This window comes from Hyla sarda, chromosome 3, assembly GCF_029499605.1.
Source record: "Hyla sarda isolate aHylSar1 chromosome 3, aHylSar1.hap1, whole genome shotgun sequence".
NCBI classification, from domain to species: Eukaryota; Metazoa; Chordata; class Amphibia; order Anura; family Hylidae; genus Hyla; species Hyla sarda.
The window spans coordinates 25517041-25661219 of NC_079191.1; the positions used below are offsets into that span (position 1 = coordinate 25517041).

At 41.4% G+C, this 144179-nt stretch overlaps 1 protein-coding gene across 2 annotated transcripts; it reads right to left on the reverse strand.

Annotated features, from left to right (window-relative positions):
* Window positions 1-13904: 13904 nt before the first annotated feature.
* On the reverse strand, window positions 13905-121331 carry RUNX2 (RUNX family transcription factor 2). Of its 2 annotated transcripts, XM_056563925.1 has the most exons (6): window positions 119973-121331; window positions 97739-97895; window positions 80471-80575; window positions 36412-36585; window positions 27139-27300; window positions 13905-15874 (listed from the first exon to the last, which is right to left on the reverse strand). In XM_056563925.1, the coding sequence occupies exons 1-6, from the start codon at window positions 120273-120275 to the stop codon at window positions 15399-15401; spliced, it is 1377 nt and encodes a 458-aa protein (XP_056419900.1). In that variant the 5' UTR covers window positions 120276-121331; the 3' UTR covers window positions 13905-15398. The 2 variants fall into 2 exon arrangements, with proteins under 2 accessions (XP_056419900.1, XP_056419901.1); XM_056563926.1 differs by lacking the exon at window positions 36412-36585.
* Between the last annotated feature and the right edge of the window lie 22848 nt (window positions 121332-144179).

The following is a 144179-nucleotide window of genomic DNA, read 5'->3' on the forward strand; positions in this document are numbered from 1 at the left end:
AGCGATGACGCGGGCCATGCCCACTCTGAGGGGGCATGATTACAGCGCAGGAGTGCCCAGGGGACTACTCATGGGGCCGATAAGGAACACTTTAAAACTATATATCCTCACCATCCGTGGGGTCTCCCAGGGATGGTGAGGAAAAAGATTTTACCATACATAAAGTGTTGTCATATATTATACAGTGGTCCCTCAACATATGATGGTAATCCGTTCCAAATGGACCATCGTTTGTTGAAACCATCGCATGTTGAGCAATGTAAAGTATAGGACAGTGGTCTACAACCTGCGGACCTCCAGATGTTGCAAAACTACAACACCTAGCATGCCTGGACAGCCGTTGGCAACATCTGGAGGTCCGCAGGTTGAAGACCACTGTTAGAGGAAGTTGTACTCACCTGTCCCCTGCTCCGTCGCCGCCATCATGTCGCTACGCACGCCTCTTGGATGACGGGACGGCGTGCGCAGTGATGTGATGACGTCGATGGAGAGCGCCGACGATGCAGGGGATCCCGAAGAGGACGCGCCGGAGCCCCCAGGACAGGTAAGAGACATCACCGGAGCTCACGGGGCACCATAAACGGCTATCCGGCGGCAGCGCTGCCGGATAGCCGTTTATGCGATGGCCCTGACATAAAAAAGCATCGTATGTTGATGCTGCCTTCCACATGCGATGGCCTCTGAGAGAACATCGTATGTTGAAATCATCGTATGTCGGGGCCATCGTAGGTCGGGGGGTCACTGTATATGGTAAAATCTGATGACAGTGTAATATCTGTATTCCACATTTTTCTCTTTTGGTGTGTATTCACACCTACTTTTCATGCCTGACCAGTTTTTGCATGTTGTGTGCTTTGGTCAGGATAGTGTTAGTGTTTCCAGCCTATAGGCTCCCGGATGGGGTTATTTACATAGTACCTTAGTCTGTCCACATGTTTCCTTAGTTCAGCCATGGCTTCTTATCTTGTATCCGTGTGTCTAGATTTTAGCCTTGTTATATTTGTCCTTTGCTCTGGGTTTTAGTGTTATGCTTTGTATTTATTTAGTGTACCTTGGTTAGACCAGTGTTCTGATTGTATTCTGTTATCAGTCCTGTATAGTTCTTGTTCTCAGTCCAGAGTTCAGTATTTAGTATTCCTGTTTAGTATCTTGACCCGTATTCCTCCTGTACACAGTATTCTATGTGTGGTCTGACTAGTGAATTGTACAGTGGTAGAATTATTTTCTTGTCGTGGGCATCTATGCCCCTATTGATGCCCCCCCATGATTTTATTTGCCTTGGCAGCAGCTGCCCGACACTGGTCACTACAGCTAAATTTACTATTAACTAAGTCCTTTTCCACGTCAGTTGTCCCAAGTGTTCTCCCATTTAATATATAATCCTAGCCCGGATTTTTCCTCACCATGTGCATTACCTTACATTTATCAGTGTTGAACCTCATCTGCCACTTCCCAGCCCAAACCTCCGAACCTATCCAGATCCATTTGTAACAGTGCACTGTCCTCTATAGTGTTTACCGCTTTACAGAGTTTAGTATCATCTGCAAAGATTGCTACTTTACTATTCAACCCCTCTACAAGGTCATTAATAAATATATTAAATAGGTCAGGACCCAAGACTGACCCCTGTGGTACCCCACTAGTAACAGTCACCCAATCAGAATAAGTACCATTAATAACCACCGTCTGTTTCCTATCACTGAGCCAGTTACTTACCCACTTACACACATTCTCCCCCAGCCCAATCCTTCTCATTTTATGCAAAAATCTTTTATGCGGCACCGTATCAAATGCTTTAGATAAATCCAGATATACGACATCCAGCGATTGCCCCATGTCCAGTCTGGAGCTCACCTCCTCATAAAAGCTGATCAGGTTAGTTTGACAGGACCGATCCCTCATAAAGCCATATTGATATGGGGGTCATACGTTTATTTGTATCAAGATATTCCAAAATAGCATCTCTTAGAAAACTATCAAACAATTTACATACAACAGAGGTTAAACTAACAGGCCTATAATTCACCTTTTGACCCCTGTTTAAATATTGGCACCACATTTGCCATGTGCCAGGCCTGGGGAACAGTCCCTGTTACTATAGAGTCCCTAAATATTAAAAATAGCTTTCTGTCTATTACATTACTTAATTCCTTTAGAACATTAATTCCTGGTGATTTGTCTATTTTGATTTTTTGTTTGCGGCACTGTACTTATTCCTGGGTTAGACAGGTGGCACTGTACTTCTTCCTGGGTTAGACAGTTGACCTGTACAGGGGAATTTACCTTATCTAGCTGTATTTCACCTGGCATTTCATTTTCCTCGGTGAATACAGTGGAGAACAATTTGTTTAATATATTAGATTTTTCCTGATCCCTATTTATAATTTCTTCTTTATCGTTTTTTAAAGGGCCCACATTCTCATTTTTAACCTTTTTGCTATTTATATAGTTAAAGAACATTTTGGTTCCTGAACTGATTGTCAGTATGCTATATCTTTTCTTGATATTTCTGTTTGTTGCTATTGAGCATTCCTGCTGTGCATTAGGTCCTTAGTCCTCATGTTCTTGACGTGTACCCCAACCTTGTACAGTTGCACATTATGGACCATGGTTGTAGATGCGTTACATAGGGCGGATATGCAATAGGAAGGGACAGCGGCTTTAGGGAAAGTTAGGACACACTTCTTCCCCGCCCTACATGACGTGATCATGACAGGTTCCATTTATGACTTTTTTAGGTTGTTTTAATGCTGAGTTTTAATGTTTCAATGTCTGTTTAACATAAGCACTGGGATAAATCTCAGTGCTTATGTAATTGGTTCACTAGACTCCCATTATCCATAGGGTTTGCGGGATGGAGTAGCACATGGTTCTGTGGTATTTTATTGATCTGAAAAAAAATCCCCAACCTATATATATTTTTTTAAATGTGACCCTAAGAATGATGTATGCCACTAAGTGCCAACTATGATAGGTATATCTCATACATATAAGTTGGGAAGTCCCGCAAGGAAGTCCCTCGACATATACATCCAATGGACATTCCTTAATCTTAGATGCCTCTTCCACTTATAGTGCCACTGCACTGAAAAGTGAAGACAACTATTTCTTGAAAAGCAATACTTCGACAGTCCGTATCAATTTCTTGAAAATGTTTCTCCAGTGCCAACTATGGGACTCTGTAAGTCAATGTCTGACTTATCAAAGGCCTTTGAAACATGACCAAGGACTATCAGCCAATACAGAATCTACTCCGAAAGAAAAAGTCACCGATATGTGGCTGTTTTAGGGGTCCAGTCTTCTTCTTATTTTAAGGGAGTCCCAAGTTAATTAGGTTTAGTGTCCTGGAGGGAATAAACCCACAAAAAGTTTTTGCTTCTTGGCCCTCGTCAGCACAGAGCAGAGAACTGTTTGACTGGATGAGAAGCCTTTGATGTAAGTCTTGGGGATAGTTTTTCTCCTTGTGGAGACCACAGCTGGTAGCTTTCTCCCGTTTATAGGTGAACAAATTTGCATACGTTTTTTTTTCCCCAGGGAGCATTGCCAGACCTACAAGACTATGGGGGGTATGTATCAATAATGGTGTTGCAATGTGTGATTTTATGCGTTTTTTTTTTGCGTCAAATGGAGCGTAGTTGCGCCAAAATGGTCAATTGTCGCTAGCAAGTTTGTCATTTTGGCACAAATGCAGCCCTACAAAAGGCGCAGACTCCTGCCCCAGAATTCCAGGCAGAACTTTCTGACTGTGAGGCAGTTGAATCTGACCGTGGCTGGTTTACAGAGGTAAAGCTCGCACAGCCAGAGCCTTTTTTAGCTGTTTTTAATTTGTGCATTGGGGGGGGGGGATATTTACTGTATTACCGTATATACTCGAGTATTAGCCGTTCCGAATATAAGCCGAGGCCCCTTATTTCACCCCAAAAACCTAGGAAAAGTTATTGACTCGACTATAAGCCTAGGGTGGTTAATACATCGTCCCCCCCATGTCATCATCCCCCCTGTCATCATCCAGACCCCCGTCATCATCACCCTCATCACCCTGTCATCATCACCCAGTCATTATCACCCTGTCATTATCACCCCCTTCATCATCACCCAGTCATTATCCCCCTGGTCATCATCCCCCCTTCATCATCACCGCCTGTCAATCCCTTAATAATCAGTGGTCTTCAACCTACGGACCTCCAGATGTTGCAAAACTACAACTCCCAGCATGCCCGGACAGCCATCGACTGTCCGGGCATGCTGGGAGTTGTAGCTTTGAAACATCTGGAGGTCCGCAGGTTGAAAACCACTGCGGCCTTCATCATCATCCAGACCCCCCTTTTGTTTTCTACTCACCTCCCCAGTTTCACGGTGGGAAGGAAGGGTGATCTGGTCCGGGCCATCCATCTTTGGCCACCTATGCTGCAGGGACCGTCCGGTAGGGAGGGTTAGTCGTTCCGGGCTGTCCACCTTTACCGGTAGGCCCTCTTCTCCGCTCCGGGCCTGGCCCCGGACTAGTGACGTTGCCTTAACGACGGTGCGCAGTGATGTCCCTGCGCATGGACGTCTCTGCACGGTGGCGTCAATGCAGCGTCACTAGTTCGGGGCCAGCGGAGAAGAGGGCCTCACAGTGAAGATGGACAGCCCGGAACGACTAACCCTCCCCACCGAACGGTCCCTGCAGCATAGATGGCCAAAGATGGACGGCCCGGACCATCCCCTCACAGCTAAGCCACCCCTCAAAGCTCACTCAAGTATAAGCTGAGGGGGCGTTTTCAACATGAAAAATCATGCTGAAAAACTCGGCTTATACTCGAGTATATACGATAGGTTGCTTCTTTTATTGTTCAGGGTCCTTTTTCCACTTTCTGGTTGGGCACTGTTTAAATGTTCTACATTCTATTGTTGTAGCTATTTTATTTTTGGTGTGGATTTGCACCTTAATGAAGGCATTTGCGACAAAATTTGCATCAAATCGAAAAGTGTCAATTTACTAATTCCAAACCAATGCATAATCGTAACTGAAATCACGACGTACACCGTCAAATCATTGATAATGTTCTAAACCATTTGGCGCAACAGATTTTCGCAAAAAAGTTACATATAAAGAAAATGGCGACAAATCACAGTCGAAAAAAACTGTGTAAAATCCTTCATAACCCCCTATGTCTTTTGGTGGCTCTTCAAGGATAGAAGTCAACACATCCCTAGTCTACACAAGACAATATTTTGGTGTAAATTAGGTAACTGGCTCCTTCAGAAGAATTTGTCACATGCATGAGAGCATTCCCAATGCATATGCTGAAGTGAGTAAAAACCCTATGTGAGGATAGCCTTACTGGGTAAAATGAAGAGAAACGTATGGCCAGAGAAGAGTCCCCCATCATATTATGTCACCCGCCACCTATGTCATAAATGATTCTACAGACAAGGTGGAAATTTACCATAGGAAAAGGGCTCAAATACTCGATGTAGCGAAGGGTGGAACTTCTCCTTTCTAATACTCTTTTTAGTAAATGCTCTTACATGGGGGAGCTGCTTCGGGGTAAGTATAATTATGGAAAAACATGAAATTAGGAAGGATAATCATAATAAATAGGAGAAGTCTATGGCCAGCTGTGTTATTCTACAAAGCCCATTCACTATTCATGGGTAAATGTGTTAAATCCCTCTGTAGCGGATAATATAGGAAATGGAGACGTGTTCTGTCTGGAAAGAAGTCTCCAATGGATCGATGTTTAGAAAATATTCAACCTAGAATACAATCCGCCTTCATTAAAGGGCAAATGTCATCCAGAGCACAGAGTGCATTATACTTTCTATGTAAGGAGTCAGCAACCCCTGCAGCTGCTGGTGGACTACAAGTGACAGCATGGCCACTGAACAGGCTTACTTTACTGCTTCTGATTTAGAATTTATCTTTGTTATTTTCTATTTTCCAATGGCATGTTCTTGGATAAAATTGGGATGCTGGATTAAGGAATATCTATCTATCTATCTATCAAGTCCAAAGGAAAGCAGCACTCCTATTATATGTGTCCGGGTGCAGGCTGCAGAGTCCTGGTCAGGGGTTCCTCAGTAGCAAGAAAACAAAGACAGCAGCACTCCATTTGAGATGAATTAGTGTGTGGCTTTATTTATCTGGATTAGCTAGGTTTCGACTTTCTCACACAGCCATTATCAAGCCCTTGATCTCTATCTCATATCTATCTATCTCATATCTATCTATCTATCTCTCTATCTATCTCATATCTATCTATCTATCTTAGATATGTCTATCTATATATTTATCTCATATCTATATATCTATCTATCTCATATCTATCTATTTATCTATCTGTCCGATATCTATCTATCTCATATCTATCTATTTATCTATCTATCTAATATCTTTCTATCTATCTCATATATATCTATATATTTTTCTCATATCTATATATCCATCTATTTATCTATCTCATATCTATCTATTTATCTATCTATCTATCCGATTATCTATCTATCTATCAAGTCCAAAGGAAAGCAGTACTTCTATTATATGTGTCCGGGTGCAGGCTGCAGAGTCCTGGCCAGGGGTTCCTCAGTAGCAAGAAAACAAAGACAGCAGCACTCCATTTCAGATGAATTAGTGTGTGGCTTTATTCATCTGGATTAGCTAGGTTTCGACTTTCTCACACAGCCATTATCAAGCCCTTGATCTCTATCTCGTTATCTATCTATCTCATATCTATCTATCACCTATCTATCAATCTATCTCATATCTATCTATCTCATATCTATCTATCTATCTATCTCTCTATCTCATATCTATCTATCTATCTATCTCTCTATCTCATATCTATCTATCTATCTCATATCTATCTATCTAAACAGAAGGAGAGCAGCATATCCCCAATGTAAAGTGCACGGGTGCCGTCAGCATAGAGCCCAGGTTCAGGGGTCCATAGAATAGCAGCAAATAGGCAGCAGCAACTCCATAAAGTGCAAAAAGTGGATTTTATTCACACAACGTGAACCTGCTGCTATCTATCTATCTATCTATATATCTCATATCTATCTCATATCTAACTATCTGTCTAAATTCTTGTAGGAGAACCGCACTACTTGTGCAGGCTGGTCTAACCCGGGCAGGGTCTCCAAAATACAAACAAAAAATGCAGCAGCACTCCGTAGTGGATGAAAAAAAGTGGAGTTAGGCTTTATTCATCAGGTGCAATACATGAAGTTTCGACCGTCTCACACGGTCGAAACGTCGTGTATTGCACATGATGAATAAAGCCTAACCCCACTTTTTTTCATCCACTACGGAGTGCTGCTGCATTTTTTGTTTAACTATCTATCTATCTCATATCTATCTCATATATATATATATATATTTATCTATCTCATATCTATCTATCTATCTTAGATATGTCTATCTATATATTTATCTCATATCTATATATCTATCTATCTCATATCTATCTATTTATCTATCTGTCCGATATCTATCTATCTCATATCTATCTATTTATCTATCTAATATATTTCTATCTATCTATCTCATATATATCTATATATTTATCTCACATCTATATATCCATCTATTTATCTATCTCATATCTATCTATTTATCTATCTATCTATCCGATTATCTATCTATCTATCAAGTCCAAAGGAAAGCAGCACTCCTATTATATGTGTCCGGGTGCAGGCTGCAGAGTCCTGGTCAGGGGTTCCTCAGTAGCAAGAAAACAAAGACAGCAGCACTCCATTTCAGATGAATTAGTGTGTGGCTTTATTCATCTGGATTAGCTAGGTTTCGACTTTCTCACACAGCCATTATCAAGCCCTTGATCTCTATCTCATTATCTATCTATCTAACTATCTTATATCTATCTATCTATCTATCTATCTATCTCTCTCATATCTATCTATCTATCTCATATCTATCTATCTATCTATCTCATATCTATCTGTCTGTCTGTCTGTCTATCTCATATCTATCTATCTATCTATCTATCTCATATCTATCTATCTCATATCTATCTCATATCTATCTATCTATCTATCTATCTCATATCTATCTATCTATCTCATATCTATCTATCTCATATCTATCTATCTATTTCCTATCTTTCTATCTATCTCATATCTATCTATCTCATATCTATCTGTCTGTCTGTCTGTCTATCTCATATCTATCTATCACTATTTATCACATATCTATCTATCTCTCTCTTAATATATCTGTCTATCTATTAAATAGATGCACAGAATCTACTATTACTATTTTCCTTTCTATTATCTATCTAGTATCTATCTCTTAATCAATTATTTTTTTTTTATTAAAAACTGTTTTTCAGACATGAGAGAATCCCCCTCCAGTCCCCTCTGTATTGAAAATCCACACAGCAAATTTTATCAAAAAGAAATTTATTGGAAATAAAATTCAAACATCCACTTATAATAATAACAATAATAATCAGGTGCGGAGCAAAAAAAAAAAAAAAATCATTTACAGACGCCAAAAAATAATAATATTAAAGAAAAAAAAAAGTCCCTTTTCATATGATAGTAAACGTTTCCACAGATGCAGAAGCAGAGACATTAAAAATACAACATAAAACATGTGCAGGTAAAGCAAATATAACTCGCCAAATTGAACAGAAGCTTCTATGTACAGGACAATGCAAGTATTCTGCTTTCAGGAGATATTGGGAAAATAACATTGAACGTCACCATAGTAATTGAATTTATTAATAAAACAAAAGTTTTTTTTTTTTAAATGCCGTCATCAACTTTTTTGGCTGATATGTGCTATCTTATCAAATAAGTACAAACAATAAAAAACAGACCTTTGTAAACATGAAATATCCATATATTTCAAACTTCAGCATAGAAAAATCTGTACCAATTGTACCGTGCACTAGATAAAACACAATATCACGTAAAGGCGTTGGTGACTACTCGGTGCAGGACTTTCCTGGGTTTTAAAGGGGTACTCTGCTGCTCAGCGTTTGGAACGAACTGTTACCAATGCTGGAGCCGGGAGCTTGTGACCTCCTAGCCCCGCCCCCTCTTGACATCACACCCCGCCTCCTCAATGCAAGTCTATGGGAGGGGGCGTGACGGCTGTCACGCCCCCTCCCATAGACTTGCATTGAGGGGGCGGGGTGTGACATCATGAGTGGCCGGGGCTATGACGTCACGAGCTCCCGGCGCCGACTCCAGAGTTCGGAACAGTTTGTTCCAAACGCTGAGCAGCGGAGTACCCCTTTAAGAACCTTTTTGGAATGTAAAGTTGACACTCTTAGAAGTATCTAAGTATTCTTGGCTTCCTGAGAACAGACACAGTAAAATTATCACTATTAACAGACATGACATTTCAGTATTCAAGACGATTTTGAGAAGAAGGAGTTGAGTTTAATATGTGGAAGAAAAAAAAACATAAATTATTAAAAAATTCTAAAAAGCGGAAACTGCATCATGCTCAGGGCAGGCTCTAAAGGGACAGGACATGGCCCATGGATTTCCTCTTTGGTGTTCTTTGATACTTGTCCCCTCAAGCCGTGCACTAGCCATGATTGGGTTATTGCCTTTAAAGTGGTTCTCTGCTTTGGAGTCCTTAGACAATAAACTGTTGGGACCCCCCTCAGCAATAACTAATATTTTGTCAAAACCTGGCAGTAAGTGTTTAATATCCCTGCAGCCACACCACAGGTGGAATGGAGCATTACGAGGTGCCCATTCGAATAAATGGGCCGTTTACGTAATGCATAACCACTCTTGCCCACAGACAGGATCCAGAACAGAGAAACCCCTCTATGACCTAATGGAGTACATGAAATGAGTGTTTGAATATCCCTTATGATGAAGGTATTATGACATCGGTTCATATAAATGAAGCAGAAATGTGTATGTGTTGTGTCCCCTTCCACGAAATGATGGGGAGATTCTCTCACAAGAATCATTTTGGTCCTCTGCTCTTAAATTAGTAATAAAAAATAGATAGGTCAGTGACAATGGTGGTTGTCCGACAACCATGAGTGCCCATTTCAAGAGGAGAGAGGAGTACTGGTTGACTAGATTGCATTTTCTTTAATTCAAGATGTGGCCACCAACAGGATTGGAGTAGAGTAGTTGTTATGGGTAAATAAAGGTGAAATAAATTCAGTCATAGATGAGGGTGCGGCTGAAAATGATAACTTAATAAGACTTTGTCGTTACTATTAATCTTGGGCAAATCAATAGAATTTGATAGTTTGACATCCATCCATTGTTTCTCCTGATCATAGTCATTGGGTACCAGTCAAAATGCTTCCTCAAGGTGTCTATACACAATGCAAAAAATGATGGCCAAGCCTATTAATTTTGGCAGGAACAGCCAGCCATCTAAAATTCACGAGGTCTCCCCTCCAACAGAAGAAGTTGTGAAAAAGAAGGATCGAGTAAAATTTCAGCATGCCTAATCCTGCCGAAAAAAAGCCATTGTGAAAAGGGTTGATCAGCAGCTTTTTCCCTTCTCCCCAATGGAAAACCATGCTTGGTAAGCCAAACGTGCAGGTTTATGGTGGAGTTGGGCCATGTTTTCTGGCCAACTTGACAATTATTCCAAGTAGAAGGCCACTGAAGAGCCCTTCTTCTAACCAAGGCGGTTATTATTACTCATAAGTCTAATAAGTCATTGAGGGCTCTATGGGCAACTTAAAATTGCCCTATAAATTTCAAGAACAGGGGCAGATAACCCCTGCTCACAATCCCATGTGCAATGTCGAGGAATATATCCCATATAAGTCCCTACGAAAAGTGTTTAAGGACAGAGACCTTATTGGGAATGTTTGAGAACTCTTGTCATAAAGCAATCTGGAAATCTTCTGTTAGGGTTTAGCAATTCTTCATGATGCATGTAGGAAACTAAAAATGAGTCCTGTCATTGGAAGCTCTGGAGAGTTAAAGTGTACCCGTCAGATCCAACAAATTTTTTTTAAATATATCACTCAGTACCTAATCCTGACCATATACATCTAATTTTTATGTGCCTAGCACCTTTATTAATTTTTTTATTACACTTTTAATTTAGCTCACTAGTCTGAATTCCTCTCAAAGGGAGGGGGCGTGGCCTCACTGTGCAGGTCTCCACCCCCTCCCTCAGTATGCTGTCTCCTCACATCTCCCCTAGCATTGGCAAAACTACAACTCCCAGCTTGTCCTCACTGACAGTAGCGGGACACAAGCTGACAGTGGGAGGATTTTTCCTCCAGCTAAGAGCCCTGCACTCACAGCTGTCAATCAAGGAAGTGTGTCCATGACATAGGTGATGACTCATGGACACAGCAGGACTAGTATGTGTCCCAGCAGGCAAGGGGGGCAGTTGTTTGACTGGCTTTTTCACTATGAAATAGTGAAAATTTTCTAATGAAAGCAATTGCAAAACCTATTGGTTATACATGCTTTACAACATATCAAAAGTTTTTGTATCTGACAGTGCCCATTTAAGGCTGTGATATTCATTGATTGTTCAACCTTCTGATAATTTTGGACAAAGTGCAAGAAATAATCAAAAACTCCTAAAACAAAAATGATGCAGAGCTGGCTCTCCCGTAGAATGGGCACCACTGAGGACACTGAGATACACATTGCCTGAGGAAGTGACTTGTACGGACAAGAAACGCGTTGCGATTGTGTTTTGATTAAACCATATGAAGTTAACCCCTGCATTACGGACTCTTCTTCTACTGCGTTGCGCCGGACTAAGGATCCGATTTTACATCTGCCATTTTTTCCACCACTGAGTACAAGGCATTGGTACCACTTAGACCCATGGACCATGGTATTTTACCACTTGTGTTAGATTGCTTAATATTGGCTGGGATTGGGGACCCCTGTAGAGGAGGTACCCAGTACCCCCCCCCCCCCTGAAGCTGCCTACTTATAGATAATATTATTTGCGTTATGGTACAAAAGGCACGATCTTCCAAGGATTCGCGGAGGAGAATATATAAAAATGAAGTGCTATTTGAATAAATGTTGGTTTGATATTAGGCAGCAGAGACTTGAACCCGGCCCTATCTTTCCTTACAAAATTCAGAGAACGGGGAACATTGTGAGATGTTGAAGCATCAGTGCTAATACATGAAATAACATTAAGTGCATGCACCTTTTACACAGACCTGCCCGATCCTCTTAAGGCGAAACAAACAAAATTTGGAACCGAGAAGTGCAAGATAGAAATCCTAGCAAAGACCGCAGTGCATTTTTTTTTTTTTTTTTACATGAACATGATATAATTTAGATATAATAAAATATAGTGCCCGTGGCTTTAAAGTTGCTTTAAAGCTCTTCAGCTAAATTATTTGCTTATCGCTACATCATCATTTCTGAACATACCTGTAGCTAAAAATAATTTTTAATGTACTTTGTCATTTTATGACCCATTCCAGCACATTGTAAGGATAACCTTGGAATAGAACAGGACAGAACTCCATAGGCTCTATAAAAAAAAAAAAAGGCAAAAAAAAAAAAAAGGCACAGATAAAACAAGGCACAAAATAAAACCAGATTCCTTGGAATATAAGTTTTATGGATAAACGCCTGATGGCTACATACAGTGGAAGCTGCCATTTTATGGGCAGAACAATTAGAGGGGTACGCTACTCTAATGTTCCAAATGCATAGAGCCGGTGGCGGGAGCTCGTGATGTCATAGGCCTGCCCCTCATGATGTCACGCCCCGCCCCCTCAATTCAAGTCTATGGGAGGGGGCGTGACGGATGTCACGCCCCCTCCCATAGACTTGCATTGAGGGGGCGGGGTGTGATGTCATGAGGGGCGGGGATATGGCGTCACGAGCTTTACCTCTTTAAGCTATAAGTAGCCACTAAGACATTGTCATTCTCTATAGATGTATTCGTTGAAATTAGGGATGTCCCTCTATCCCGATACTGGCATCACCGCCAATACCTGACAATTGCATGAGTACTAGTCCCCGACGCTCATCCCGATACCTGCACACCATAAAGTTTAATAGAAATCCTGCTCACCTTCCCTCTGCTCCCACACTAAGGCCACTTCATCTTTCGTTTTATCCAGAGTGGGGCAGGAGCATTGGGATGGTGAGAGGGATTTTAAGATTTTTTTTTAAATGTTCTGCAACTATTAGGATCAGTATTTGAGATACAAAGAAAGGAAATGTCCTCGTGAAGAATGAATGAATGGAGTCACACAAAACGCATGGGATACAAGGTGACGCGTTTTGGACGGTCAGACCAGCCAGTAAGAGTAAGGCCGGTCTGACCAGCCGAAAACGAGTCACCTTGTATCCCATGCGTTTTGTGTGACTCCATGTGATTTATTCACAAGAAAGAAATTAATCGTTCACGAGCAGCCTAGATGGACATTTCCTTTCTTTGTGTGCATTGCTTCCAGTGTGGTCCGTGCTGGTCTTTGCCTTGGTGCGGGGCATGTGAGGTGAGCTGAACATTGTTTCTATATACTGGTATCTAAGACACTATTGGGGCAAACTACTAAATGGGTGACTCTACCTAACAGGAGATGTCCTAACTACCTAACTACTGGTGGTTTCTACCTAAAAAAAAAGGAAGGTTCCCTACCTACTTACTGGGGCTTCTACCTAATAGAGAGGGGGATTCTCTATCGACCTACAGGGGGCTTCTACCTAATAGGGAGTGGGGATTCCCTACCTATCTACTTGGAGCATATCTTAAAGGGGTGTTCTAGTAAAAAAATAAAAATAAAAAATAAAAAACTTTTTTTTTATTCCAGTAAAAAAAAAATATTTTTTAAACAGATTTGTAAATTACTTCTATTAAAAAATCGTAATCCTTTCAGTAGTTATCAGCTGCTGAGGTTGAGCTGTTATTTTCTGTCTGACCACGGTGCTCTCTGCTGACACCTCTGTCAGTCTTAGGAATTGTCCAGAGTAGCAGCAAATCCCCCTAGCAAACCTCTAATGCTTCGGACAGTTCCTGAGGCAAGCAGAGGTGTCAGCAGAGAGCACTGTTGTCAGAAAGAAAAGAACAATTCAACTTCAGCAGCTGATAACTACTGGAAGGATTAAGGTTTTTTTTAATAGAAGTGATTTACAAATATGTTTAACTTTCTGGAGCCAGTTGATATAAAAAAATAAAAATAATGTTTTTTTCATGGAATACCCCTTTAACTATGAGTGTCAGTGAGGTCCTCACGGTCAAATTTCACCTAAGGCTTCACAAAGTCTCGAGCCAACTCTGCTGTCACATTACATTACATTTCACATTAAAAACTTATTGGTATTAGTATCGGTAGATACTTTAAAAAAAAGTATCAGTACTCTGTATTGAGAAAATGGTATCGGGACATCTCTAATTAAAATGTAAGCCAATGTGTTTTATTTTCCAATTTTGGAAATCAACTCAGCTTTGGGTTTCTATGATTTTTGCTAATTGTTTAATTCATCAAATGTCAACCAATAAAATGTCAGCTTCCACAGAGTATAGCAGGTATATTTAGCTTTTTAATTTTACACATAGATGTATAATTGATATTTTAGGAAAATGTTATATCTTTGTGAATTGCAAAAATTTTAAGAAAAAAAAAATATATATATAGGTTTAGGGACCTGTTTACACAATTTCATATAAAGAAACACTTGAGGGTCCAAATATTATTAAATAATTATAAATTAAAAAGAAAAAAAAAACATTACGATGAATCAAACTTAACAGAAAACGAAAAGAAAACAAAAAGTTTCCACATACCGATAAATTAAAAATAAAGAACAATAAAATTCATACCTTTCCAGCTAATATTGTTACATTTGCAATTGCATAGGAAAAATATTTTTGCTTGTACAATTATTATTATTATTTTTTTTTGGTTAAAATTGTAAAATGCAAAATTCAAATTTCGAGATAAGTGCATTTTGCATTGTTCCGAGTCTGTACCGTCACAAAAAATTAATTGCAGAATCATTTTGATCATCTTGTAGATACATTTTGTGCAGCTTTTTGATGCATATGAGGTTTTCCCTTTCTTCCTGTAAATAAGGCACAATTTTTATAGCATTTTTTTTTTTTTTTTGTATTTTTGGTATTAGAATGATTGTCTCCTTAGGTTCCTACATAATAATTTCCCCCCACCCCTTTGGATACAATAAGTGAGTTTCTTTTAACTTTTCACTTTGGAATGTTTTTTGTTCAATATAAATATTAGAAGAGAACAATAGTTTAAGGCAAAGTGTGCTTTTAGCCATCTTTTTTTTATAAAAATGATAGCGGCCATTATTGATCAGAAAGTTCTATTGCAACAAAGTCTTGGAGTCACAAACAGAATATGACACCATATAAAAAAAGGCATTTTCTTCAATGTTTAAGGCACTTCCATATGTTTTTGATTAGTCTTAAAAATTCCATGGTATCAAGGCTGGAGGTAAGATCAATATGGCCTCCATACAGATTCATCCATTCGACCACTAGAATTTAAAACAGTAGGGGAACTGCTATGACTGCCATCTGCATCCACGACATCATTCTGACTGCCCAAATTTGGGTTGAGCAACGTGTTACCATTGGCTGTAGTACAGGCAGGAAGCATTCTAGATGGAGAACGATCACCCCCTGGAACCATTGGGAACTGGTAAGATCCAGACGATGTACCATAGTAAAGATAGGGAGTGCTGCTGGTTTGGAAGGGTCCACTTTGGTTCTGGGAGGAGCCAGGATACGGAGGTGGTAGATACGTATGATAGTGAGTGGTTGCTGACATACCCAGTGACATCCCTGAGGTGACCGGAGGCGTGTATGTAAATGTGGCAGGATAGTGCATTCGCGGGTTTGAGAAGCGACTTTCCGTTAGTGAAGAAATACTTGTAAACTGCCTAGGATCAGAGAAAGGACCCAACTCTGAGGCACCTAAAAAGGAAAGAAAGCGGTGAGTTATTTGAATGTGGTCAACATTATTCAGGCACAAATGTCAATCCATGTAAAATAATACACATAAATATTAATTCCACCTGAAAAGGTGGTTACTAAGTTCTCAGTGTTTGACAACCAAAGGCAATCTGTATTCATAGCAATCAGTCAGGCTCATCACAAAGCTTATAGTAAAGGAGAGTACATTATTAATAAGATGGGGGGGGGGAGAAACAACAATAAAAAACAAAAAAAATAGTAATCTGTAAAACAGGTTTTAAAACCACAACCCAGTTAAATATTATACATTGTGTTATTTCTTATTCAGGGCATAAGGGGGTGGAGCATGGTACAAAGATTATAACTGGTGTTCTTTAAATTCTCTAGGCTCCACCACCTTAGTTGTAGTGTGGCAAAGACGGGTGACCCGGTAGCAGGGAGTTCAGAAGCGAGGCAACTGCCGTCGAAGTTTTTGCACTAGTTGCACTTCTTCCGGGTTCTGTGCTTCTTCCAGCTTCTGCCGGCGAAGTTTCACGTTAGTTGCACTTCTTCTGGCCTCGAGGCTGGAAGAAGCGCAACTAGCGCGAAACTTCGCCGGCAGTCGCCTCGCTTCTGAGCGCCCTGCTACATGTCTTATACCGGCGGACGACCTGGTATAAGACACATAGCAGGGCGCTCAGAAGCAGGGCGCTCAGAAGCGAGGCGACTGCCAGAGAAGTTTCGCGCTAGTTGCACTTCTTCCGGGCTTCTGCGCTTCTTCCGGCTTCGGCCGGAGAAGTTTCGCGCTACTTGCACTTCTTCCGGGACCTCAAGGCTGGAAGAAGCGCAACTAGCGCGAAACTTTGTCGGCAGTCGCCTCGATTCTGAGCGCCCTGCTACGTGTCTTATACCGGGTCGTCCGTCTTTGCCAGAAGAGTCTAGCTACAGCAGCCCTGCGGTGAGTGCGGGTACCCTGTTTTTTCTTTGCTAGTATTTGTTGTGTGACTTTGGGTTTCTTGATCCCCAGCACCTCCGGACTCACAGGCACGAGGACTCACAGGCGCGAGGCAGACTCACAGGCGCGAGGCGACTGCTGATGAAGTTTCGCGCTAGTTGCACTTCTTCCGGCCTCGAGGCTGGAAGAAGCGCAACTAGCGCGAAACTTCCCCCAGCAGTCCCCTCGCTTCAGAGCGCCCTGCTACGTGTCTCAGTTAAAGTGCCCGTGTTCAGTCATATTTTTCATAAAATTGTGTATAAAAATATTTTCATGGGTTGACAGGGCTGGTAATTGGTTTATAAGAGGTGACTGGATACAGGGTGGGTTTTACATACAGCTTCAGAACGGCTCAAGTGGGTCAGGTAGGATTGCCGACAAAGTTTCGCGCTAGTTGCGCTTCTTCCGGCCTCAAGGCCGAAACTTCGTTGGCAGTCACCTCGCTTCTGAGCGCTCTGCTACGTGTCATATACCGGGTCGTCCGTCTTTGCCAGAAGAGTCTAGCTACAGCAGCCCTGCGGTGAGTGCGGGTACCCTGTTTTTTCTTTGCTATTATTTGTTGTGTGACTTTGGGTTTCTTGATCCCAAGCACCTCCGGACTCACAAGCACGAGGACTCCGGTCTCCCCTAGTGACAGACCGCTACTGACAGCAGCTCATACTCAGTGACCGTGCTATTTTGCTTGCAAGTCTTTGACCACTACAGTCAGGGGTCAAGTCCTGGGGAAAGAAGTGTGGCAACCCATGATTTCCACTCAAGGGCTGGTCCTGCAGGACTCCTGAAAATGGGAACAGTGTTCCTGTGTTCCTGCAGGACTTGAGCCCTGACTACAGTGCCCTCATCTTTTGTTTAGTAATCATAGAAATAGTTTGCCTTATTTCTATACTGGGCCAGAGTTGTTTGTCTGCTTATGTATTTTGAAAAATCATTCTGAATTCGCACCCCCACCCGGTAATGCAACATTTCCTCACTACACCTCCACGTTCACCACAGCAGTGGCTGAGAAGCTGCGCTGTAAAAATATAATAAGTTAATAACGTGTCAGTTAAAGTGCCCGTGTTCAGTCATATTTTTCATAAAATTGTCTATAAAAATATTTTCAAGGGTTGACAGGGCCGGTAATTGGTTTATAAGAGGTGACTGGATACAGGCTGGGTTTTACATACAGCTTCAGAACGGCTCAGGTGGGTCAGGTAGGATTAATGTGTTAAATCCATGGAGACCGCAGCACCATATAATAAGGGAGTCGCGGAACAACTCTGCAGCCAGTAAATGTAAATGGCACATATTTGTGTTTTCCATGCTCACTTGTAACCCAAAAAGTCAATTGAAAGGGCAATAAATAAGTAAATTAAACGCTGAAGTATTCAAACTGCAGCTACAACACCTTCCCTTTACTACGAAATATATTGCGCTGGTCAGAAACGAGAAACAATTAAACGGCATGTGTTTCCAGTTAGTTTGTTGCAGGAGTCTCATTAAAGGCTCAGGTTTGGCGCGGCTCCAGCTCGATCTGTCTGCGTCTCAATGGCTAATTCTTCTCTGTTCCCGTTTTACCTTTTGTCGTCTGCAGAATTCGGAGGCCTAACAACCATGTCATGACCGTTCTCCGCACACACTCACTTATGCCAGGTAATGTCACTTGCCATTCATGTAACAATTACTAGCCAAATCATGCGGTTTACGGGAAGTGATGAAGAACAAATGTGTCCCCGGTCGCCGAGCTTTCTGCCTTTCATTCTCAATTACAATGGCAGACGAAAAAGCGAACGCTAGGTCAGCTTGTCAACATAATTATGTAATGATCCTTATATTAAGTCACCCACTTATTATGTGGCTGTTTTAGTGTACTCTTGCAATAGGTTACATTAACACATCCAGGGAAATAAGCAACAATATTGGTTTCTCCACCTAAATTCATTTTCTAAAAAATCTGATTAATAATGCCGTCTGTGATTCCAAAAGGCAGAGTGTTATTAATGCCAAGCTGACTGTTTAACATCAAACAGTTTTAAAGGGGTACTCCGGTGGAAAACTTTTTTTTTTTTTATCATTTTAAATCAACTGGGGCCAGAAAGTTAAACAGATTTGTAAATTACTTCTATTAAAAAATCTCAATCCTTCCAGTACTTATTAGATGCTGAATACTACAGAGGAAAATATTTTCTTTTTGGAACACAGTGCTCTCTGCTGACATCATGACCACAGTGCTCTCTGCTGACATCTCTGTCCATTTTAGGAACTGTCCAGAGCAGCATATGTTTGCTATGGGGATTTTCTCCTACTCTGAAGAGTTCCTAAAATGGACAGAGATGTCAGCAGAGAGCACTGTGCTCGTGATGTCAGCTGTGAGCTCTGTGTTCCAAAAAGAAAAGATTTTCCTCTGTAGTATTCAGCAGCTAATAAGTACTGGAAGGATTGAGATTTTTTTTTAATAGAAGTAATTTACAAATCTGTTTAACTTTCTGGCACCAGTTGATTTAAAAAAAAAAAAAAAAAAAAAGGCATTCGGCCTCAGCGGTCATTGTGAATAGTGTCATAGGTAAATGTGTGAATGGTATCAATACGTAAAGCAAAGAGAAAGTGTTTGTGCACTCACCGCTCGGCACTTGTCACTGTGTTTCGGAGTCCGGGTCACTAGGTCTTAGTGTGGACGCATGGTGGTAGCACTCAGAGGCAACGCGTTGCCTCTGAGCGCTACCACCATGCGTCCACACTAAGACCTAGCGACCCGTGACCCAGACTCCAAAACACAGTGACAAGTGCCGAGCGGTGAGTGCACATATAAAGCAAAGAGAAAGTGTTTGTGCACTCACCGCTCGGCACTTGTCACCACTCGGCAACCCGTGACCCAGACTCCGAAACACTAAGACCTAGTGACCCGGATGCCGAAACACAGTGACAAGTGCCGAGCGGTGAGTGCACAAACACTTTCTCTTTGCTTTACATGTTCACTCACCGCTCGGCACTTGTCATTGTGTTTCGGCATCCAGGTCACTAGGTCTTAGTGTGGACGCATGGTGGTAGCACTCAGAGGCAACGCGTTGCCTCTGAGCGCTACCACCATGTGTCCACACTAAGACCTAGTAACCCATGACCCGGACTCCGAAACACAGTGACAAGTGAGTGCACATACACTTTCTCTTTGCTTTATATGTGCACTCACCGCTAGGCACTTATTACTGTTTCGGAGTCCGGGTCACGGGTCGCTAGATCTAAGTGTGGATGCATGGTGGTAGCGCTCAGAGGCAACGCGTTGCCTCTGAGCGCTACCACCATGCGTCCACACTAAGACCTAGGGACCCGGATGTCGAAACACAGTGACAAGTGCCGAGCGGTGAGTGCACATACACTTTCTCTTTGCTTTATATAATAGAATAATGCAAAGAAAGATTTACAGAGATTTTCTAAACAGAGAACAATCGTGGCCCAATATGTCCAATCACCACGATGAGTGACTTGGAATGGGCAGGTGCCCATATCTACGCCAACTCTTGTAGGTGAGACAACTGGCCACCATATTTATTAAGGGTTCTGTGAGGACTTTTCAGACCTGCGAGCGGGCCTCCTGCTGCCATAGCAAGTCCCATAGGAACAGTTTACGGTCTTAGGACAGGAAATAGGAGATGATAGCTATTTACAACTCAGAGTAAACACCATAAACAAAACTCGTGTCTGAAGTAACAAGACCATTTCATGGAAGGCTCGATGACACGAACCAAAGTACAGACGATCGCCTTCTCTCTGTAATAAACATTGCATGGCTGTCGTAAAGGTCATACTGGTCGGTGCACAGGGAAACGAAAGCCTCTCAAGCTATTTGTTCTATCCAGCCACAGAATAATATTTACGGTTTTGCCCAGGGTTAATAAAGCGATATTTCGATATTTGCTTACACAGCGTTGATAAACGGAGCCCACGGTGACATTGGAGCCCCGTAATGTCGAGAGAAAAGAGCTGCAGACGTTCTCTAATTAAATATTTGTTTAATATAATGGCCTCAACTGCACACAGTCACAAGATGAGGATCCTACAATGGAGATGAGAAGAGCCCAACGTTCTACCGGTAGACTGAACATACATTCCAGTTCTTGGGCCTCCATGTACACCATGGGGGGAGATTTATCAAAACCTGTCCAGAGGAAAAGTTGCTGAGTTGCCCATAGCAACCAATCAGATCACTACTTTCATTTTCAACAAGGCCTCTGCAAAGTGAAAGAAGCGATCTGATTGGTTGCTATGGGCAACTCAGCAACTTTTCCTCTGGACAGGTTTTGATAAAATTTCCCCCCATATGTGGGAAACTCCCCTCCCCCAATAGTTATTGATAGTACTGCTGTGCCGTCATTCATGTTGGTACTGCATGAAGAATACCCCTTAAAGGGGTACTCCCGTGGAAAACTTTTGTTTTTAAATCAACTGGTGCCAGAAAGTTAAACAGATTTGTAAATTACTTTTAATAAAAAATCTTAATCCTTCCAGTACTTATTAGCTGCTGAATACTACAGAGGAAATTGTTTTCTTTTTGAAACACAGAGCTCTCTGCTGACATCACGAGCACAGTGCTCTCTGCTGACATCTCTGTCCATTGTAAGAACTGTCCAGAGTAGGAGAAAATCCCCTTAGAAAACATATGCTGCTCTGGACAGTTCCTGATACGGACAGAGGTGTCAGCAGAGAGCACTGTGCTCGTGATGTCAGCAGAGAGCATTGTGTTCCAAAAAGAAAAGAATTTCCCATGTAGTATTCAGCAGCTAATAAGTACTGGAAGGATAAAGATTTTTTTTATAGAAGTAATTTACAAATCTGTTTAACTTTCTGGCACCAGTTGATTTTAAAAATAAAATAATAATAAAAAGTTTTCCACCGGAGTACTCCTTTAAGGGCTTGGTTCCCAATTCCGTTTTGCCCTACTTACAGCTTATGTGCTGGAGAGCTTCCAGTAAATAAACCGTACATATCTATAGGCTCCCAATAAACCACACAGATGCCAGTTGAGGGTCCTTTTGGCTTTCATTGGGCCAGTATATATTGATATGTTTTTTTGTTTTTTTTCCCACTGTATAGAAACATTTAGTCAACTACGCTTTTCTATGCAAAGGCATTAAACAAAAAAGTCACAGTGGGACCTATACATTGAGTAAAACTCAGAAAATACAAAATGTGAGCTACCTAGAAAAACTGTGTATGTTCTTATGACTAGCTAACAGCACATGGGCCAGTAGGGAACAGCACCAATAAGACATCTAGTTGTCTATGGCATACCTTAGAACGATTTAAAGGGAATCAGTTAGCTCTAGATCATGCTCAGGGTTTAAAGGGGTACTCTGCTGCTCAGCGTTTGGAACAAACTGTTCCGAACGCTGGAGTTGGCACCGGGAGCTTGTGACGTCATAGCCCCGCCCCCTCATGATGGCACGCCCCGCCCCCTCAATGCAAGTCTATGGGAGGGGGCGTGACAGCCGTCACGCTCCCTCCCATAGACTTGCACTGAGGGGGCGGGGCTATGACGTCACAATTTCCCGGCCCCGACTCCAGCGTTCGGAACAGTTTGTTCCAAACGCTGAGCAGCGGAGTACCCCTTTAATGTTATTTAATCCACCTGTCAGTGGTTTTAATGTTATGGCCGATCCAGTTTTGCTTTGTCTCCATTTCTTTCTAGGAAGAACCATTTTTTTTCAAAAGGGCTTTGCAAGTGTTCTATATTAAAGGGGTTGTCTAGAATTACAAAAAAAAACCTGCAAAAACAGCACCACTCCTTTCCACTGGTTGTGTGGGGTATGGCAGCTCAGTCATTTTCACTTCAATGGAGCTGAGCTGCAATACCAGACACAACCTGTGAACAGGAGGATGGTTGTTTTTGCAAGAAAGAAGCAACGTGTTTTTTTTTATCCTGAACAACCCCTTAAAGGGGTACTCTGGTGGAAAACTTTTTTTTTTTAAATCAACTGGTGCCAGAAAGTTAAACAAATTAGTAAATTACTTCTATTAAAAAATCTTAATCCTTCCAGTACTTATTAGCTGCTGAATACTACAGTGGAAATTCTTTTCCGATTGAAACACAGAGCTGTCTGCTGACATCACGAGCAGAGGGCTCTCTGCTGACATCTCTGTCCATTTTAGGAACTGTCCAGAGTAAGAGAAAATCCCCATAGCAAACATATGCTGCTCTGGACAGTTCCTAAAATGGACAGAGATGTCAGCAGAGAGCACTGTGCTTGTGATGTCAGCAGAGAGCTCTGTGCTCCAAAAGAATTTCCTCTGTAGTATTCAGCAGTTAAAGGAGTACTCCGGTAAAAAACTTTTTTTTTTTTTTTATCAATTGGTGCCAGAAAGTTAAACAGATTTGTAAATTACTTTGATTAAAAAATCGTAATCCTTCCTGTACTTATTAGCTGCTGAATACTACAGTGGAAATTCTTTTCCGATTGAAAGACAGAGCTCTATGCTGACATCACGAGCACAGTGCTCTCTGCTGACATCTCTGTCCATTTTAGGAACTGTCCAGAGTAAAAGGAAATCCCCATAGCAAACATATGCTGTTCTGGACAGTTCCTAAAATGGACAGAGGTGTCAGCAGAGAGCACTGTGGTCATGATGTCAGCAGACAGCTCTGTGTTTCAAAAAGAAAATAATTTCCGCTGTAGTATTCAGTAATAAGTACAGGAAGGATTAAGATTTTTTTTATAGAAGTAATTTACAAATCTGTTTAACTTTCTGGCACCAGTTGATTTAAAAAAAAAAAAAAAAAAGTTTTCCACCAAAGTACCCCTTTAAATACCAGATACCACAACCTCTACTGAAAGTCAGTGACCACAATTGATTTCCGCACCGGCTTATTGATGTGGTGTTGCCACTAACACGCCATGCCTTCTGTTGCTAAGCAACAACCTCAACATTCTAGAGCTGTTGCTTAGCTATCAGTGATACAAAGAAACAATTTATAATGGCAGTTGACTAACTCTTTATTGAGTAATCGAATTGGAAAATCCCGCTTTTTGCTGGGGTTCCCCTTTAATTATTAACAATAGAGGGTGCAGTCGGGTCCCTTAGCTGGTTCTAAACTTAAGATTTCTTTTTGGGGGCATTCGAGGATGCAAAGGACGTTGTTCAAAATATATGGCACCAGGACCAGTGACTTTCGGCAAAGAATATCGATTTCAATGCTGCATAAATCCTGCTCATAAACCCAACGATTATTTTTTGTTTTTGTTAATTTTTGCCTCACAGGACAATGAGGCGGAAATCAGCGGGGGCTCCCTGACAGATTGATTACGAACTATGAAAACTTGGGCAAAACGAAAAAGTGAAGAAGTAGGTGGGGGGGGGGGGGGGGGGGAGGATTTCTGACTTTGAAACTAGATCTGCAATACTACAAAAGCGAGTCCTCGGGCAGCTGGCTGTTCGCAGGGCCCACACACAGTGCCAATGTAGCCATGTGACTGCTCTGTCACATCCTGCAGTCATTTCCAGCCAGCGTGCGTGCGTTCCTATTCCGCTCGGAGAAAGAATAAAAAAAAAAAAAAAAAAAAAATTACCCAAAAAAAAAAAAGGACGAGATATATTAGGAAGCAGCATATGGAAACACTTTCAGCAAATCCGCTGCCATGAAATTCATAATGAGCAAGAAGCTTCAGATGTGGTTAGGAGCCTGAGATAAGACCCCCTTAAAACATAGACAGACAACAAGGCTCGCCTTCGCTGTCTCTGCCTTTAAAAAGCAAAAAAAATTGGGTTACGAGGGAAGGTAGCAACGTAAAAAAATAAAAATTAAATAAAATAAAAAATGAGGCGAATGATGGTCAAGTGGGCGATCACCAAACACTTGTCACTTATGGTCCGATCAGATAACGTATCGGAATTCTGAGCCATTCGAAGACTACAAAGGCGGCTCTTGCCACATGTGCGCCGAATCAGCCTTCGCGGGCATCATTTATAATTCTGATCGAATACTGAAAAGTTAATCTCCAAGAAAATAAGCTGTGGGGGGGGGGGGGGGGGGGAGCCGCGTGTTTAATCTGCTTTTTGATAAGTCGAAGTTTAAAATGCTACAGTGTCAGTTCCATGTGATTTATGGTCAGCTGGGGGCGCTGGGACGCAGCATTTGTTACTGCGGATCAAGGGAGGGAATTAAGGCTGTCACGGTGCAGACTCCTCGAGCAGACAAGGCAAGTGTAGTTTAATCTGTATCATCGGCATGAAGCGACACGTGAAGCGGTTTAGCTCGTGAGAGAGCACGCGGCGATCTGACGTGCCGCCATGGAATTGATTGATCATTGGTCTTTATTGTAGTTTGGGGGGGGGGGGACTGGCAGCGTAAAAAAAAAAAAAACTCAGTTCACAACACGCCGCACTGATATGGAGGAGGCCCTGGCAGTCATAGGGTAGAAAGGGTTAAAGGGGTACTCCGCCCCTAGACTTCTTATCCCCTATCCCAGGTATAGGCAACCTTCAGCACTGCAGATGTTTTGGACTACGTCTCCTGCAAAAGCATCATGGGAAATGTAGTCCAAAACATCTGCACTGCCGAAGGTTGCCTATACCTGGGATAGGGGATAAGAAGTCTGATTGCGGGGGTCCCGCTGCTGGGGATCTTGGCTGCAGCACCCAAGACATGTGGTGCACAGAGCGAACTTTGCTCTGTGCCGGATGACAGGTGATGTGGAGCGGAGGCTCGTGACGTCACGGCCACGCCCCCTCAATGCAAGTCTATGGGAAGGGACGTGACGTCCGTAGACTTGCACTTCCCATAGACTTGCACTGAGGGGGCTGCGGCACCCCAGACATCTGGTACACGGAGTAAACTTTGCTCTGTGCCGGATGACTGCTGATGTGGAGCGGACGCTCGTGACGTCACGGCAACGACCCGCTTGTGATGTCACGGCCACGCCCCCTCAATGCAAGTCTATGGGAAGGGGCGTGGCGGACATCACGCCCCTTCCCATAGACTTGCATTGAGGGGGCTCCGGCCCCCCAGACATCTGGTACACGGAGCAAACTTTGCTCTGTGCCGGATGACTGCTGATGTGGAGCGGAGGCTCGTGACGTCACGGCAACGACCCGCTTGTGACGTCGTAACGCCAACGCCCCCTCAATGCAAGTCTAATTTTTCTAATAGCCGTTCTAACCCGTTATCGCCCGTTATTAATTATCATTATTATTTTGTGACGGGCAAATGAACGGGAGAAATAGTACATGGACTAATTCTCCCGTCACAAAATAACGGGCGTTATCAATAACGGGCGATAACGGGTTAAAACGGCGATTCGAAAAATCCCATAGACTATAATGGGATTTTCTAATGGCCGTTAGTGACTTTGTACCGGCCGTATAACTCCCGATTTCCTAACGGGCGTTCATAACGGAAGTGTTTTAATAGTGTGAAAGCCGCCTAAAAAACTGCAGACAGATGTGTGTACTGTGTATACATCCTTAGACACAGTATATCTCTACGATAGCCCCAGAATGTAATGCCATCAATCAAAAGCATAGCCCTAGGAGTGGATGTTTTACCTGTTGTCAAGGAACAAGTCAACGTGGGCAGATTTTGGGTGTGACAAACTCAATAGTATTTTTAAACACCCACGTAATAAAGTAATAATGTAATTATCGCTGTACAACAACAATGTGACTATATTATGTGCAACCTGCGCCTTTGTATTCCACATTGCTCTAATACAAGCAGTGTCACCTTCTATTTTCTTCCCAAAGATATTTCTTAAAGGGGTACTCAACTGGTGGCAGAAACTTATACAGATTTGTGAATTATTTCTATTTAAAATTTTTAATCCTTCCAGTACTTATCAGCTGCTGTATGCTCCAGAGGAAGTTGTGTAGTTTTTTTCCTGTCCGTCCACAGTGCTATCTGCTGACACCTCTGTCCGTGTCAGGAACTGTCCAGAGGAGGATCAAATCCCCATAGCAAACCTCTTCTGCTCTGGATCATTCCTGACGGACAGAGATAGCAGCAGAGAGCACAGTGTTCAGACAGAAAAGAACTACACAACTTCCTCTGGAGTATACAGCAGCTGATAAGTACTGGAAGGATTAAGATTTTTAAATAGAAATAATTTACAAATCTGTATAATTTTCTGGTACCATCTGGAGTACCAGTTAAAGCGATCTCTACTATCTCTACAATCTCTACTATATGCCCAGATAACCAAAGGCTGTCCGGGCATGCCGGGAGTTGTAGTTTTGCAACAGCTGGAGGAACCCAGGTAGGGAAACACTGCTGTAGATGAATGAACTGAATCAATAAAAAATACAATATATGCAAAGCGACTAATACCTGAGAGGCGTCTAGGCACATCGGTGATAGCTGGAAGCCCTGTACCTCGGCTGGAGGACAGGGGAGTTGTGGAATGAATGGATGGAGAGGTCATCTGGCTCAGATACGATGGATAGGACTGGTCATAGGACCATGGAGGTGATGACTGCGTTTGCCTGGGGTCTATAAAATGAAGAAAAAAAAAGAGCAAATTTATTATTCTTGACATCACCATAAAATACATAATAATAACATAGACACAACACATGCTGAAAATCTCTGCTATACTATCTATGCAAATGTTAGTTTATACAGTAGATATTATGTGTATAAATTCTGTACAGTACAAAAGATTTATAGAGAGAATACCAAGAATCTGGAGGTGTTTGATCTTCCTGCAGCGCCGTCACAGGGGAACTGACGTATTACACAAATCTTAAAGGGGTACTCCGGTGGAAAACTTTTTTTTTTTAATCAACTGGTGCCAGAAAGTTAAGCAGATTTGTAAATTACTTCTACTAAAAAATCTTAATCCTTCCAGTACTTATTAGTTGCTGAATACTACGGAGGAAATTCTTTTCTTTTTGGAACACAGAGCTCTCTGCTGACATCATGACCACATTGTTCTCTGCTGACACCTCTGTCCAACTGTAGGAGAAAATTCACATAGAAAACCTATGCTGCTCCGGACAGTTTCTAAAATGGACAGAGATGTCAGCAGAGAGCTCTGTGTTACAAAAAGAAAATTATTTCCTCTTCAGTATTCAGCAGCTAATAAGTACTGGAAGGATTAAGATATTTTTTTATAGAAGTAATCTACAAATCTGTTTAACTTTCTGGCACCAGTTGATTAAAAAAAAAAAAAAAAGTTTTCCACAGGAGTACCCCTTTAATTGGCTGTTCTCGGAAACAATGGACATATTTAGAGAAGTCTAAACGTTGCCATACAGGGTTGTTCATATGACAGTTATTGCTCCAAAATCCCACATACTCATCCATGCTTGGCTTGGACTGTATGTCATAGGCTTCTTTCAGGGACTTATAGCTTAGCTACAGGGAGAAAAAATAATATTGAGTGTTGACAACATGCATCATCTTTTGTTCGCCAACATCATCCATAAACCAAAAGCCAGCTGGTCCACATACAGATAGAACAGTCGTCTTATGATGGGTGTAGATGAATTAGGATTCATGCACACGCACAGCCATCTCTACTATATGTGGCTGCAACAGGGCATATACGTGGGGTCCACGTCCAAGACGTGGAACCCACCTTAGTCCATAATTTCTTGCATAGCAATTTAAATTCAAGTCAAGGTCATGCAAAATTGTGATTGGTTACAAGAATAAAAAGAATATAACGGAGCACTGACCCAGTGAACCGGCTTTCCGAACCCATACAAACGTCCACTTTGGACTGAAGCAGGGAGGCGGCAGGTGAAACCGGGGGAGTTCAGACGCTGGCCAAGGACCGTATCACGCTGCTTGGCGCATCATCAGGCCGCACTTAGTGCAGCCTGACGAAGTGCCAAGCGGCGTGATACTTCTTTTTCCTAGCGTAACGATGAGGTCAATCACAATTTTAACAATAATGAAAAATGAACGTCCACTTCGGATTGAAGCGGGGAGGCGGCAGGTGAAACCGGGGGACAAAGCGCCAAGCGGTGTGAAACTTCTTTTTTCTAGCGTAACAATTAGGTCAATCACAATTTTAACAATAATGAAAAACGAACGTCCACTTCGGATTGAAGCAGGTAGGCGGCAGGTGAAACCGGGGGACAAAGCGCCAAGCGGCGTGAAACTTCTTTTTCCTAGCGTAATGATGAGGTCAATCACAATTTTAACAATAATAAGAAATGAACGTCCACTTCGGATTGAAGCGGGGAGGCGGCAGGTGAAACCGGGGGGACAAAGCACCAAGCGGCGTGAAACGTCTTTTTCCTAGCGTAACGATGAGGTCAATAACAATTTTAACCATAATAAGAAACGAACATGCACTTCGGATTGAAGCGGGTAGGCGGCAGGTGAAACGGGGGGGTTCAAACACTGGCCACGGACCGTATCATGCCGCTTGGCGCTTCGTCAGGCTGCACTTATTGCGGCCTGACGAAGCGCCAAGCGGCGTGATACTTTTTTTTCCTAGTGTAACGATGAGGTCAATCACCATTTTAACAATAATAAAAAACGAACGTCCACTTCGGATTGAAGCGGGGAGGCGGCAGGTGAAACCGGGGGAGTTCAGACGCTAGCCATGGACCGTATCACGCCGCTTGGCGCTTCGTCAGACTACACTTAGAGCCAAGCGGCGTGATATGGTCCGTGGCCAGTGTCTGAACTCCCCCGGTTTCACCTGCCGCCTACCCGCTTCAGTCCAAAGTGCACATTAGTATGGGTTCGGAAATCCGGTTCTTTTTATTCGTGTAATCTTCATGGACTTGTTATTTTCACGTGAGCACCACCTGTCATATCCATACCCACACCGACACCTCTTCCACATCCCGATTGTGTCAGATCTACACTATATGAATGTCTACAGTGCCGGCGTTCTTTCCTTTCTTCTTCTTATTGTTAAAATTGTGATTGACCTCATCGTTACGCTAGGAAACAGAAGTTGTAAGAAACACTGAAGACAGGTGATGATCACCGTAACTTGGGATTTGAGCAGAACCACATCAAACGAGATACATCCCTTGCCGGGGACAAGAGGTGGAACCATCTCTGGAGTTATTTTGCTCTTCAATCACCAATCACTCCTTATGAATTAATCTCGGAGCAGTTGGCATCGTTCAATGTTTCACTTTTCATAGGGATTTGGCAATTGACACGACATGGTCTGGTTTTCAGATAAACCACATGAAAAAGCCGATAGAACTAGGAGCTAATATTGGTTGCTCCTGTCTCGTAGGGTCTGCCAGAAAGTATTATTATCCAATTTCAACATTAACCAGAAGCACTTGGAGCACGGGAGAAGTCATTCCAAGAAGAAGACTACTCTTAATCCTATTAATAAGTGTCCAAGAAGTAGGAAACAGGTTGGATGCGATCCTGCGCCATCCTCCGACCTCCCTGGATTTTTATGTGTCCAGTAGCCGATTTGGGGAAAGGCTATTCGATGAATTACTATAGCAGACCTCATTAGTCTGTCCTATAAAGAGCTGGACGGCTTTGCTGAGCTCTTACATAAATTGGCCGAGCAGTGGAGTGTGTCGCTTGGATTTCCTTTGGTTAAAAAAAAGTGGAAGAAATAAAAATAAAATAAAGCAAACAATATGACTTATGGAAACTACACAGACACCGTCGCAGCCAAGTGTACAACCGGGCCTCGCCCTGAAACAGCAGAACTGTCGGAAATTTGTGTTCAGCAATACCGGGATGGCCTGGCATAAACAATAATGTAAATTGCATAATAATAATCCTCAGCACGACACTGGCTTCAAGAATTGAATGGAAAAATCCTGGAAGACTGAGGCAGCACTTCAACGAGAAGACATAATGTTATTGGGTAAGGATAGACCCAGTATATTGGGTCCACTGCAAAATGGTCTGGAAAAACATACCACAACATGCCTTTACTACGGCATCAATGAGATTTGTGAAAACTGGACATTTTGTTAATCTTCTGGCCAATTTTCCACTTCTGATGTTGGCAAATTCCACAATTTATTGGAGACAAGTGCCAGATTATTGGAGTCTTGTGGATTATCCAATGGCCAATTAAAGGAACTTGAATTTGGAGCTTCTATTTCTTGACATAATGGTCCTCATTCAGAGTCTCTGCACACTACAGTATTTCTGGGTGGAGATTTTGCGAATAGGTAGACGTAGGCTGTGGACATTGCCCCCCCTAGCCCGCAATGCATTCTGCTCATTATTCTGCTGAAAGGGATGACGTGTTTCTGCCGCTGAAATTCTGTAGTGTGCACTGTGCAGCAGAATCTCATTCACAGCAATGGGACTGGAAATACCAAGCAAAATGTTTACAATCCAAGTCATTTAGCACATTGTTCACCCTGTTTTAGAGAATTTTAGGCTGTGAATTTTCACTTTCAATAGGGAGGTTAAAAACCTTGGCACAGTTTCACGCATTTTGACAGAACTGTAGAAGAGAGAGAGAGAGAGAGGGAGAGAGAGAGAGAGAGAGAGAGAGGGAGAGAGGGAGAGAGGGAGAGAGAGATGTGATAGATCTTTATATGAGATAGATAGATAGATATGAGATAGATAGATATGAGATAGATAGATAGATAGATATGAGATAGATAGATATGAGATAGATAGATATGAGAGGTAGATATGAGATAGATAGATATGAGATAGATAGATAGATAGATATGAGATTAAAGATACAAAAATAAATAGAAAGATATGAGATAGATAGGAGATAGATAGATAGATAGATAGATATGAGATAGACAGATAGATAGGAAATAGATAGATATGAGATAGATAGATATGAGATGATAGATAGATATGAGAGATAAATAGATAGATAGATAGAAGATAGATAGGAGATAGATAGATAAATATGAGATAGATAGATAAATAGATAGATAGATATATAGATAGATAGATAGATAGATAAATAGACAGACGTAGATAGGAGATAGATAGACAGACAGATAGATAGATAGATAGATATGAAATAGATAGATATGAGATAGATATGAGATAGATATGAGATAGATAGATAGATAGATATGAGATAGATAGATAGATATGAGATAGATAGATAGATAGATATGAGATGGATAGATATGAGATAGATAGATATGAGAGATAGATAGATATGAGATGGATAGATATGAGATAGATAGATATGAGAGATAGATAGATATGAGATGGATGGATGAGATAGATAGATATGAGATAGATATGAGATAGATAGATAGATATAAGATAGATAGGAGATAGATAGATATGAGATAGATATAGATAGATATAAGATAGATAGATAGATAGATAGATAGATATAGATAGATAGATATGAGATAGATATGATAGATGGATATGAGATAGATAGATATGAGATAGATAGATAGGAGATAGATAGATAGATAGATAGATAGATATAGATAGATAGAAAGATATAGATAGATAGATAGATAGATATAGATAGATAGAAAGATATAGATAGATAGATATGAGATAGATAGATAGATATGAGATAGATAGATATCTTTTTCTATACTTTCTCTGATATTCCAGGATTTCTTAATCAATTGGATCTATAATATAGGACTAGTACTGTGTAGCAATTCTATAGCTATTATTTAGGTAAAACAAAGTGTTAATCTGTCCTCCTGATTTCGATATAACAATGAGGCGCACCCCTCAGTGAATCGTCCGGTAGCACAGTTCTGCAGGTGCACGTTGTGCCCATATACAGCAGGGAGGCGACGCATGTACCCTGCTTCCTGTAGACGCCGTGCAGTGCACGCTTGCACAAGTGAGGTCTGAGCGAGCCTTCCTGTGTGAGCGCAGCTACAGCGCATTTCACGGATCTTCAAACACCGACTCTGCAAGTTATCTCGTTCCAAATAAGTTGACTTGTGACTTTGAAGCTCAGTCCCCTCCGTGCTTGTGCGCTGCATATGCGAACGATCTGAGGTTCTTTTTATCTTTGCTGCCGACAATTTGAGCAAGTAAAGAAGAAAATTAACTCATCAGCTGCCAGCGATGCCCATATGTTCTGGTGGTAAGGAGTTGAGTCCTAGGACGTGTCGCAAAAAAATGGGTCACACTAGGTAACAAACACAAAATGCGGCCTTATACCAAAATAGTAGTGCATTTAAGAAAGGCGCAAAAAGCCGGTGTATGTTGATAGTTCTAGAATATACCGAGAGAGAGAGACCACCAAACAACCCATGGCACACACAACAGTCCAGGACAGTGTTTCCCAACCAAGGTGCCTCCAGCTGTTGCAAAACTACAACTCCCAGCATGCCCGGACAGCCGTTGGCTGTCCGGGCATGCTGGGAGTTGTAGTTTTGCAACAGCTGGAGGCACCCTGGTTGGGAAACACGGGTCCAGGAAGTTGAGACATGGGGGGGGGGGGAGGCTGTTTGTTGGGGATCACCCAATTGTAAATCTGCTTTAGGTGCCTTTAACATAGAGCAGTGGTCTCCAAACTATGTACCCCCAGATATTGCCGTTGGCTGTCCGAGCATGCTGGGAGTTGTAGTTTTGCAACTTATGGAGTTTGGATGAAACTACTGACATAGAGGGACTCAAGAGTAGGCAACAACAGTATAAAGATGAGAGAGATGTAAACATCAAGAAGCACTTATAAACATAATATAATGATCATTTAGATATATAAAAAAAAAATTATAATAATAAAATATATATATATATATATTATTTTCTTAAATCATCAAGAAGCACTTATAAACATAAGTTAATGAGAATTTAGATATATAAAAAAATTATAATAATAATAATGAAAAAATAAATAAAAATAAAATATATATAAATATATATATATATATATATATATATATATATATATATATATATATATAGTAAATTTGAGAAGCCGTATTAGTCCAGTGATGCAGATGCAAATCATAAAACATTTTATGATTTGCTTGTATATATATATATATATATATATATATATATATATATATATTTCCAAATAAAAGCAGCACATCCAGAAAAAAAAGCAAAAGCATATCCGGAACCTTGGCCCTCCGGTTTCACAATCCAAACAGAAAAAATAGATGCAGAACACCACGGAGTAGAATAAAGTAGTAGATTTATATATATATATATATATATATATATATATATATATATTTTTTTTTTTTTTTTTAAATCATCAAGAAGCACTTATAAACATAAGTTAATGAGAATTTAGATATATAAAATGATAATAATAATAATAATAATAATAAAAAAAAAAAATATATATATATAGGTATATATATATATATATATATATATATATATAACCATTTAAACATTTTTTTCTAAATTGAAATGGAGCCAGAAAGTTAAACCGATTTGAAAATTACTTCTATTTAAAAATCTTAATCCTTCCAGCACTTATCAGCTGTTATAAGCTCCACAGGAATTTCGTTTCTTTTTGAATTTCCTTTCTGTCTGACCACAGTGCTCTCTGCTGACACCTCTGTCCATTTTAGGAACTGTGCAGAGCAGGAGCGAATCCCCATAGCAAACCTATCCTGCTCTGGACAGTTCCTGACATGGACAGAGATGTCAGCAGTGAGCACTGTGGTCAGACAGAAAGGAAACTCAAAAAGAAAAGAACTTCCTTTGGATCATACAGTAGCTGATAAGTACTGGAAGGATTAATATTTTTTTTAATAGAAGTAATTTACAAATCTGTTTAACTTTCTGTCACCAGTTAATTTGAAAAGATAAAATAAAATAAATAAATGTTTTCCAGTGGAGTACCCCTTTAATACACTGTCTTGCCTATCTATGTATCCTAAGTAGAAGAATCAAAAATAGGCAATAAAAGTCAAAATAAATAATAATAATAAATAAATAAATACATAAAATATAGTATAGTATGTAAATCATACATATGGCTAAAAAGTAAAAGAAAATGATAGACTTTGTGTGCTACACCATAAGTAGATAGCAAAAAAGGTAATGTATTGTAATGTGTCTATCTCTGTATTGGCCTTTACATAAATAATCACACGACGACTAACACACAACGGAAAAAAAATGACCTCAAACCACTTTCCCACCATACACCTCATAAACCACCACTAAAAATAGAAGAACCCCACCAGTCGCTCTAAGATGGCCTCCTACGCCGAGACACTTTTATGAGTAATAGCTCAAAAATGACCTTTATACCAATTTACAGTGTCAAAAAATATACTTAATAGTGAGAAGGTGAGGATAGTTAAGAAGGTGTACGTTTTGAGTAACTTTGTAGGCAAAGTTACCCTATGGAAGAGGAGTCGACAGCTTGGCAATGCCCATCGTTAGCTAAGTTGACCGATGCCCATATCTCTTGACAGTGAAGGACTAAAGTTGCCCATTATAAACAATAACATTTATTACAATGGACGGAAACTGCTCGAAGGTTTGTCCTGTGATGCAATCCTATCCTACTAAAATCCCTCATGGAGCAGGTAGTGACCTAATCTTAGGGACCCCTCCTCTGCCTCCATAGGATAGTTTTTAGAGGGAGATCCACAATATGACAATGGATCTTTCTTAACGTTCACTATAATAAGAATGTTAGCTATCTTTAAAGCAATTCTTATCTCAGAGACAAAAGGAAACACGTCGGGGACTCACCAAATCTTCTTTCTTGAGCTTCATTTTACATACTCACACATTACAAACATGTAACGGGATGGACGGGTCCAAGGGGGGTACAGTAGGGGACAGCGGCCGTTGTTTCGCACTGGTGTTGTGCTTCGTCGGGCCTCCAGGAGGCCCGACGAAGCACAACACCAGTGCGAAACAACGGCCGCTGTCGCCTACTGTACCCCCCTTGGACCCGTCCATCCCGTTACATGTATTTAATACGTGAGTATATAAAATAAAGCTCAAGAAATAAGATTTGATGAGTCGCCGACGTGTTTCCTTTTGACTGCTGTTCTCAGAGCACCACTGAACTACAATAGACAGTTATCCTTCTACACCTAGCTTAATACTCCTCAAGGTATGCAGAAGCAAGCAGTGCCGAACTATCTTATTTTTTCTATCTTTAAAGGAAAATGACTAAGCCTCACCGTGACCCCAAGGGGGTAGAGGTAACTCATGTTGCTGCAAACGAGTGAGCCTCCAACTTAGGTTGGCCTCATCCAAGTATGAGTAGCATGAACCCACATAGGACTCCAACTCTCCAGGAGAGGGGAACAAGCCTTCAGAGCCCACCCCTATTTATGATGGGTGACAATGACTATGTGCATGTGGTGCTATCGATAATACCTTTCAAACCAGAACTAGCCAACACGACCAACCAGCCATAATCCCTACCAATAAAATATGTAAATTCAACACCCCTTCTCATAAAGGCTCTCTGAGAACCCCGTAGACTGCCTACCATACCAACATAATAAAGGCAATAAAACCAACGACCTCCAAACCAGTGGACAGTAAGGTGCTGAGGGACCAGGCGATAGGTAGAGCAATCAGTTTATTCCCAACATCCAACGTGTTTCGCGCAGGTGCGCTTCATCAGGGAAACATAATAAAGGCACCTCTTATGTGACCATTAAACAGGATATGTACACATTGAGAAATCTCTCTATGTTCTCAATGATAACGTCTATAAAATGACCAAAAAGTAAGTCTGCCCCTTACCTGCAATCTGACTCTGTCCTTGTGGATTAAAAGGACTCGATGCAGAGGTCAGGGAGGGCCGTGGACTCTGAGTTGGGACACCCACTCTCATACTGGGATGAGGAATGCGCCCTAAATCACTGAGGCGCTCAGAGAACAAACTAGGCTTAGAGTCATCAAGCTTCTGTCTGTGCCCTAGAAACAGCAAATCATAAAATTAGAATTAATATGACTGATGCCAGCATCAAACCTTCCATACAAAATATCCTTCCATACCAAATCCAGGATACAATATGCCTGGGATATAAAAAAAAAATAATAAGTTACCCCCGATTTCAACTTTACCTAAAATGACTCAATAATAAAAAATAAAAAAAATTCGGCAAAAAGATAATAATTTCTAAAGGAAATAATACAACATGTACTGTACTAAAAAATAATGGGCTTATTGGGGAAAACCCTCGGCCGGCAGGTCTGCATTAATAAAGAGCCGGTTCTGCTTTCTTCAACAACAGGGCCGCCATGTTGTGTTCGAAGTTACATCTAAATGCCATAGTTATCAGCAAGCAAGTCACGTAAACACACAATAAAAGATAAAAAGGGCTGTAAAGCACATTAGCTCAAAGTATTAAAACATATTTCCACAGCATTCCATATGACTAAATAGAAACATAAATAAAATGTAAAAAAAAAAGATTAAATTAATAAAGAAGTAATAAACAAAATGAATAATAAAGGGTGCGTTCACACTACGGAATTCTCGCGGCTGAATTCCGCGAGCGGAGATTCCGCCTGGCGGCCGCCGACTAAAATCCTTCGGCGCTAGGGCCACGGGGCACTGAGCCGTCACCATTGACGGCTATGGTTCGCTCGCGGATTCCGCACAAAGAATGAACATGTTCTTTCTTTGCGCGGAACACTTTCCGCCGCTGAAATTCCGCAGTGTGAACGGGTCTCGCGGAAACCCGTTCACACTAATGTTAAAGTTCACACCGCGGAATTGCGCCCGCGGAATTCCGCGGCAATTCCGTAGTGTGAACGTACCCTTAGAGCGTTGTAGCTTAAAGACTAATATGTTTGGAATGGTTGCCAAACAGTGAAAAAGGAACTGTATGGGAGCCCAAGGCATTGAAAAACACATTCCACATTAAGTTTTAAAAAAAATTTAAATTACCGTAGTAAAAATAAAAATAAACATATATATGTATTGCTCTACAACTATTGGAATCAATAAAAAATAAAAAAATAAATCTAAAGGGGTTATCCAGGAAAAAAACTTTTTATATATATATCAACTGGCTCCAGAAAGTTAAACAGATTTGTAAATTACTTCTATTAAAAAATCGTAATCCTTTCAGTACTTATGAGCTTCTGAAGTTAAGGTTGTTCTTTTCTGTCTAAGTGCTCTCTGATGTCATGTGTCGCGGGAACCGCCCAGTTTAGAAGCAAATCTCCATAGCAAACCTCTTCTAAACTGGGTGGTTCCCGAGACACGTGTCATCGGAGATTACTTAGACAGAAAAGAACAACCTTAACTTCAGAAGCTCATAAGTACTGAAAGGATTAAGATTTTTTAATAGAAGTAATTTACAGCATCGGCTGTCCGGGCATGCTGGGAATTGTGGTTTTGCAACATCTGGAGGTCCGCAGGTTGAAGACCACTGATGAAGGGATTGACAGGCGGTGATGATAAAGGAGGGGGGGGGGGATGATGACGAAGGCCGCAGTGGTCTTCAACCTGCGGACATCCAGGGGTTTCAAAACTACAACTCCCAGCATGCCTGGACAGCCGATGGCTGTCCAGGCATGCTGGGAGTTGTAGTTTTGCTCCATCTGGAGGTCCGCAGGTTGAAGACCACTGATGAAGGGATTGACAGGCGGTGATGATGAAGGGGGGGGGGGGATGATGACGGGGGTCTGGATGATGACGGGGATCTGGATGATGACATGGGGGGTCTGGATGATTACATGGGGGGGATGATGTATTTCCCACCCTAGGCTTATAGTCGAGTCAATAACTTTTCCTGGGTTTTTGGGGTAAAATTAGGGGCCTTGGCTTATATTGGTCGGCTTAGGGGTCGGCTTATACTCGAGTATATACGGTACTGTGGCTACGTGCTAGATCTGCTTCTCCATGGTCCGATTAAAGCTGTAGCTACTTATTTCTATGATAACCAATAGCGTTGAAAAACAGAAGGGGCCCACATTTTCTGGCCCATCTTTAATCGCCCTACTGGAGTATCTGAGGATCTGGAAGATCTGAGTATAGAGTGACTATAAGTGAGTGTCTCTTCAGGACGTGTCCTGTCCTGTATTACGTACAAAGCCATTTGATTTGAATGAACATAATGTAATTCTTGATTTTCCCAGCGGTGGCGCTGTAAGAAAAATGAACACTTACAGTCAGGTTTCCCTACAGATTGTTGCTGATCACTGAGGGTTCCAGCAGCAACATAGGGGGGTATGTATGAAGCTTTTTACCCTGTTTTTTTGTCTGTGATTTGTCGCAATTTTTCCTTTATGTAATTTTTTGCGACAAACAATTGCGCCAAATGGTTTAGAACAAAATCACTGATTTCACTTTGTTGTCAGTTGTGATTTCAGTTACAATCATTCTTTGGTCTGGAATTCATTAATTGCAACTTTTTGATTTGGCGCAAGTTTAGGCGCAAATACCTTCATTTAGGCGCAAATCTACACGATGAATAAAGTGACAGAGAAAATAGCTACAAGAATAGAACGTCCCAAAGTCAGATTTACTGGCTGGAATTCTGGGGTCTGCGCCTTTTGTAGGGCTACATTTGTGCCAAAATTACAAACTTGGGTACGACAATTGATAATTTTGGCGCAAATATGCTCCATTTGACGCAAAAAAACATACATAAAATCACACATTGCTACACCATTATTGATACATGTCCCCCATAGTCTGTACTCAACTACTCATCAATGGACCCTTATAACAAAAAAGAGTCTAACAATTAGGCAAAACCCCTTTAAAGGGGTACTCCGGTGAAAACCTTTTTTCTCTTAAATCAACTGGTGGCAGAAAGTTAAACATATTTGTAAATTACTTCTATTAAAAAAGCTTAATCCTTCCTGTACTTATTAGCTGCTGAATACTACAGAGGAAATTCTTTTCGGAATGCTCTCTGATGACATCATGAGCACAGTTCTCTCTGCTGACATTATTATAATAATAATAACGCTTTATTTATTGTTGTCCTTAGTGGGATTTGAACCCAAGTCCCCAGCACTGCAAGGCAGCAGTGCTAACCACTGAGCCACCATGCTGCCCTTATATAGCATATATCTGCTATGCATCTGCTATGTATCTGCTCTGCATGGTTGCTAAAATGGACAGAGATGTCAGCAGAGAGCACTGTGCTCGTGATGTCATCAGTGTTCCAAAAAGAAAGGAATTTCCTCTGTAGCATTCAGCAGCTAATAAGTACTGGAAGGATTAAGATTTTTTAATAGAAGTAATTTACAAATATGTTTAACTTTCTGCCACCAGTTGATTTAAAAGAAAAAAGGTTTTCACCGGAGTACCCCTTTAAGTTTTTCAAGCTCAGTTCTATATACAGGAAATCGGTAAATCTTATAAATAATAGAAGGCTGGGGGTGGGAATGGGAGTAATAACTCCTGTGACTTGTAGTTTATCATAACACATTACATAAGAGGCTGATGGAAATTGGGGCCAAGAAGAACATAACATTTTCGCGCAATGCCCCCCGGGCTACGAGCACTTGCTAAACTCCTCTGCTCTTCTGTGAAACTAATAAAAGACAATATAAAAGTTGGAGTGTTTGTGTGCCAGGGGAAAGCCGAACATGCATGATGGTATTGTTGTTGTTGTTGTTGTTAAAAGATTTCAAAGAAGATTGGGCCAAGTAAAGAATGTCACGCCATGTTCCCAACCCACTCCACCACCTGACTCTTCGAGGAAGGAGACAGGACAATAGTATCTTCAAGTCTTCGATTTAGTGTTCCAAAATAAATAGTGAGGATACATGTTGTTCTGTTAGGCTGTTAATACATATTATCTGCTATTTTTAACTCTACAGTGCCCCATGGAACTGGATTTACTGGTGTGACTTGTTTAATCTAAGACTGTTCGCTTTTAACTGGAGGCCGGGGTCCAATGCATGATGCGGGATCATATTTTACCAGGTCAAAATTATTATCAAAAAGGTAAGTGTTTAGGTAATACGACAGAAGGCTACGGAGATTGTGGGCCCTTGGGAGATCACAGTGGACCCCTTGTTCGCCCCAACCATGGCCCGGCTCCAACAATCCCTGGAGACCCCAGCATGCTCCGAGATCTGCGCTGTGCCTATGTGAAGTCTGATCATAGATATGTAGATTCTCCATACTACTACTCTACCATTCTATGTGTGAATATATGGCTAGTGGCTGCCATCGTTGCCAAAGGTCTTCATTTTGGTGGGAGCATCTTGTGTATCGAGCTGGACAAAAAAAAATCAGGGTTATTCAAACCCATATTTCTGTAGACATTAATGTTGGTAAGTGTAGGCTATGGGTCCCAGAAATCTCCAGTCATGGTCTTGGTTCTCATTTTACAGGTTCCAGTTTTGGCAAAATAAAAGTATGACCAAGAGGTGTGAACAGGGTCTTAGTACTTCAAGGGTAAGGACTGAGTAAGGCTGGGTTCACACCACGTTTTTGCAATACAGTTTTTTTTTCAGTTTTTTGATTAAAAAAACGGATTCCTCAAAACCTGACTAAACTGTATCAAAACATAAGTTTTATCTGTATACGTTTGAAAAATGATGTCCGGTTGCATCCGTTTTTAAGAAAAAAAAACGCATACGTTTTGAACTTTTCACTCCATTATGAATAAAGTTTCACTTGTTTGTTTGAAATTCCAAGAAAAAAAACTGTGCAAAGTCAAAAACCGTATGGTAAAAACTGGATGGAACCGTACGCACATACAGTTCTGTACGGTTCCCATTGACTCCCATGTTAAAAAAAAACGTATACGGGTCAATACGGTTTTTCACCTGGACCAAAGGCCACGGCCACCTAGGCCACGGTTTTCTGTCCAGAAAAAAAAAGTAAAAAACCGTGTGGTGTGAAAAACGGAGACAACCGTATGCAATATGGTGCTTAAGGTTTTGAATGGAAAGTCTATGGGCACGGTTTTCTGTACAGTTGCATACGTTTTTTTTTTAAACCGTATCCAAAAACTGTATAAAAAACCGTGGTGTGAACCCACCCTAAGAGATATAGTAAGAACCTGTTTGACCTTAATGGTCATCAATGCATGATCGATTGGAGTGCTACAGTTCCTTGCTTCTGATGTGCATGAGGATCCTAGGGGGGCCATGAACATACATTCTTTGAAAAAACCCTTTTAGGCCTTAGAAAGACTTGTAAGTATAGATGTGTTTCCACTAAGGTTTAAAGGGGTATTCCAGGCCAAAACTTTTTTTTATATATCAACTGGCTCCGTAAAGTTAAACAGATTTGTAAATTACTTCTATTAAAAAATCTTAAACCTTCCAATAGTTATTAGCTTCTGAAGTTGAGTTGTCGTTTTCTGTCTAACTGCTCTCTGATGACTCATGTCCCGGGAGCTGTGCAGTTACTATGGGGATATTCCCCCATCATGCACAGCTCCCGGGACGTGACATCATCATTGAGCAGTTAGACAGTAAACTTCAGAAGCTAATAACTATTGAAAGGATTAAGATTTTTTAATAGAAGTAATTTACAAATCTGTTTAACTTCCCAGAGCCAGTTGATAGCGGCACTGCGCTATCATTATAGCACAGAGCGACGCGCAATGACGCGCAATACAGGGGCCGGAGCATCGTTACGTCACGGCTCCGCCCCTCATGACATCACGGCCTGCCCCTTTCAATACAAGTCTATGGGATATGGGAGGGGGCGTGGCGACCTGCCATAGACTTGCATTAAGGGGACGGGCTGTGATGTCACGAGGGGCGGAGCCATGACGTCACGTGGCTCCGTCCCCTGTATCGCCCGTCATTACGCACAGAGCGAACACGCTCTGTGCTGTAATGATAGCGGGGTTCCGCAGTGGGGATCCCGGGGCTCCCCAGCAGCGGGACCGCGGCGATCTGACATCTTATCCCCTATCCTTTGGATAGGGGATAAGATGTCTAGGGGCGGAGTACCCCTTTAATGATGATGTCACGTCCCGGGAGCTGTGCATGCTGGGAGAATATCCCCATAGGAGCTGCACAGCTCCTGGGACGTGAGTCATCAGAAAGCAGTTAGACAGAAAAAAAACAACTCAACTTCAGAAGCTAATAACTATTGCAAGGATTAAGATTTTTTAATCGAAGTCATTTACAAATCTGTTTTACTTTCCGGAGCCAGTTGATATATAAAAAAAAGTTTTGGCCTGGAATACCCCTTTAAGTTAAAAGTGATCTTCAGGAAACAAGGAAGAACATTTTATAGGGTGCCTCAAAAAAAAAGTCCTAAAATTGTTGCCAACCTCATTTGGATTGTAGGACACCTAGACTCATGCCGCCTAGCTCACATGAACTCCAAAGCCTATATTTTCTTTTCCTTTTATGCTTTTACCATCTGCATATCAGGCAACCGAAAAAAAAAATACAAAATTAAAAATAAAATAAAAATATAAAACTGAAGCTGTCACTCAGGCACCAGCCATGTTTATTGCCGATACTGTTTGCAATAACAGATAAGATGCTGCGGTCGCTCCTGGCGTTGCGAGCAGCATGGGACGGCTACATCTGTGTTTCTCACAATATTTGAGGTGGAAGTCAGATAAAGCTGTTCTGCAATAAACATCTGTGTGTGAGTGATAGGTCCCCGTCTCACACACTGGTGCGAGCAGAACAGCGAGGAGGGGGCCCGAAATGTCATAAAGAGACAGCAGGGCCTCCTGTGGTTTGGAAACAGGAAATGTGCAAAACAAAGATCAAGCAGGGTCCCGGCACAAGCAATAAAAACACGAAAGACTCACAGGCCAAACAAATATCACAGTCCCGGAGAGAGAGCGGCTCAGGCTGGGTTCACATCACGTTTTTGCCATACTGTTTTCAATCAGTTTTTCTAAAGAAATCCGTATGGCAAAAAAAACTGATGGAACAGTATGGGAAAAAGTAAACCGTATGCGTTTTTAAACAGTATACTGTTTTTAAAAGTGCATACAGTTCCGTCAGTTTTTATAGAAAAAAAAACCCATACGTTTTTGAAAATGTTGTCCATTTTTAATGGGAGGGGTCTTGGGTGGAGACTTTAGGATTCAAACGCGCATGTGCAAAGTAAAAACGTATACGTATACATATGGAACCGTATACATGTGCGTTTCCCATTGACGTCCATGTTAAAAAAACGTTTGCGGTTGCAGTACGGTTTTTAAACCGGAGACAAAATCATGGTCAACCACGGTTTTGACTCCGGTTTAAAAACTGTACTGCAACCGCATACGTTTTTTTTTTAACATGGACGTCAATGGGAAACGCACATGTATACAGTTCCATACGGAAAAAATGTATACGTTTTTACTTTGCACATGCGTATTTGAATCCTAAAGTCCCCACCCAAGACCCCTCCCATTAAAAATGGACAAAATTTTCAAAAACGTATGGTTTTTTTTCTATAAAAACTGACGGAACTGTATGCACTTTTAAAAACAGTATACTGTTTAAAAACGCATACGGTTTACTTTTTTCCATACTGTTCCATCCGTTTTTTGCCATACGGTTTTCTTTAGAAAAACGGATTGAAAACAGTATGGCAAAAACGTAGTGTGAACCCAGCCTTATTCTCCCAAAAAGTTTTATGCCACAGACAGATAGGAAGACACCGCTGTAGACAATGATGGATTCGCCCCGATGTTTTATCTTCCTTCGTTATGCGGCCCAAAGTGATCTACTGTTCCATAGAAATACTTATTCTACTTATTTATCAAAGGATTTATGTGGTTTTTTTTCACGTAACTTTGGCGCAATACTTTGGCACAGTGGGGGAAATTTATCAAAACCTGTGAAAAGGAAAAGTTGCCCAGTTGCCCATAGCAACCAATCAGATTGCTTCTTTCATTTTGTCAAAAATGAAAGGAGCCATCTGATTGGTTGCTATGGGCAACTTTTCCTCTGAACAGGTTTTGATAAATCTCCCCCAGTGTCTTTTTTTTTTTTTGCGCCAAAGTTTGGCGCATCTTCTCCACTGTCATTTTTACACGAGGGGAAATTTATCCAAACCTGTGAAAAGGAAAAGTTGCCCATAGCAACCAATCAGATCGCTTCTTTCATTTTGCAGAGGCCTTGTCAAAAATGAAAGGAGCGACCTGATTGGTTGCTATGGGCAACTGGGCAACTTATCCTCTGAACAGGTTTTGATAAATCTCCGCCAGTGTCTTTTTTTTTTTTTTTGCGCCAAAGTTTGGCGCATCTTCTCCACTGTCATTTTTTTACAACTTTCTCAAAATCACACGAGGGGAGATTTATCAAAACCTGTGCAGAGGCAAAGTTGCCCAGTTGCCCATAGCAACCAATCAGATCGCTTCTTACTTTCTTAACAAGGCTTATGCAAAATGAAAGAAGGGATCTGATTGGTTGCTATGGGCAACTGGGCAACTTTGCCTCTGCACAGGTTGTGATAAATCTCCCCCACGGTCCTGTGTGTGATTTTAACTTTAGTCAGTAATTCATCATTTGTGCCAATCGATCTTTGGCGCAAATCATTTTTTTTTTTTTTGGGGTGCAAATCCCCGCCAGGAAATTTTGCACATAGAAAACACACTTAGCAATGTCAGAAAATGTAAAGGCGTCAAAATACATTAAAACATTTTTTTTTTTTTTTGGGAAAGCAGCGACGCCTCCGGGGCTGCGCAATACTATCCTGCGACATAGTTGTCTCTGAGGAACCTTCACCCTCCGTTGAGCCAGCATTGGACATGGCCGCACAGGCTCAGGAAAGGTAAAGCACTAAAGCAGTGGTCTCCAACCTGCGGACCTCCAGATGTTGCAAAACTACAACTCCCAACATGCCCGGACAGCCAACGGCTGTCCGGGCATGCTGGGAATTGTAGTTTTGCAACATCTGGAGGTCCGCAGGTTGGAGACCACTGCACTAAAGTAACTAAAAAAATACCCAAGTTGAAAATAAAATCCATTTCGCATGGTGGCTATAAACCCCACAATAGAAAATAACTCATGTCGCTTGCTGATATACTGCAGGAGGGACTCCAAAATGGCTGCACAAGGGGTAAAATACGCGTCCTCTGTGGTGGTAAGTTCTGTGTAAAAGGCGCTGTGAACAGCTGATTTCAACATTTGAGCCAAAATTACTAACAACGTGCACCAAATGATAAATTTGGGGCATGTCCACGAAAACCAAAGTGGAAAAAAAAAAGGGTAAAAAGAAACTGTCAACAGGTAAAATTGATAAATAACCCCCGATGACTATAGACATGAAGAACATCAGTCAGAACCATCCATTTCACCTGCTTTTCCGGATTATCAGTCATTATTCTAGGTTTCCACACAGGCTTTTGTCTGGCGTTTTTTTTTTTTTTTTGGAGAACTGTTAGGGTGCAGGCAAAAACCGCGTTTTTGCCTACGGTCGTGAAACCGCATACGGCCGGAAGCGCAGCCGACAGGAGGCTGCGGTTCACTCCGACCGGCTCATAGATATGCATTAAATACGGTTCCCGAATATGGCTGAGTGCGGGCGCCGCGATTAAGCCCCGCTCCCCCTCCTCCCAGCCGTATTCGGGAACCGTAAGTACAAAACGTGGTGTGAAAGCACACTTACTGTCGTTTTTGAGCCAAAGCCATGAATTGATTCAAAAATGATAGGGAATATAAAGGAAGGACTTAGGCTAAGTTCAGACTACGGAATTTCCGCCTGCAATTCCTCTTTGAAATTGCAGGCGGAAATTCCGCTTGCTATAATTCATAGTGTAGTGAATGGGTTTCCGTTCACAAATTCACACTTCGGAATTTGTGAAGCGGAATTTGTGAACGGAAAATCCGCTTGGAAATTTCCGCGTTGCTCTTTCTTCAGGCGAAAATCCACGCGGAACACATTGCAGTCTATTGGAGACTGCGGTGTCCGCGCGGTCCTAGTGCCAACTGATTCAGTCAGCGCTGGCCACACTCGGAATCTCCGGGCGGAAATTTTCTGCCCCGAGATTCCGTAGTCTGAACCTAGCCTTATAGTTCTCCTTCCTACTGGATCCACTTCCGGCTTTGGCTCAAAAACGGCAGTAACAGTTCTCCAAAAAAGACACCAGACAAAAACATGTGTTTTCTGAGGTCAGGGTAGGGTTAAAAAAATTTGTTTCAATATACTTAGGGTACGTTCAGACGAGCGGATTTACAGCGTATTTTACGCTGTGGATCCGCCGCTGAAGGACCTCTGTATGGTGCATTTACATGTGCCTGCTCGGAGCGGCAATACGCCGCTACGAGCAGACACACTGCGATGTGTGAGTCGCGGCGCGCATGCGCAGTATACTCGCACATCACAGAAGCTCTCGGCCTAGCTCATAGAGCAGGGGGAGCGGCAACGATTTGTGCAAGTACACCGCGCATGCGCAGCAACTCGCACATCGCTTCAGTGTCTGCACGTAGCAGCGTATTGCCGCTCCGAGCAGGCACATGTATAGGCCGCATACAGAGGTCCTTCAGCGGCGGATCCGCAGTGTAATATACGCTGTAAATCCGCTCGTCTGAACGTACCGAGTCTTGAAAAATTCTTGTCATTTAGATATCTTCACTCAGAGGACACATGACTATGGCAGCGAATCATAGTATGACCCTCTAGATACAGGGTTTCCCAACCAGGGTGCCTCCAGATGTTTAATCAAAAATAACTTTTGGACTCATTTACTATAGTTAAAATAACAATTTTATTGTATCCATTAAAAACAAGGTAAGACATGTTCCAGTCTCCCCCCCCCCCCCCCCCCTTGTGGGGGTTTCTTCCCGTGTGTTTTCCATGTCTTACCTTGTTTTTAATGGATACAATAAAATTGTTATTTTAACTATTTAACTATAGTAAATGACTCCAAAAGTTATTTTTGATTATACATTTTGTGTAGGAGGTCATGTATGAAGCCCTAATCCTTATGCGTTATCCGTTTCCTTATGACATAACAATCTGCCAGGGACATATATACATATATATATATATAAATATATATATATATATATATATAATTGCAGTATATATATATATATATATATATATATATATATATATCCCGGTATTTATTTATGATTATTCATTGTAGGATATATTCAGTGTAGTTTGCTATTTTAACTAATTGCCTCCAGATGTTGCAAAACTACAACTCCCAGCATGCCCGGAGTTGCTGGGAGTTGTAGTTTTGCAACAGCTGGAGGCACCCTAGTTGGGAAACATTGCTCTAGTTGCACTTGTTATGTCCAGTTTGGAGACCACTGCTGGAGGTCCACAGTTTGGAGACCACTGCTGGAGGTCCACAGTTTGGAGACCACTGGAGGTCCACAGTTTGGAGACCACAGCTGGAGGTCCACAGTTTGGAGACCACTGCTGGAGGGCCACAGTTTGGAGACCATTGCTGTCCACAGTTTGGAGACCACTGCTCTACGTTAAAGGCACCTAAAGCAGATCTACAGTGGGATGACCCCCCCCCCCCCCCCCCAACAAACAGCCCCTATATCTCAACTTTCTGGGTTGTTGTGGGTGTTCCATGGGTTGCTTGGAGATAACTACAGTTATACTTGTATATTTATACATTACAGTTTATTCAGTGTCAGGCCAGGAATATTTTATATTGAGTATATTCTAGAACAGTGGTCTCCAACCTGCGGACCTCCAGATGTTGCAAAACTACAACTCCCAGCATGCCCGGACAGCCAACGGCTGTCCGGGCATGCTGGGAGTTGTAGTTTTGCAACATCTGGAGGTCCGCAGATTGAAGACCACTGTTCTAGAACTACATCAGGCACAAGCCTATGGCACACATCATACTGTGGCCCTCTAAATGTAATACCCAACGGGTTGCGCAACGACTGGATGTTATGTTTCGGTTACGCAATGTGTTACATGGCGTCCATCCACACCAATTGGACATACATGTAATGCACTAGCAAGCCAGGTCCTCTAAAAAGACATAGGGGGAGATTCATCGAAACCTGTCCAGAGGAAAAGTTGCCCAGTTGCCCATAGCAACCAATCAGATCGCTCCTTTCATTTTTAACAAGGCCTATGCAAAATGAAAGAAGCCATCTGATTGGTTGCTATGGGCAACTCAGCAACTTTCCTCTGGACAGGTTTTGATAAATCTCCTCCTATAGTATGGGACAAGGGTCCCAAAACTGTGGACCTCCAGATGTTACAAGGCTACAACTCGTTGGCCATCTTGGCATGTTGGGAGTCGTGATTTCGCAACATCTGGAGGTCCGTAGTTTGGAGACCACTGCTCTATGCTAAAGGCACCTTAAGCCGATCTACAGTGGGGTAACCCCCAACAAACAGCAGATTTAGAGGAAACGTTGCTGAGTTGCCCATAGCAACCAACCAGATCGCTTCTTTCATTGTTCAGAGACCTTGTTAAAAATGAAAGAATCTGATTGGTTGCTATGGGCAACTGGACAACTTTTCTACGGGACAGGTTTTGATAAATCTCCCCCACTTCCTGGACCAATGTTTCCCAACCAGGGTACCTCCAGCTGTTGCAAAACTACAACTACAACTTTTTTTGGAACACAGAGCTCTCTGCTGACATCACGAGCATAGTGCTCTCTGCTGACACCTCTGTTCATTTTAAGAACTGTCCAAAGTAGGAGAAAATCCCCATAGAAAACATATGCTGCTCTGGACAGTTCCAAAAATGGACAGAGATGTCAGCAGAGAGCACTGTGCTCATGATGTCAGCAGAGAGCACTGTGTTTTAAAAAGAAAATAATTTCCTCTGTAGTATTCCGCAGCTAATAAGTACTGGAAGGATTAAGATTTTTTAATAGAAGTAATTTACAAATCTGTTTAACTTTCTGGCACCAGTTGATTGAAAAAAAAATGTTTTCCACTGGAGTACCCCTTTAAAGGGGTACTCCGTTGGGAAACATTTTTCTTTTTTTAAATGAACTGGTGCCAGAAAGTGAAACAGATTTGTAAATTACTTCTATTAAAAAATATTTGTCCTTCCAGTACTTCTTAGCAGCTGTATGCTACAGAGGAAATTCTTTTCTTTTTGAATTTCTTTTTCGTCTTGTCCACAGTGCTCTCTGCTGACACCTCTTTCCGTGTCAGGAACCGTCCAGAGCAGCATAGGTTTGCTATGGGGATTTTCTCTTGCTCTGGGCATCAGGTGTCAGCAGAGAGCACTGTGGACAAGCCAAAAAAGAAATTCAAAAAGAAAAGAATTTCCCTCTGTAGCATACAGCTGCTAATAAGTACTGGAAGGGTAAAGATTTTTTAATAAAAGTAATTTACAAATCTGTTTAACTTTCTGGCACCAGTTGATTTAAAAAAAAATAATAATAATAAATAAAATGTTTTATTTTAAGTCTTTAACCCTTTAAGTCTTGCTGTGGCCCCAACAAACAACTTATTGTACAATATATAGATGTCTAACCAAAAATGTTTGTTTCTCATGCCCCCGACTGGTCCCATCACCATCACTAGAGTCCTATTGGACAAAGAAAGAAGAACTGTGCATAAAATTAGATCAAGAGCATATTAAAAAACATATAATTCTCCAGAACAAAAATGTCACATGGTTGGCCGTGTGCTTCCTCTACAGCAGATCCTTATCAGCAGGACTTCTGAAATACACTGTTCACAGGAAAACAGTCTTCTTCTGGTTATCTTACAGTCAATACAGCACTGAAAGGACCACTTTAGCTTAAAGGGGTACTCTACTGCCCGAGCGTCCGGAAAACAATTTGTTCCGAACGCTGGGTGCGGGTGTCGTCGTGACGTCATGGCCGTGTCCCTCGTGACAGCATGCCACGCCCCCTCAATGCAAGTCTATGGGAGGGGGCGTGACGCCCCCTCCCATAGACTTGCATTGAGGGGGCGTGGTGTAACACCGCGAGGGGCGTGGCCGTGACGTCATGACCCCCGCAGCCCGCACCCAGCGTTCTGAACAAAATGTTCTGAACACTGGGGCAATGGAGTACCCCCTTTAAAAGAGTCCTCCGCCCCACATGAGAGCAAGAAGAGTGGAAAGAACCAGTACCTTCTAACTATAGACATGTCAGATACCGTATTAAAAATCAGCAGACATCAAGGAGACCTAAGCTAGATAAAAATGAGCACTGTCTACACATCTTCCTTCAATAGCCGTCGGCTCTATGCTTATTCGGGCAGAGTATTTTTTTTCTCCTTTCTCCTCATACACATGCATGCTCAATTCAGCAGTATGACAGTAGAAAACACTTAAAGGGGTACTCCGGCGGAAACCATTTTTTTTTTTTTTTTTTTTAAATCAACTGGTGCCAGAAAGATAAACAGATTTGTAAATTATTTCTATTAAAAAAAAATCTTAATCCTTCCTGTACTTATTAGCTGCTGAATACTACAGCGGAAATTCTTTTCCATTTGAAACACAGAGCTCTCTGCTGACATCATGACCACAGTGCTCTCTGCTGACATCTCTGTCCATTTTTAGGAACTGTCCAAGGTAAAAGGAAATCCCCATAGCAAACATATGCTGTTCTGGACAGTTTATAAAATGGACAGAGATGTCAGCAGAGAGCACTGTGCTCGTGATGTCAGCAGAGAGCTCTGTATTCCAAAAAGAAAAGAATTTCCGCTGTAGTATTCAGCAGCTAATAAGTACTGGAAGGATTAAGATTTTTTAATAGAAGTAATTTACAAATCTGTTTCACTTTCTGGCACCAGTTGATTTAAAAAAAAAAAAAAAAAAAAAAGTTTTTCACCGGAGTTCCCCTTTAAGTGTTTAAGACTTGTAAATTAGTCCGGGTTCACACCACGTTTTTGCAATACAGTTCCCGTATACGTTTTTTCTTAAATAACGGATGCAACCGGACACCATTTTTAAATTCGTATATGGTTTTCAACCGAATACGGATTAAAATTTGTACACACGTTTTGATAAAGTTTAGTCAGGAATCCGTTTAAAAAAAAAAAAAAAAAAACTGATACGGGAACTGTTTTGCAAAAACGTGGTGTGAACCCAGCCTAAGCCAGACAGTAGAACAGCCAGTGGTAAATGATGAAAGCTTTATTCAGAACCAAGTAAAACGCAAAGCAAGCGGTGCAGCCAGCATAAAACCGCAACAGTAGAGACAGCGTGGACGCGTTTCGGGTAAAGACCCTTCGTCAATGCACTCTAGAACTCATACACAGTCAGGTATATATAGGGATCCAGAAGTGTGGAGGAGGAGCAGGGAGAGAAAACACCGCCCTTTAACCCCTACCTCCCCAAGAACGGATCATCCCGTACACAATACAATCGTGATAAAACACTGACGTAGATAAAAATGCCATCATAGACAGAGAAAAACGAATATTTACATAGAAAATGTTACATATGGAACTGAAGCAAAATTGACATCCATTCTAAAATAATGAAAGAAGAAAAAAGAAAAACACAAAGAAAACAAAAACACCAACACAGTTAGTAATGAAGTATTAAATCTGTTCTGTAATTTAAAGGGGTATTCCAGGAAAAACTTTTTTCTATATATATCAACTGGCTCCAGAAAGTTAAACAGATTTGTAAATTACTTCTATGAAAAAATCTTAATCCTTTCAGTACTTATGAGCTTCTGAAGTTAAGGTTGTTCTTTTCTGTCCAAATCCTCTCTGATGACACGTGTCTCGGGAAACGCCCAGTTTAGAAGCAAATCCCCATAGTAAACCTCTTCTAAAATGGGCGTTTCCCGAGACACGTGTCATCAGAGAGAATTTAGACAGAAAAGAACAACCTTAACTTCAGAAGCTCATAAGTACTGAAAGGATTAAGATTATTTTAATAGAAGTAATTTACAAATCTGTTTAACTTTCTGGAGCCAGTTGATATATATATAAAAAAAAGTTTTTTCCTGGAATATCCCTTTAAGCCAAACGGTTGGGTAGTGTGTAATGTGTGTATCCAAAACACCTCTCTGTTTCGCAGCAACTATACGCGATCCCCACCTCGCCATGGTTTTCATACTAAGAGATATCACCTGAGTGGATGTCACGAAACTTGTAAATTACTCCTATTTAAAAATCTTAATTCTTCCGGTACTAATCAGCTGCTGTATGCTCAAGAGGAAGTTTTCTAGTTCTTTTCAGTCTGACCACAGCGCTCTCTGCTGCCACCTCTCTCTATGTCAGAAACTGTCCACGAGCAAATCACAAAACTACTCCTGCTCTGGTCAGTTCCTGACACGGACAGAGGTGGCACTGCGGTCAGGCTGGAAAGAACTACACAACTTCCTCTGGAGCATACAGCAGCTGATAAGTACTGGAAGGATTAAGATTTTTAAATAGAAGTCATTTACATATCTGTATAACTGTCTGGGACCAGTTGATTTGAAAACATTTATTTTTCATCCGGAGTACCCTTTTAAGTAGTAAGCTAACAATCAGCACTTATACATGTCCACTAGGCGGCCCTGCTTTGTCATTATTTGGCACTGTTGTTAAATGTATCTCTGTATGTCCTAAAATGGACAGAGATGTCAGCAGTGAGAGCACTGTGGTCATGATGTCAGCAGAGAACACTGTGGTCATGATGTCAGCAGAGAGCTCTGTGTTCCAAAAAGAAAATAATTTCCTGTAGTATTCAGTAGCTAATAAGTACTGGAAGGATTAAGATTTTTTAATAGAAGTAATTTACAAATCTGTTTAACTTTCTGGCACCAGTTTATTAAAAAAAAAAAAAAAAGTTTTCCACCGAAGTACCCCTTTAAAGAAGTACTCCAGGACTGGAAAACGTATCCCCTAGTCTAAGGATAGAGGATAAGTTTCCGATTGCAGGGGGGGGGGGGGGGGTCCAATGGGCCCCCCACGATCTCCGGTACGGGGCCCCCAGCAGTTCACAGAAAGGGGGCGTTCCGACCACTGAACTGGTCGTGGAGTACGCCATCGGCTGTCCCGGCATGCTGGGAGTTGTAGTTTTGCAACAGCTGGAGGTTGTAGCAACAGCTGGAGTTGTAGGAGATTGTAGCAACAGCTGGAGTTGTAGGAGGCGGTAGCAACAGCTGGAGGTTGTAGCAACACCTGGAGTTGTAGTTTTGCAACAGCTGGAGGCACGCAGTTTGGAAAACACTGTTCTACACCAGGTAGGGATAAAGCCATAGATGAATAGCTATAGCAGTGGTCTTCAACCTGCGGACCGCCAGATGTTGCAAAACTACAACTCCCAGCATGCCCGGACAGCCAACGGCTGTCCGGGCATGCTGGGAGTTGTAGTTTTGCAACATCTGGAGGTCCGCAGGTTGAAGACCACTCATCTATAGAATAGCTATAGTAAAGCTGTTGAGCCTTTGAGCTGTAGCCTATAATTTCACGGTAGCCGGAAAAAAAAAAAAAGGGACAGACTCCCTTAACATCCATTATAATAACAACTATCCCAACCCAGCAGCTCGCCCGATCCAGCCAAAACACATGCTAATGTCAGCAGTCCACCCGAACGATGAACGGTCACCTCCAATCCCGCTAACAGCTGCCCGTGGAACATGTGTAAGCTGGCCGGGTTCCTAATGCTAGCAATTGTTTTTAGAGCCCGTTTCCACGTCCTTACCGCACCAGCGAGACTTCACAAAAAGCAATTCAAGTGCAGAATTTCGGTCCAACCAAAATAACAGTGCAGACAATGTGACCCGATCGCTTTCAACAGAGCTTAACCTGTGTGGTCCATACGTATTTCTCCCGCACCTCCGGGGAAACACAAAATAATATTCCTGTACGTGTGTAATTAATGTGCGGGCCGGGATGAAGATAAATGCTCCGCGAGATTAGCACCTGTCACATTAAATATGCCATCGCCTGGAACACTCGCAGAATCACGCAACGAGCGAGCTGCAGGGTAGGCCGGGGCGAAGCCTCTGCAGATTTTTTTTTACAGGCTGCTCCTGAGACTGCTGGAAGACAAAGAGTTTCGGAGGGATAATAAAATGTTATAGCCAGGACCCCCTTCCTAGAAGCCCGGGGAAAGAAGGAGCTCGACCTCCCACCAAAAAGAACAGGGAAATGTTTAAACAAGAAGCCTGAAGCTTACAAGCACCGACTATGGTCAATAAATGGTGGACATGATTTACAAGGTGGGACGGACCAGTTACCCGCCTCCATGGCGTACACCAAAGAATTCACCGCCTCTGAAGGTCATCGTGTCATACTTCTACATTATCTGGGTTTATTTTCTCTCCCTATAATTCTTTATTTTTCACATTTCAAGCATAAATACACCATGAAACCGTCCAAGTCTTCTACATTATCGGGGGTCTTTGTCCAGCTTGAATGTTCAAGGCTTTGGTGCAAAACCTACAACTGGACCTTCACCCCAAACACCGATGTCATTATAAGACATTACACTGCATTACTGGGATTCCAACTGTCTCTATCTATCTATCTATCTATCTCATATCTATCTATCTCATATCTATCTCTCTCATATCTATCTATATCATATCTATCTCATATCTATCTATTTCATATCTATCTCACATCTATCTATCTCATATCTATCTATCTATCTATCTCATATCTATCTCATATCTATCTATTTCATGTCTATCTCATATCTATCTATCTATCTCATATCTATCTATCTCATATCTATCTATTTATCTATCTCTATCTATCTCTATCTATCTCATATCTATCTATCTCATATCTATCTATCTCATATCTATCTATCTCATATCCATCTCATATCTATCTATCTCATATCCATCTCATATCTATCTATCTCATATCTATCTATCTATCTATCTCTATCTATCTCATATCTATCTATCTCATATCTATCTATCTATCTCATATCTATCTATCTATGATCATCTATGTCTCCTATCAATCCATTCCCTATGTTTATATCTGGCCAACTATCCATTTCATTTCTAGAAATCTAGTATCTTTTCTAGTAATCCATTTTCTATATTTCTATCTATCTATCTATCTATCTCATATCTATCTATCTATCCATCTATTTAACATAAATCTATCTATTTATCTCATATCTATCTATCTATCTAGCTCATATCTATCTATCTCATATCTATCTATTTATCTATCTCATATCTATCTATCTATCTATCTCATATCTATCTATCTATCTCCTATCTTTCTATCTATCTATCTATCTCCTATCTATCTCATATCTATCTATCTATCTATCTATCTATCTCTCATATCCATCTATCTATCTATCTATCTATCTATCTATCTATCTTTCTCATATCTATCTATCTCATATCTATCTATCTATCTCATATCTATCTATCTCATATCTATCATCTCATATCTATCTATCTATCTCATATCTATCTATCTCATATCTATCTCATATCTATCATCTCATATCTATCTCATATCTATCTATCATCTCATACCTATCTATCTCATATCTATCTATCTATCTATCTATCTCATATCTATCTATCTATCTCATATCTATCTATCTATCTCATATCTATCTATCTATCTCCTATCTTTCTATCTATCTCCTATCTATCTCATATCTATCTATCTATCTATCTCTCATATCCATCTATCTATCTATCTTTCTCATATCTATCTATCTCATATCTATCTATCTATCTCATATCTATCTATCTCATATCTATCTATCTATCTCATATCTATCTATCTCATATCTATCATCTCATATCTATCTATCTATCTATCTCATATCTATCTATCTCATATCTATCTCATATCTATCTCATATCTATCATCTCATATCTATCTCATATCTATCTATCATCTCATACCTATCTATCTCATATCTATCTATCTATCTATCTATCTATCTATCTATCTATCTCATATCTATCTATCTATCTCATATCTATCTATCTATCTCATATCTATCTATCTATCTCATATATACCTATCTATCTCATATCTATCATATCTATCTATCTATATATCTCATATCTATCTATCTATTCCTCTTACTTCAGTGACCAATGATTGGAGGTTTTCTCAACTTTACTCAAATTAAATTTTGGACTCATTTTAAAGTAAGTTAGTAACATTTTTTCCGTTTAAAAATAAAAAAATAATATTAACCCAAAATATCCCTTTACTCTCCAGCTTTTTGGTTTTGTCAATCATTCATTTTCTGCCCAAAACCAGATTACACAGCGGTCTGCCCGCCGGGGGAGACGTGTCGTCCTATCAAAAGCCTCTGGTTCCGCTAACCCTCAGATCACCTTCCCTCATTATGTGCCCTCTCCTGGCCGCCTCACTTTACTTTTTGGCCCGATGTGACACTAACATCAGTGATGGATTCTGGGCAAATTCTTCATGGTGGTTTTGAGGTTTTGAGTACTAAGAAAGTGCGCGACGTGGTGTAATTGACAAACTGTGCTCCAGAACACGTCTGATTTCACGTGTCTACAGGGATTCAGGTTAACTACTTCACTCCTAAAGGTCAAAACAAGTAAAAAGTTGCGCTAAAGAACACTATGCTAGGATAAAAGATACTATTGCAAATGAAGAAGATGCACATAAAATGTTTATGGGTGGTTCAAGCGTACCTGTCGTCAACAAAAACTTTTTATATAATGTAGATAATACCATTATATGTCTATTTGTCATATACATTGGTAAAAAAAAATGTGTATTATTTTGTCCCTACAGCTATTGCATGTCTGTCTCCATGAGGAGTCCAAATACAGGAAGTGAGGGTGGACAAGCAGGGCTCTGTACACTGACGACAAGCACGGCTCTGTACACTGAAGACAAGCAGGGCTCTGTACACTGAGGACAAGCAGGGCTCTGTATACTGAGGACAAGCAGGGCTGTGTACACTGAGGACAAGCAGGGCTCTGTACACTGAGGACAAGTAGGGCTCTGTACACTGAGGACAAGCAGGGCTCTGTACACTGAGGACAAGCAGGGCTCTGTACACTGAGGACAAGCAGGGCTCTGTACACTGAGGACAAGCAGGGCTCTGTACACTGAGGACAAGCAGGGCTCTGTACACTGAGGACAAGCAGGGCTCTGTACACTGAGGACAAGCAGGGCTCTGTACACTGAGGACAAGCAGGGCTCTGTACACTGAGGACAAGCAGGGGCTCTGTACACTGAGGACATGCAGGGATCTGTACACTGAGGACAAGCAGGGGCTCTGTACACTGAGGATAAGAAGGGCTCTGTACACTGAGGACAAGCAGGGCTCTGTATACTGAGGACAAGCAGGGCTCTGTGCACTGAGGACAAGCAGGGGCTCTGTACACTGAGGACAAGCAGGGGCTCTGTACACTGAGGACAAGAAGGGCTCTGTGCACTGAGGACAAGCAGGGCTCTGTGCACTGAGGACAAGCAGAGGCTCTGTACACTGAGGACAAGAAGGGCTCTGTACACTGAGGACAAGCAGGGCTCTGTACACTGAGGACAAGCAGGGGCTCTGTGCACTGAGGACAAGCAGGGGCTCTGTGCACTGAGGACAAGCAGGGGCTCTGTACACTGAGGACAAGAAGGGCTCTGTGCACTGAGGACAAGAAGGGCTCTGTGCACTGAGGACAAGCAGGGCTCTGTACACTGAGGACAAGCAGGGGCTCTGTACACTGAGGACAAGAAGGGCTCTGTACACTGAGGACAAGCAGGGGCTCTGTACACTGAGGACAAGAAGGGCTCTGTACACTGAGGACAAGCAGGGGCTCTGTACACTGAGGACAAGCAGGGGCTCTGTGCACTGAGGACAAGCAGGGCTCTGTGCACTGAGGACAAGCAGGGCTCTGTACACTGAGGACAAGCAGGGCTCTGTACACTGAGGACAAGCAGGGCTGTGCACACTGAAGACAAGTAGGGCTCTGCACACTGAGGACAAGCAGGGCTCTGCACACTGAGGACAAGCAGGGCTCTGTACACTGAGGACAAGCAGGGCTCTGTACACTGAGGACAAGCAGGGCTCTGTACACTGAGGACAAGCAGGACTCTGTACACTGAGGACAAGCAGGGCTCTGTACACTGAGGACAAAGAGGGCTCTGTGCACTGAGGAGAAGCAGGGCTCTGTGCACTGAGGACAAGCAGGGCTCTGTACACGGTGGAAAAGCAGGGCTCTTTGCAGTGCGGACAAGCAGGACTCTGCTCAGTGAGGCTCTATGACACTTCCCTGGCTCACACAGCAGGATGATTTACAAGCCAGGAGCCTGCACAGAGCCCTGCATGTTCCGCCCTCACTTCCTGTATTTGGACTCCTCATAAAGACACACAGGCAATAGCTGCAGGGACAGCATTTTTTCACCCAAAAATATACACATTTTTTAATCAATGTATATTACAAATATACATATAGTGGTATTTTCTACATTACATCAAAAGTTTTCGTTGGCGACATGTACACTTTCAATAAGGATATGAAGCCTGTGGTGAGACTTGGATGAACGGTTACCTTCATGAGCTTCCAATATGGATCCCATGTAAATACACAATCATATCCAAAGCCAACCAGCAACAACAAGTTTACAACAACAATTTAGTAGCCAATGCATAGTTTCAAAAGGCCATGACCATACAGTCAGGTCAAAACACCAATGAGCACCACCATCAATTCCTATTAAAGGGGTACTCCACTAGCCAGCGTTCGGAAAATTTAGTTCCGAATGCTGTGCTTGCGCGGTGGGGGTCGGCAACGCCCCTTGTGATTTCTCCTCTTTCCGAATGCTGTGCTTGCGCGGTGGGGGTCGGCAACGCCCCTTGTGATTTCTCCTCTTTCCGAATGCTGTGCTTGCGCGGTGGGGGTCGGCAACGCCCCTTGTGATTTCTCGCCCCCTCAATGCAAGTCTATGGGAGGGGGCGTGGCATCCGCCACGCCCCCTCCCATAGACTTGCATTGAGGGGGCAGGGTATGACATCACGAGGGGGTGTGGCCGACTCCTGCACAAGCAGAAATTCAGAAGTGGGAGTGTGGAATCCTCTAGAAGTCTATGGGCTTTAATTTGAGGCAGAATTGCGCCAACGGAAATTCTGCCATGTGATTGAATGTGAAAGAAGAGGAGGAGAACAGGGATGGATATATCTAAATGGTGCATCCAGCCAAAGGTTTTACACCACACAAGGAAGAACCTGCCCATTAATAAAAGAAAGAAAAAAAATAGGCAAAAATATCTGATGTACATCTACAGCCGCGATTGCGATTTTTCGGTGGAATACATAAATGTATAATAAAGATTTTCATTTCAACACCAGTATTATGCAGATCTATGGAGCAGGCCGTCATACAACATACTGGAGCTGACTGGTTGCAGCTTCCCAGTATCCAGTGGTGTTAAAGGGGTACTCCCGTGGAAAACTTTTATTTATTTATTTATTTATTTATTTTTTAAATCAACTGGTGCCAGAAAGTTAAACAGATTTGTAAATTACTTCTATTAAAAAATCTTAATCCTTCCAATAGTTATTAGCTTCTGAAGTTGAGTTGCTGTTTTCTGTCTAACTGCTTTCTGATGACTCACGTCCCGGGAGCTGTGCAGCTCCTATGGGGAAATTTTCCCATCATGCAAGGGATATTCTCCCATCATGCACAGCTCCCGGGACGTGACATCATCATTGAGCAGTTAGACAGAAAACTTCAGAAGCTAATAACTATTGGAAGGATTAAGATTTTTTAATAGAAGTAATTTACAAATCTGTTTAACTTTCTGGAGCCAGTTGATATATAAGAAAAAAAGTTTTTGCCTGGAATACCCCTTTAATCCTTCCATTACTTATTAGCTGCTGAATACTACAGAGGAAATGCTTTTCATTTTAGATTTCTCTGATGTCATGAGCTGACCTCTGCTGTCCATTTTTGGAACTGTCCAGAGCAGGAGAAAATCCCCCATAGCAAACATATGCTGCTCTGGACAGTTCCTAAAATGGACAGCAGAGGTCAGCAGACGTGACAGAAGAGAAAATCCAAAAAGAAAAGCATTTCCTCTGTAGTATACAGCCCCTAAAAAGTAATGGAAGGATTAAGATTTTTTTTTTTTTCAATAGTAATTTAAAGTAAGTTACAAATCTGTTTAACTTTCTGGCACCAGTTGATAAAAAAATGTAAAAATTTTTTAAAAATTCCACGGGAGTACCCCTTTAATGGTCAAGTACTGTTCACAATCTGACCACAGACTTGCTCCTATATCTAGAGCGCGGCGCTGAAAGCCAAGACCGCACTAAATCCCAATCCGGACTGCCTCTTACACAATAGGGAGGTTTATGTGCGGCGCTGAGCTCCTCGCCGCCGCCGCCGCCGTTCCTTCGAAACAATTATGATTTTTTTTCTTTTTTTTTCGACATTTGCTTTAAACCATATTATCAAAATAGTAATTTTCTCCGAAATGAGATATCCATTTTAAATTGCTACTTGGTGATGCAAAGAATTTCCAGCCCACCTCCGGGCTCACACATCTTCCCCAGTTATTCGTTTGCTTCGTCCCCGGAGCCGGCCCGTGCCAAACTCAACACGACTCATCTGCCAAAAATCATTTGCAAAATCATTTCCAGCGCAGACAGCGCACGTTGTAGAGGTCTGTAAAGAAGGACGTCCTGGTGGATTATTTCCTGCAATGGAGCTCGGGCTGATACAGAGGGTCAGGATCCGGATGATTTGTTATGGACGCTTGGAACATTTGAGCTGCCAGCCTTGTTTTTTTTTTTTTTTTTCCAAAAAGTTATATTTATACCCTGTAATTAAAGGGGAAATGTCAGGGTAGGGAAGAGCTGGCGCGGCATTAGCAGGACTGATTCTTCTTGAGCCTGGGATTGGCTGACCAAGTGGTGGCTTGGGCTGCATTCACATCTCGTTTTTGCATTACGGGTTCCCTTTTTAATTTTTTATTTTCTTTTTGTAAATAAACATATGTCTTCAAAACCGGAACCGAACCGTATACAGTGGTCCCTCAAGTTACAATATTAATTGGTTCTGGGACGACCATTGTATGTTGAAACCATTGTAAGTTGAGACCAGAACTCTATGGAAACCTGGTAATTGGTTCTAAAGGCACCAAAATGTCATCCAAAAAATAGGAAAAAGTGAGGATTAAAGAAAAATAAGTAGATAACTAATAGAGATAAAGCAAGATCGTACATAGAAAAGTAAGAAAAAGCTGCTGGGAGCTGCAAATCACTGTTTATGTCAGTGTTTCCCAAGCAGGGAGCCTCCAGCTGTTGCAAAACTACAACTCCCAGCATGCCCGGACAGCCTTCGGCTGTCCGGGCATGCTGGGAGTTGTAGTTTTGCAACAGCTGGGGGCACCCTGCTTGGGAAGCACTGGTCTATGTAGAGGACAGGGGCTTCTTCGGGGTCCTGTACAGTACACACAGTGTCCTAAAAAATTAACGTGGAGTCGCCCTCACCTGGTGTCCAAAGGAGCAGCTAAGCCTGGTACAGGTAAAAAGTACAGAACATGTAATACCTCCCTGTACTGTAGGGGGCGCTACCAGACACCAGTCAGTGCATACACTTCAGTAATACAGGTAAAGAGTACAGAATATGTAATACCTCCCTGTACTGTAGGGGGGCGCTACCAGACATCAGTCAGTGCATACACTTCAGTAATACAGGTAAAGAGTACAGAACATGTAATACCTCCCTGTACTGTAGGGGGCGCTATCAGACATCAGTCAGTGCATACACTTCAGTAATACAGGTAAAGAGTACAAAACATGTAATACCTCCCTGTACTGTAGGGGGCGCTACCAGACATCAGTCAGTGCATATACTTCAGTAATACAGGTAAAGAGTACAAAACATGTAATACCTCCCTGTACTGTAGGGGGCGCTACCAGACATCAGTCAGTGCATGCACTTCAGTAATACAGGTAGAGTACAGAACATGTAATACCTCCCTGTACTGTAGGGGGAGCTACCAGACATCAGTCAGTGCATACACTTCAGTAATACAGGTAAAGAGTACAGAACATGTAATACCTCCCTGTACTGTAGGGGGTGCTACCAGACACCAGTCAGTGCATGCACTTCAGTAATACAGGTAAAGAGTACAGAACATGTAATACCTCCCTGTACTGTAGGGGGCGCTACCAGACACCAGTTAGTGCATGCACTTCAGTAATACAGGTAAAGAGTACAGAACATGTAATACCTCCCTGTACTGTAGGGGGCGCTACCAGACATCAGTCAGTGCATACACTTCAGTAATACAGGTAAAGAGTACAGAACATGTAATACCTCCCTGTACTGTAGGGGGCGCTACCAGACATCAGTCAGTGCATACACTTCAGTAATACAGGTAAAGAGTACAAAACATGTAATACCTCCCTGTACTGTAGGGGGTGCTACCAGACACCAGTCAGTGCATACACTTCAGTAATACAGGTAAAGAGTACAGAACATGTAATACCTCCCTGTACTGTAGGGGGCGCTATCAGACACCAGTCAATGCATGCACTTCAGTAATACAGGTAGAGTACAGAACATGTCATATCTCCCTGTACTGTAGGGGGCGCTACCAGACACCAGTTAGTGCATGCACTTCAGTAATACAGGTAAAGAGTACAGAACATGTAATACCTCCCTGTACTGTAGGGGGCGCTACCAGACACCAGTCAGTGCATACACTTCAGTAATACAGGTAAAGAGTACAGAACATGTAATACCTCCCTGTACTGTAGGGGGCGCTACCAGACATCAGTCAGTGCATACACTTCAGTAATACAGGTAAAGAGTACAGAACATGTAATACCTCCCTGTACTGTAGGGGGCGCTACCAGACATCAGTCAGTGCATACACTTCAGTAATACAGGTAAAGAGTACCTTGAGTCTGGTTTCAACTTACAATGGTCCAGAAAAGAGCATTGTATGTTGAAACTATTGTATGTTGAGGCCATTGTAAGTTGAGGGATCACTGTACAACCATGTACAACCGTATATACCTCTGTACGGTTTTAAACCGTATACGGTTTGAAAAGCGATGTCCGGTTGCATACATTTTTTGGGGGGAAAAAAGGATACGGTTTTAAGTTTGTCCTTAAAGGGGTTATCCAGGAAAAAACTTTTTTTTATCTTTATATCTTTATATATATCAACTGGCTCCAGAAAGTTAAACAGATTTGTAAATTACTTCTATTAAAAAATCTTAATCCTTTCAGTACTTATGAGCTGCTGAAGTTGAGTTGTTGTTTTCTGTCTAAGTGCTCTCTGATGACACCTGTTTCGGGAACTGCCAAGTTTAGAAGCAAATCTCCATAGCAAACCTCTTCTACTCTGTGCAGTTCCCGAGACAAGCAGAGATGTCAGCAGAGAGCACTGTTGCCAGACAGAAATCAACAACTCAACTTCAGCAGCTGATAATTATTGAAAGGATTAAGATTATTTAATAGAAGTAATTTACAAATCTGTTTTACATTCTGGAGCCAGTTGATATATATAAAAAAAAAGTTTTTCCTGGAATACCCCTTTAACTTTCTGGAGCCAGTTGATAATTAAAGGGGTATTCCAGGAAAAAACTTTTTTTTATATATCAACTGGCTCCAGAATGTAAAACAGATTTGTAAATTGAAAGGATTAAGATTTTTTAATAGAAGTCATTTAATCTGTTTAACTTTCTGGAGCCAGTTGATAATTAAACAGATTAGTAAATTACTTCTATTAAAAAATCTTAATCCTTTCAATAATTATCAGCTGCTGAAGTTGAGTTGTTCTTTTCTGTCTGCCAACAGTGCTCTCTGCTGACATCTCTGCTTGCCTCGGGAACTGCACAGAGTAGAAGAGGTTTGCTATGGGGATTTGCTTCTACTCTGGACAGTTCCCGAGACAGGTGTCATCAGAGAGCACTTAGACCGAAAAGGACAACTCAACTTCAGCAGCTCATAAATACTGAAAGGATTAAGATTTTTTTAATAGACGTAATTTACAAATCTGTTTAACTTTCTGGAGCCAGTTGATATATAAGTTTTTTCCTGGAATACCCCTTTAAATAAAGTTCTTCTTGTTCTATTAGTGGGAAGAACTTTTCGCGTGCACTGCGCATGTGCAAACTGCAAAACCGTATTGTGCAAACCGGATGGAACCGTACACACATACAGTTCTGTACGCTTCCCATTGACCACTATTTTTTTTTTATGTATACGGGTTGTATCCGGTTTTTCACCCGGACATAATACTGTAGTAGACTACGGTTTTGTGTACGTGAAAAAAACGGATAAAAACCGTAAATGGTGCAAAACGTACACAACCGGATGTTACATTTGGCACACGGATTTCAATGACATGTCTATACATACGGTTCCATACGGTTTTTACAGTGAAACCGGATACGGGAACCGTACTGCAAAAGCGAGATGTGAATGCCGCCTTAGATACAAGAGCTCAATGAGTTTTCCCATAAACAGTGTCCCCCAACCTGAGGCTCTCCAACTGGAGCAGAACTACGACTCCCATCATTCTGGGACAGACCTAAAAGATCTACAAAGAAGTTCTAGAAGAACGTTCTCATGATCATATGGGGTGTGGATCTAAATCCCCTCTGGGGCCGTCTCACAAGATGACTTGTTCTCCCATTGGAGGAGCTATTAGGGCAGATGGATATCATAGACAGGGGGTCTCCAGCTGTGGTGCCCTTCTATGAGAATCAACATAGAGCCCCACTCTGATGGGCTCCACCATCCTGAATGCTGGGGGGTCTCAGGCAGCTTCAATATTAAAGGAGTTGTGTTGGATGAGCACTACCTTAAAGGGGTACTCCGGTGGAAAACTTTTTTTTTTTCTTTAAATCAACTGGTGCCAGAAAGTTAAATAGATTTGTAAATTACTTCTATTAAAAAATCTTAATCATCCTTCCAGTACTTATCAGCTGCTGTATACTCCACAGGAAGTTGTTTTCTTTTTTAATTTCTTTTCTGTCTGACCACAGTGCTCTCTGCTGACACCTCTGTCCATGTCAGGAACTGTCCAGAGCAAGAGAGAAATGCTATGGGGATTTGCAGCAGAGAGCACTGTGGTCAGACAGAAAATAAATTAAAAAAGAAAAGAACTTGCTCCGTAGTATACAGCAGCTGATAAGTACAGGAAGGATTAAGATTTTTTAATAGAAATAATTAAAAAATCTGTATGATATGATATGAGATAGATAGATATGAGATAGATAGATAGATAGATAGATAGATATGAGATAGATAGATATGAGATAGATAGATAGATATGAGAGAGATAGATAGATAGATAGATAGATAGATATGAGATAGATAGATAGATAGATTGATATGAGAAAGATAGATATGAGATAGATAGATATGAGATAGATAGATATGAGATAGATAGATATGAGATAGATAGATAGATAGATAGATATGAGATAGATAGATAGATATGAGATAGATAGATATGAGATAGATAGATAGATAGATAGATATGAGATAGATAGATAGATAGATAGATATGAGATAGATAGATAGATTGATATGAGATAGATAGATAGATAGATATGAGATAGATAGATAGATAGATATGAGATAGATAGATATGAGATAGATATGAGATAGATAGATAGATAGATAGATAGATAGATATGAGATAGATAGATAGATAGATATGAGATAGATAGATAGATATGAGATAGATAGATATGAGATAGATAGATATGAGATAGATAGATATGAGATAGATAGATATGAGATAGATATGAGATAGATAGATAGATAGATATGAGATAGATGGATAGATAGATATGAGATAGAAAGATAGATATGAGATAAATAGATATGAGATAGATAGATAGATATGAGATAGAAAGATATGAGATAGATAGATATGAGATAGATAGACATGAGATAGATAGATAGATAGATATGAGATAGATAGATAGATAGATAGATATGAGATAGATAGATAGATAGATAGATATGAGATAGATAGATAGATATGAGATAGAGATATGAGATCGATAGATATGAGATAGATAGATAGATATGAGATAGATAGATAGATAGATAGACATGAGATAGATAGATAGATAGATAGATATGAGATAGATAGATATGAGATAGATAGATATGAGATAGATAGATAGATAGATATGAGATAGATAGATAGATAGATAGATATGAGATAGATAGATAGATAGATATGAGATAGATATGATATAGATAGATATGAGATAGATAGATATGAGATAGATAGATAGATATGAGATAGATAGATAGATAGATAGATAGATATGAGATAGATAGATAAATAGATAGATAGATAGATATGAGATAGATAGATAGATAGATAGATATGAGATAGATATGAGATAGATAGAGAGATATGAGATAGATAGATATGAGATAGATAGATGGATATGAGATAGATAGATAGATAGATAGATAGATGAATAGATATGAGATAGATAGATAGATAGATATGAGATAGATAGATAGATATGAGATAGATAGAGAGATAGAAATGAGATAGATAGATAGATAGAGAGATATAACCGGTTGTTAGGTATAAAGCAGAAGACACTGGGGGAGATTTATCAAAACCTGTGTAGAGGAAGAGTGGTTCAGTTGCCCATAGCAACCAATCAGATCGCTTCTTTCATTTTCCACAGGCCTCTTTAAAAATGAAAGAAGCAATCTGATTGGTTGCTATGGGCAACTGCGCCACTCCTCCTCTACACAGGTTTTGATAAATCTCCCCCACAGAGATTACGAGCTGCTGCACAACTACCCCCAGCATTGCTCGCTCTGGTATTACTCATGGCCTGGACCAGAAGCATTCCCCGGAGCAGCTGTTTCCTGTCCTCGTGAACCCCCCCCCCCCCCCCCTCCCCCCCATATCCTCTTTTTATGAAGCTGCTCAAGAGTTAAAAATAAGATCAAGAAAAAAAGAAAACTATGTAGAAAACAATATTTAACACTAGTAATGGGACAATATATCGGATGTCCCTGGGCCTGCAGGAGACATGCATTATGGGCCTGATCTGAGCTTGGGGTACGGGATAATGACACTGACACTTGGGGTACAGGATAATGACACTGACACTTGGGGTACAGGATAATGACACTTGGGGTACAGGATAATGACACTTGGGGTCCAGGATAATGACACTTGGGGTACAGGATAATGACACATGGGGTCCAGGATAATGATACTTGGGGTACAGGATAATGACACTTGGGGTCCAGGATAATGACACTTGGGGTACAGGATAATGACACATGGGGTCCAGGATAATGATACTTGGGGTACAGGATAATGACACTTGGGGTCCAGGATAATGACACTTGGGGTACAGGATAATGACACATGGGGTCCAGGATAATGATACTTGGGGTACAGGATGATAACACTTGGGGTACAGGATAATGACACTTGGGGTACAGGATAATGACACTGACACTTGGGGTACAGGATAATGACACTGACACTTGGGGTCCAGGATAATGATACTTGGGGTACAGGATAATGACACTTGGGGTACAGGATAATGACACTGACACTTGGGGTACAGGATAATGACACTTGGGGTACAGGATAATGACACTGACACTTGGGGTACAGGATAATGACACTTGGGGTCCAGGATAATGACACTTGGGGTACAGGATAATGACACTTGGGGTACAGGATAATGACACTGACACTTGGGGTACAGGATAATGACACTGACACTTGGGGTACAGGATAATGACACTTGGGGTACAGGATAATGACACTTGGGGTCCAGGATAATGACACTGACACTTGGGGTCCAGGATAATGACACTTGGGGTACAGGATAATGACACTTGGGGTACAGGATAATGACACTGACACTTGGGGTCCAGGATAATGACACTTGGGGTACAGGATAATGACACTTGGGGTACAGGATAATGACACTTGGGGTACATGATAATGACACTTGGGGTACAGGATAATGACACTTGGGGTACAGGATAATGACACTGACACTTGGGGTCCAGGATAATGACACTTGGGGTACAGGATAATGACACTTGGGGTCCAGGATAATGACACTTGGGGTCCAGGATAATGACACTTGGGGTACAGGATAATGACACTGACACTTGGGGTCCAGGATAATGACACTTGGGGTACAGGATAATGACACTTGGGGTACAGGATGATAACACTTGGGGTACAGGATAATGACACTTGGGGTACAGGATAATGACACTGACACTTGGGGTACAGGATAATGACACTGACACTTGGGGTCCAGGATAATGACACTTGGGGTCCAGGATAATGACACTTGGGGTCCAGGATAATGACACTTGGGGTACAGGATAATGACACTTGGGGTCCAGGATAATGACACTTGGGGTACAGGATAATGACACTTGGGGTCCAGGATAATGACACTTGGGGTACAGGATAATGACACTGACACTTGGGGTACAGGATAATGACACTTGGGGTACAGGATAATGATACTTGGGGTACAGGATAATGACACTTGGGGTACAGGATAATGACACTGACACTTGGGGTACTGGATAATGACACTTGGGGTACAGGATAGTGACACTTGGGGTCCAGGATAATGATACTTGGGGTCCAGGATAATGACACTTGGGGTACAGGATAATGACACTTGAGGTCCAGGATAATGACACTTGGGGTCCAGGATAATGACACTTGGGGTACAGGATAATGACACTTGGGGTACAGGATAATGACACTTGGGGTCCAGGATAATGACACTTGGGGTCCAGGATAATGACACTTGGGGTACAGGATAATGATACTTGGGGTACAGGATAATGACACTGACACTTGGGGTACAGGATAATGACACTTGGGGTCCAGGATAATGACACTTGGGGTCCAGGATAATGACACTTGGAGTACAGGATAATGACACTGACACTTGGGGTCCATGATAATGACACTTGGGGTACAGGATAATGACACTTGGGGTACAGGATGATAACACTTGGGGTACAGGATAATGACACTTGGGGTACAGGATAATGACACTGACACTTGGGGTACAGGATAATGACACTGACACTTGGGGTCCAGGATAATGACACTTGGGGTCCAGGATAATGACACTTGGGGTCCAGGATAATGACACTTGGGGTCCAGGATAATGACACTGACACTTGGGGTCCAGGATAATGACACTTGGGGTACAGGATAATGACACTTGGGGTACAGGATAATGACACTTGGGGTCCAGGATAATGACACTTGGGGTACAGGATAATGACACTGACACTTGGGGTACAGGATAATGACACTTGGGGTACAGGATAATGATACTTGGGGTACAGGATAATGACACTTGGGGTACAGGATAATGACACTGACACTTGGGGTACAGGATAATGACACTTGGGGTACAGGATAGTGACACTTGGGGTCCAGGATAATGATACTTGGGGTCCAGGATAATGACACTTGGGGTACAGGATAATGACACTTGGGGTCCAGGATAATGACACTTGGGGTCCAGGATAATGACACTTGGGGTACAGGATAATGACACTTGGGGTACAGGATAATGACACTTGGGGTCCAGGATAATGACACTTGGGGTCCAGGATAATGACACTTGGGGTACAGGATAATGACACTTGGGGTCCAGGATAATGACACTTGGGGTACAGGATAATGACACTTGGGGTACAGGATAATGACACTTGGGGTCCAGGATAATGACACGGGGTACAGGATAATGACACGGGGTACAGGATAATGACACTTGGGGTACAGGATAATGACACTTGGGGTACAGGATAATGACACTTGGGGTACAGGATAATGACACTGACACTTGGGGTACAGGATAATGACACTTGGGGTACAGGATAATAACACTTGGGGTCCAGGATAATGACACTTGGGGTACAGGATGATAACACTTGGGGTACAGGATAATGACACTTGGGGTACAGGATAATGACACTTGGGGTACAGGATAATGACACTTGGGGTACAGGATAATGACACTTGGGGTCCAGGATAATAACACTTGGGGTCCAGGATAATGACACTTGGGGTACAGGATGATAACACTTGGGGTACAGGATAATGACACTTGGGGTACAGGATAATAACACTTGGGGTCCAGGATAATGACACTTGGGGTACAGGATGATAACACTTGGGGTACAGGATAATGACACTTGGGGTACAGGATAATGACACTTGGGGTACAGGATAATGACACTTGGGGTACAGGATAATGACACTTGGGGTACAGGATAATGACACTGACACTTGGGGTACAGGATAATGACACTTGGGGTACAGGATAATAACACTTGGGGTCCAGGATAATGACACTTGGGGTACAGGATGATAACACTTGGGGTACAGGATAATGACACTTGGGGTACAGGATAATGACACTTGGGGTACAGGATAATGACACTGATATTTGGGGTACAGGATGACACTGACACTTGGGGTACAGGATAATGACACTTGGGGTACAGGATAATGACACTTGGGGTGAAAAATATTGAATCACTGACACTTGAGCTCCTAGAAAATGATTTCTTACTTAATTTTAATATTTCTCCCATGGACGTCCAGGGTAAAACCTCTATAATAGACAGTAGACAGGACTGGGGGTCATGGAAACAAGAATAGCTCGGCCATGCTGCCTGCAGCCCTGGAATGTGTAAACAGCCTGTGTATCCTTGCATCAGTTTCCTCAGAAGGTTGCTCAATAAAAATGCCTCTTGATGTGTCATTTCCTGCTTGGCCAAAAGCCTAACGCCTGACAGTCAGAGAAAAGAGCGGAGAACGGAGACCGTACATGTGCCACCGCACGATAATATACACTGCACGACAATATACACTGCATGATAATATACACTGCACGACAATATACACTGCACAACAATATACACTGCACGATAATATACACTGCACGACAATATACACTGCACGATAATATACACTGCACGACAATATACACTGCATGATAATATACACTGCACGACAATATACACTGCACAACAATATACACTGCACGATAATATACACTGCACGACAATATACACTGCACGATAATATACACTGCACGATAATATACACTGCATGATAATATACACTGCACGATAATATACACTGCACGATAATATACACTGCACGATAATATATACTGCACGATAATATACACTGCACGATAATATACACTGCACGATAATATACACTGCACGATAATATACACTGCACGATAATATACACTGCATGATAATATACACTGCACGATAATATACACTGCATGATAATATACACTGCATGATAATATACACTGCACGATAATATACACTGCACGATAATATACACTGCACGATAATATACACTGCATGATAATATACACTGCACGATAATATACACTGCACGATAATATACACTGCATGATAATATACACTGCACGATAATATACACTGCACAACAATATACACTGCATGATAATATACACTGCACGATAATATACACTGCACGATAATATACACTGCATGATAATATACACTGCACAACAATATACACTGCATGATAATATACACTGCACAATAATATACACTGCACGATAATATACACTGCATGATAATATACACTGCACGATAATATACACTGCATGACAATATACACTGCATGATAATATACACTGCACAACAATATACACTGCATGATAATATACACTGCACGATAATATACACTGCATGATAATATACACTGCACAACAATATACACTGCATGATAATATACACTGCACGATAATATACACTGCACGACAATATACACTGCATGATAATATACACTGCACGATAATATACACCGCACGATAATATACACTGCACAACAATATACACTGCACGATAATATATACTGCATGATAATATACACTGCATGATAATATACACTGCACGATAATATACACTGCACGATAATATACACTGCATGATAATATACACTGCACGATAATATACACTGCACGATAATATACACTGCCGCACATACTGGTACACTGCATGATAAAATACATTGCATGATAATATACACTGCACGATAATATACACTGCATGATAATATACACTGCACGACTATATACACTGCCGCACATACTGGGACACTGCACGATAATATACACTGCATGATAATATACACTGCACGATAATATACACTGCACGATAAAATACATTGCATGATAATATAGACTGCACGACTATATACACTGCCGCACATACTGGCACACTGCATGATAATATACACTGCACGATAATATACACTGCACGATAATATACACTGCATGATAATATACACTGCACGATAATATACACTGCATGATAATATACACTGCACGATAATATACACTGCACGATAATATACACTGCCGCACATACTGGTACACTGCACGATAAAATACATTGCATGATAATATACACTGCACGACTATATACACTGCCGCACATACTGGCACACTGCATGATAATATACACTGCATGATAATATACACTGCACGATAATATACACTGCACGATAATATACACTGCATTATAATATACACTGCACGATAATATACACTGCATGATAATATACACTGCACAACAATATACACTGCTGCACATACTGGGACACTGCACGACAATATACACGGCATGATAATATACACTGCACGATAATATACACTGCACAACAATATACACTGCACGATAATATACACTGCACGACAATATACACTGCACAACAATATACACTGCACGATAATATATACTGCACGATAATATACACTGCACGATAATATACACTGCATTATAATATACACTGCACGATAATATACACTGCATGATAATATACACTGCACAACAATATACACTGCCGCACATACTGGTACACTGCACGATAATATACACTGCACGATAATATACACTGCACGATAATATACACTGCACAACAATATACACTGCACGATAATATACACTGCACGACAATATACACTGCACAACAATATACACTGCACGATAATATATACTGCACGATAATATACACTGCACGATAATATACACTGCACGATAATATACACTGCACGATAATATACACTGCACAATAATATACACTGCACGATAATATACACTGCATGATAATATACACTGCACGATAATATACACTGCACGATAATATACACTGCACGATAATATACACTGCACGATAATATACACTGCACGATAATATACACTGCACGATAATATACACTGCACGATAATATACACTGCATGATAATATACACTGCACGATATTATACACTGCACGATAATATACACTGCACGATAATATACACTGCATGATAATATACACTGCACGATAATATACACTGCACAACAATATACACTGCACGATAATATACACTGCATGATAATATACACTGCACGATAATATACACTGCATGATAATATACACTGCACAACAATATACACTGCATGATAATATACACTGCATGATAATATACACTGCACGATATTATACACTGCACGATAATATACACTGCACGATAATATACACTGCTGCACAATATACACTGGAGTTGTAGTTTTGCATCAGCTGAAGGTCCACATTTTGGGCATCCCAGCAGAGGGACATCCCATTATCATTGGGGAAACATTCTCACAAATGGAAAGCAATGGACATAGTTTGTCATATATACAATTTCCATAGATCCCGGCTGTGATCACCTTATTTTTTTTTACAGACAACCCCTTTAAGTGATTTTCCTACCTGCAGCATTTTGTATATCTTGCAAAATAGTGAAGATGTCCAGTTTAAAAAGATAACCTTTATTTTTCGGTTAGTTTAACTTGCTGTACAACAGTTGGCACAAGGATCCAACCCAACGTGTTTCTGATGTAGACATCACATCCTTACTCATGGGCTACTCAAGACCCATGAGTAAGGATGTGATGTGTACATCAGAAACACGTCGGGTTTTAACCCAGTGTCGAGTGCTGTAATGCAATGGAATGATAAATGAAGGCTATCTTTTGAAACTCACTTCTCCATTTTGCAATTTGTATCCTGGCTGGAATCGAGGCCCTGTCCGTGTCACGAAAAGAGCTAGAAGCCTGAAGGTGACGGGCTCAAAGGTGCTGCTGTGCAAACTTTCTTGGGGCATTTTGTACACGGCTTATTTGATAAAAATAAATGTTGTAGACCATTAAAAATTTTCCTTAATGTCTTATTGCGATGCAAACATATGCATATATAGAAATAAAGACCAGCTCACCGCCCTGAAGGAATTCTGTGGTTTCTAGGAAGCACGGAACAAATAGTCAAGCCGCATACTTGGTATGAACAGATAGCAAAAAAAAAATGGTGTAGATTCCAGCTCCCAAAAATAATCGATAAAAGTCCAAAATGTATTTCACATAATTAAAACTGGTGAAAAAATTAAGGTGGTTTTAAAAGCATAGCAGAAACGCCGACACGTTTCGAACCATCATGGTCCTTAGTCATGGCACAGCACTTTTTGCCACATGCATCCTTACATACTCTAGGTATAAATAAATAAATAAACAAACAAATAAATAAATAAATAGGTAAGACAAGAAATGAACACACATGCCTAGATGTGGAAACGCCTCTCATTGACGAATGTTCATTTCTTGTCTTACCTAGAGTATATAAGGAGGCATGTGGCAAACAGTGCTGTGCCATGACTAAGAACCATGATGGTTCGAAATGCGTCGGCGTTTCTGCTATGCTTTTGGTTTTCATTTTTTCACCAATTTTAATTATGTGAACTAAATTTTGGACTTTTATTGGTTATTTTTGGGAGCTGGAATCTACACCATTTTTTATTTTTATTTTTTGCTTATTGCGATGCAATTTACAGGTAAAGAGATACTCTGGACATCCTGAGTTGCAGTTAGTATTATACTTCATAGAAGCTTTGACAGTTCTGCAATATATGCTGTGTTATGACAAATGCTGCTCCGTGGGGGTGGAGCATGATACAGTGATTGAAAGAGCACCAATGAGAGTATCTCGGAATCAAGCCCTGCCCCTGAGGTGCAGTGTAACAGTTTATTCGGCTTTCCATGTTGCAATACCACTGTTCACCACTGGTGGTCCCCAATGACATCACATATACGCCTATGCAGATAAACTAACAAGAAAAACCTAAAGCAAAACTTTCATCGGTGTCATCTACACTAACTTTTCAGCACAGACAGGTAGTGCAGGTGACACTAATAATAACCATACTTATTTGTCCCCGCTCCGTGCTCCAGTTCTCCCGCTTTATTTCTCTCATATCTTCCTTCTGAAGCCGACTTGGGGCATGGACGGAGCTTCCTGACGTCACCGCTGTTTGCCCACAGGAGGGCCAAGCAAAAAAAAAACAGTCAGGAAGCTCCGCCCATGCCCCAAGTCGGCCCCGAATGGAAGATGCTCAAGGAGATAGTGGGAGAATGGGAGCGCGGAGCGGGGACAGGTAAGTATGGTTATCATCAGTGTCATTTGCACTACCTGTATGTACCAACAGGTTTGTGCCGGTGACACTGATGAAAGATTTCTCTTAAAGGGTTTGTCCATAATTTGGAAAGAAAACGTTTTTTTACTCCTGCAATTCTGAACAAAGCCATGAGTGGCGCTGTTCCTGAAAAAAAAAAAAAAGAACGCAATTTAGGATTGAACCTGCTTATTATATGGTCATTCAGTTTTAAAGGGGTACTCCGCCCATGGACATCTCATCCCCTATCCAAAGGATATGGGATAAGATGTCTGATCGCGGGAGGGTTCAGCAGCTGGGACTTCTCTGTGCAGCACCCGGGGTTCATTTAGAACGCTTGTAGCAGGTGGCAGGGATCGTGACGTCATGGACACGCCCCTCGTGATGTCACGCCTCGCCCCCTCAATGCAAGTCTATGGGAGGGGGCGTGGCGGACGCCACGCCCCCTCCCATAGACTTGCATTGAGGAGGCGAGGCGTGACGTCACGAGGGGCGTGCCCGTGACATCACGACCCCTGCCACCCGCTACAAGCGTTTGGAACAAAACGTTCAAAACGCTCAGGCAGCGGAGTACCCCTCTATAAGGGTCTCCCACTACCAGTCATGGAATATCTCCAAAGATGATAAATAGTGCCAAAAATGACTACACGGGAAGTGATTCCAACATCTGTATTCATGACGTCTGGCACTTATGGTCATCTGGTGTGTAAAACATCCCACAGTCGACCCCCCCACCCCTGGCTTCTCCCCTCGTCTTTATGTCATTGGGAAGCAATGTGAAATCCGGTCTCTTATACTCTTTCTCATACAGATGTATATGTCGAGGGAGTTAGTCTTTTTTTTTTCTTTGTATGTCATGATAAAAATAGTTTGGCCTGTCCCGGACTTATTCCCTCCTCCTGTCCCGGACTTATTCCCTCCTCCTGTCCTGGACTTATTCCCTCCTCCTGTTCTGGAGGTGGACATTTACATTCCTAAAGGGGGTTTCCATTCATTCCCAAATCAGACTCGGTCACTACATAAAAAACAAGTTAAGAAACTTTGTAATATTCTTTTCGTTTTTACTTCCCACCAGTTTCAGTAAATAGAAATATTCTTGTCTCTATTTAAAACCTCAAAAAGTATCCTGAATTAATTCTGCTCACAGATAGCTACAATGAATTGGGGGAGGTCTGTCAGAGATCTGTGCCGCAGCATTTAATTCAGAGAGTAATGTGTGTCCTGATACATTGTAACGGACCCTCAGCTTTGCGAGGACAGCTTTTCAGCCTCTGAGTGCAATTCGCACTACAGAATTCAAAGCGGAGAAATTCCGATGCAGCAGCCTCCCATTGTTTTTACTTAGATTCTGCTTCACCATTTACACCTTCTGACGCAGAAATTCTGGATCCCAGACTCATGGCGGGAGAAATCGAAATAGGAGAAATCGAAAATGGCCGACAATTCATATTAGTAACAAAAACCTCTCACACATGTGGGTGCCTCAGCAAATTTCAGAACAGAGCCCACCCTCATGTTCTGGTTCACTTCTACCCTCCACACTCCAACTAGGACGACACAGCACTAGTTCCCTGGTACCTCTCCCTTTATTTGAAAGACGGTTGACCAGACTCTCAGATTATGTGGCTGCTTAACTTCATAGCAGCTACCCTTATGGTACTTAGACCATAACTTACATAGTTACATAGGGTTAAAGGGTACCTTTCATCCAAAATTGCAGAATGACTCAAACTGCAGCCGGCACACAAACAAGCTCAGCACTGCTCCCTGGCAGGGAGCAGTGCTGAGCTTGTCTGTGTCCCGGCTGCAGTCTGAGATTAAGGACTCCAGCATGAGTCTGAAATCTATAAAAAAAAAAAAAAAAGGCTTGTGGCCAAGTTACATAGTTACATTAGGTTAAAGGGTATCTTTCATCCCAAAAACTTTTGATATATCATAGATTAAAGTATGCAGAATGACTCAGACTGCAGCAGGGACACAGACAAGCTCAGCACTGCTCCCTGGCAGGGAGTAGTGCTGAGCTTGTCTGTGTCCCGGCTGCAGTCTGAGATTTAGGACTCCAGCATGAGTCTGAAATCTATTTTTTTTTTTTTAAAGGCTTGCGGCCAGGACTGGTAGGGAGACCCCTGGTGGTGATTTTTTTCAAAGTGGAAAATTAAATAGAAAGAAGCATATTTTTTAATAACATGCTATTGGAAAGTTTTTCTGCATACATTGATCTATAATATATCAAAAGTTTTTTCGATGAAAGGTACCGTTTAATCAAGTTCAACCTACGACCATACATATTTCTTCCAATATGGCGTCAGAATAAATCCATGGATCAAACGTTCTATCCCCATAAATCTAGTATCCATAACCTGTGATATTATCTTTTTTTTTTCCCATAAAAACATCCAGAACCCAGAACTTGTTTACTGAGTCAAACATCACCACATCATGAGGCAGAGAGTTCCATTGTCTCACTGCTCTTACAGTAAAGAACCCCTGTCTGTACTGATCACCATCACCATCGTTGGGCTTTTCACATCTAAAGGTGCGTTCACACGGCCATCTGTCCCCGTTTTTTTATCCCCTTTTCGGTTCCGTTCTTGCAGGCTGTAAACGGATTAAAAACTATTTTTTTTAAATCCCATTCATGTCAATGGGATTTTTTTACAAACCGTTTACAACCGTTTGCACCCGTCTGCGCTCATTTCCGTTTTTTTTTTTTTACGGCAGAAAAAACAGCACATGCGGTATTTTTTCTTTAGCCAAAAAATAAAAAACGGAAGAAAAAAAAAACGGATACAGTAAATTTAACATTGAAGTCTATGGAAAACGGATGAGCCTTTAATGTCATCAGTTTGCATCAGTTTTTCAATCCGTTTTTTTTTTTTTATCCGTTTTTACTTCTGAGCATGCTCAGAACAAAAAAAAATGTTTTTTTTTTGGTTTATTAGCTGAACAATAACGGATACAAACAGATAACATCCGTTATTGTCCTTTTTTTTAATTTATTTATTTATTTTTATTTAAAGTCCGTTTTTTTTTTTGTTTTTTTGACGGGACAAGAACGAAACGGGTCTAGACGTCCGTGTGAACGCAGCCTATGTCTTCACGACTCCACTGCTCGCTGTTGGCAAACGCTGAGAACTAAAACTTCTTCTTCCTATTACCCGTCTGCCATAAATCATTTTGTTTCATAACATTCTCCCGTCTTATCAGCGGAATATAAATATTTTCTCGCAAAATCTGGGCATTCGACCTTAAAGAGTCACTCTGACACTCCGTAATCTGCTCTGTGGTGCGCGCACAGAAGCTGCATTGTGTCAGTGTTTTCAGCGAAATATTTGACATCACCAGACGAATGCGAGGAAACCAGGTTCATTTAGCTGCATCCAACCGCGGTAATTGCCCCCTAATTCTACAGATCAAACAATTATTTACGCTGTCAGACAATGACGATGAATGCGCCATTTCTTAACAACTACGGGTATTGTCTACAGCAGTGTTTCCCAACCAGGGTGCCTCCAGCTGTTGCAAAACTACAAATCCCAGCATGCCCGGACAGCCGTTGGCTGTCCGGGCATGCTGGGAATTGTAGTTTTTGCAACAGCTGGAGGCACCCTGGTTGGGAAGCACTGGTCTACAGGTCTAGAGTAGCGCTGAGTATTGATATTGTATCCAATACCAGATGAAATAATGTAAGACTTTATTCAGGTCATATCATCATCGTCTTATAGTTTTAGTATTGCGGGGGTTAAAATGAAATTAGCTAAAAAAAAAAAAAAAAATCTGCATTAATAAAGTGTGGGGAAAACGTCTTTCAGGACCCGCAGGAACAATTGCTCTGTTCCATTGATTTTAAAGGGGTACTCCGGTGGAAAACTTTTTTTTTTTTTTTTAAATCAAACGGTGCCAGAAAGTTAAACAGATTTGTAAATTACTTCTATTAAAAAATCTTAATCCTTCCAGTACTTATTAGCTGCTGAATACTACAGAGGTAATGGTTTTCTTTTTGGAACACAGAGCTCTCTGCTGACATCACGAGCACAGTGCTCTCTGCTGATGTCTCTGTCCATTTTAGGAACTGTCCAGAGCAGCATATGTTTTCTATGGGGATTTTCTCCTGCTCTGGACAGTTCTTAAAATGGACAGAGATGTCAGCAGAGAGCACTGTGGTCATGATGTCAGCAGAGAGCACTGTGCTCGTGATGTCAGCATAGAGCTCTGTGTTCCAAAAAGAAAAGAATTTCCTCTGAAGTATTCAGCAGCTAATAAGTACTGGAAGGATTAAGATTTTTAAATAGAAGTTTTAAATACATTTTAAACAAAACTTTCTGGTACCAGTTGATTTAAAAAAAAAAAAAAAAAGTTTTTCACCCCTTTAAAGGGATTGTCCAGTGAAAAACATTTCATCCCCTAACCGCAGGATAAGTGTCTAATCGCGGGGGATCCAGCCGTGATTGATAGTAAAGCAGAGATAATCACTAAAATCTTATTTTATGGACAATGTTAACAAAGAGATGAGAGTATTTTAATATGGGACTTACGTCTTGGTTCCCTCGGCCCATCCACTGTCACTTTTATGGCTCTATGGTAGGTGGCGACTTGAGGTGGATTGGTAAAGACTGTAATGGTCAACGTAAAGCTCTTTCCTGCCATAGAGAATAGAGATGATGGCGTTAAACAGGTGTTAAGGTGGCGTTAAACAGGTGTTATTCCAGTATAACAGTAGTATATATTACACAATAGTACAGAAAAGTTAAAGGGGTTATCCAGGAAAAAACTTTTTTTTCATATATCAACTGGATCCAGAAAGTTAAACAGATTTGTAAATTACTTCTGTTAAAAAAATCTTAATCCTTTCAGTACTTATGAGCTTCTGAAGTTGAGTTGTTCTTATTTGTCTAAGTGCTCTCTGATGACACGCGTCTCGGGAACCGCCCAGTTTAGAAGAAAATCTCCGTAGCAAACCTCTTCTAAACTGGGTGGTTCCCGAGACAGGTGTCATCAGAGAGCACTTAGACAGAAAAGAACAACTCAACTTCAGTAGCTCATAAGTACTGAAAGGATTAAGATTTTTTTTATAGAAGTAATTTACAAATCTGTTTAACTTTCTGGATCCAGTTGATATATGAAAAAAAGTTTTTTCCTGGATAACCCCTTTAAAGTGATGAGTTGAATCTGTTGTTGGAATAAAATAAGTTAGTATGTTGAGTGAATATCGGTGATGTTGCTTTAAGAGTACCTCTCATGATCTTGTTAAATTTTATAATCCACCCAGCTCACTGCCCCCACCCCCTGCCTTATTTTTAAAATTCTTTAGTTTTCAACCCTGATATTGCTCTGTATTTTCTGCTCAGTCTCAGTCAGATTCACAGACTGGGAAGGGGCGTTCCCCAGCAGGCGTGACATCATCTGAAGCCATACAAGGGAGAACTTCCTCCCTCACTCTGCTACACACAGCCCAGAGCAGTGAACTGTGTGAGATGAGCTATGATTGGCTAAGGCTGCACACACACACCCTCAGCACTCCAGACTGCATTTTCTGAATGTGGACTTCTGCCAGGCCAGCAGGAGTCCAAAGTCTGTGCAAGAGATGAAGGGGAAATGTGCTCCGGACAAGTAGAGAGACACCTAGTGGCAGCTTTTGTAAACACAAATAAAACATAGAAAACTTCATGTACATTAGAAAGATTTTTTAATTTACCATAAGGAGTGCAATAGCAAACAATTTGTGTTAATAATAGTGCCCATTTAAAGGGGTACTCCAGAAAAAAAATTATAATTGGTAGTGCCTTAAAGCTATACAGAGTCGTAAATTTTGTCTATTTAAAAAATAAAATAAAATAAACCCTCAAGACTTCAAGTATTAATCCTCAACTATATATAGTGGAGAAAGTCATGTAGTCTTTCCAGTCAGACATGGTGCTCTCTGCTGCCACCTCTGTCAATGTCAGGAACTGCAGAGTGTACAAGCAAATTCCCATGGCAACCATCTTCTTCTATGGACAATTTCTGACACGGACAGAGGTGGCAGCAGAGTGCAGACTGGAAAGCATATATGACTTCCTCCAGGGAATACACCAACCGATTGGTACAGAATAACTTTTTCACTCCAGAATGCCCTTTTAATAACTGTCTCATTAACATGTTTTCTACATAATTAGGAAAAACATTAAAGCCATAATTAGCTCCATCAAGAGCAATAGCTGACATCCTGATAGTATGAGAAAAGCAAATTCTATGCTGAAAGAGTTAAAAGAGTTCCCTGAGAAAACAACATTTACCAGCACTTAAATTGCCATAATTGATGCCACGCCCCTTCCATAGACTTGCATTGAGGGGGGGTTGTTGTGACGTCCCGAGCCCCAGCGCCCGCACTCAGCGTTCGGAAAAAAATGTTTCGAACACTGACGCAGTGGAGTACCCCTTTAAAGGGTTACTTCGGTGGCAAACTTTTCAACTGATGCCAGAAAGTTTAACAGATTTGTAAATTACTTTTATTAAAAAAATCTTAATCCTTCCAATACTTATTAGCTGCTGAATACTTCAGAGGAAATTATTTTTCTTTTTGGAACACAGAACTCTCTGCTGACATCATGACCACAGTGCTCTCTGCTGACATCTCTGTCCATTTTAAGAACTGTCCAGAGCAGGAGAAAATCCCCATAGAAAACATATGCTACTCTGGACAGTTCCTAAAATGGACAGAGATGTCAGCAGAGAGCACTGTGCTCGTGATGTCAGCAGAGAGCACTGGGTTCCAAAAAGAAAAGAATTTCTGTCACGATACCGGCTGGCAGGTAGTGGATCCTCTGTGCCGGAGAGGGATTGGCGTGGACCGTGCTAGTGGATCGGTTCTAAGTCACTACTGGTTTTCACCAGAGCCCGCCGCAAAGCGGGATGGTCTTGCTGCGGCGGTAGTGACCAGGTCGTATCCACTAGCAACGGCTCACCTCTCTGGCTGCTGAAGATAGGCGCGGTACAAGGGAGTAGACAGAAGCAAGGTCGGACGTAGCAGAAGGTCGGGGCAGGCAGCAAGGATCGTAGTCAGGGGCAACGGCAGGAGGTCTGGAACACAGGCTAGGAACACACAAGGAAACGCTTTCACTGGCACAATGGCAACAAGATCCGGCAAGGGAGTGTAGGGGAAGTGAGGTGATATAGGGAAGTGCACAGGTGAACACACTAATTGGAATCACTGCGCCAATCAGCGGCGCAGTGGCCCTTTAAATCGCAAAGACCCGGCGCGCGCGCGCCCTAGGGAGCGGGGCCGCGCGCGCCGGGACAGGACCGAGGGAGAGCGAGTCAGGTACGGGAGCCGGGGTGCGCATCGCGAGCGGGCGCTACCCGCATCGCGAATCGCATCCCGGCTGGAAGCGGAATCGCAGCGCCCCGGGTTAGTGGATCTGACCGGAGCGCTGCAGTGGGGAGAGTGTAGCGAGCGCTCCGGGGAGGAGCGGGGACCCGGAGCGCTCGGCGTAACAGTACCCCCCCCCTTGGGTCTCCCCCTCTTCTTAGAGCCTGAGAACCTGAGGAGCAGACTTTTGTCTAGGATGTTGTCCTCAGGTTCCCAGGATCTCTCTTCTGGACCACAACCCTCCCAATCCACTAAAAAAAAAGTTTTCCCTCTGACCTTTTTAGATGCTAGGATCTCTTTGACGGAGAAGATGTCCGAGGAGCCGGAAACAGGAGTGGGAGGAACAGATTTGGGAGAGAAACGGTTGATGATGAGTGGTTTAAGAAGAGAAACGTGAAAGGCATTAGGGATACGAAGAGAAGGAGGAAGAAGAAGTTTGTAAGAGACAGGATTAATCTGAGACAAAATTTTGAAAGGACCAAGATAGCGTGGTCCCAACTTGTAGCTAGGGACACGGAAGCGGACATATTTAGCGGAGAGCCATACCTTGTCTCCAGGGGAAAAAATGGGAGGAGCTCTTCTTTTCTTATCCGCGAACTTCTTCATGCGTGATGAAGCCTGTAAGAGAGAATTTTGGGTCTCTCTCCATATGATGGAAAGGTCACGAGAAATTTCATCCACAGCGGGCAGACCAGAGGGCAAGGGGGTAGGGAGGGGGGGAAGAGGGTGACGGCCGTACACCACGAAAAATGGGGATTTGGAGGAAGATTCAGAGACTCTGAAGTTATACGAGAATTCGGCCCATGGAAGGAGATCTGCCCAGTCATCCTGGCGGGAGGAAACAAAATGTCGTAAATAATCACCCAAGACCTGGTTAATTCTTTCTACTTGTCCATTGGATTGGGGATGATATGCAGAAGAAAAATTTAATTTAATCTTGAGTTGTTTACAGAGAGCCCTCCAGAATTTAGACACGAATTGGACGCCTCTATCCGAGACGATCTGCGTAGGCAACCCGTGAAGACGAAAAATGTGTACAAAAAATTGTTTAGCCAACTGAGGCGCTGAAGGAAGACCAGGAAGAGGGATGAAATGTGCCATTTTGGAGAATCGATCAACGACCACCCAAATAACAGTGTTGCCACGGGAAGGGGGTAAATCAGTAATAAAATCCATACCAATCAGAGACCAAGGCTGTTCGGGGACAGGCAGGGGATGAAGAAAACCAGCGGGCTTCTGGCGAGGAGTCTTATCCCGGGCACAGATAGTGCAGGCTCGCACAAAGTCCACAACATCCGTCTCCAGAGTCGGCCACCAATAGAAGCGGGAGATGAGTTGCACAGATTTCTTGATGCCCACATGACCTGCGAGATGGGAGGAGTGACCCCATTTGAGGATTCCGAGGCGTTGGCGTGGAGAAACAAAGGTCTTTCCTGGAGGAGTTTGCCTGATGGAGGCTGGAGAAGTGGAGATCAGGCAGTCAGGAGGAATGATGTGTTGCGGAGAGAGTTCAATTTCTGAGGCATCCGAGGAACGAGAGAGAGCATCGGCCCTAATGTTCTTATCGGCAGGCCGAAAGTGAATTTCAAAATTAAATCGGGCAAAGAACAGAGACCACCGGGCCTGGCGAGGATTCAGCCGTTGGGCAGACTGGAGGTAGGAGAGGTTCTTGTGATCGGTGTAAATAATAACTGGAAATCTTGATCCCTCCAGCAGATGCCTCCATTCCTCAAGTGCTAATTTGATGGCTAGAAGCTCTCGATCCCCGATGGAGTAGTTCCTCTCCGCCGGAGAGAAGGTCCTAGAAAAAAAACCACAAGTGACAGCATGCCCGGAAGAATTTTTTTGTAGAAGAACAGCTCCAGCTCCCACTGAGGAGGCATCAACCTCCAATAGGAAGGGTTTGGAAGGGTCAGGTCTGGAGAGCACGGGAGCCGAAGAAAAGGCAGACTTGAGTCGTTTAAAGGCGTCTTCCGCTTGAGGAGGCCAAGACTTGGGATCGGCATTTTTTTTGGTTAAAGCCACGATAGGAGCCACAACGGTAGAAAAATGTGGAATAAATTGCCTGTAATAATTGGCGAACCCCAAAAAGCGTTGGATAGCACGGAGTCCGGAGGGGCGTGGCCAATCTAAGACGGCAGAGAGTTTGTCTGGATCCATTTGTAGTCCCTGGCCAGAGACCAAGTATCCTAGAAAAGGAAGAGATTGGCATTCAAACAGACATTTCTCAATTTTGGCAAAGTTGATTGTCACGAAGTCTCTGAAGAACCATACGGACATGCTGGCGGTGTTCTTCTAGATTGGCAGAAAAAATTAGGATATCAAAGAGTTCAGAGATGAGGGGTAGGGGGTAGCGGTTCTTAACCGTGATTTTATTAAGACCGCGGTAGTCAATGCAAGGACGTAGGGAGCCATCTTTTTTGGACACAAAGAAAAATCCGGCTCCGGCAGGAGAGGAGGATTTACGGATAAAGCCCTTTTTTAAATTTTCCTGGACGTATTCAGACATGGCAAGAGTCTCTGGGGCAGAGAGAGGATAAATTCTGCCCCGGGGTGGAGTAGTGCCCGGGAGGAGGTCGATAGGACAATCATAAGGCCTGTGAGGAGGTAGAGTCTCAGCTTGTTTTTTGCAGAAAACATCCGCAAAGTCCATATAGGCCTTAGGGAGACCGGTTACTGGAGGAACCACAGAGTCACGGCAAGGGTTACTGGGAACCGGTTTTAGACAGTCCTTGGAACAAGAGGGCCCCCAACTCTTGATCTCCCCAGTGGACCAATCCAGGGTTGGGGAATGAAGTTGAAGCCAGGGAAGTCCAAGGAGAATTTCAGAAGTGCAATTGGGGAGGACCAAAAGTTCAATCCTCTCGTGATGAGATCCGATGCTCATTAGAAGGGGCTCCGTGCGGAAACGTATGGTACAGTCCAATCTTTCATTGTTTACACAATTGATGTAAAGGGGTCTGGCGAGACTGGTTACTGGGATGTTGAACCTGTTGACGAGAGAGGCCAAAATAAAATTTCCTGCAGATCCAGAGTCCAAGAAGGCCATAGTAGAGAAGGAGAAGGCAGGGGCAGACATCCGCACAGGCACAGTAAGACGTGGAGAAGCAGAGTAGACATCAAGGACTGTCTCACCTTTGTGCGGAGTCAGCGTACGTCTTTCCAGGCGGGGAGGACGGATAGGACAATCCCTCAGGAAGTGTTCGGTACTAGCACAGTACAGGCAGAGGTTCTCCATGCGGCGTCGTGTCCTCTCTTGAGGTGTCAGGCGAGACCGGTCGACCTGCATAGCCTCCACGGCGGGAGGCACAGAAACGGATTGCAGGGGACCAGAGGAGAGAGGATCCGAGGAGAAGAAACGCCTCGTGCGAACAGAGTCCATATCTTGGCGGAGCTCCTGACGCCTTTCGGAAAAACGCATGTCAATGCGAGTGGCTAGGTGAATGAGTTCATGTAGATTAGCAGGGATTTCTCGTGCGGCCAGAACATCTTTAATGTTGCTGGATAGGCCTTTTTTAAAGGTCGCGCAGAGGGCCTCATTATTCCAGGATAATTCTGAAGCAAGAGTACGGAATTGTACGGCATACTCGCCAACGGAAGAATTACCCTGGACCAGGTTCAACAGGGCAGTCTCAGCAGAAGAGGCTCGGGCAGGTTCCTCAAAGACACTTCGGATTTCCGAGAAGAAGGAGTGTACAGAGGCAGTGACGGGGTCATTGCGGTCCCAGAGCGGTGTGGCCCAAGACAGGGCTTTTCCAGACAGAAGGCTGACTACGAAAGCCACCTTAGACCTTTCAGTGGGAAACTGGTCCGACATCATCTCCAGATGCAGGGAACATTGGGAAAGAAAGCCACGGCAAAACTTAGAGTCCCCATCAAATTTATCCGGCAAGGATAGGAGTAGACCAGGAGCGGCCACTCGCTGCGGAGGAGGTGCAGGAGCTGGCGGAGGAGATGACTGCTGAAGCTGTGGTAGTAACTGCTGAAGCATAACGGTCAGTTGAGACAGCTGTTGGCCTTGTTGCGCTATCTGTTGTGACTGCTGGGCGACCACCATGGTGAGGTCAGCGACAACTGGCAGAGGAACTTCAGCGGGATCCAGTGCCGGATCTACTGTCACGATGCCGGCTGGCAGGAGGTGGATCCTCTGTGCCAGAGAGGGATTGGCGTGGACCGTGCTAGTGGATCGGTTCTAAGATCTGGCAAGGGAGTGTAGGGGAAGTGAGGTGATATAGGGAAGTGCACAGGTGAACACACTAATTGGAATCACTGCGCCAATCAGCGGCGCAGTGGCCCTTTAAATCGCAAAGACCCGGCGCGCGCGCGCCCTAGGGAGCGGGGCCGCGCGCGCCGGGACAGGACCGAGGGAGAGCGAGTCAGGTACGGGAGCCGGGGTGCGCATCGCGAGCGGGCGCTACCCGCATCGCGAATCGCATCCCGGCTGGAAGCGGAATCGCAGCGCCCCGGGTCAGTGGATCTGACCGGAGCGCTGCAGTGGGGAGAGTGTAGCGAGCGCTCCGGGGAGGAGCGGGGACCCGGAGCGCTCGGCGTAACAATTTCCTCTGTAGTATTCAGCAGCTAATAAGTACTGGAAGGATTAAGATTGTTTAATGGAATTAATTTACAAATCTGTTTAACTTTCTGGCACCAGTTGATTAAAAAAAAAAAAAAGTTTTCCACCGGAGTACCCCTTTAATCAAAACAACGTAAAGCAAGTCTGCAGATTTATTTATTTTTCCGAAAAACCGAACATCAGGTCAATTTCAATTTCCGCGATGAAAACTTCCTCCACGTTTAGATGGGAATTGTTGTATAATGCATTTCTGTCCAGATTGAAAATCTGCAACACATTTTAATACATGTGAACGCAGCCTTACAGTGGCTAAAGGTGAAAGAAAAAATGACCTTAGAATGTCGCTGCGTGATTCTACTGTCAGTAAATTTTCTGACAGAGAGCAGCCGTGCTTCCTCCACCCCTTGTCCATTTGCTTGTTTAATGGGAAATACTGTGCGATGATAAGCTGGGATCCCTCAGCCTTTGGCTACATGTCAGTAAGGGACTGCACGCCAGGAGGCCTGACGGTTGTAATCTGTTAGATATATGACGGTTTTTCCTGTGAGAGAGACTTCTGCAAACTGTTTTAAGAGAGGAAGGTGTGGGCGGGAAGCAGTGACTCAACAAACCGTCATCAGCATCTAACTGATCTATGGAGATGCTTCCGTCCCTGCTGCGTCTACTGTCAGTATCCAGCACATCACCATTCCTATAATTAGTACATAAAACCCACGCATTTCGGGCTATGATAGTCTATACTGATAGCAGCTTGGGTCTATTAATAGGCGTTTTATAATCTAGCCATCTGGAAGTAGTCCAGTGATGTGGATGCAAAATCATAGGACTTTGCAGATACCTTTTATATTGGACTGATATCCCAGGCCGCTCCTGCTGTCTATGCACCTCACGTGCCGTCACCCTGGGTGTCACAAAATCGCACATGGAGGGACAACGAGAGTGGAAGTGGATCTGAGACTGGTGGTGGGAAATCAGAGTTAAATTGTTAGCTGACTATACTGCAAGTAAATTATTCCTCCTGTTTACGTAATGTTTTCTTATGAAGCACTGCATGAAAATAAGTATAGAGACATAGAAGTACTGTGTACAGTATATAGAGATATAGAAGTGCAGGATCTCCTCCTCTGTGTGTACAGTATATAGAGACATAGAAGTGCAGAATCTCCTCCTCTGTGTGTACAGTGTATAGAGATATAGAAGTACAGGATCTCCTCCTCTGTGTGTACAGTGTATAGAGACATAGAAGTACTGTGTACAGTATATAGAGATATAGAAGTGCAGGATCTCCTCCTCTGTCTACAGTGTATAGAGACATAGAAGTGCAGAATCTCCTCCTCTGTGTGTACAGTATATAGAGACATAGAAGTGCAGAATCTCCTCCTCTGTGTGTACAGTGTATAGAGATATAGAAGTACAGGATCTCCTCCTCTGTGTGTACAGTGTATAGAGACATAGAAGCACTGTGTACAGTATATAGAGATATAGAAGTGCAGGATCTCCTCCTCTGTGTACAGTATATAGAGATATAGAAGTGCAGGATCTCCTCCTCTGTGTACAGTATATAGAGATATAGAAGTACAGGATCTCCTCCTCTGTGTACAGTGTATAGAGATAAAGAAGTACAGGATCTCCTCCTCTGTGTGTACAGTGTATAGAGACATAGAAGTGCAGAATCTCCTCCTCTGTGTGTACAGTGCATAGAGATATATAAGTACAGGATCTCCTCCTCTGTGTGTGCAGTGTATAGAGATATAGAAGTGCAGGATCTCCTCTTCTGTGTGTACAGTGTATAGAGACATAGAAGTGCAGGATCTCCTCCTCTGTGTGTACAGTGTATAGAGATATAGAAGTACAGGATCTCCTCCTCTGTGTGTACAGTGTATATAGACATAGAAGTGCAGGATCTCCTCCTCTGTGTACAGTATATAGAGACATAGAAGTGCAGAATCTCCTCCTCTGTGTGTACAGTGTATAGAGATATAGAAGTACAGGATCTCCTCCTCTGTGTACAGTGTATAGAGATATAGAAGTACAGGATCTCCTCCTCTGTGTGGAGAGTGTATAGAGACATAGAAGTGCAGAATCTCCTCCTCTGTGTGTACAGTATATAGAGATATAGAAGTGCAGGATCTCCTCCTCTGTGTACAGTATATAGAGGTATAGAAGTACAGGATCTCTTCCTCTGTGTACAGTGTATAGAGACATAGAAGTGCAGGATCTTCTCCTCTGTGTGTACAGTGTATAGAGATATAGAAGTACAGGATCTCCTCCTCTGTGTACAGTGTATAGAGACATAGAAGTGCAGGATCTCCTCCTCTGTGTGTACAGTGTATAGAGGTATAGAAATGCAGGATCTCCTCCTCTATGTGTACAGTGTATAGAGATATAGAAGTACAGGATCTCCTCCTCTGTGTGTACAGTGTATAGAGATATAGAAGTGCAGGATCTCCTCCTCTGTGTGTACAGTGTATAGAGATATAGAAGTACAGGATCTCCTCCTCTGTATACAGTGTATAGAGACATAGAAGTGCAGGATCTCCTCCTCTGTGTGTACAGTGTATAAAGGTATAGAAGTACAGGATCTCCTCCTCTGTGTGTACAGTGTATAGAGACATAGAAGTACAGGATCTCCTCCTCTGTGTGTACAGTATATAGAGACATAGAAGTGCAGGATCTCCTCCTCTGTGTACAGTGTATAGAGGTATAAAAGTACAGGATCTCTTCCTCTGTGTGTACAGTGTATAGAGACATAGAAGTACAGGATCTCCTCCTCTGTGTGTACAGTGTATAGAGGTATAGAAGTGCAGGATCTCCTCCTCTGTGTGTACAGTGTATAGAGACATAGAAGTGCAGGATCTCCTCCTCTGTGTACAGTGTATAGAGGTATAAAAGTACAGGATCTCCTCCTCTGTGTGTACAGTGTACAGAGACATAGAAGTACAGGATCTCCTCCTCTGTGTGTACAGTGTATAGAGACATAGAAGTGCAGGATCTCCTCCTCTGTGTGTACAGTGTATAGAGACATAGAAGTGCAGGATCTCTTCCTCTGTATACAGTGTATAGAGACATAGAAGTACAGGATCTCCTCCTCTGTGTGTACAGTGTATAGAGGTATAGAAGTGCAGGATCTCCTCCTCTGTGTGTACAGTGTATATAGACATATAAGTACAGGATCTCCTCCTCTGTGTGTACAGTGTACAGAGACATAGAAGTACAGGATCTCCTTCTCTGTGTGTACAGTGTATAGAGATATAGAAGTGCAGGATCTCCTCCTCTGTGTACAGTGTATAGAGACATAGAAGTGCAGGATCGCCTCATCTGTGTGTACATTGTATAGAGACATAGAAGTGCAGGATCTCCTCCTCTGTGTGTACAGTGTATAGAGACATAGAAAAACAGGATCTCCTCCTCTGTGTACAGTGTATAGAGACATAGAAGTACAGCATCTCCTGCGTGCTCTGGACAATTCCAGACACAGACAGAGGAGGCAGCTGGGGACCCGTCGATCTTGGCTGCGACACCCCAGACATCCGGTGCACAGAGCGAACTTCGCTCCGTGCCGGATGAGTGGCGATGTGGGGCGGAGGTTCGTGATGTCACGGTCATGCCACATTCGTGATGTCACGGCCACGCCCCCTCAATGCAAGTCTATGGGAGGGGGGCATGACGTCCGTCCCACCCCCTCCCATATACTGTCATTGAGGGGGCGTGGCCGTGATGTCACGAGCGAGGCATGGCCGTGACATCACGAGCCTCCGGAGCTGCTCCCGACGCTCTAAACGAACGTCAGGTGCAGCAGGGAGATCACGGGGGACCCCTGCGATCAGGGGATAGGAGGAAAAGATGTCTAGGGGCTCCTTTAATGCTCTAATGCCCGAGTGCAACCGCACCCTCTGCACCGACTATAGTTATGCCCCTGCCGTCCAGTAATCCAGAAAGTCTGGTAATCCAAACTGGGTTTAATATCATAGCATTTCTGGTATATTTTGTAAATCACAAACAAACTGTCTCCTATGACACAATAAATGACAGAAGACGAGAGGCTCTGGGGCCCCATGTAGTGTAAGAAGTGCAGTGAAGTACAGGCAGGGAAGTACAGGCAGGGAAGTACAGGCAGGGAAGTCCGGGCCCATAACTCAGACACAGGAGGAATCTCCATCTTCCACAAACTTTTCCCTGCTTCAAAGGGAAAGCTAAAAAAGCCCTGTTCTCTCTCCATTAAGATCATAGGCCTCATGTAGGGGAGGGGGTCACTTCTGTTTGGACATAATTACTCCCCATCAAAAGCGGCTTTCTTCATCTCCCGTCCGTGAAAACCCTGCGAGCAGCGGCGTCTGCCCCCGTTCCCTCCTTTCTAAATATTAAAATGACTCCTTGGGATGCGGCCAAAGCCCCGGGTCTATATGGTAACAAGGAGAACATCCTTTGTTTTTCTTTTAAGTCACTGGGATAAATTGGCCTCATACGTCCTGGCGAGGAGTGCGGCTTTTCTTGTGCATTATAACTTCCTTAGGTCATAGGTCGCGGCGGAGTTATAATGGGACAAGGAAGTGTCGGTCCTGTAAGAGCTACTTCAGTAGATCCACTGTATAAATGACAGCTTAGGTGAAGCATCTGTATCCAATTGTATCCTGCTGCTTAGATGGCGTATCTAAGCTTATCATGTGTGATACACTCTTACAGAACAATCCAACATGATACGGCCTATCATATCACATTGTGCGATACTGTCTGCTGAGCTGGTGTATGGAATCCTATCATGTGTGATACTGCTGTTGTACCTAAGCCTAACATGGGTGTTATTTGCTAAACTAAGTGTATCTAAGCATCTCATGTGTAATGCTGTCCGCCGATCTAATGTGTCTAATCATATTTGATACTGTCTGGTGAGCTGAGGACTTTCATGTGTGATAATGTCTGCCATGCTGTGTATCTAAGCCTATCGCGTGTAACAATAAGGCACTGTATCTAATCCGGCCATGTGTGATACTATCTACTGAGCTGATGTAAGTAAGTCTTTCATGTGTAATACAGCTTTGTGTTCTGGTGAGATACTGCCTGTTTGGCTGCTGTATCTAAGCCTATCATGTGTATTACTGCCAGTTGAACTTCTGTATCTAAGCCTATTGTTAAGATGCTGTATCTAAACCTATCATGTCTGCCACTGTCTGTTCAGCTGTATCTAGGCACATGATGTGTAACTCTGTCTCTTAAGCTGCTGTATCTAAACCTATCATGTACGTTACTGTCAGTTAAACTTCTGTATCTAAGTCTATTTCTGTGATGATGATAATAATATGTATACTGTCTCCTGAGCAGCTGTATCTAAGCATATCACGTGTAGCACTGTCTGATGAGATGTTATATCTAAGCCTATCCTGTGTGATTCTGTCTGCTTAGCTGGTGTATCTAAACCTATCATGTGCGATACTGGCTGTTTGGCTGGTGTATCTAAACCTATCATGTGTGATACTGTCTGTTTGGCTGGTGTATATAAACCTATCATGTGTGATACTGTCTGTTTGGCTGGTGTATCTAAACCTATCATGAGTGATACTGTCTGTTTGGCTTTTGTATCTAAACCTATCAAGTGTGATTCTGTCTGTTTGGCTGGTGTATCTAAACTTATCATGTGTGATACTGTCTGTTTGGCTGGTGTAACTAAACCTATCATGTGTGATACTGTCTGTTTGGCTGGTGTATCTAAACCTATCATGTGTGCTACTGTCTGTTTGGCTGGTGTATCTAAACCTATCATGTGTAATACTGTCTGTTTGGCTGGTGTATCTAAACCGATCATGTGTGATACTGTCTGTCTGGCTGGTGTATCTAGATCTATTATGTGTGTGATGCTGTCTGGTGAGCTGGTATATCTAAGCCTATCATGTGCGATTCTTTCAGCCTAGCTCATGTATCTAAGCCTATCATGTGTAATACTATCTGGTGTATCTAAGCCCATCATTCTTTCTGCTTAGCTCATGCATTTAAGGGGGTACTCCACTGGAAAAACATTGTTTTTAAATCAACTGGTGCCAGAAAGTTTAAAAGATTTGTAAATTACTTCTATTAAAAATGTTTTAATCCTTCTAGTACTTATCAGCTGCTATATGATCCACAGGAAGTTCTTTTCTTTTTGAATTTCCTTTCTGTCTGACCACAGTGCTCTCTGCTGACACCTCTGCCCATGCCCATCTAGAACAGGAGCAAATCCCCATAGAAAACCTATCCTGCTCTGGACAGTTCCTGGCATGGACAGAGGTGTCAGCAGAGAGAACTGTGGTCAGACAGAAAGGAAATTCAAAAAGAAAATAACTTCCTGTGGACCATACAGCAGCTGATAAGTACTGGAAGGATTAATGGAAGTAATTTACAAATCTGTTTAACTTTCTGGCACCAAATGATTAAAAATAATAATAATAATAATAATGTTTTCCAGTGGAGTGCCCCTTTAAGCTTATCATGTGTAATACTATCTGGTGTATCTGAGCCTATTATGTTTAATACTGTCTCTCTTGTGTATCTCAGCCTATCATGTTTGATACTGTCTGCTTAGCTAGTATATCTAAGCCTGTGTGATACCAGAATATCTAAGCCTGTAATGTAAGTCACCATCTTAGAGATATATGCCATGTTATGTATGATTATACACAGGGCACAAGTCCTGCAGGAACACATGGGAACTGAGCTCCTGCACTTTTTTCACAGCAGGAACACCATTCCCAATGAGCGAAAGAAGTAGATAAAAAGTGGGGAATTTGTAGAGCGCTCCTGCTGTCAAAGGATGGACTCAAGACGCCACGATTGCACAGGACAATTTACTGAAATATTTTCGGACGACGCGTTTCGGCGCCCACATGCGCCTTCATCAGGTTCAGATAAGTTAGCCGCGTCCTGAGGTGCTGACTGTGCTTGAGTGGCTATAGCCACTCAAGCACAGTCGGCACCTCAGGACGCAGCTAACTTATCTGAACCTGATGAAGGCGCATGTGAGCGCCGAAACGCGCTGTACGAAAATATTTCAAGAAATTGTCCTGTGCAATCGTGGCGTCTCGAGTCCATCCTTTGACAGCACTCCACTTTTTATCTACTTCTTCCTCCATTATTCCGTACCCTAAGGGACACAGATAGGGTCCCTCAGCCGGTCTGTACAGCACATTACGTGAGGTGGCGGGTCCCCCTTTTCAGGGGTTAAGTCCTGGAGAAAAAAAGTGTGGGAACTCACCACAGATTTTCACTCAATTGTTGGTCCTGCTAATGGGAACAGTACACCTGCTGTGGAAAAAGTGCCGGAACTCCGTTCCCACGCGTTCCTGCATGACTTGAGCCCTGCCCCTTTTCCACCTAACGACAGCATACGAGAGAGCGCCCCGTTTCGTTGTCCTTTTTCTGTTTTCTACCATTCCCATTAGCAGGAGTCCTGCAGGACCAGCCCTTGGGTGGAATTCTTGGATGAGTTCCCTCACTTTTTTTTCCAGGACTTGACCCCTGATTATACATGTATGTCATTTTCTAGGGAAATGTTTTTACTTGCTCCTGACACCCACCTACTAAACCATTCATCACGGGGTCCTCTACGCCACAGCTGAGGGGGTCACAGGACAAGGTTCCCACAAATATTCTCACTCAGACATATCCGCAAATAGTTTTTAACAATCTATAAATGTTTTCTGCACATTACTAAGTGTAGTCAAGGTCCGAGCAAACAGGATAAGGAGACTGGCCTTCACTCAAGAGACGAGAGACGTGCCCAGTAATGTGATGTCCTGGTGTCTTCTACTGCAGTGTTTTCCAACCAGTGTGCCTCCAGCTGTTGCAAAACTACAACTCCCAGCATGCCCGGACAGCCAACGGCTGTCCGGGCATGCTGGGAATTGTAGTTTTGAAACAGCTGGAGGCACACTGGTTGGGAAATACTGTGAATCTACAGGGTGCTACAGCAATATGGAGGCCCCATCATTGTCCAAAGTCAGTGCGTCATCACTTTGTGTCGTTTTTGTGTGACATCCCAGTCCCCTTGTTTTTAATGGGAATCCACCGCGTAGTACAAATGGCCACAGGCCTGATTTTTGCCCCCCCCCCCCCCCCTGGGAGAAGGCTAATTTTGCTGTCCATTGACCCCGTCCATTGGCTTCTCCCGATGTATGGAGGCGCGCGCGAGATCTCAGGATGTTGGACAGCCCTGACCTTAGTGATTGCCCTGTCTGCCTCGGAGGTGGCTGAAAAAAGCAGATTATTGCAGTATGGGTGGGAGTGGCTTGGTTTTGTTTGATGGGCAGGTGCTTTGGTTGGGTGGGTGCTTTGGTTGGGCGGGTGCTTTGATTGGGTGGGTGCTTTGATTTGGCGGGTGCTTTGATTGGGCGGGTGCTTTGATTGGGCGGGTGCTTTGATTGGGCGGGTGCTTTGATTGGGTGGGTGCTTTGATTGGGCGGGCGCTTTGGTTGGGCGGGTGCTTTGATTCGGCGGGTGCTTTGATTGGGCGGGTGCTTTGATTGGGCGGGCGCTTTGGTTGGGCGGGTGCTTTGGTTGGGCGGGTGCTTTGATTGGGTGGGTGCTTTGGTTTGGCGGGTGCTTTGGTTTGGCGGGTGCTTTGATTGGGTGGGTGCTTTGATTGGACGGGTGCTTCGGATGCTTTTTAAAGGAAAACTGTCAGCTTTCTCCCTCCCGGTACTGGCTGGTAGTGCGGGGGACGCTGATCAGTTTGATCCTTACCGTGCCCGGATCCGTCGCGCCGTTCAGCTGTAATCTTTTATTTTCAGTATATGCAAATGAGGTCTAACTGGCACTCTGACGTCAGTGCCGCCCAGCTCAACAATATTTCTCCCCTCTCTCTTCATTACAGAGCGGGGAGAAGAGAGAGAGGCGGAGGGAGGGAGCGCTGCGGCCAGCAACACTGATGTTAGAGTGCCAGTTAGCCCGGCCGGTGCCAGTTAGACGTCATTTGCATATACCGGAAATAGAAGATTACGGACGAACATAATTAAACAAAATTAAGTTATGTAAGGAAATAGGACAGTGAGGAGTATGTGCTGATGGGGCTAGTTTACAGGGGTCAGTTTAGGGGATAGATGATCTTTAAAGGGGTACTACCATGCTGACAACTTATCCCTTATCTAAAGGATAGGGGAAAAGTTGCCTGATCGTGCGGGGTCACGCTCTCATCAGGCCCCGGAGCAAACATCCGCTCCGGGTCAGATGACAGGGCCGGTGATCTTGATGTCACAGCTCCACCCCCGTGTGATGTCACGCTCCGCCCCCTCAATGCAAGTCTATGGCAGGGGCGAGACATCTCTCTCGCCCCCTGCCATAGACTTACATTGAGGGGGCAGAACGTGACGACTCACAGGGGAGGAGCCGTGACGTCACTATACTCCGGCCCCGTGATCGGCAGTCATCAGACCCGGGACCCCGGGCGATCAGGTATAATGGTATAGGGAACTAATGGGCAAGTGCAGTGGTCTCCAACCTGCGGACCTCCAGATGTTGCAAAACTACAACTCCCAGCATGCCCGGACAGCCAATGGCTGTCCGGGCATGCTGGAGTTGTAGTTTTGCAACATCTGGAGGTCTGCAGGTTGGAGACCACTCCACTAGCCCATTAGTTCCCTATACCATTAAAGAAGGGAAGGCTCAATATTCGCAAATATGCGCATATGCGAAGAGCAGCGAGGGATGCAGTGATCACTGTGATGTGTACTGTGAAAAAAAAGCGAATATTCGTAATTGCGAATATATAGTGCTATATTCGCAATATTAGCGAATTTGTGAATATGCGATATTCGCGATTAAAATTAGAATTGCGAATATTCGCGAGCAACACTTCCTGTAAGACGAAAAAAAAGGGGTTAGCCACAAGATTATCAATAACAGAAGCGGGGAACCTACCTCTTCCGCTCCTGCCCACAAATCTCAGGTCGTTGAACCTCGCCACTTGATTTTTCATGACGGCCGATGCATTCCTGAGTTCAGCAGAGTAGTTTTCATCGTTCCCCGCCATGACGGTGACCACAGAGCCATCCGGCACCTCTCCTAGCGCCACCACCTGTGTAAACACCAGGGTGGACTATTAATGGGATGCAAAGATGGCGGGTGTAGGGAATGGATGATGGGAGTTACAGGTTCATTGCCTTCTAGAGTTTTTAAAATACAATAACCTAGATACCACATTAAATCAGCCAGGAATATAGGGGGGAGATTTATCAAAACCCGTCCAGAGGAAAAGTTGCCCAGTTGCCCATAGCAACCAATCAGATCACTACTTTCATTTTCAACAAGGCCTCTGCAAAATGAAAGAAGCGATCTGATTGGTTGCTATGGGCAACTGGGCAACTTTTCCTCTGGACAGGTTTTGATAAATCTCCCCCATAATGCCATTTTTTTGTTTAAAAAGTGTACCTCCAATGTTGTGGGCAGGTTATGAAAAATGATTATAGTGCAGCACTGTGCTCAATGGTAATTTTTTTTAAATATAAAAGTCTATCAGGCACTGCTTATGCAACGCTATCCCAGTTAAAGGGGTACTCCCGTGGAAATTTTTTTTCTTTTTTTTTTTTAATCAATCAACTGGTGCCAGAAGGTTAAACCGATTTGTAAATCACTTCTATTAAAAAATCTTAATCCTTCCAGTACTTTTTAGGGGCTGTATACTACAGAGGAAATGCTTTTCTTTTTTGGATTTCTCTTCTGTCACGACCACAGTGCTCTCTGATGACCTCTGCTTGTCCATTTTAGGAACTGTCCAGAGCAGCATATGTTTGCTATGGGGGATTTTCTCCTGCTCTGGACAGTTCCTAAAATGGACAGCAGAGGTCAGCAGAGAGCACTGTGGTCGTGACAGAAGAGAAATCCAAAAAAGAAAAGCATTTCCTCTGTAGTATACGGCCCCTAAAAAGTACTGGAAGGATTAAGATTTTTTTTTTAATAGAAGTAATTTTATGTTTAACTTCTGGCACCAGTTGATTTAAAAAAAAAAAAATAAAGTTTTCCACGGGAGTACCCCTTTAAGGCTCCAGTTACACTAGTGCATACTGCATGTAGCTGTATTCCTGGGTGCAGACTTCAAGCTAAATGTAGAAGTGCAAATAGTAACCGTAAGAGGAAATTAATGAAGTCGCACTCACCCGAATATATCGTCAGCATCTCAGAGACTTTAAAGGGGTATTCCAGGAAAAAAAAAAAATTATATCAACTGGCTCCAGAAAGTTAAACAGATTTGTAAATTACTTCTATTAAAAAATCATAATCCCTTCAATAATTATCAGCTGCTGAAGTTGAGTTGTTCTTTGTGCAACCGCTAATGCACGTGTCGTCGGACTCACTGAGGTTGACGAACAAACCCCCCCCCCCCATACAGCTCTATGGGAGAGGGAGGTGGGGGATGCACGAACGCTGCATCCTCGCCTCTCCCAAAGACATACATGGAGGGCCGCAGCATGCACGCCTCCTGCACGGGAGAGCCAAATATAGATGATTTAAGGGGGCACTCTCCTGGAAAACCTTTTTTTATTTATTTTTTTTTATCAACTGGTGCCAGAAAGAGATTTGTAAATTACTGTCTGTCTGACCACAGTGCTCTCTGCTGACACCTCTGTCCATTTTAGGAACTGTCCAGAGCAGGATAGGTTTACTATGGGGATTCGCTCCTACTCTGGACAGTTCCGAAAATGGACAGAGGTGTCAGCAGAGAGCACTGTGGTCAGACAGAAAGGAAATTCAAAAAGAAAAGAACTTCATGTGGAGCATACAGCAGCTGATAAGTAATGAAAGGATTAATGAGAAGTACTGGAAGGATTAGGAAAAGTACTGGAAGGATTAGGATTTTTATATAGAAGTAATTTACAAATCTGTTTAACTTTCTGGCACCAGTTTATTTAAAAAAAAAAAAAAACATTTACAGTGGAGTACTCCTTTAATAAGAGGTTAAATGACTCCTGACAAAAATGGTCTGACTGGGCATCAGTCAGAAAAATCTGTTCTACCCCTGCAGTTATTTCTATTTAGCAATTGTTGGGGGTCACAGTGGTTGGACCCTCACCGATCAGACACTGATAACATATCCTAGTGATACGTCCCCATTGTCTGGCTTTAGATAACCCGACCTTAGACATTATATATATAAAAATATATATATTGATAAATCAAAAATGCCTAAAGCAAGTCTAGTGTAATATCTCCTGAGTAGCAAAAAAATACAAACAAAAAAAAAACAAAAACCTAAATTCTGAGAATCCCGATAACACGTACATATCATGTTCCAGGAAGGCTCCAGCACTTACAGATCAGATTTAAGAGCAAATATAGAAAAACAGAAAAAGCTTAGTCTCCTCACATCAATTATAGCAGTGGTCTCCAACCTGTGGACCTCCAGATGTTGCAAAACTACAACTCCCAGCATGCCCGGACAGCCGTTGGCTGTCCGGGCATGCTGGGAGTTGTAGTTTTGCAACATCTGGCGGTCCGCAGGTTGAAGACCACTGCTATAGCTATTCATGTATGGGTTTATCCCCACCTGGCGTAGAACAGTGTTTTCCAAACTGCGTTTCTCCAGCTGTTGCAAAACTACAACTCCAGCTGTTGCTACAACCTCCTACAACCTCCAGCTGTTGCTACAACCTCCTACGACTCCAGCTGTTGCTACAACCTCCTACAACCTCCAGCTGTTGCTACAACCTCCTACGACTCCAGCTGTTGCTACAACCTCCTACGACTCCAGCTGTTGCTACAACCTCCTACAACCTCCAGCTGTTGCTACAACCTCCTACAACCTCCAGCTGTTGCTACAACCTCCTACAACCTCCAACTGTTGCTACAACCTCCAGCTGTTGCTACAATCTCCTACAACTCCAGCTGTTGCTACAACCTCCTACAAACTCCAGCTGTTGCTACAACCTCCAGCTGTTGCTACAACCTCCTACAACCTCTGGCTGTTGCTACAACCTCCTACAACCTCCAGCTGTTGCTACAACCTGCTACAACCTCCAGCTGTTGCTAAAACCTCCTACAACCTCTGGCTGTTGCTACAACCTGCTACAACCTCCAGCTGTTGCTAAAACCTCCTACAACCTCCAGCTGTTGCTACAACCTCCTACAACCTCCAGCTGTTGCTACAATCTCCTACAACTCCAGCTGTTGTTACAACCTCCTACAACCTCCAGCTGTTGCTACAACCTCCTACAACCTCCAGCTGTTGCAAAACTACAACTCCAGCTGTTGCTACAACCTCCTACAACTCCAGCTGTTGCTACAACCTCCAGCTGTTGCAAAACTACAACTACCAGCATGCCGGGACAGCCGATTGCGTACTTCAGGACCAGTTCGGTGGTTGGCACGCTGGGAGTTGTAGTTTTGCAACATCTGGAGGTCCGCAGGTTGAAGATCACTGAATTATAGACTCAGGGAAGTAAACACCATAGTGGTGACTAGATTGTGCAGGGTACATGTAGGGGCCCAGTTCAACCTACCACAACCCCCTTTTCTTTTTGGAAAACTAATATATTGTGTCAGATCATATAAAACATAACAATATTTCACTTGGAAGCATTGGGAAATGCTCCTGTGTGTATAAATTGCTGCTACATACTTGTTATAGTGCCCCCTGGTGTTCATTTAATTCTCTCTCAGAATGTCCACCTAGTGTGTCCAGTGTTGGTAAGTTGAAGCCGCCTCTCCGCTTCTAATTCATTGATTTTTATTTGCAGCCTGTACAATAGTGGGAATCACTATGTATAAGAAAACTGGGTTTCGGGACTATGCTGGTCTACTGAGCATGTGTGACTAGGACTGATCTACTGAGCATGTGTGACTAGGACTGATCTACTGAGCATGTGTGACTAGGACTGATCTACTGAGCATGTGTGACTAGGACTGATCTACTGAGCATGTGTGACTAGGACTGATCTACTGAGCATGTGTGACTAGGACTGATCTACTGAGCATATGTGACTAGGACTGATCTACTGAGCATGTGTGACTAGGACTGATCTACTGAGCATGTGTGACTAGGACTGATCTACTGAGCATGTGTGGCTAGGACTGATCTACTGAGCATGTGTGACTAGAACTGATCTACTGAGCGTGTGTGACTAGGACTGATCTACTGAGCATGTGTGGCTAGGACTGATCTACTGAGCATGTGTGACTAGAACTGAGCTACTGAGCATGTGTGACTAGGAGTGATCTACTGAGCATGTGTGGCTAGGACTGATCTACTGAGCATGTGTGACTAGAACTGAGCTACTGAGCATGTGTGACTAGGAGTGATCTACTGAGCATGTGTGACTAGGACTGAGCTACAGAGCATGTCTGACTAGAAGTGATCTACTGAGCATGTGTGACTAGGACTGAGCTACTGAACATGTGTGACTAGAACTGATCTACTGAGCATGTGTGACTAGGACTGATCTACTGAGCATGTGTGACTAGGACTGATCTACTGAGCATGTGTGACTAGGACTGAGCTACTGAGCATGTGTGACTAGGACTGATCTACTGAGCATGTGTGACTAGGACTGATCTACTGAGCATGTGTCACTATGACTGATCTACTGAGCATGTGTGACAAGAACTGATCTACTGAGCATGTGTGACTAGGACTGATCTACTGAGCGTGTGTGACTAGAGCTGATCTACTGAGCATGTGTGACTAGGACTGATCTACTGAGCATGTGTGACTAGGACTGATCTACTGAGCATGTGTGACTAGGACTGATCTACTGAGCATGTGTGACTAGGACTGATCTACTGAGCATGTGTGACTAGGACTGATCTACTGAGCATATGTGACTAGGACTGATCTACTGAGCATGTGTGACTAGGACTGATCTACTGAGCATGTGTGACTAGGACTGATCTACTGAGCATGTGTGACTAGGACTGATCTACTGAGCATATGTGACTAGGACTGATCTACTGAGCGTGTGTGACTAGGACTGATCTACTGAGCATGTGTGGCTAGAACTGATCTACTGAGCATGTGTGACTAGGACTGATCTACTGAGCATGTGTGGCTAGGACTGATCTACTGAGCATGTGTGACTAGAACTGAGCTACTGAGCATGTGTGACTAGGAGTGATCTACTGAGCATGTGTGACTAGGACTGAGCTACTGAGCATGTCTGACTAGAACTGATCTACTGAGCATGTGTGACTAGGACTGAGCTACTGAGCATGTGTGACTAGAACTGATCTACTGAGCATGTGTGACTAGGACTGATCTACTGAGCATGTGTGACTAGGACTGATCTACTGAGCATGTGTGACTAGGACTGAGCTACTGAGCATGTGTGACTAGGACTGATCTACTGAGCATGTGTGACTAGGACTGATCTACTGAGCATGTGTGACAAGAACTGATCTACTGAGCATGTGTGACTAGGACTGATCTACTGAGCGTGTGTGACTAGAGCTGATCTACTGAGCATGTGTGACTAGAGCTGATCTACTGAGCATGTGTGGTCAAATTAGGTGGAAGTTCTGGGAAAAAGAATATGAAAAAACATCCAATGCCATAACAAGTTACCATAAAATGTTGACTCAACTATCTACCTATCTATCTCTCTATCTCATATCTATCTGCCTATCTATCTATCTCATATCTATCTATCTATCTCAAATCTATCTATCTCCAATCTATCTATCTATCTCATATCTATCTATATATCTCAAATCTATCTCATATCTATCTATCTCATATCTATCTATCTATCTATCTATTTATCTATCTCATATCTATCTATCTCATATTTATCTATCTATCTCATATCTATCTATCTATCTCATATCTATCTATCTGTCTATCTATCTATCTCATATCTATCTATCTCATATCTATCTCATATCTATCTATCTATCTCATATCTATCTATCTACCTATCTATCTCATATCTATCTCAAATCTATCTATCTCAAATCTATCTATCTATCTCATATCTATCTATATATCTCAAATTTATCGCATATCTATCTATCTCATATGTATCTATCTATCTATTTATCTATCTCATATCTATCTATCTCATATTTATCTATCTATCTATCTCATATCTATCTATCTATCTATCTCATATCTATCTATCTATCTCATATCTATCTCATATCTATCTATCTATCTATGTATCTATCTATCTATCTCATATCTATCTATCTATCTATCTATCTATCTATCTCATGTCTATCTCATATCTATCTATCTATCTATCTCATATCTATCTATCTATCTCATGTCTATCTCATATCTATCTATCTCATATCTATCTATCTCATATCTATCTATCCATCTCATATCTATCTCATATCTATCTATCTATCTATCAGCTATCTATCTCATATCTATCTATCTATCTATCTCATATCTATCTATCTATCTATCTATCTCATATCTATTTATCTCATATCTATCTATCTATCTCATATCTATCTCATATCTATCTATCTATCTATCTATCTCATATCTATCTATCTCATATCTATCTCATATCTATCTCCTATCATCTATCTATCTCATATCTATCTATCTATCTCATATCTATCTATCTCATATCTATCTCATATCTATCTATCTATCTATCTATCTATCTCTTATCTATCTATCTATTTATCCGTCTCCTGTCCATTTATTTATCTATCTGGCCATATATTATCTGTCTATCTACCTATACAATATCTTTATCTGTTTATTTATCTTTCTATCTATCTATCTCATATCTATCTATCTGACTATTTTCCCATTAGATTCTCCATATTTCCCCAAATACAGAACAGCACTCCAGAAAATAAGTGGAAAAAAAGAAGCTTGAAAATGTTTGTATAGTAGGACAGAAACGTCGCTGTGATGTGAGGCAATAAATCCATTTTTTCCCACTTATTTTCTGGAGCGCTGCGCCATCGTTCGTCTATACTGGAGGGACTTTAGTCGGGTCCGGGACGCTGGCACCGTGCTGCGATACATTTGTTTATGGAACTATATTTCTAGATAGATACCTAACAAATGTATAAAATGCAAACGTCAATTCTACAAGAAACATAACCCAGCTCATTCCCCAAACAGTCATATAGTAGAAAAGTGTCATTTCACACCAATCCATGACATCCATCCTCAACACTATTCTGACATCTGTGTGACTGCGCCGCCACCCTCCTGACACACAGCACACACTTTATTAGGCCTTGTTATTAGTATATATACATATATATATATATATATATATGTTAATGTGGCCGCCTTTTTTTGGAGCTCTCATTGAATCCCACACGATTATAGAGCAGAGGTCTCTAAGGCTGCGTTCACACGGCACATGCAGTATTTTTTCTTCCGGCAGAAAAACGGAAGAGAAAACAGATACAGTAAATTTAACATTGAAGTCTATGGTAAACAGATGAGTCATTAAAGGGGTACTCCAGTGGAAAACTTTTTTTCTTTTTTTTTTTTTTTTATCAACTGGTGCCAGAAAGTTAAACAGATTTGTAAATTACTTCTATTAAAAAATCTTAATCCTTCAAGTACTTATTAGCTGCTGAAAATGGTTTTCTTTTTGGACTACAGAGCTCTCTGCTGAATCACGAGCACAGTGCTCTCTGCTGACACCTCTGTCCATTTTAAGAACTGTCCAGAGTAGGAAAAAATCCCCATAGGAAACATATACTGCTCTGGACAGTTCCTAAAATGGACAGAGGTGTCAGCAGAGAGCACTGTGGTCATGATGTCAGCAGAGAGCTCTGTGTTCCAAAAAGAAAACCATTTCCTCTGTAGTATTCAGCAGCTAATAAGTACTGGATGGGTTAAGATTTTTTAATAGAAGTAATTTACAAATCTGTTTAACTTTCTGGCACCAGTTGATTTAAAAAAAATTCCACAGGAGTACCCCTTTAATGTCATCCGTTTGCATCCGGATGTCCGGACATGCTGGGAGTTGTAGTTTTGCAACATCTGCAGGTTCACAGTTTGGAGATCACGGGTATAGACATTGCTATTTTTCAGGCTGAATGCAGATAGCATGCAACAGAGCAGCAGCAAAAATCCACATTCGGTTAATCCTCCTGCATTATCTTAAAGGGGTACTCCGATGGAAAACATTTTTTTTTTTTAAATCAACTGGTGCCAGAGACTTAAACAGATTTGTAAATTACCGTACTTCTATTAAAAAAATCTTTACCCTTCTAGTACTTACTAGCAGCAGTATGCTACAGAATAAATTCTTTTCTTTTTTAATTTATTTTTTTGTCTTGTTCACAGTGCTCTCTGCTGACACCTGATGCCCGTATCAGGAACTGTCCAGAGCAGGAGAAAATCCCCCATAGCAAACCTTTGCTGCTCTGGACAGTTCCTGACACGGACAGATGTGTCAGCAGAGAGCACTGTGGACAAGACAAAAAAGAAATTAAAAAAGAAAATAATTTCCTCAGTAGCATAGAGCTGCTAAAAAGTACTGGAAGGATTAAGATTTTCTAATAGAAGTAATTTACAAATCTGCTTAACTTTCTGGCACCAGTTGATTTAAGAAAACATTTTTCCACCGGAGTACTCCTTTAAAGGGGTACTCCCGTCTAAGACAGGGGCATATCTACAAATTTTCCTAAAACTCCTACATATTTTAATAAAGCAAGCCGCATACATGTGCACAAGTCTGTTAGTAAGTAAGCAGCCCCAGCAGGGCACCCTGGCTTGTAGAACTGGAATCAAAGGACCTCTGTTCCCACCATAGGTGTAAGTCCCTATGGGACATATACGGCCCAACATATGTATTTGTCATCATTTGAAGTGGTGAATATTACATTTAAAGGGGTATTCCAGGGGGAAAAAAATGTTTTCATATATATATATATATATATATATATATATCAACTGGCTCCAGAAAGTTAAACAGATTTGTAAATTACTTCTATTAAAAAATCTTAATCCTTCCAATAATTATCAGTTGCTGAAGTTGAGTTGTTCTTTTCTGTCTGGCAACAGTGCTCTCTGCTGACACCTCTGCTTGTCTCGGGAACTGCACAGAGTAGAATAGGTTTGCTATGGGGATTTGCTTCTACTCTGGACAGTTCCCGAGACAGGTGTCATCAGAGAGCACTTAGACAGAAAAGAACAACTCAACTTCAGCAGCTCATAAGTACTGAAAGGATTAAGATTTTTTTTTAATAGAAGTGATTTACAAATCTGTTTAACTTCCTGGAGCCAGTTGATATAGAATTTTTTTTTTTCCTGGATAACCCCTTTAACTGGGATATTCAGATCTATATGTTTTATATGGAGACCGTAAGCCAGTGTTTCCTAACCAAGGTGCCTCCAGCTGTTGCTAAACTACAACTCCCAGCATGTTCGGACAGCGAAAGGCTGTCCGAACATGCTGGGAGTTGTAGTTTTGCAACAGCTGGAGGCACCCTGTTTGGAAAACACTGCCGTAGAAGGGTTACACCGGTGGAAAACTTTATTATTATTTTTTTTAATCAACTGGTGCCAGAAAATTAAACAGATTTGTAAATTACTTCTATTAAAAAATCTTGATCCTTCCAGTACTTATTAGCTGCAGAATACTACAGAGGAAATTATTTTCTTTTTGGAACACAGCGCTCTCTGCTGACATCATGATCACAGTGCTCTCTGCTGACATCGCTGTCCATTTTAGGAACTGTCCAGAGCAGCATATGTTTTCTATGGGGATTTTCTCCTACTCTGGACAGTTCTTAAAATGGACAGAGATGTCAGCAGAGAGCACCGTGATCATGATGTCAGCAGAGAGCTCTGTGTTCCAAAAAGAAAAGAATTTCCTCTGTAGTATTCAGCAGCTAATAAGTACTGGAAGGATTAAGATTTTTTAATAGAAGTCATTTACAAATCTGTTTAACTTTCTAGCACCAGTTGATTTAAAAAAAAAAAAAAAAAAGTTTTCCACCGGAGTACCCCTTTAAGCTGTGATCTTAGGAGTCATAGATGTATAGGAAGATACATTTATATCTGTTCATACGAGCAAAACATGTAAAATTTGCATATGTTGGAATAAAGCTTCGTGATAGTAAAATTCGCAGGGCGGCGAATCGACTTTTCACAGAATCGCTCGTCTCAGGTGAAGGTGTAAATGTTCCCAAGCTGCTCGCTTACCAACCATGCACCAACCGCAACCATAAAGTACATATGGTGTCATACATAGAAGATAAACCAATTAACCCTCCACCTTCCATCAACCAGGCTTGTCAGAACGTAGCGCAACTCTCTACCCACTATGCAAGGCAAAAATAATAGTAATGATAATAATAAATAAAATTAATAACTTGAGGAGGTGATCTAAAGGCAAAAATAATAGTAATAATAATAAATAAATAAATAAAAAATAATATCTTGAGGAGGTGAACTAAAGGCAAAAATAATAGTAATAATAATAAATAAATAAAAAATTATATCTTGAGGAGGTGATCTAAAGGCAAAAATAATAGTAATAATAATAAAAAATATTAATAATAACTTGAGGAGGTGATCTAAAGGCAAAAATAATAGTAATAATAATAAAAAAATAATAATAATAACTTGAGGAGGTGATCTAAAGGCAAAAATAATAGTAATAATAATAAAAAATATTAATAATAACTTGAGGAGGTGATCTAAAGGCAAAAATAATAGTAATAATAATAAAAAAAAATTATAATAACTTGAGGAGGTGATCTAAAGGCAAAAATAATAGTAATAATAATAAAAAATAATAATAACTTGAGGAGGTGATCTAAAGGCAAAAATAATAGTAATAATAATAAATAAATAAAAAATAATATCTTGAGGAGGTGATCTAAAGGCAAAAATAATAGTAATAATAAAAAATAAATAAAAATAATAACTTGAGGAGGTGATCTAAAGGCAAAAATAATAGTAATAATAAAAAATAAATAAAAATAATAACTTGAGGAGGTGATCTAAAGGCAAAAATAATAGTAATAATAATAATAAAAAATAAATAAAAATAATAACTTGAGGAGGTGATCTAAAGGCAAAAATAATAGTAATAATAATAAATAAATAAAAATAATAACTTGAGGAGGTGATCTAAAGGCAATAATAATAAATAAATAAATAAATAAATAATAATAACTTGAGGAGGTGATCTAAAGGCAATAATAATAAATAAATAATAATAATAATAACTTGAGGAGGTGATCTAAAGGCAAAAATAATAGTAATAATAATAATAATAATAAATAAATAAATAATAATAACTTAAGGAGGTGATCTAAGTCTTGCAGCCAATTTCTACCATCTACTTTTGCCTTCTTCTCTTAGGTTGCGTTCACACGGCCGCCTAGACCCGTCCCGTTCTTCCCCCATCAAAAATAAAAACGGACTTTAAAAAAAAACCGGACAATAACAGATGCAAACGGATATTATCCATTTGTATCCATTATTGTTCAGGAAATAAACCAAAAAATACATTTTTTTTTGTTCTGAGCATGCTCAGAAGTAAAACCGGATCAAAAAACGGATACAAATGGATGACATTAAAGGTTCATCCGTTTTCCATAGACTTCAATGTTAAATTTACTGTATCTTTTATTTTTTTGACGGAAGAAAAAATACTGCACGTGCCGTTTTTTCTGCCGTAAAAAAAAAAACGGAAATGAGCGCAGACGGGTACAAACGGATGTGGTTGAGTAAAATCATGACCTGACGTAGCTTTTAACTTCAGTAAGGATGCGTTCACACGGCCGTCTGTTCCCATTTTTTTTATCCACGTTGCGGTTCCGTTCTTGCAGGCTGTAAACGGATTAAAAACGGATTTTAAAAAAATCCGTTTACAGCCTGCAAGAACGGAACCGAAACGTGGGTAAAGAAAAAACGGGAACAGACGGCTGTGTGAACGCATCCTTACTGAAGTTAAAAGCTACGTCAGGTCAGGATTTTACTCAACCACATTAGGGTGGGACAAGTCCTGGAGGGGTTGGGAGCCAATGCTTCAAAAAAAAAAAAAAAAATTATAATAATAATAATTACAAAATAAATAAATATATAAATACATACATACATAAAAATAAATAAATATATAAATACATACATACATACATAAAAATAAATAAATATATAAATACATACATACATAAAAATAAATAAATATATAAATACATACATACATAAAAATAAATAAATATATAAATACATACATACATACATAAAAATAAATAAATATATAAATACATACATACATAAAAATAAATAAATATATAAATACATACATACATAAAAATAAATAAATATATAAATACATACATACATACATAAAAATAAATAAATATATAAATACATACATAAAAATAGATAAATATATACATAATAAAATTAGCTTCTGGTCCCTAACTTTTGTGTTGCAATCTATAAAACATCTCAATCTTGGGTCCCTCAAAGGGTCAAGGGATTGGCCTGACACATCCCAAAATTCTGCAATATATTTCGAAATTTGGGTCGGGAAACGGAGGACTTCTGACATTTTCGCGCCTCCAAATCCTATTAAAGTGAATATATGTTTACAGATAGAGTAGAGAGGGCTGAAATGCTCTAATGCTATTTAGACCTCAAGCGGATATCTGAGAAACTGTCTACAGATGAGTGTGGTTTTATGCGTAAAGCACAATGTATCCACGCTCCGTTTTTTTTGGTTTCTGGACAATTTAGTCACACACAAGGACAGACTATAAAAGGACAGCCATACTAAAAATAAAAAAAAAAGAGAGTGTATCGATAATGAGTAACTTCTGTCTATAAGTAAGTTCCTACGATGGCAACAACCTGCTCCAGCGCCTACAAAAATAACCACGGATGCATCTATTTTTTATTATAGACTTTGGCCGATAAGTTCCCTATTTTTATGAGCTCTCCTCAAATTTTAGAAGGTTGGTGACCAAAATTAACAAGTCTATGTATAGTGGGGGGGGGGGGGGGGGGACACAGAGTCACCATCCAGATGTAAGTTTACAGCTTTGGACTCCAAAGAAATCCCCTTAATAATAGCAAAGCCCTATAAAACCCATATTACTAACTTTTATCTTAGCACTTTCTATTATATGTTTGTGACATTTTATATGAAATTACGTAAAATAGTCTAAAAGGTAATAATAATGGGTATGAAAAAGAATAAGTTAAAATCGTAGCATCAGAATCGGTATAACGATATATATTTGGTTTTGCATGGATATGATTATGGGGTTGGCAAGGGAAAAACTCATAATAAACAAAAACTTTGAGTGTTTGGTTGGTAAAAGAATAATAAAAGATCTACAAAAATACATCTGTAAAATAGTTCTAAGTGCTTTTAACAATTTGCTTTATTTATAATAGAATGTCATCATTCAATTAATATAAAACTGTGTATAATAGTCAAAGTAAATGAAAAGTGATGCAAAAATTGCGAAAATTCTAAAATCAAAAAAAGTGAATATTGGAGAGAATAATAAACAGTCCAATAAACTGACCATTATTAGGCTTATATTCACATATATATAGTTTTTTTGTACGTAATTATAATTTTATTTTATTTTCTTTAGCAAAAGCCAGGAGGGAAAACAAAAAGATAGAAATAGAGATAGAAATAGCTCTTCCTTTTTGTTTGTTTTTTGTTCATTTACTACCTATTACCACATAGGTATTTTATAAGTAAAAAAAAAAAAACTAAAATTCTGTGTTTAACAATTATTTTGGCTCTACTACATACAGTACGCCTCATAGGTATTTTATAAGTTAAAAAGAAAAACAAAAAAAGAAATAAAATATTTCACCTGCCCTAAGATAAATATAAAAATTAATATGTTATAGTATAAATATGGATAAAATAAATTAGAACTAAATAATTCATAGATTGATATAAGAATTACCGTAGTCATTATTTTATTTTTTTTTGGGGGCGGGGGGGGATATTTTTTTTTTGTGAAAATAGGCAAAAAAGGAAAAAAAAATTTGGGAGAATAATGTCTTTTTTGGAGAATAAAAGCATTGTAGCTACAATATATCTATAGGGTGGCATTATTTTTTATTGCACGTTGTGTCCATATATATTTGTTGTTTTGAGCAATTTTTTTTTTTTAAAGAATATTTAGCAAAAAATATTTAAAAATGTATTATTACAAGTAAAAAGCTTAAATGTATATAAGGTCTTGCAATTTGGGTTAAAACTAAAATTGCAAAGCGAAAACCTAAAAGAAAAAAAAAAAGTCCCAGTAATTTAAGGACACAAATGACTTTTGTCGCTTTTTTTCTAACGTGACTCATATAAATTCTCAATAGCAACTGAGGCTGCGTAGAAGGGAGTCCTTGTTTTACAGGCCGGTAGTTTTGCCACTGCTACAGTAGCCAGGCCTTAATAAATAACCCCCCTGTAACAGCTGCCCACAAACACCCGCTCACATGAATTATTTAGCAGAAACAAAAAAATTATAATTTAAATATTTTTTCTTAACTTAATTTCTATTTTGCATATTTAGGTAAATCTTCCTTATTGTTAGAGACTAAATAGAGAAGTAGGTTTTAACTATTGAATACATTATGTCTATAAAAAAAATGTCCTAATAATATTTCCTTAAATAAAATATTATGATATTTATTATCTTTTCTAATATATATATATATATTTTTTTATTTTTTATTATTTATTTATTACAGATATAGTTAACTGATAAAGGCAGAGATTCTGAAAAGATGCATTAAAATGCAATTATGATGTAAAATTGGCAACAAATATACATGTACTGTACATATATAATTCACAGAATCTACTTTTTATAATAATAAATAATAACAATAATATAGTTAGAACATAAAACGTGGGCTTTAATAAATTTAAATAAGGACTTTAGAATGATCCTTTATATTTTATATGACATCATTTAAAACGTTAAATATTCTATATTCCAAACAAAATATTACAACTACAATAAAAGCCTGGAGTTTAAAAGATGTACAAGATTTATTTATTTATTTATTTATTTATTTATTTAGTGACCACATACATTAGGTGGAATGGAAAATTTTTTACTTTTTTTTTTTTTTTTTTTTTTTATCAGTAAAATAAATGATTATTTATGGACATAACTGCAGATTATACAGACCGGAAGCTATACTCACACCCATTGTTGGGGGTCACATGACAATGATCCCAGCTTTTCTTTCCCTGGCACCAATATTTTAATGTTACAAACTCAAAACAAAACCAAAAATATGATAAAGCAGCTATAGATGTGAGTGGATTTTTTGGACAGTGTAAATGAATTTCTCAATGGACATAAGGGACACAGCACTTAATATGAAGCCTTATGTTTTCCTCCATAGAAGTTTCCGTCCTGTTAGCTCTGTTGCAGAAATAAATTTAGCGTTATACATCTGCCCCCTGGAGAAACATTCTGCTGCATCGCTAAGTCACTGCAGAAACCCCTCTGGGGATATTTACTGTAAATTAAAATACTTGGCTCCAATCATAAAGCAGGAAGACACAGACAAGAGGGATTAACTACTGCACTGCCAGAGCAAAACGGAGAGATGGATGGATAGATGTGATGTAGATATAAGATAGATAGATAGATAGATAGATATGAGATAGATAGATAGATACATAGATACATAGATAGATACATAGATGATAGATATGAGATAGATAGATAGATATGAGATAGATAGATATGAGATAGATAGAAAGATAGATAGATGATAGATAGATATGAGATAGATAGATAGATAGATAGATGATAGAAAGATAGATAGATGATAGATAGATATGAGATATATAGATAGATGATAGATAGCTAGATAGATATGAGATAGATACATAGATGATAGATAGATAGATAGATAGATATGAGATATATAGATAGATAGATAGATATGAGATAGATATGAGATAGATAGATAGATAGATAGATAGATATGAGATAGATAGATAGATACATACATACATATATAGATGATAGATAGATAGATAGATAGATAGATAGATAGATATGAGATAGATAGATAGATAGATAGATATGAGATAGACATGAAATAGACAGGTAGATTGATGTGTGAATGATAGAGTCCTGACATCTCTCATTATCTGCAAAGGAATATAGACTGATAATACATGAACAAATGGAGCCTGTTATGGGCTGAGCCTGGTGAATACATTTACATGCACTTAGCAGGAGGATAGAAGACAGAAGATCTACTGCAACAAAGTAATATCCTCCGGAAGTAATAGTATCAGGGTGTGTGTGTTATACCAGACTGTTATAGATAGATGGATGGATGGATGGATGGATGGATGGATAGATGAATGGATGGATGGATGGATAGTTAGATAGATAGATAGATAGATAGGTAGATATGAGATAGATACATATGAGATAGATAGATAGATAGATATGAGATAGATAGATATATAGATATGAGATAGATAGATAGATATGGGATAGATATAAGATAGATATGAGATAGATATGAGATAGATAGATAGATATGAGATAGATAGATATGAGATAGATAGATATGAGATAGATAGATAGATAGATATGAGATAGATAAATAGATAGATATGAGATAGATATAGATAGATAGATAGATAGATATGAGATAGATAGATATGAGATAGATAGATAGATATGAGATAGATAGATATGAGATAGATATGAGATAGATATGAGATAGATAGATAAAAGCTAGCTCAGGATGTTATATTATTAAAGATTTACACATCAGATATTAGTGTGCATTATAGCTATCTAAGGCTGTTAGTGTATATACTATATACCTATATATATCAGGCTGTTAGTGTATATACTATATACCTATATATATCAGGTTGTTAGTGTATTTACTATATACCTATATATATCAGGCTGTTAGTGTATATACTATATACCTATATATATCAGGCTGTTAGTGTATTTACTATATACCTATTTATATCAGGTTGTTAGTGTATATACTATATACCTATATATATCAGGCTGTTAGTGTATTTACTATATACCTATATATATCAGGCTGTTAGTGTATATACTATATCCCTATTTATATCAGGTTGTTAGTGCATATACTATATACCTATATATATCAGGTTGTTAGTGTATTTACTATATACCTATATATATCAGGCTGTTAGTGTATTTACTATATACCTATATATATATCAGGCTGTTAGTGTATATACTATATACCTATTTACATCAGGCTGTTAGTGTATTTACTATATACCTATTTATATCAGGCTGTTAGTGTATTTACTATATACCTATTTATATCAGGCTGTTAGTGTATTTACTATATACCTATATATATCAGGTTGTTAGTGTATTTACTATATACCTATATATATCAGGTTGTTAGTGTATTTACTATATACCTATTTATATCAGGTTGTTAGTGTATTTACTATATACCTATATATATATCAGGCTGTTAGTGTATATACTATATACCTATATATATCAGGCTGTTAGTGTATATACTATATACCTATATATATCAGGCTGTTAGTGTATATACTATATACCTATATATATCAGGCTGTTAGTGTATATACTATATACCTATTTATATCAGGTTGTTAGTGCATATACTATATACCTATATATATCAGGTTGTTAGTGTATTTACTATATACCTATATATATCAGGCTGTTAGTGTATTTACTATATACCTATATATATATCAGGCTGTTAGTGTATATACTATATACCTATTTACATCAGGCTGTTAGTGTATTTACTATATACCTATTTATATCAGGCTGTTAGTGTATTTACTATATACCTATTTATATCAGGCTGTTAGTGTATTTACTATATACCTATATATATCAGGTTGTTAGTGTATTTACTATATACCTATATATATCAGGTTGTTAGTGTATTTACTATATACCTATTTATATCAGGTTGTTAGTGTATTTACTATATACCTATATATATATCAGGCTGTTAGTGTATATACTATATACCTATATATATCAGGCTGTTAGTGTATATACTATATACCTATATATATCAGGCTGTTAGTGTATATACTATATACCTATATATATCAGGCTGTTAGTGTATATACTATATACCTATTTATATCAGGTTGTTAGTGTATATACTATATACCTATATATATCAGGCTGTTAGTGTATTTACTATATACCTATATATATCAGGCTGTTAGTGTATTTACTATATACCTATATATATCAGGCTGTTAGTGTATTTACTATATACCTATATATATCAGGCTGTTAGTGTATATACTATATACCTATATATATCAGGCTGTTAGTGTATATACTATATACCTATATATATCAGGCTGTTAGTGTATTTACTATATACCTATATATATCAGGCTGTTAGTGTATATACTATATACCTATATATATCAGGTTGTTAGTGTATTTACTATATACCTATTTATATCAGGTTGTTAGTGTATTTACTATATACCTATATATATCAGGCTGTTAACTGTATTTACTATATACCTATATATATCAGGCTGTTAGTGTATTTACTATATACCTATATATATCAGGCTGTTAGTGTATATACTATATACCTATATATATCAGGCTGTTAGTGTATTTACTATATACCTATATATATCAGGCTGTTAGTGTATATACTATATACCTATATATATCAGGCTGTTAGTGTATATACTATATACCTATTTATATCAGGCTGTTAGTGTATATACTATATACCTATATATATCAGGCTGTTAGTGTATATACTATATACCTATATATATCAGGCTGTTAGTGTATTTACTATATACCTATTTATATCAGGCTATTAGTGTATTTACTATATACCTATTTATATCAGGCTATTAGTGTATTTACTATATACCTATATATATCAGGCTGTTAGTGTATTTACTATATACCTATATATATCAGGCTGTTAGTGTATATACTATATACCTATTTATATCAGGCTGTTAGTATACAGTATACAGTATACACAACCCAGACTCAAACTCTAATCACAATATTAGAAAAGTTAAAAGAGCATAAAGTATAAAAGAGAAAAGGGAGAAAGACGAAAATGGGATGGAGCACGGTATATATATTCCAGGAGCCATAATAACATAAAGGCTGCATAACGTTATCCAGCCCGGCCTGCAGAGTGTTAGCTCTTGGGCACACTGGTATGTACAGTTCTATAGGTATTAGTGCCCCCTGGATGTAGAGTGTTATCTCTTGGGCACACTTACAGTTCTATAGGTATTAGTGCCCCCTGGATGTAGAGTGTTAGCTCTTGGGCACACTGGTATGTACAGTTCTATAGGTATTAGTGATTAGTGCCCCCCTGGATGTAGAGTGTTAGCTCTTGGGCACACTGGTATGTACAGTTCTATAGGTATTAGTGCCCCCTGGATGTAGAGTGTTATCTCTTGGGCACACTTACAGTTCTATAGGTATTAGTGCCCCCTGGCTGTAGAGTGTTATCTCTTGGGCACACTTACAGTTCTATAGGTATTAGTGCCCCCTGGATGTAGAGTGTTATCTCTTGGGCACACTTACAGTTCTATAGGTATTAGTGCCCCCCTGGATGTAGAGTGTTATCTCTTGGGCACACTTACAGTTCTATAGGTATTAGTGCCCCCTGGATGTAGAGTGTTATCTCTTGGGCACACTTACAGTTCTATAGGTATTAGTGCCCCCTGGCTGTAGAGTGTTATCTCTTGGGCACACTTACAGTTCTATAGGTATTAGTGCCCCCTGGATGTAGAGTGTTAGCTCTTGGGCACACTTACAGTTCTATAGGTATTAGTGCCCCCTGGCTGTAGAGTGTTAGCTCTTGGGCACACTTACAGTTCTATAGGTATTAGTGCCCCCTGGATGTAGAGTGTTATCTCTTGGGCACACTTACAGTTCTACAGGTATTAGTGCCCCCTGGATGTAGAGTGTTATCTCTTGGGCACACTGGTATGTACAGTTCTATAGGTATTAGTGATTAGTGCCCCCCCTAGATGTAGAGTGTTTGCTCTTGGGCACACTTACAGTTCTATAGGTATTAGTGATTAGTGCCCCCCCTAGATGTAGAGTGTTATCTCTTGGGCACACTTACAGTTCTATAGGTATTAGTGCCCCCTGGATGTAGAGTGTTATCTCTTGGGCACACTTACAGTTCTATAGGTATTAGTGCCCCCTGGATGTAGAGTGTTAGCTCTTGGGCACACTTACAGTTCTACAGGTATTAGTGCCCCCTGGATGTAGAGTGTTATCTCTTGGGCACACTGGTATGTACAGTTCTATAGGTATTAGTGATTAGTGCCCCCCCTAGATGTAGAGTGTTTGCTCTTGGGCACACTTACAGTTCTATAGGTATTAGTGCCCCCTGGATGTAGAGTGTTATCTCTTGGGCACACTTACAGTTCTATAGGTATTAGTGCCCCCTGGATGTAGAGTGTTATCTCTTGGGCACACTTACAGTTCTATAGGTATTAGTGCCCCCCTGGCTGTAGAGTGTTATCTCTTGGGCACACTTACAGTTCTATAGGTATTAGTGCCCCCTGGATGTAGAGTGTTATCTCTTGGGCACACTTACAGTTCTATAGGTATTAGTGCCCCCTGGATGTAGAGTGTTATCTCTTGGGCACACTTACAGTTCTATAGGTATTAGTGCCCCCCTGGCTGTAGAGTGTTATCTCTTGGGCACACTTACAGTTCTACAGGTATTAGTGCCCCCTGGATGTAGAGTGTTATCTCTTGGGCACACTTACAGTTCTATAGGTATTAGTGCCCCCCTGGCTGTAGAGTGTTAGCTCTTGGGCACACTTACAGTTCTATAGGTATTAGTGCCCCCTGGATGTAGAGTGTTATCTCTTGGGCACACTGGTATGTACAGTTCTATAGGTATTAGTGATTAGTGCCCCCCCTAGATGTAGAGTGTTTGCTCTTGGGCACACTTACAGTTCTATAGGTATTAGTGCCCCCTGGATGTAGAGTGTTATCTCTTGGGCACACTTACAGTTCTACAGGTATTAGTGCCCCCTGGATGTAGAGTGTTAGCTCTTGGGCACACTTACAGTTCTATAGGTATTAGTGCCCCCTGGCTGTAGAGTGTTATCTCTTGGGCACACTTACAGTTCTATAGGTATTAGTGCCCCCTGGATGTAGAGTGTTATCTCTTGGGCACACTTACAGTTCTACAGGTATTAGTGCCCCCTGGATGTAGAGTGTTAGCTCTTGGGCACACTTACAGTTCTATAGGTATTAGTGCCCCCTGGATGTAGAGTGTTATCTCTTGGGCACACTTACAGTTCTATAGGTATTAGTGCCCCCCTGGCTGTAGAGTGTTATCTCTTGGGCACACTTACAGTTCTATAGGTATTAGTGCCCCCTGGATGTAGAGTGTTATCTCTTGGGCACACTTACAGTTCTATAGGTATTAGTGCCCCCTGGATGTAGAGTGTTATCTCTTGGGCACACTTACAGTTCTATAGGTATTAGTGCCCCCCCTGGATGTAGAGTGTTATCTCTTGGGCACACTTACAGTTCTATAGGTATTAGTGCCCCCCTGGCTGTAGAGTGTTATCTCTTGGGCACACTTACAGTTCTATAGGTATTAGTGCCCCCCTGGCTGTAGAGTGTTATCTCTTGGGCACACTTACAGTTCTATAGGTATTAGTGCCCCCTGGATGTAGAGTGTTATCTCTTGGGCACACTTACAGTTCTATAGGTATTAGTGCCCCCCTGGATGTAGAGTGTTATCTCTTGGGCACACTTACAGTTCTATAGGTATTAGTGCCCCCTGGCTGTAGAGTGTTAGCTCTTGGGCACACTTACAGTTCTATAGGTATTAGTGCCCCCCTGGATGTAGAGTGTTATCTCTTGGGCACACTTACAGTTCTATAGGTATTAGTGCCCCCCTGGCTGTAGAGTGTTATCTCTTGGGCACACTTACAGTTCTATAGGTATTAGTGCCCCCTGGATGTAGAGTGTTATCTCTTGGGCACACTTACAGTTCTATAGGTATTAGTGCCCCCTGGATGTAGAGTGTTATCTCTTGGGCACACTTACAGTTCTATAGGTATTAGTGCCCCCTGGATGTAGAGTGTTAGCTCTTGGGCACACTTACAGTTCTATAGGTATTAGTGATTAGTGCCCCCTGTACCATGCAGACACATGCAGCACCCACCTTGAAGGCGACGGGCAGGGTCTTGTTGCAGCGCCAGTGAGAGGGCAGCACTGAGCACAGGAAGTTGGGGCTGTCAGTCCGCACCAGCTCGGCCGGATGGTCGGCGATGATCTCCACCATGGTGCGGTTGTCGTGTGGCCGCAGCCTGGGCACCGGGAGCGCCGCTTCCTGCTGCTGCGCTTGGGGCTGGGGCTGCTGCGGGCCGCCGGGCACCGGGCTCACGTCGCTCATCTTGCCGGGCTGCAGGCTGCTGGAGGGCGGGCTGAACCTCCGGCTGGTGCTGGGATCTACGGGAATACGCATCACAACAGCCGGGGGTTATTGTCAGGGCGATGAGGGGGAAGGAGAAGTTCTGGGGGCGCAGTGCACCCTGATATGTGAGTGTAGTGATCGGGGACAGATCGGTGCCCTACAAGTACATGACAGCTGGTGGTGAGCTCAGGGGATAGGGGCAGGGATCCCTCTGTGATCTACTGGATCCCTGGGCACAGAGGCTGCTACTGGAAGTCCAGAGCGGGATGGAAGGAGAGATCTACTGGAGGAGGCAGATCAGTGCTGGAGACCAGGGATCCACTTCGTGTATCAGTCCCTGCTATTCTAGCTCCAGTCTGCTGTGGATGAAATGATGGGATCCCTTGGCTGGAGATCAGTTTGTGTATTACAGGATTCCTTTGGAGATCGGTTCATGTATTACAGGATCCCTTTAAAGATCAGTCCATGTACTGATGAATTCTTCTGCCGTTGGTCAAATGATGGGATCCCTCAGGAGATCAGGTTAAGGAGAAGTGGATTCCTCCGTCCTCGGTTGGAGATCAGTTCTTGTATTTGAGGATCCCTCTTGTTTTTGGAGATCAGTTCCTGTATTTAAGGATCCCTCTTGTTTTTGTTGATCAGTTCTTGTATTTAAGGATCCCTCTTGTTTTTGGAGATCAGTTCTTGTATTTAAGGATCCCTCAGTTTTTGGAGATCAGTTCTTGTATTTGAGGATCCCTCTTGTTTTTGGAGATCAGTTCTTGTATTTAAGGATCCCTCAGTTTTTGGAGATCAGTTCTTGTATTTGAGGATCCCTCTTGTTTTTGGAGATCAGTTCTTGTATTTAAGGATCCCTCTTGTTTTTGGAGATCAGTTCTTGTATTTAAGGATCCCTCTTGTTTTTGGAGATCAGTTCTTGTATTTGAGGATCCCTCTTGTTTTTGGAGATCAGTTCTTGTATTTGAGGATCCCTCTTGTTTTTGGAGATCAGTTCTTATATTTGAGGATCCCTCTTGTTTTTGGAGATCAGTTCATGCATTCGTGGATTCCCCCTTGATCAGCTGGTGAGATCCCTTGGTTGGAGAGATGTTCTGGGAGCTCTGGCTCGGTAGGTGTCTACTCAGTGGCTCGGTAGGTGTCTACTCAGTGGCTCGGTAGGTGTCTACTCAGTGGCTCGGTAGGTGTCTACTCGGCTGCTGTCCCGCTGCAGTGTTACTATGTATCTTATAGCAGCAGCCCCTCTCTGTACAGTCACCCTGCTGTCCGGCTATCTGCTGTGGAACAGCATGCACATGGGTTATGTTTGGTGACTCCCCCACCCTGTACTGTAGAAAGTCCCTGATTAATATGAATGAGCTCCCCCACCAGGAAATGCAGTCTAGAGCCCCCCCATATGCTTCTGCATCTGTCAGTAGCTTGTTGCAATGTCCTTCTCTTAAGGTCTCCCCCTGCACCCCACAATCTTATCTGCAGGTTCCGGTGCACCCAGCTCCCCGGCTCTTCTTTGATCTCTTCTATAATAAGTTCTTGTCTTCTGAAGATCAGTCGGGATTTCTCCAGGAGGAAAGTAGAGAAGTAAAAAAAAAACGCAGCCTTAGCCGATCCGCGGTGTAGGAGGCTGGCTCTGTGATGATTAGGGGTTTTGCGGTTTATATAGTGAGTCCTGTGCAGTGTAGGAGCTGCACACACGTGGTATCCTGACAGGCAGCAGTGCCCACACTGCTGCTGCCCCCATGCCCTGAGCTCATCACCAGGAAACAGGCAGACAGGCACAGCGCAGGACGCTTGTGCTTGTTTGTGGCTATGTGTTACCAAAAAAAAAAAAAAAGGGCAGAACTTATAAAATGAAGCATTTTCTGTACCCAATAGTAGTGGTGCTACCCTCCCACCGCAGATAAAGGAACCTATGAAAAGCTGCTGGGAGATTTGGGGGGAACCTACTGTGCCCTGTGCTGCTCCAGCTAAGTCTAGAGAAAGAAGCAAAGGGGGGGGGGCTGAGGTTTTTTTTTTTGGGGGGGGGGGGGGGGGAGTGATACCTCATATTTATTATTGGACACATTGGGGGAGATTTCTTAAAAACCTTATGGTTGCCCATAGCAACCGATCAGATCGCTTCTTTCATTTTTAGAAAGGCTTGTGACAAAATGAAAGAAACAACCTGGTTGGTTGCTATGGGCAACTGGACTTTTCCTCTGCATAGGTTTTGATAAATCTCCCCCATTGTCTATAATGTATGTCCTGTCTGTGAGGTCAGGTTGTACATCAGTGACACACTGACTGGCAGTAAAGGAGCTAAAGCAGTGGTGTCCAAACTAACCCTCCAGAAGTTGCAAAACTACAACTCCCAGCATGCCCGGACAGCCGTTGGCTGTCCGGGCGTGCTGGGAGTTGTAGTTTTGCAACATGTGGAGGGCCACAGTTTGGACACCACTGCTTTAGCTCCTTTACTGCCAGTCAGTGTGTCGCTGACGGGGGTCATTGTACAGGGATCTCTAACCTGTGTCCCTCTGTTAAACTACTACTCCCAGAATCTCCTGCCTATGACATCACATTGCATTTCATTCACAAAGTAGCTGGACCTGCAAGGGTTAACAGAATGGGATACCATGATGGCAGATGAGGTCATTGTGCAGTGATGTCCAATCTCTTTCCCTCTACCTCAACTACAACTCTCATCATCTCCCATCCCTGTGCCATTGCAACATTGCATTTTTTTTTCTGACTAGCTGGATCTTCAGGGTTAACTGAATGGGATCTTTAACTTGTGCCCATCTAGCCATTAAACAGTGATCTCTAATTTTTATACCCTTCTGGCTGTTGTTAAACTACAACTCCCAGCATCTCCTGTGACATCACATTGCATTTCATTCATTCATCAGGAACTGCTAGGGTTAACAAAATAGCATGTTGTAATGGCACGTAAGGTCTCCGACAGAGCTCTCCAACCTGCGCCCCTGTAGCTGTTGTTAAACTACAACTCCCACCATCCCTCTCATTCCTGTGCCTGTGATAGGACATTGCTTCTCGCTGACTAAGGAGCTGGAACTGAGGGGGTTAATAAAAGCGGATGCCGTGATGGCAGATGAGGTCATCGCATGGAGATCTACGAACTGTGTTCCTCAAGCTGTCGTTCAGTAAACTACAACTCCCAGCATCTTTCTCCTTGCATTTATTTGACTAACTAGCTGGAACTGCTGGAGTTTCAGGATGGCATTGGTCTATGGCTCTCTGTTATTGAACTACAACTCCCAGCATCTCATCCTTGTACCTGTGTGATCACATTGCATGTCACTGACTAACTAGCTGGCACCAATGGCATTAATAGAATGGGATGCCATGATGGCACATGAGATCACTGTACGGGGATCTCCAACACACTGGTCCTTTTGCTAAAACTACAACTCCCAGCATCTTCCACCTAGCATTTAAAGGGGTACTCCACTGGAAAACATTTTTTTTTAATTTTTTTAAATACATTTTTATAAATAAAATGGTTCCAGAAAGTTAAACAGATTTGTAAATTACTTCTATTAAAAAAAAACTTAACCCTTCCAGTACTTATCAGCTGCTGTATATTCCAGAGGAATTCCTTTTTCTTTTTTAATTTCCTTTCTGTCTGACCACAGTGCTCTCTGCTGACACCTCTGTCCATGTCAGGAACTGTCCAGAGCAGGAGAGGTTTGCTATGGGGATTTGCTCCTACTCTGGACAGTTCCTAAAATGGACAGATGTGTCAGCAGAGAGCACTGTGGTCAGACAGAAAGGAAATTCAAAAATAAAAGAACTTCCTCTGTAGTATACAGCAGCTAAGTACTGGAAGGGTTAAGATTTTTTAATACAAGTAATTTACAAATCTGTTTAGTTTTCTGGCACCAGTGGATTTAAAGGGGTACTCCCGTAGAAAACTTTTTTTTTTTTTTTTTAAATCAACTGGTGCCAGAAAGTTAAATAGATTTGTAAATTACTTCTATTAAAAAATCTTAATCCTTACAGTACTTATTAGCTGCTGAATACTACAGAGGAAATGGTTTTCTTTTTGGAACACAGAGCTCTCTGCTGACATCATGACCACGGTGCTCTCTGCTGACATCTCAGTCCATTTTAGGAACTGTCCAGAGCTGAAGAAAATCCCCATAGCAAACATATGCTGCTCTGGACAGTTCCTAAAATGGACAGCGATGTCAGCAGAGAGCACTGTGGTCATGATGTCAGCAGAGAGCTCTGTGTTCCAAAAAGAAAACCATTTCCTCTCTAGTATTCAGCAGCTAATAAGTACTGGAAAGATTAAGATTTTTTTTATAGAAGTAATTTACAAATCTGTTTAACTTTCTGGCACCAGTTGATTTAAAAAAAAATAAAAAAAAGTTTTCCACGGCAGTACCCCTTTAAAAAAAAAATAATGTTTTCCAGTGGAGTACCCCTTTAATTGAATAACTAGCTAGGACTGCAGAGGTTTCGTGCCTGTGTGATCACATTGCGCCTCACTGATTAACTAGCTGGCACCACAGGGGTTAATAGGATGGGATCCCATGATGGCACATGAGGTCACTCTACAGAGATCTTAAACCCACTCCCTCTTTTGCAAATACTACAACTCCCAGCATCTTCCCCCATGCATTTAATTGGCTACCTAGCCAGATCTGCAGGGGTTAATAAAACAGGATGCCATGATGGCACATGAGGTCTCTAACCCTCTGGATCTCTTGCTAAAACTACAACTCCCAGCATCTCCCACCCTCATGCCTGTGCTATCAGACTTCATCAGGGGTCGCTGTTTCCTCATTTAGCCAAAATGGTTCCTGGAAAAAGTTTGCCAGCAGTGCAGAGGTTATTTTAAACATGATGATGTCACAGTCTGGATACCGGACGATGATGTCATAATGCAAGTTTATAATGCAGTATGATGTCATTAGGTTTTTATAATAGGATGGGGATTGTGTTGTGAAAGACCCAGAAAGCACTGGCTATATGCAACTACACTGGCTTGCTGGGAGTTGTAGTTTCACAATAGCTGTGGGGGCCACAGGTTGTACAGTGTTGTTGAGAATCTATACCAGTGGTCTTCAACCTGCGCTCCTCCAGTTGTTGCAAAACTACAACTCCCAGCATGCACGGACAGCCGTTGGCTGTCCGTGCATGCTGGGAGTTGTAGTTTTGCAACATCTGGAGGTCCGCAGGTTGAAGACCACTGATCTATACTAATATATAGGATATGTCTGTGCCGGACGGTACAGAGGTATTGTGCTATGTAGAGTGCTATAACTATAGATATGAAGCCATGACCGTTCACATATTCCCTCCATGATATTCTTAAAGGGGTACTCCAGTGGGAAAAAAAATTTTAATCAACTGGTGCCAGGAAGTTAAACATATTTGTAAATTCATTAATTAATTCTATTGAAAAATCTTAATCCTTCCAGTACTTATCAGCTGCTGTATGCTCCACAGGAAGTTCTTTTCTTTTTTGAATTTCCTTTCTGTCTGACCACAGTGCTCTCTGCTGACACCTCTGTCCATGTCAGGAACTGTCCAGAGCAGGATAGGTTTGCTATGAGGATTTTTTTAGTTCCTAAAATGGACAGAGGTGTCAGCAGAGTGCACTGTGGTCAGACAGAAAGGAAATTCAAAAAAGAAAAGAACTTCCTGTGGAGCAAATAGCAGCTACTAAGTACTGGAAGGATTAAAAATGTGTAATAGAAGTAATTTACAAATATGTTTAACTTTCTGGCACCAGTTGATTAAAAAAAAAAATGTTTTCCAGTGGAGTACCCCTTAATCCTTCCAGTACATATCAGCTGCTGTATGCTCCACAGGAAGTTATTTTCTTTTTTGAATTTCCTTTCTGTCTGACCACAGTGCTCTCTGCTGACACCTCTGTCCATTTTAGGAACTGTCCAGAGCAGCATATGTTTGCTATGAGGATTTTCTCCTACTCTGGACAGTTCATAAAATGGACAGAGGTGTCAGCAGAGAGCACTGTGGTCAAACAGAAAGGAAATTCAAAAAAGAAAATAACATCCTGTGGAGCAAATAGCAGCTAATAAGTACTGGAAGGATTAAGTTTTTCAATAGAACTCATTTACAAATATGTTTAACTTTCTGGCACCAGTTGATTTAAAAAATTTTTTTTTTTTCCAGTGGAGTACCCCTATAACCATCCGCTGTAACCCTTGATGTGCCTGGAGGTTTTTTGCTACTAGTTGGAGAGGCTAATGTTTTTTTGCATTTGTAGCTGTGGTGATGTAAAGGTTAATTTATAAGTAATGATTTTGATATGATGTAGAAAATATTCCTATGTAGTAGTGTGGCGGTGGGGTGTGATGCCAGTGAATAGTGGAGGACTGTGTAGACCAGTGCTTCCCAACCAGGGTGCCTCCAGCTAGAGGCTGTCTGGGCATGCTGGGAGTTGTAGTTTTGCAACAGCTGAAGGAACCCTGATTGTATAAGACTGGTGTAGATGTATTGTGGCACTGTGTGTGAGGAGCATATGTCATTGGATCTTTTACAAAGAACTAGAGCAGCGATACACTTGGCCCCTATCTCTCAATCTTTTTTTCAGCAGTTCTGCAGTGCACAATGGAGGGGTGCAGGACTCTTGTATAGACATATACTCTCATATACCATATCCTCTATTGTTGCAATACATTTTTAAAGGGGATAGAAACACAGAGCCTTTTCTTCCAAAAACAGCACCACCCCTGTCCTCAGGTTGTGTGTGGTATTGCAGCTCAGTTCCATTGAGGTGAAAGGAGCCAAGTTATCATACAACACACAACCTGACAGAGACAGGAGTAGTGCTGTTTTTGGAACAAATTAGCTTTGTGTTTCTATCCCTGGATAACCCCTTTAAAGGGGTACTCCGGTGGAAAGCATTTTTTTTTTAAATCAACTGGTGCCAGAAAGTTAAACAGATTTGTAAATCACTTCTATTTAAAAATCATAATCCTTCCAGTACTTATCAGCTGCTGTATGCTCCACAGGAAGTTCTTTTCTTTTTGAATTTCCTTTCTGTCTGACCACAGTGCTCTCTGCTGACACCTCTGTCCGTGTCAGGAACTGTCCAGAGCAGGAGCAAATCTCCATAGAAAACTTCTCCTCCTCTGGACAGTTCCTGATATGGGGTCAGATAGAAATTCAAAAAGAAAAGAACTTCCTGTGGATTATACAGCAGCTGATAAATACTGGAAGGATTAAGATTTTTACATAGAAGTAATTTACAAATCTGTTTAACTTTCTGGCACCAGTTGATTTAAATTTTTTTTTCCACCTGAGTACCCCTTTAAAGAGGTTTATTCAGTAATAGCAAAGCTTATTTCCTCCAAAAACAGCGCCACACATGTCTTCAGGTTGTTTGTAGTATTACAACTTGGCTCCAGTCACTTCAATAGAACTTAGCTGCTCTACCACACACATAAGGACAGGGGTGGAGCATTTTTTTTTTTTTTTTTTAAATCATCTATGTTTTTCCAATCCCAAATAACTGTTTAAAAAGAGCACAACACGCAATATACAGTGTGTTATAGCTATCTAGTGCTTTGCCTGGCAAGAGGAAGACATGACACAGACTCAAAGGTCATCAAGAAGAGATTTGTTGTGCCCTGTTCCTTCAAAGGGGTTGTCCAGGAATACAAAAACCAAGCCAATTTCTTCCAAAAATAGCACCACACCAGGTTGTGTGGGGTATTGCAACTTCAATGGAACTGCGCTGCAATACCATACACAACCTGAGGACAGGCGTGGCGCTGTTTGTTTTGTAAGAAATCAACTCTGTTTTTTTATAACTCCTTTTAGGGTACATTCATTAAGTGGGTCCAACGAAAGTCCTAAATTGTGCCAAATTTGCAGATTGCCTGCAGACCTTTTAAAGTGAATGGTGGTGGAATTCGGGGCAGGTAACTTGCTGCCAGTTACGAAGCTGTAAACATACCCTAAAGAGGCAATGGTAGTGAAGAAAAACAAAGCTCGCACCCACCATCCAAGGAAAATTCTTTATTTCACTGAGTCAGGCATAACAGGCTGGTGGGTGGGTGGAGGCGGGTGGGGGGGAAACCGGAACAGACTGTTTCACGCTGCTCAGGCGCTTCTTCCAGCCGGTACACCTCCTGAGCGGCGTGAAACAGTCTGTTCCAGTTTCCACCCCACCCGCCTCCACCCATCCACCACCCACTCAATAGGGGGAATTTATCGAAACCTGAGCAGAGGAAAAGTTGACCATTTCCCCTTAGCAACCAATCAGATCGCTTCTTTCATTTTGCAGAGACCTTTTTTAAAAACTAACAAAGCGATCTGATTGGTTGCTATGGGCAACTGGTCAACTTTTCCTCTGCACAGGTTTTGATAATTCTCCCCAAATGTCTTTGGATCTGATGGAGCGATAAACTTGGCTACATAAAAGATTATGTTATCCGTAAGACCATGTTCACACAACACATTTTTCTGTTAGATAAAATAACGCCCCCTGAAGAAGCTTGTCTGTAGTGAAACTATCGTTGGGGTCGGGTAGGTCTGGCACCCTGTTTGGATTGTCCCCTTTGCTACTGCAGGAGGTTGTTCATTTCTATCTGCTATACATATGCTATACTATCTGTTTGTATTCTGGTGCTTTTTATTATTGTGTTTATTTTTAATGTTTGAATATGTCCCAATAAAGATTCATTCGATTGTATGTGATTTGTTCAGTGCGCGATTTTTGTTTAGTTTTTGGTGTTAGATAAAATATAGTGCAGGTTCAGGAGTTTAGGGTACGTTCAGACGAGCGGATCCACAGCGCATTTTATGCTGCAAATCCGCAGCTGAAGGACCTCTGTATGGTGCCTTTACATGTGCCTGCTCGGAGTGGCAATACGGCGCTACGAGCAGACACACTGCGATGTGCGAGTCCCGCGTGCACGCGCAGTATACTCGCACATCGCAGCAGCTCTCGGCCTAGCTCATAGAGCAGGGGGAGCGGCCGTGATGTGTGAGAGTACACCGCGCATGCGCAGTTACTCGCACATCGCTTCAGTGTGTCTGCTCATAGCAGTGTATTGCCGCATGTAAAGGCACCATACAGCGGTCCTTCAGCGGTCGGTCCGCAGCGTAAAATACGCCGGGGATCCGCTCGTGTGAACGTACCCTTAAGATGGATTTCTGCCAGGGATTTTGATTCAGGAGTTTGTTATGCTGTGGATTTGGTTGCAGATTAAAGGGGTACTCCACAGGAAAGCATTTTTTTTAAATCAACTGGTGCCAGAAAGTTAAACAGATTTGTAGCTTACTTCTATTAGAAATCTTAATCCTTCCAGTACTTATCAGCTGCTGTATGCTCCACAGGAAGTTCTTTTCTTTTTGAATTTCCTTTCTGCTTGACCACAGTGCTCTCTGCTGACACCTCTGTCCATTTTAGGAACTGTCCAGAGCAGGAGAGGTTTGCTATGGGGATTTGCTTGTACTCTGGACAGTTCCTAAAATGGACAGAGGTGTCAGCAGAGAGCACTGTGGTCAGACAGAAAGGAAATTCAGGTAGAAAGGAACTTCCTGTGGAGAATATAGAAGCTTATAAGTACTGGAAGAATTAAGATTTTTTTATTAGAAGTAATTTACAAACCTGTTTAACTTTCTGGCACCAGTTGATTTAAAAAATAAATGTTTTCCAGTGGAGTACCCCTTTAAATAGGAGTAATCCGTGTCCAGGCTACCGACACCGAATCTGTGTGGATTCCATGTCAACGAACTGAAGTGAAATTAAGATTTTATTTTATTTTATTTTATTTTTTTTTTACTGCAAATTTTAACTCTATAAAAACTTTAGGGGAGATTTATCAAAACCTGTGCAAAGGAAAAGTTGCCTAGTTGCCCATAGCAACCAATCAGATCACTTCTTTCATTTTCCACAGGCCCTTTTGAAAATGAAAGAAGCGATCTGATTGGTTGCTATGGGCAACTGGGCAACTTTTACTCTGCACGGGTTTTGATAAATCTCCCCCTTTATGAATGATGGAACAGGTTACTATAGAAATCAATAGGATGTGGATTTCACACTGACTGCAGGAATCTGTATAAAAGACTGTGTGAACAGGGGCCTATTTAGAAGACGCTCAATAAAAAGCTAACATTTGTAAACCAAAGAGTCTCCTAAAGGTATTTCACAATATCTCATCTACTACTAATAGAATTTCAGATTCCGGATTAAAGGAATTTTAACAAGTAATAAATATCCCTCCTCTGGTGGTCCAGATCCAATACTTTGGTACCATTACTAGCGGAACACAAGAAAAACAGTGTATAAATTGGATTCTATAAGGCCATGTTCACATGGCGCAAAATGTGCAGAAAACATGCGCAGAAAACATGCGCATACATTCCGTACATGTGAATAGTATGTGAAATGTCCTGCAATTTGGATTTTGGTGAGTAGTGGCCAGTGAAAAGACTGCAGTTGATAGGAAGTTTGGGGGGAGATTTATGAAAAAGTGAGCAGAGGAAAATTGCCCATTTGCCCATAGCAACCAATCAGATCGCTTCTTTCATTTTTCAGAGGTCTCTTTAAAAATGAAAGTAGCGATCTGATTGGTTGCTATGGGCAACTGAGCAACTTTTCTCTGCACAGCTTTTGATAAATCTCCCTAGAAACTGGGCTGTCAAACTTGACTTAGCTCTTCAGCCTAAAGGGGTATTCCGGTGCTAAAAAAGGAATCCCCTATCCACAGAATAGGCGATATGTTTTTTAGTGCCAGAATACCCCTTTAAAGGGGTAATCTGCTGATCTGTGTCGGAAGCTCCGCTCCCCAGCGTCCGGATGTTTATTGTTCCGGACGCTGTGTGCGGGCTTCCGTGTTCAGGGCCGCCCCTCGTGACGTCACGCCCGCCTCCCCCACAGCGAAAGTCTATGGGAAGGGGGCGCGATGGTCATCGCGCCCCCTTCCCATAGACTTTTGCTGTGGGGGCTGGCGTGACGTCACGTCACGAGCTTCCGACACAGGGCAGCGGAGTACCCCTTTAAAGCACAGCAACACAGTCCTAACACCAGAGAAAGAGCACAGCATCCTGGCCTAGGGGTGTGTCATCTTCTTCCCTAAAGGGATACTCCGCCGCTCAGCGTTTGGAACATACTGTTCCGAATGCTGGAGCCGACGCCGGGAGCTCTTGACGTCGACTAAATACAGGAGATATATAACTTATACAAGCTGTACATATATAATTATATACAGTATATACCCAGGTTATACCAGCACAGTCCATATCACTATATGCAGGAGATATATAACTTATACCAGCTGTATATATATATTATATACAGTATATCCCCAGGTTATACCAGCATGGTCCATATCACTATATACAGGAGATATATAACTTATACAAGCTGTGCATATATATTATATACAGTATATCCCCAGGTTATACCAGCATGGTCCATATCACTATATACAGGAGATATATAACTTATACCAGCTGTACATATATAATTGTGCACAGTATAAACCCACGATATACCAGCATGGTCCATATCACTATATACAGGAGATATATAACTTATACCAGCTGTACATATATAATTGTATACAGTATATACCAGGTTATACCAGCATGGTCCATATCACTATATACAGGAGATATATAACTTATACAAGCTGTGCATATATATTATATACAGTATATACCCAGGTTATACCAGCATGGTCCATATCACTATATACAGGAGATATATAACTTATACCAGCTGTACATATATAATTATATATAGTATATACCAGGTTATACCAGCATGGTCCATATCACTATATACAGGAGATATATAACGTATACCAGCTGTACATATATAATTGTATACAGTATATACCCAGGATATACCAGCATGGTCTGTATCACTATATACAGGAGATATATAACTTATACCAGCTGTACTTAAATATTATATACAGTATATACCCAGGATATACCAGCATGGTCCATATCACTATATACAGGAGATATATAACTTATACCAGCTGTACATATATATAATTATATACAGTATATACCCAGGTTATACCAGCATGGTCCATATCACTATTTACAGGAGATATATAACTTATACCAGCTGTACATATATATTATATACAGTATATACCAGGTTATACCAGCATGGTCCATATCACTATATACAGGAGATATATAACTTATACCAGCTGTACATACATATTATATACAGTATATACCAGGTTATACCAGCATGGTCCATATCACTACATACAGGAGATATATAACTTATACCAGCTGTAGATATATAATTATATACAGTATATACCCAGGTTATACCAGCATGGTATATATCACTATATACAGGAGATATATAACTTATACCAGCTGTACATATATATTATATACAGTATATACCCAGGTTATACCAGTATGGTCCATCTCTATATACAGGAGATATTAACATGTACCAGCTGTATAGTGATATGAACCATGCTGGTATAACCTGGGTATATACTATATATAATTATATATGTACAGCTGGTATAAGTTATATATCTCCTGTATATAGTGATATGGACCATGCTGGTATAACCTGGGTATATACTGTATATAATTATATATGTACAGCTGGTATAAGTTATATATCTCCTGTATATAGTGATATGGACCATGCTAGTATAACCTGGGTATATACTGTATATAATTATATATATGTACAGCTGGTATAAGTTATATATCTCCTGTATATAGTGATATGGACCATGCTGGTATAACCTGGGTATATACTGTATATAATATATATATACAGCTGGTATAAGCTATATATCTCCTGTATATAGTGATATGGACCATGCTGGTATAACCTGGGGATATACTGTATATAATATATATATACAGCTGGTATAAGTTATATATCTCCTGTATATAGTGATATGGACCATGCTGGTATAACCTGGGTATATACTGTATATAATATATATATACAGCTGGTATAAGCTATATATCTCCTGTATATAGTGATATGGACCATGCTGGTATAACCTGGGGATATACTGTATATAATATATATATACAGCTGGTATAAGTTATATATCTCCTGTATATAGTGATATGGACCATGCTGGTATAACCTGCGTATATACTGTATATAATTATATATTTACAGCTGGTATAAGTTATATATCCTGGGTATATACTGTATATAATTATATATGTACATCTGGTATAAGTTATATATCTCCTGTATATAGTGATATGGACCATGCTGGTATAACCTGGGTATATACTGTATATAATTATATATGTACAGCTGGTATAAGTTATATATCTCCTGTATATATATGGACCATACTGGTATAACCTGGGTATATACTGTATATAATTATATATGTACAGCTGGTATAAGTTATATATCTCCTGTATATAGTGATGTGGACCATGCTGGTATAACCTGGGTTTATACTGTATATAATTATATATGTACAGCTGGTATAAGTTATATATCTCCTGTATATATATATGGACCATGCTGGTATAACCTGGTATATACTGTATATAATATATATGTACAGCTGGTATAAGTTATATATCTCCTGTATATATAGTGATATGGACCATACTGGTATAACCTGGGTATATACTGTATATAATTATATATGTACAGCTGGTATAAGTTATATATCTCCTGTATATATATATGGACCATACTGGTATAACCTGGGTATATACTGTATATAATTATATATGTACAGCTGGTATAAGTTATATATCTCCTGTATATAGTGATATGGACCATACTGGTATAACCTGGTATATACTGTATATAATATATATGTACAGCTGGTATAAGTTATATATCTCCTGTATATAGTGATATGGACCATGCTGGTATAACCTGGGTATATACTGTATATAATTATATATGTACAGCTGGTATAAGTTATATATCTCCTGTATATAGTGATATGGACCATGCTGGTATAACCTGGGTATATACTGTATATAATTATATATGTACAGCTGGTATAAGTTATATATCTCCTGTATATATATGGACCATGCTGGTATAACTGCATATTTTTCCTGCCGTCCTAATCTCCATCCGTTGTTAGAATTAAGTTTAAAAAAAAATTAACTTTTCCGTCACAGGGGAGAGCTCTCGCCCAACTCAGGCAAGTGGAATGAATGAATCCAGGACTGATCCGGCTCGTGTTCTCATGTCTGCACAGCCGGGATGTGAAGAGTGAAATGTTACACAACGTGAGCGGGATCCCTTATTACTGGCGGCTTCTCGTGTGACGCTGTCAGTCTCCATCCTCGTACAGCTATTACTGCTCTGTTTATTTATTGCAATATATCTTCTGTAGGAAAACATCTTGCTAATATTAAAACAATGAGCTAATAATGTGTTTCCTGAGCCAAGAAAAAGGGTCATTAGATTTCAGGGCTCCTTCTATTCCTTGTGGTAGTACCTTAGGATAATATTTTTACTGATAATAACAATAATATACATTATATCCCTTAAAGGAGTAGTCCAGTGGTGACCCAGTGGTGAACAACTTATCCCCTATCCTAAGGATAGGGGATAAGTTGCAGATCGCGGGGGATCCGACCGCTGGGGCCCCCTGCGATCTCCTGTACGGGGCCCCGACAGCCCGCGGGAAGGGGGCGTGTCGACCTCCGCGCGAAGCGGCGGCCAACACACCCCTCAATACAACTCTATGGCAGAGCCGAAGGGCTGCCTTCGGCAATCTCCGGCTCTGCCATAGAGATGTATTGAGGGGGCGTGTCGGCCGCCGCTTCGTGCGGGGGTCGACACCCGCTATCTGGCCGGAGAGCCTGGTCCCCGTACAGAGAGATCGCAGGGGGCCCCAGCGGTCTGACCCCCGCGATCTCAAACTTATCCCCTATCCTTAGGATAGGGGATAAGTTTTTCACCACTGGACTACCCCTTTAAGTGAGTCCACCCATCACATTTTTGTAAATATTTTATTCTTTTCATGTGACAACACATGTAAAGTAGTGACTGCACAGTCTGTATAAGGGTACGTTCACACTACGGAATTCCTGCGGAATTCCACGAGCGGAATTTTGCGGTGTGAACTTAACATTAGTGTGAATGGGTCTCCGCGAGACATGTTCATTCTTTGCGTGGATTTCGCAAGAACTGCATAGCCGTCAATGGTGACGGCTCAGTGCCCCGCGGCCCTAGCGCCGAAGCACGATCGGTGGCGGCCGCCAGGCGCAATCTCCGCTCGCTGAATTCAGCGAGCGGAGATTCCGCGGTGTGAATGCACCCTAACAGTGTGTAATGTTGTGTCCCCTCAAAATAACTCAGCACAGCCATAAATGCCTAAACCTTGGCAAGGACTCATAAGTGAAAATGTCCAAATTGGGCCCAAAGTGTCAATATTTTGTGATGTCACCATTATTTTCCAGCACTGTCTTAAAGGGGTACTCCGGCTCTAATACATCTTAACCCCTATCCAAAGGATAGGGGATAAGATGTCTGATCGCGTGGGGTCCCGCCGCTGGGGACCCCCGCAATCTAGCATGCAGCACCCACCTGTAAGTACTGCCGGAAACGTGGGGATGGAGTATCGTGACGTCACGACTCTGCCCCGTGTGACGTCTCACCCCGCCCCCTCAATGCAAGTCTATGGGAGGGGGCGTGACGGACGTCACGCCCCCTCCCATAGACTTGCATTGAGGGGGTGGGACGTCATACGGGGCGGAGTCGTGACGTCACGATACTCCGTCCCCGTAATTGGGAGGCATAAGGCTGAGAGCCTCCAGCGCTTCCGGCAGTACTTCATGCTAGATTGCGGGGGTCACCAGTGGTGGGACCCCACGCGATCAGACATCTTATGCCCTATCCTTTGGATAGGGGATAAGATGTCTTGGGGCCGGAGTACCCCTTTAAGCCTCTTGGGCATGGAGTTCACCAGATCTTCACAGGAGGTCACTGGAGTCCTCTTCCACTCCTCTATGACGAGATCACGGAGCTGGTGGATGTTATAGACCTTGTGCTCCCGCACCTTCCATTTGAGGATGCCCCACAGATGGTCAATAGGGTTTAAGTCTGGAGAAATGCTTGGCCAGTCCATCATTTTTACCCTCATCCTCTTTAGCAAGGCAGTGGTCATCTTGGAGGTGTGTTTGGGGTCATTATACATCTGTTTCCAAAAGACAACCTCTGGATATGATGCTGAGCATGTGCACTCAACTTCTTTGGTCGACCATGTTCTGAGACCTTGTATCACTAACGAGTCACATGACACCAGGGAGGGAAATGGCTAATTAGGCCCTATTTGAACATTGCCACTTAGGGGTATACTCACTTTTGTTGCCAAGGTTTAGAGATCAACCCCTTAAGGACCCCAGGTTTTTTTGTTTTTGCACTTTCTTTTTTATAGGTACCATTTTTGTATTGATCAAACTTTTTGATCGCTTTTGATTCATTTTTTCATGATATAAAAAAGTGACCAAAATACGCTATTGTGGACTTTGGAATTTTTTTGCACGTATACCATTGACCGTGCAGGTTAATTAATTATATATTTTTATAGTTCGGACATTTCCGCACGTGGCATACCACAAATGTTCATTTTTATTTACACAGTTTTTTTTTTAACCGGAAAAGGGGGGTGATTCAAACTTTTATTAGAAAAAGGGTTAAATGATCTTTAATCTTCAACTTTGAACGCCGTGTCTAAAGGGTTACTAGGACACGGCACCGCAATCAGTGCCACACGCTATTAGCCACTAGTCCCAGCCGTTGTTACAGGCCGGGCCCGACTCACTATGAAAGAAAGGGAGGGGACTGAGGGCGTACAGGTACGCCCTGCGTCCTTAAGAGTTTAATGGCTGTGTGTTGAGTTATTTTGAGGGGACACAACATTACACACTGTTATACAGTCTCAGCCTCACTACTTTACATTGATTGTCATTTCTTCAGTGTTGTCACATGATAAGATAGAATAAAATATTTACAAGAATATGACTCGCTTATGTGAAATACTGTATATAATGTGAGGGGTGGACTCACTTATGGGATATACTGTATATATAATGTGAGGGGTGGACTCACTTATGGGATATACTGTATATAATGTGAGGGGTGGACTCACTTATGGGAGATACTGTATATATAATGTGAGAGGTGGACTCACTTATGGGATATACTGTATATAATGTGAGGGGTGGACTCACTTATGGGAGATACTGTATATATAATGTGAGGGGTGGACTCGCTTATGTGAAATACTGTATATATAATGTGAGGGGTGGACTCACTTATGGGAGATACTGTATATATAATGTGAGGGGTGGACTCACTTAAGGGAGATACTGTATATAATGTGAGGGGTGGACTCACTTATGGGAGATACTGTATATATAATGTGAGGGGTGGACTCACCTATGGGATATACTGTATATATAATGTGAGGGGTGGACTCACTTATGGGAGATACTGTATATATAATGTGAGGGGTGGACTCACTTATGGGAGATACTGTAAATATAATGTGAGGGGTGGACTCACTTATGGGAGATACTGTATATATAATGTGAGGGGTGGAGTCACTTATGGGAGATACTGTATATATAATGTGAGGGGTGGAGTCACTTATGGGAGATACTGTATATAATGAGAGGGGTGGAGTCACTTATGGGAGATACTGTATATAATGTGAGGGGTGGACTCACTTATGGGAGATACTGTATATAATGTGAGGGGTGGACTCACTTATGGGAGATACTGTATATATAATGTGAGGGGTGGAGTCACTTATGGGAGATACTGTATATATAATGTGAGGGGTGGAGTCACTTATGGGATATACTGTATATATAATGTGAGGGGTGGACTCACTTATGGGAGATACTGTATATATATTGTGAGGGGTGGACTCACTTATGGGAGATACTGTATATATAATGTGAGGGGTGGACTCACTTATGGGATATACTGTATATAATGTGAGGGGTGGACTCACTTATGGGAGAATCTGTATATATAATGTGAGGGGTGGAGTCACTTATGGGATATACTGTATATATAATGTGAGGGGTGGAGTCACTTATGGGAGATACTGTATATATAATGTGAGGGGTGGACTCACTTATGGGAGATACTGTATATATAATGTGAGGGGTGGAGTCACTTATGGGATATACTGTATATATAATGTGAGGGGTGGAGTCACTTATGGGATATACTGTATATATAATGTGAGGGGTGGACTCACTTATGGGAGATACTGTATATATATAATGTGAGGGGTGGACTCACTTATGGGAGATACTGTATATATAATGTGAGGGGTGGACTCACTTATGGGAGATACTGTATATATAATGTGAGGGGTGGAGTCACTTATGGGATATACTGTATATATATAATGTGAGGGGTGGACTCACTTATGGGAGATACTGTATATATAATGTGAGGGGTGGAGTCACTTATGGGAGATACTGTATATATAATGTGAGGGGTGGACTCACTTATGGGAGATACTGTATATAATGTGAGGGGTGGACTCACTTATGGGATATACTGTATATATAATGTGAGGGGTGGACTCACTTATGGGATATACTGTATATATAATGTGAGGGGTGGACTCACTTATGGGAGATACTGTATATATAATGTGAGGGGTGGACTCACTTATGGGATATACTGTATATAATGTGAGGGGTGGACTCACTTATGGGAGATACTGTATATATATAATGTGAGGAGTGGACTCACTTATGGGAGATACTGTATATATAGTGTGAGGGGTGGACTCACTTATGGGAGATACTGTATATATAATGTGAGGGGTGGACTCACTTATGGGATATACTGTATATATAATGTGAGGGGTGGAGTCACTTATGGGAGATACTGTATATATAATGTGAGGGGTGGACTCACTTATGGGAGATACTGTATATATAATGTGAGGGGTGGAGTCACTTATGGGAGATACTGTATATATAATGTGAGGGGTGGACTCACTTATGGGAGATACTGTATATATAATGTGAGGGGTGGACTCACTTATGGGAGATACTGTATATATAATGTGAGGGGTGGAGTCACTTATGGGAGATACTGTATATATAGTGTGAGGGGTGGACTCACTTATGGGAGATACTGTATATATAGTGTGAGGGGTGGACTCACTTATGGGAGATACTGTATATAATGTGAGGGGTGGAGTCACTTATGGGAGATACTGTATATAATGTGAGGGGTGGACTCACTTATGGGAGATACTGTATATATAATGTGAGGGGTGGACTCACTTATGGGAGATACTGTATATATAATGTGAGGGGTGGACTCACTTATGGGATATCCTGTATATATAATGTGAGGGGTGGACTCACTTATGGGATATACTGTATATATAATGTGAGGGGTGGAGTCACTTATGGGAGGTACTGTATATATAATGTGAGGGGTGGACTCACTTATGGGATATACTGTATATATAATGTGAGGGGTGGACTCACTTATGGGAGATACTGTATATATAGTGTGAGGGGTGGACTCACTTATGGGAGATACTGTATATAATGTGAGGGGTGGAGTCACTTATGGGAGATACTGTATATAATGTGAGGGGTGGACTCACTTATGGGAGATACTGTATATAACGTGAGGGGTGGAGTCACTTATGGGAGATACTGTATATATAATGTGAGGGGTTGACTCACTTATGGGAGATACTGTATATAATGTGAGGGGTGGAGTCACTTATGGGAGATACTGTATATAATGTGAGGGGTGGACTCTCTTATGGGAGATACTGTATATATAATGTGAGGGGTGAACTCACTTATGGGATATACTGTATATATAATGTGAGGGGTGGACTCACTTATGGGAGATACTGTATATAATGTGAGGGGTGGAGTCACTTATGGGATATACTGTATATATAATGCGAGGGGTGGAGTCACTTATGGGAGATACTGTATATAATGTGAGGGGTGGAGTCACTTATGGGATATACTGCATATATAATGTGAGGGGTGGAGTCACTTATGGGAGATACTGTATATATAATGTGAGGGGTGGAGTCACTTATGGGAGATACTGTATATAATGTGAGGGGTGGACTCACTTATGGGAGATACTGTATATAATATGAGGGGTGGACTCACTTATGGGAGATACTGTATATAATGTGAGGAGTGGAGTCACTTATGGGATATACTGTATATATAATGTGAGGGGTGGACTCACTTATGGGAGATACTGTATATATAATGTGAGGGGTGAACTCACTTATGGGAGATACTGTATATAATGTGAGGGGTGGAGTCAGTTATGGGATATACTATATATATAATGCGAGGGGTGGAGTCACTCATGGGAGATACTGTATATATAATGTGAGGGGTGGAGTCACTTATGGGAGATACTGTATATAATGTGAGGGGTGGAGTCACTTATGGGAGATACTGTATATATAATGTGAGGGGTGGAGTCACTTATGGGATATACTGTATATATAATGTGAGGGGTGGAATCACTTATAGGATATACTGTATATATAATGTGAGGGGTGGAGTCACTTATGGGAGATACTGTATATAATGTGAGGGGGGGACTCACTTATGGGATATACTGTATATATAATGTGAGGGGTGGACTCACTTATGGGAGATACTGTATATATAATGTGAGGGGTGGAGTCACTTATGGGAGATACTGTATATATAATGTGAGGGGTGGAGTCACTTATGGGAGATACTGTATATAATGTGAGGGGTGGACTCACTTATGGGAGATACTGTATATATAATGTGAGGGGTGGACTCACTTATGGGAGATACTGTATATATAATGTGAGGGGTGGACTCACTTATGGGATATACTGTATATATAATGTGAGGGGTGGAGTCACTTATGGGATATACTATATATAATGTGAGGGGTGGACTCACTTATGGGATATCCTGTATATATAATGTGAGGGGTTGACTCACTTATGGGATATACTGTATATATAATGTGAGGGGTGGAGTCACTTATGGGAGGTACTGTATATATAATGTGAGGGGTGGACTCACTTATGGGATATACTGTATATATAATGTGAGGGGTGGACTCACTTATGGGAGATACTGTATATATAGTGTGAGGGGTGGACTCACTTATGGGAGATACTGTATATAATGTGAGGGGTGGAGTCACTTATGGGAGATACTGTATATAATGTGAGGGGTGGACTCACTTATGGGAGATACTGTATATAACGTGAGGGGTGGAGTCACTTATGGGAGATACTGTATATATAATGTGAGGGGTTGACTCACTTATGGGAGATACTGTATATAATGTGAGGGGTGGAGTCACTTATGGGAGATACTGTATATAATGTGAGGGGTGGACTCTCTTATGGGAGATACTGTATATATAATGTGAGGGGTGAACTCACTTATGGGATATACTGTATATATAATGTGAGGGGTGGACTCACTTATGGGAGATACTGTATATAATGTGAGGGGTGGAGTCACTTATGGGATATACTGTATATATAATGCGAGGGGTGGAGTCACTTATGGGAGATACTGTATATAATGTGAGGGGTGGAGTCACTTATGGGATATACTGTATATATAATGTGAGGGGTGGAGTCACTTATGGGAGATACTGTATATATAATGTGAGGGGTGGAGTCACTTATGGGAGATACTGTATATAATGTGAGGGGTGGAGTCACTTATGGGAGATACTGTATATAATATGAGGGGTGGACTCACTTATGGGAGATACTGTATATAATGTGAGGGGTGGAATCACTTATGGGAGATACTGTATATAATGTGAGGAGTGGAGTCACTTATGGGATATACTGTATATATAATGTGAGGGGTGGACTCACTTATGGGAGATACTGTATATATAATGTGAGGGGTGAACTCACTTATGGGAGATACTGTATATAATGTGAGGGGTGGAGTCAGTTATGGGATATACTATATATATAATGCGAGGGGTGGAGTCACTCATGGGAGATACTGTATATATAATGTGAGGGGTGGAGTCACTTATGGGAGATACTGTATATAATGTGAGGGGTGGAGTCACTTATGGGAGATACTGTATATATAATGTGAGGGGTGGAGTCACTTATGGGATATACTGTATATATAATGTGAGGGGTGGAATCACTTATAGGATATACTGTATATATAATGTGAGGGGTGGAGTCACTTATGGGAGATACTGTATATAATGTGAGGGGGGGACTCACTTATGGGATATACTGTATATATAATGTGAGGGGTGGACTCACTTATGGGAGATACTGTATATATAATGTGAGGGGTGGAGTCACTTATGGGAGATACTGTATATAATGTGAGGGGTGGACTCACTTATGGGATATACTATATATAATGTGAGGGCTGGACTCACTTATGGGAGATACTGTATATATAATGTGAGGGGTGGAGTCACTTATGGGAGATACTGTATATATAATGTGAGGGGTGGACTCACTTATGGGAGATACTGTATATAATGTGAGGGGTGGAGTCACTTATGGGAGATACTGTATATAATGTGAGGGGTGGACTCACTTATGGTATATGCTGTATATAATGTGAGGGGTGGACTCACTTATGGGAGATACTGTATATATAATGTGAGGGGTGGAGTCACTTATGGGAGATACTGTATATATAATGTGAGGGGTGGAGTCACTTATGGGAGATACTGTATATAATGTGAGGAGTGGACTCACTTATGGGATATACTGTATATATAATGTGAGGGGTGGAGTCACTTATGGGAGATACTGTATATAATGTGAGGGGTGGACTCACTTATGGGATATACTATATATAATGTGAGGGGTGGAGTCACTTATGGGAGATACTGTATATATAATGTGAGGGGTGGACTCACTTATGGGAGATACTGTATATAATGTGAGGGGTGGAGTCACTTATGGGAGATACTGTATATAATGTGAGGGGTGGACTCACTTATGGTATATGCTGTATATAATGTGAGGGGTGGACTCACTTATGGGAGATACTGTATATATAATGTGAGGGGTGGAGTCACTTATGGGAGATACTGTATATATAATGTGAGGGGTGGAGTCACTTATGGGAGATACTGTATATAATGTGAGGAGTGGACTCACTTATGGGATATACTGTATATATAATGTGAGGGGTGGAGTCACTTATGGGAGATACTGTATATATAATGTGAGGGGTGGACTCACTTATGGGAGATACTGTATATATAATGTGAGGGGTGGACTCACTTATGGGAGATACTGTATATATAATGTGAGGGGTGGAGTCACTTATGGGAGATACTGTATATATAATGTGAGGGGTGGAGTCACTTATGAGAGATACTGTATATATAATGTGAGGGGTGGAGTCACTTATGGGATATACTGTTTATATAATGTGAGGGGTGGAGTCACTTATGGGAGATACTGTATATATAATGTGAGGGGTGGACTCACTTATGGGAGATACTGTAAATATAATGTGAGGGGTGGAATCACTTATGAGATATACTGTATATATAATGTGAGGGGTGGACTCACTTATGGGAGATACTGTATATAATGTGAGGGGTGGACTCACTTATGGGATATACTGTATATATAATGTGAGGGGTGGACTCACTTATGGGAGATACTGTATATATAATGTGAGGGGTGGACTCACTTATGGGATATACTGTATATAATGTGAGGGGTGGAGTCACTTATTGGATATACTGTATATATAATGTGAGGGGTGGACTCACTTATGGGATATACTGTATATATAATGTGAGGGGTGGACTCACTTATGGGAGATACTGTATATATAATGTGAGGGGTGGACTCACTTATGGGAGATACTGTATATAATGTGAGGGGTGGACTCACTTATGGGAGATACTGTATATAATGTGAGGGGTGGAGTCACTTATGGGAGATACTGTATATATAATGTGAGGGGTGGACTCACTTATGGGATATACTG

What these genes read in the sequence shown, in the direction of transcription:
- RUNX2 (XM_056563925.1), bottom strand. Translation starts at nt 120,275, where the DNA reads ATGCGTATTCCCGTAGATCCCAGCACCAGCCGGAGGTTCAGCCCGCCC. An exon ending in AGGACAGAGTCAGATTGCAG is followed by an intron (nt 27,301 to 36,411) that starts GTAAGGGGCAGA and finishes TTCATTTTATAG; the next exon opens with ACCCCAGGCAAACGCAGTCA. An exon ending in TGTGCCTAGACGCCTCTCAG is followed by an intron (nt 15,875 to 27,138) that starts GTATTAGTCGCT and finishes TTTCCTTTTTAG; the next exon opens with GTGCCTCAGAGTTGGGTCCT.